The 137,155-nt window shown below is 41.4% G+C and overlaps 3 protein-coding genes and 1 long non-coding RNA gene across 8 annotated transcripts; 2 read left to right on the top strand and 2 right to left on the bottom strand.

Annotated features, from left to right (window-relative positions):
* Positions 1-13,530: 13,530 nt before the first annotated feature.
* Cd200r1 (CD200 receptor 1) lies at positions 13,531-40,829 on the bottom strand. 3 transcript variants are annotated; one of them, XM_036203946.1, is made up of 7 exons: positions 40,547-40,829; positions 19,091-19,150; positions 18,031-18,348; positions 17,666-17,917; positions 15,683-15,791; positions 15,115-15,160; positions 13,531-14,461 (listed from the first exon to the last, which is right to left on the bottom strand). In XM_036203946.1, the coding sequence occupies exons 1-7, from the start codon at positions 40,608-40,610 to the stop codon at positions 14,321-14,323; spliced, it is 990 nt and encodes a 329-aa protein (XP_036059839.1). In that variant the 5' UTR covers positions 40,611-40,829; the 3' UTR covers positions 13,531-14,320. The 3 variants fall into 3 exon arrangements, with proteins under 3 accessions (XP_036059839.1, XP_036059840.1, XP_036059841.1); XM_036203947.1 differs by having other exon boundaries at positions 17,669-17,917; XM_036203948.1 differs by lacking the exon at positions 15,683-15,791 and having other exon boundaries at positions 14,361-14,461.
* A 17,927-nt stretch (positions 40,830-58,756) lies between these two features.
* On the top strand, positions 58,757-69,261 carry Gtpbp8 (GTP binding protein 8 (putative)). The gene is made up of 6 exons (XM_036203361.1): positions 58,757-59,128; positions 59,645-59,743; positions 61,321-61,451; positions 62,552-62,651; positions 65,057-65,175; positions 68,751-69,261. The coding sequence occupies exons 1-6, from the start codon at positions 58,757-58,759 to the stop codon at positions 68,818-68,820; spliced, it is 891 nt and encodes a 296-aa protein (XP_036059254.1). The 3' UTR covers positions 68,821-69,261.
* Positions 68,966-85,658, bottom strand: Nepro (nucleolus and neural progenitor protein). 3 transcript variants are annotated; one of them, XM_036203358.1, is made up of 10 exons: positions 85,486-85,658; positions 82,702-82,856; positions 80,516-80,595; positions 80,091-80,222; positions 79,771-79,848; positions 77,930-78,294; positions 77,514-77,575; positions 73,813-74,075; positions 71,520-72,262; positions 68,966-70,142 (listed from the first exon to the last, which is right to left on the bottom strand). In XM_036203358.1, the coding sequence occupies exons 1-9, from the start codon at positions 85,589-85,591 to the stop codon at positions 71,797-71,799; spliced, it is 1,707 nt and encodes a 568-aa protein (XP_036059251.1). In that variant the 5' UTR covers positions 85,592-85,658; the 3' UTR covers positions 68,966-70,142; positions 71,520-71,796. The 3 variants fall into 3 exon arrangements, with proteins under 3 accessions (XP_036059251.1, XP_036059253.1, XP_036059252.1); XM_036203360.1 differs by lacking the exon at positions 85,486-85,658 and adding an exon at positions 84,154-84,177; XM_036203359.1 differs by lacking the exon at positions 79,771-79,848.
* Positions 85,659-85,698: 40 nt separating this feature from the next.
* On the top strand, positions 85,699-111,042 carry LOC118593686. The gene is made up of 4 exons (XR_004946293.1): positions 85,699-86,160; positions 109,355-109,546; positions 109,970-110,148; positions 110,696-111,042. It is a non-coding gene; the product is annotated as an uncharacterized LOC118593686 (long non-coding RNA).
* The last annotated feature ends 26,113 nt before the right edge of the window (positions 111,043-137,155 follow it).

Genomic DNA, 137,155 nt, shown 5'->3' with positions numbered 1-137,155 from the left:
TTTCCCACATCCATATCAGCATTTGTAATTTATTTATTTGATCACAGTCATCCTGGCCAGGGATGAGATGGAGCCTCAAAGTGATTTGGATTTGCACTGCTCTGGTAGCTAAAAATGAAAGACAATTCTTCAAGGAAAGGACTCTTGAGACTGCTTCCAGATTAGTGGTCACTAACCAGCCAGGAAGGGAGTGGTAGGCAGGTGAGTTGTGATGCCAACCCCGCTCTTCCTGAAGTTCAGCAGCCCTCCTCATTGTTTAGACTGAGACTCAGAGTTCTGAAAATGTGCACTATGGGCAGCCTAGCTGTTGCCTGGGTGGAGGGACAGAGCTTCAGGGCTTCTGACTCTACCATTTTTGCTGATGTGACCCATCAGATTTACTCTGAAATCATTTGGGGTCATTTCTGCACCACAGTTCCTGACAACAATTGGCATTTTCCAGACCCCTGTAGCCCTGCTGACCTCAGAAGCTAAACTCTGTTATTTATATTGATGATAGATGAACTATCTCCTATATGGAAAATGTTCATTTTTCAAGGTGACAGCCTTTCACCACAGATGCCTTTGCCTTCTTCTTGAACATCTCAGGTTCTCTGGTCTTTGCCTTCCTTCACAGACAATCTGCACCATCATCCACCACTGCTCTGGCCAGCCCTTGGACCCTCCTTCACCTGCTTCTCTAAAACGCACATTCAACACTTAAATTTAAGTTACCCGCATGGATTTCCTGTGCTGATGTTATCATAAATATTTCCATCACAAAATAAAAGCATTTCATGTAATAGAATTAATTGAATGAATAAAAATACCACACACACACACACACACACACACACACACACACATATATATATATAAAAAAGCAAATAATCGGTTAGCATTGTGTGATCGTTTGAGGTTGTGAGATTCAGCTTAGCTTAGAATACACTGCCCTCTGTTCATCTCTCATCTGAGCCACATACAAATTTATTCAAATGCTGCAGGTTCTACGTCTTCCTAACCTCTGACAAAAATTATGTTTGACCTGTTATTAATGATGATAAGTTAGAATTTGGTTTGTTCCTGGGGGCCTGGCTTATTTTGTTTCTCTCACTCAGAATGAGCACTGGCCCTGTTGAACTCTCCATTGTCTGATCTCACCATGTTTTAATAAATAGAATCACAAAGAGAGACAAACACTGTGAACCAAATGAGCACTATGAGATTTCCTTTATCTTACCTGAAGATCTGTAACAAAGAGTACAGAACTAAAATAAATAAGTTAATCAATTAATTAATAAAAAGTTAAAGATTGGTGGCTCAATATTTAAGAGCATGTACTGCTTTCACAAAGGGCTCTGAGTTTCATTCCCAGCAACCACATCAGGTTGCTTTCAACCATCTGCAACTCCAGTGCTAAAGGATCAAGCAGCCTCTTGTGGCTTCTGAAGGTACCTGCACACACATGGTACACATGCACACATGCAGGCAAAATATACATACACATAAAATAAAAATAAAATAACTTCTTATCTTTAGTGATATGAGATCAGTGGACACTGTGTAAAGGTGAAAACACAGTCTTAAAACTGTGCATTGACTTAATTCTTGAATATGGTTCACACTATTATTTGTGTGTGTGTGTGTGTGTTAGAGAATTCCTTTAACATCACCCAATCTGATAAAGTTATCTTTTTCCTTCTTAAAAAAAAAAAAGTTATAAGAGCTGGAGAGATGGTTCAGCAGTTAGAAACATGAACTGTTCTTACAGAAGACCTGAGTTCTGTTCCCAGCACCCAAGTCAGGCAGCTCACAATATCCCATAACTTGAGCTCCAGAGGGTCTGGAGCCCTCTTCTGGCCTCCATGGGCAATAGCACTCATGTGCTCACGTGCGTGCAAACACACACACACACACACACACACACACACACACGCATGCACGCATGCACACGCGCACACACACATAAACATAATTAAAATTTTTAAATAAATCTTAAGAAAACATAGAGGAAAGTACTTCAGGCTCATTAAAATAAATTACGTGTTTTATGTCGATGTCTCTCTCTTTTTAACATGGTTCTTTTTAATTTGTTGAATCTTTTACATATTATGGTAGGTCAGAAAATTACTGCTAAAACGAAGTTCATTAGAAAGACACAGGGGAGAGGGAGTAATTATATTTTAGTTTTAAGTTTATAATAAAATGAAGTGGAAAGTACAAAGAATTTCTAATACCTCCGCCCTCCTCACAAGCATAGACTTCCCCACCTCCAGCATTCCTTACTAATGACAGGAACACAGACAGAGTTGTGGAGCTGGGAGAGCCCAAGGTTCATTCTGGTCTGCACAGACGAATAAAACCTCAGGCTCCTCTTAATGATAAAGCAATGATTTTTAAAATGACACAATTTCTTAACCCGGGGTAGCAAATGCCCTAATCAACAGACAGTCATGAGACCTTGAGAAGTCATGAGAAGCTAGACATGAAGTAATAAGAAAATTATTACACAGAATAAACCTCCCTGAGGCTGCAGACAGGTCACTCCCTGTCTTATGCTTCATAATCCAAGGCTCTGGAGTATTTCCTGCACATGTGTACTAACAAAGTATCTGAATCTTCAAAAGACTTATGCTTCACTATTATGTCTTTTATATTGTGGTTTGACACTTCCTCCTTTGTGAGTTTTTCTATAGGGTCATGTTAAAAAACATCTGAAAGGTACCATCCATCTGCTCCATCAAGATTCAGGAGAGAAAACTGTCATCTTACCCAATGAATATGTCTCCCATCTCATAAATATTCATAAAACTTTCTTAACACTCAAAATATGGAACTTAGCATGCGTCTACACCCACCTTCTTGAGACAAACCAATCTAATCTCTCTTTGGAGTGCTTGCTATGGTTTACTAAATAAACTTCTGCATAACTACCTGTGTCTCTTCATTGAATTCTTTGCCTTCACAGAGACAATGACCAGGAGATCCCACAACACAACTAGCATGGTACATTTATTATAACTAATGAACTGACCCCGATGCTTTACTATTTAAAGTCTCTAACTAATCCTGGTGTTCACTCAGGGCTGCATTTGCTTAAGACATTTTTAATCTCAAATTCAGAAACAGTCCAGCTTCTTGCTCTAGTTTAAAACCTAGAAACAATAAATGTGATGTTTTTATTGAAAATCAAACTTTTAAATGAAAGTATTCTTTATTTTGTGTGTGTGTGGGGGGGGGTGTTTTGCCTGTGTGTATGTTTCTGCACTACACATGTGTGTAGTGCCCATAGAGGCCAGAAGATGGTGTTACAGACAGTTATAAGCTGCTACAGGGTGCTGGGAACAGAACTCAGGTCCTCTGGAGAAGCAGCTAGTGTTCTTAACTACTGAGGTATCTCTCCAGGTACTATCTATGCAGTGAAAGTACTTTTAAAATCCTCTTTTGTCCTTCCATGTAAGATATATACCTACAGGCATATATTCACAGAAAATCATTCATCTAATACCAACAGTATCTGTGACAGATAAAAAATTGAGGCACTTAACATTTTTATGGATTGTTTGAAGTTCATATAAAAAACGTATCTCATTTTCACAAAAATAAAATGTCATTTTAAAAAAGTAAGAAAATCAAATGCCTAAAGGACCACTAGTAAACACTTCTACTGCAAATATGAGTGGTCATTATAACCACACAGCAGAGTCTTGTACTTCCTGTAACAAGGTAGCACATGACAGTTTAAGGAAGTGCTGTGGCTTAAATCTAAAATGTCCTCAACAAGCTCATGTTTTGTTGCTTCATTCCCCAGCTGGTCATTCTTTTTTGGGGTCTAAGGCCTTTTAGGAGGAGAAGCCTACTTGACAGAGTCTGCTCGGTAGGGGCAGGTCTTTAAAAGGGTACAACTGGACCCATGTTCTGGACCCCTCTCTCCTTTTCACTTTGCCATGATGTAAAGATTCTCCAGGACACAATCCCACCACTGTGAATGAGGCCTGAAATTCTCTGAAACAGTGACACAAACTCCATCTTTCTTCTCTTAAATTCTTCTGCTGCTGGATATTCTGTCACAGGGACACAAAGTAAGTATTATGGGGAAGATTTATTTCTGCTAAATTATTTCAGAGAGTCAAACACATCAGTGCAGAAAGGATATGGCCGAGTGAAGCAATTCAGGCCACAGTGGGTCAGGAATTAGAGAAAAGGGGAAATGTCAGCATGCTACTTGCTTTTTTTTCCTGTCTCTTTTATTTAGTCAATGTTGTGGTGCCCCCTGTAATCAGTCAGGATGGGTCTTTCTTATCAATTAATCTGGAAAGCCCCTCAGAGATACCTTAATCTCCTGGATGAGGCTAAATCCAGCCAAGATGAAAATGAAAGTATCTTGAAAAATCAATATGAAAGAGAAAGAAAATCAGTGAGAAACTTGAAACCCCCAGAGAAGAAATCAGAAAACATTTCAGTTTTGTAAGCTAAAGTACAATAGGTAGAAAAATGCTCAGTTTGGGCTAAAAGTAGCAATGTATTTATATAAAAAGCAATGCCTCCATGAAGTCATCTGTGGGAGTGCTTACTCCTAAGTCTTCTCAGTCCGTCTACACTGCTCAGGTCAACTTAAACTGTAATTCTTCTGCAGCCTGCAAGCAATCTCATAATTCTATGTCTTTTCACATGTAGGCACCTTCACTTAAAGTGCCCTCTTCTTCCTATATCAGAATTAAATCTTTAAATACATAACACACTTTCCAAAGTATGCTCTAGATCCTGCACTCACACAACACTCCCATTCACAATATATCTATTGGTCATTGTGTCTGTAAGTCTACAATTCTAGTAGGGTAGTACACAGGAGATATGTCAAAATAATAATTAAAATAACAGAAGAGGAAAAAAAGCTACCTTAAAATAACACACAGTTATGATTTAAAAGGAAAAGAAACAAACGAACTAACTCTTTAGAAATATAATCATTGAAGTTAAATCTTAGTGATAAATTAACAACAGACTGGAGATAACTGAAAAGAAATCCATGAGCTTAGCATTCAAGGAAAACAATTGAGTGTGTCTATGGGTATCTCAAAACAAATGCAAAGTCAGAAAAAGGTGGGTTGCCATTTTTTAAAGGAGTGAATGTAATTCCTCATCAAAAGGCATAAGTCAACTGGTGCCATTCACTACATTATACACTGCACTCCAGTTCTTTAGTGAATCTATTTAAACTAATAGGAGAGAAGAGGATCAATCTGAGACCAATCTCAGTGCAACATCTGGAGAAGAGAAACAAGAAAGAGGGAGTGAAATAAATGGAGAGAAGAATGAGAAAACCCAATCTGAGTCGATTCGGACTTCAGAAGAGATAATTCAGTGGGTACAAAGGTTTGAATAATTGGTCAGATAATGCCGGCCTACTTACCAGCCATCAGATTCTTGCTCCAACCAAACGACTAAGAGAGCAGGTCTGCCCCATTACCTGTGCTTTTTGCAGACACGTCTTGTGACTTTGCTCAATGATGTTATTTCCTGCTGTGTTCTAGAGTTACACAGTTGGCTTTCCTCACACCATTCACATATTCTGCACATCTGTCCTTTGCTGAGAAAGGTGTGACCTCGAGGGATGACATAAACAAGGACAGAGAATTGCTTCTAGCTAAAGTTTTTGAAAAGCATGAGAGCTTACGGACAGTGACTGAGGAATATTAGTGAGCCTGAGTAAAGGGGCGTGGATGCTGGAGTAAGACACCCAGATTCAACCTCCACCACAACTACTTCCTGTGACTTGAGTGATACTATTGATTTTTAACATATTAGCTGTATAGTGAAGGAATTGAAAGAAAACCTTGCCAACTATTCATGATTTTTCTCATAAGGCCCACCCTGTACTGGAATATCTCATTTGTCTGTCTAGACCCACTCCTTGGCCTTTTCTATCCTTCTCTGAGGCCCAGAAGGGGCTCCATTAGCAGCACTAGCAGAAAACTGACAGTCAGTGTAGATCAGCAGATAGGAAGAAAGTGATCTCACAATATAACTTCTGTTGAGATGTCACTGTATGTCACTACTGTGATCAACTCTCCTGGGCACTGGAGCAGGGGTGGGGAGGCCAGAAATAGACAGATCCCCAGGGTTGCTGGTCAGCCAATCTAGCTGAAACATCAAACTCTTGTTTCAGTGAAAGACCCTGCCTCAAAAAAAGAAAAAAAAAAGTGAAGAGCAATTAAGAAAGATACCTGTAGACAACCTGTAGCCTCCACATGTGTACACATGGAGAGGCATATCTGCACACATATACGTACCCACATACACATACTAACACATCATATGTGTGTGTATCAAAAAATAAAAGCTTTTACAAAAGGAAATATTGCTCCCTCCCTTAGTAGCCAATAGCTACTAATAGAGTAATGGGACCTTACGATTCTCTAACCCTCTCATGACAGTGTGTTGATGGTCCCAACCTTGCTTAGATCTTGTCCAAGTAACCCTAGATGTTATGAGTTTGAGAGTACAATGGCCATACTATGCCTGAAATACAGCATGGATAACACACTGCCCCCTCCCCTGGTACTTACATTCTTTCTGCCAAATCTTTTGCATCTGACTATATATTTTTAGTGCATATTTCCACTGAGATATGAGATAGCTGATACTCATTCTACATTGAAGATATTAAAAAGCAGAGAATACATGCACCTTTGGAATAATAAGGAATGATACATATCATCCTTTATGCCTCAGTTTTCTCTCTGTAAATTGAGACTAATTGTCCTTCTTAGAATATGACTGTTAAGTAAATTAATGCAGGTAGAACACACAAGCTTCTAGAATGTAGTAAGGGCTCTGTAACTATCAACTGTAGTGGGTAGCTGTTCCATATTTGACCTGGAAGTACTACCCCCATTGAGGCTTCCGATAACTGCCACGCCTTTGAGGCAGGGCAAGACAGAAGCCCTTAAGACCTGAGATCCAGATGGGCCGGCTTTCTTGGTTCCTGGGTCCTGGACACTGGAGGTAGACCGAGCAGAGTTTTCCAGAGAACACTGCTGGACTGCACTACACCTTTCCCAGACCTTGTAACCTATCCCTTTACTTGTAAGTTACCCACAAAATAAACCTCCCTTTTAACTACGTAGAGTTGCCTTAATATTTCCACCAACAATCTTCACTAGTACTTTTAAATGTTGTGATGGGTGATGTGGATTATAGAATATTGGTGGAAAATTAGGGATTCTTCCAAGAATCTTAGAAAAATTCTGTCTTTCCATCCTGAACCTGGATTAGTGTATCGCTCCTCCAGTGAAGTGATTCACTTAATATAAGAAGGTAATTGTCACACTGGAAAGTTCCAACAAGCATTACAAGAGTACACATATAATAATGAGTGACTTGAAGGGCTAGTCAGGAAGTGCAAGCCATTTGATGGTGAGTGAAGTTCATTTCTACATCTCCTGTAGACCTTGGTATCAGAAGGCTTGTCTCCAAAGAGTGTGGTGTCTCCTATGTCTTTAACATCATGCTTTTCATGAGACAGAGGGGAGCAGAGCCAGTAGCTCCTGATACAAACTGAGAAATGCTAACTGGACATAGGAAAGAAGTAATGATTAGTAATATCCATGTACCAGTTACATTAGGGAGCACTGTCCAACACATTTTTACCTGAAATACTTAAAGGCATGAAAATGGGCACTGTGGAAATGACTCCGTTGGTTTGCTATTCAAACCTGAAGACCTGGTTATGATTCTCAGCAACCATGTTAAAAAAGAAAAATAAAAACACAGATGGAGTTTTTGCATTTGCACTGTCTGTGCAGATGTAGAGATGGGAGGATCTGGGGCTTGCTGCCCAGCCAATCTAGCCAAAAGTAAGCTCCATGCTGGAGAAACATGCTGGAGAAACAATTGAAGAAGACACCTGATCTTAACCTCTGGCTTCTCCATGCACACATGTACATGTGCATGTGAATCTACACATAAATGCATAAACAAATACATGAAAACACACATACACATAGAAACACAGAAATTCATAAAAATAAATACAAAGCAGTGTTCTTCATTGATCCACCTGATGCAAATGTTAATTACTTTAATTATAAACATTCATAGAAGTAAAACAATCAACTACATCATAGATCACTTCTGTACTCACTAGTAATTTAATAAACATATTGTTTACTTTGGATGTCATTCCATCCAAAGAGGCAACACTACCCTCTCACACAGGAAGAACATAAATGACCTAGTTGGGGTTATCTGGGGTTGGTAGCAGTGTTCTGGGATGACTGAAGAGCTGTTTGATACAAGCTTACCCAGAAACTCAGCATGAACAAAGTCTAGGAGTGTGACTCCATGGGGCTGCGTGAAAAGAGCACATGCAGGAACAGTGGAGTGGAGGAAGATAAGAAATACACTCGTCACCCAATACGCAGAGCAAATGGAGAGCTAGCTGTTGGGGAGCTTAGCAAACACAGATGTTGATGGGATAACACATAAAGATATATGGTTATATTCTGAAGGATGCCTCTTAAAAAGAGATGTAGGGCTGTGGGTTGGAGGTCTCTTGCTACGATCCAGGGGAAAGGTAATAGGTTAGGACAGGACCTGTTGAGGAAGTGAGAGATGCAAGGACATCTCCAGAGAGAACAGCTGACAGCAGACATTCCTGTTCTGTGCTGACATGGGGTTAGTGCCATTGAATAGCTTCACCTTAAGGAAGGGGACACTGGGGACAAAGGTACAACAGGGAAAGGGGGCAGAGAATCAAACAAAATGAAAGAGCTGTGAAAAGCCTCTGTGGACATTTATTGTTTTGTAAACTAATAAAAAAATTTATTTGGGGATTTCATATATGAATAATGAATTTTTGTCATTCCCACCCCTTCCTCACGCTCCACCAGCTCCTCTCCTGCTTTCCCACTCCCTCTGAATTTCGTGACCTCTTCTTTAATTATTGTTGTTACACACACACACACACACACACACACACACACACACACACACACCTACTGAGTCCACTTAATGTTACCTGTATGTATTGCAATAGAAGTAATTCTCCATCCAAATATCAGTATTAACCTCTTCCTACTTTCTATTTCGCCCTCTTTTTCTGTTTGATGTGTTTCCGGCTACAGCAGTTTAGGATGTGCTGTCTCCCACCGCAAGCAGGTTTTCATTGTGGAATGTGAAGATGAAGACTGAGGACACATACCCACAGGCTGAAGTTTGCGCTCACACATTCTCTTTGCAGCATCCTGAACAGGAAGTAGTCCAATGCTCTAGGTTTATCCTGTGGCACCCTCAGAACCCCCATGGTTAACACTGGTTGCACTTTGGTTAGCCAAAAGGAGCAATTGATATTATCTTATTATGAAAAAAGTCAATATGATATCTCCATTTAGTTCTCCAGACTAGAGATTATCACCAGGGCTGCCCCCCGCCATGAGATAGACCATTCTTCAGTGCTTTGATGGTCAAAGAGGCAGTGTTTGGTGAAAGGACAATGCATGTGTACATTATTTTCCTCATCCACCCAGAGTTTTGAATTGACTTTTGCATGCACGGTAACACAGAGGTCAGGTTTGACATAGCATGTGGATATCCAGCTTCTCCAACACTGTTGGGGAGACTATTCTTTCTCCATTGTGTATTCTGTAGACCCTTGTCAGAGGTCAGTGAACATAAATATGTATGGGTTGGAGATTGGAAAGATAGTCCAGTGGTTAAGAGCACTTGCTGCTCTTACAGGAGATTACAAAATGCAGTTACTTAAGGGAAATGTTCTCATGCAGAAAACCCAAGTTCCCAGCACACTGTCAGATAACTCACAACTTTCTGCAATTCAGTCTCCAGGAGATCTGATGCCTCTGACTTTCAAGGGCACCTGCAGTCATGTGCACATACCCACATGCGCGCGCGCACGCGCGCGCGCACACACACACACACACACACACACACACACACACACACACCTACAAATAAATAAATCTTTAAAATATTCATGGATTTATTTCTGCTGTCTTTGTTACACTATACTAGTTTATATACATCTGTCTTTATAGCAATAGTATACAGTTTAGTTATTGTGGCTTTCTAATGCATTTTGAAATAAGAAAGTGTGGTGCCCCCAAGTTTATCTTTTTATTTATAACTGTTTTGGCTATTCTAAATTTTTTGCAGGTTCATATGGATTTCCGCAAATTTTCTATAGTATAAAAAGATGTTGCTGGGCAGTGGTGGCACACACCTTTAATCCCAGCACTTGGGAGGCAGAGGCAGGCGGATCTCTGTGAGTTCAAGACCAGCCTGGTCTACAGAGTGAGCTCCAGGAAAGATGCCAAAGCTACACAGGGAAACCCTGTCTCGAAAAAATAAAAAATAAAAAATAAAAAAATTTAAAAAAAAAAGTCATTGTGACTTTGATAGAGATTGAATTGAACCTGTAGATCTTTTGGCCCACAATTATAAGTTTTCTATATATGAATAAACAAAACGTCTTCATTTGTCTAAATCTTAATTTTTTCATCAGTGTTCTGTAGTTTTTAGTATTTCTTTACTTAACTAAAATTACTTCAAAGGACTTTATTCTCTTTGATACTATTGCATATAAAATTTACTTCTCAATTTCCTTTTCAGGTGGATTGTTATCAGGGTATAAAATATACAACTAATTTTTCTGTGTTGAGAAAAATTTTCACAAGTGTGTGGAACTTTACATATTTTGAACAACTGGTAGATTAAAGAGTAAATTAAAAAAACTTAAAAATCACTAAACCGAAAGTTAACATTGGAAATGAAACAATAAAGATTGGATGAGAAGCCCTGGGGGTGTAGATTAAAGGCAAGTGCTTGCTTAGCATGGATAAGGCCCAGGCTCAAGAAGGAATGAAGGAAAGAAGGAAAATGGAGAACAGAAAATAACAGGAAAAATTAATGAAACTAAAATTTGGAATTTAAAATATATATAAACAAAATTGTGAGTTGCATATTTATCAAGAAGAAAAGAGAAGAGATACAGATAGATAATGCCAAAATGAAAGAGGAAACATTACAATTCCTATCATAGAAACAAAAATATCATAAAAATGCCAGGAACAGTGGTTCATATCTGTGATCCCAGCACTTAGGAGACAGAGGTAAGAGGGTTGAGAGGGCAACATAGTGACACCCCTGTCTGTACAGTACTGTACAGCTATTGATAGAATAGTAATAAGAGTAAACTGAAAGTTAAAGTATTATTAGAGACTACCATGAATAGTTACAAACCACAAACCAGATAACCGAAAAGAAGTAGGGAATCTCAGGAACATACTGCCCACAAAGGAGTCTTATGAGTAAATAAAAAGTTTGGACAAACACAACTAGTGATAAGATTTAATCAGTAATAAACTCACTCCCCATCAAAATAAAATAAATAGGAGTTCAGGACCTGAGGGCTTCACTGAAATTTTCTAACATTTGAAGAATAACAAGTACCAAGTCATCCAACCCCTTCCCCAAATCCATACAGTTTTTTCCAGTTCCATTTCACACTGATACCAAAACCAAAGGCAACGTAAGAAAGGAAAACTATAAGCCAATATTCTTGATAAAGCTAATGCCTCCCAGGCTTTCCCTTACATCCGAGTGGCAGCATCCACAACACTTGAGTTCTGTATGTCTGCATGACACCCAGGTCTGTTACTAGATCATGCAGTAATCCAAGGCCAAGATGGCCTAAGAATGTCTAGATGACCAAGTATAGGTAAATGCTTCTTCCATAATTGACCCTGTGCAGCAGCTGCCTCTGCCATTTCCTTCTTCACTGACATCAGAACTCAGCTTCTTTGGCTCTTCAACATGGACTGAAGACCAATGGCTCTCCTGGAATATTCCAGGCCTTCAACAACAGTTTGGGACTGCTGAGAAAGCCAGGCTCATGAACTGAGCAATTATTAGTCTCTGCTTTTCCTGTGTGAGAATAACCATCTAATAAATCATATATTTATGATTATATATATATATACACAATTCGTTCTATTGGTTTTGTTCCACTAGAAAAGCCTGACAAATACAAAGATAAAGCCTAGGGAGCCTGCATGGGACGACCTAAGCCTTCTGCATGTGGGTGGCAGTTGTGTAGCTTTGTCTGTTTGTTGGGCTCCTAGCACTGGAATCAGGACCTGTCCTGGACACATGAGCTGGCTTTTGGGAACCTGTTCCCCATGCTTTGTTGCCTAGCCCAGCCTTGATGCAGGGGGAGGAGCTTGGTCCTGCCTCAACTTGATATGCCATGCTTTGTTGATTCCCATGGGAGCCTGCCCTTTTCTGAGCAGAGGAGTAGATGGGGGAGGGGTAGATGAGAAGTGGAGAGAGGGAACGGGAGAAGAGGAGGGAGGGGAAACTGTGGTTGGTATGTAAAATAAATGAAAACATTTAATAAAAAAATTTATAAAAGAATAAACTTTAAATTTCAATTATACTTCAATATCACTTTTTTAGATGTTCATAAATAAAACATAGCTACTAATACACATATGTTATAATACATAACTTTCAAAGTAGTGTGGTGAGGGTAGGGAGAAAGAGGAGGAGGGAAAAGAGATAACTTTCCAGAAAGAAAAGAGAAAATACTTTAGTATACAAACGAGTTACCTTAAATGTCTCAATTGGGATATGTGAAGAGTGAATGAGTCTTGTTATAATTTCTATCATTGTATTGTAATGAAGATGATTTTTGCATGTATGTTGCCATGTAGTTGTAATCACAGCCCTTGGGAAGCCAGCATGGGCTGTATGGTGAGTTGAGGAACTACCTTAGAAATCATCAAGGCCTTGTTTAAAAAAAAAAAAAAAAAAAAGCAGATAAAATAAGACAAAATATCCATCCTAAATATTTTTCCCAATATAAAGGGGGAACAAGTTTATTTTTAACAATTAAAAATGTTTAAAAATTATGGCTGGGCGGTGGTGGCGCACGCCTTTAATCCCAGCACTCGGGAGGCAGAGGCAGGCAGATCTCTGTTAGTTGGAGGCCAGCCTGGTCTACAAAGTGAGTTCCAGGAAAGGCGCAAAGCTACACAGAGAAAACCTGTCTCAAAAAAAAATGTTTAAAAATTTTATATATATATATATATATATATGTGTGTGTGTGTGTGTGTGTGTGTGTGTGTGTGTTCCCCATATCTCCTTGTAAACAAAAAATGAAGGGGAAAGTCATATCACCCCCATTGCCATCCTTTTAGCGTGTAAATAACCCCAAGTTGTCACACCTATAAACACTTGCTATTTGATAAATGGATCAGAATAGAATGTTAAAATACACAGCTCATCACATCTGTAAAACTGTCATGCATGAGATTTCAGCTCTTCAGTATCAATACAAGGAGTTGAGAATACTGTCATTACAAATGCTGTCTCTCTCTTGCAGACCTGACGAAGACATGATTGCAGTTTCATTAAATAATAGAGTTAATATCATAATTCTAAGACATATCCCCCAACTGGTTAATTAAAACTGAAAAGTAGAGACTGTGGAAGTGAGAAAATTAAAGAAACAAGAATAAGGATATGGAGAAAGGCACATTCAAACACAATTGGAGGGAATGTAAATTGACACAATTTGACTGATCTATTATTAATAATAAAAACACATTCCAATTGGCAGGACCATTACTCTGAAAAAATTATCTCACTATGTGCTCAAATAATGCAGAGATTATCCACAAGAAACAGTCTACTTGGTATTGTTTAATACCACACACAAAACAAAATCTAAATGCCCATCCAAGGGCCGTGATTAATTAAATTACAATATAATCATACAGTGGAATTTTACATAGACATTAAAAAGAATGAGGTAGTTTTGCTTATGCTGTTATAAAAACTTTTCTAAGACTCACATTATTAACTTTTGTAAGTCCAGCATTCCAGTATGTCTTGACAAGATGATGTGTGCATGTATACACGTATGTAAATAAACATAAATGCATACATATACCATAGGTATGTCATATACAGAGAAAATTTTTTTTGACGAATTCATGAGAAACTCTTTTGTAATGATTGTTCCTTCTGCAGTTATTTCTTGAGGAAACTCAGTTTTCATCATACTATATTGCACAATGTGATATTGTATCATAATCTTGTGCTTTCTTTGTAATAATTACATCAGTTCTTCAAAGAACTAACTGGTAGCAGCAAAGATTCCAAACCTCCAATCATAGAAGACTACAAATACAAATCCATTAGAACATTTGTGCTTTCAAAGAACTTTTGAAGAGCAAGTTTCCAAGTAATCCTTCCATTGTAGAATTTTAAGGAAAGCAAAACAGTAATAATGGTATCTCTTGATTCACTTTTCTTGGTTCTAGATTCCAGTGGCTGATAAAGCAAGCCAGTCCGTGCCATTGACTTCTCTTTGTGGCATCGAGCCTGCCTCCACCTTGGTCACAGTATCATAGAGTGGATTGCTCTTCTCCGTATAGCTTGCGTAAGGCTGCATATCATCCTTGGAAAAAGCTCAAAGTCAAAATCCATTCAAAGAGCCAGAAATTATTACCCAAATTACCCATTTTCTACCATACTAGCATTTACTAGCAATGCTTATACGTGTGTCTCTGACTTACGTGAACAGAAGAACAAGGCTTTCTTCTAATAGTCTATCAGAAACATTTGTTGATTATTTATATTTTGGGTGAGATGGCTGTTGGGTGAAAGTAGAAATGTAGAGGGATGTGGCAATGTGAGAAGTACTTCAAATGGATAAATCAAAGGCAATAAGAAGTTGGTTGTAGGAGACTAAGGGGAAGGCTGTTTTAAGTTTAGATAAGAGAAAAATGATGGTGGTGCTGAAAAAGGGAAGTCAAGACTCAGACACAAGTTCCTGGAGAAGGAAACACTCACTTGATTTCCCCAAAGATTGTAGTCCAAATAGGGCAAAAGTGACAAATACAATTTATCAGATGAAAAAGTATATTGGATAGCATATACATAGTATTTGATAGGTAATTAGTGAACTAAGTGTGTCTGACTACTAACAATGTAAAATCAGAACTGTTTTGTTCAACTAAAACATGAATATTAATGCAAATTACAGATTATGTTACTAGATTTCAGACCATGTGGCTTTAAAGTTTACAAATAGTCTTTAATTTATCTTACCTCTTCAACAACTGAAGAAGTTTCTGGTCTTGTCCATTTACATTTTCTGAAAAATAAAATAAAAATCTGGAGTGAATGCAGGCAGCATCGTTGTTCAGGATAAACAGTTATAGTATCGAAATATTCTGATAACTATTATGTAAGTCTCAGCAAATAAAAAATAAACTACCAGAAATGAACAGAATACACTGATTTGCAGTTACTATAACAAATACAAAAATTCTGGATCTTAGGTAGAAAAGCAAAATCTTGAGATAGGAGCTGGATGCAGTAAAATATATGTGACCCAATCTCTTTGTTGCATGAAAATAATTATTGTAGTTATTTTCTCAAATTAAAAAAAATTAGCATGCCCAGCTTCTCAGCCCTTACTGACTTAATTCATGGTGCTTACACATGTGAGCAACTCATTAAACACTGTCACCAAGCAAAGTGTCCCAGCCTAACCCTTCATGCATCCCTTTTGCTTATGAGAACATTGTTGTTACTCCCCCAATGGACCCATCAGCCCCACATTTCTCAGCCTTTTCTAGTCCAATGAAATTGAAAAAAAATCATCAGTTAATACCTGAAGCCACTGATTTTCAAAAGCCAAATGCATCCTATGATGATCAAAATAATAATAATAATAATACTTGGGATGATGTATGGAATATAAGATCCTAATTCTCTGCCACCTGTAATGACAGACAGGAAATGTTATGGTTCAAAGGTAATAAATCCTGATGGTAGGATAGTTTTCATTGATGAAATGGAGGACTTCATATCTGGTACTGAAACATGCTCAAAAGCAGGTGGTCAGAAAGATCATGAGCCTTGGGGTGTGGGAAAGCCTACTGTTGCTTTGTTAAATGGACATGGTGCTCCGCTGTCTTCTAAACATTTAATTTATAGCCAGAGATAATTGCTGCTTTTGATCTTGGTCATAGAAACTTCTGTTTGCAATGGGTAATGGTTAATGCAGGGACCCATAACTGCTCAAGGTTCTCAGAATACGCCATTGTTAAATGGAATGTTCAGTCCCAAACACTGTATCTCTATCACTACATCCTAGGTCCAGGGAGCATAGAGGCAGAGGGGCAGAAAGAAGGTAAGAGCCAGAGGATGGGAAGGAGTGCTGCAAAACATTATCCTCCAGGCATAAAATGGGTGTTGAACTCACAGCAGCAATGGCTACATGTACAAGAACTGTATGAGACTGAACTCCTCAACATTCCACCACTGATGGGGGAAGGGTCATAAATTGTTCAACTACATAATTCCCCATCCACTCTCATGCAAGTAACCTGAATTAAATATAATGTACCACACACAAAAAAAAAAAAAAATGAAAGAAAGAAATAGAAGGGAGCATGCTGGGAAAAAGAGGTTCAATGGAAGGGGATTCAGTGGAATTGGTAATGGGAGAAATATGAACAAAGATATATATATATATATAATTTTAAAAAGAAAAACTTTAAAATATCTTTTCACAACTTTCAGAGACTAAATAAAAGTCAATCACTTTATTGGTTCAAAAAAAGGAAAGAAAATAAGAGATGTCCCTAAGAAAAAAATGATGTAGGACATTCTTCTGTTACTTGCTGGTTTTGCAGTATACTAAGCCACCCTGTTTCCTCAGAAAGAAAAAGGAAGGGACTGGCAGATTACCCAGTAAGTCAGAATGTTTTGAATAATATTCATATTTATACAGCTGTGAATGAGAAGCCACGGTGTGCAAGGACTTTGCTCCTAACAGCCATATTGTATTCTGCAACTCAATAGAAAACAAGGGAGGTTCTCATTTTTATCATTGTATCACCAGCTTCAAATGTTTACATAATTTCCAATAAATACTGGCTTCAGAAGACAAAACTAAATGAGCAGGGAAACCTGGCTCTCACTTTGGACAACTGCAAGAAGAAGAGAGAAATCAGGAAGAGAGGAAACACTATGAATATTGATGTTTAAATAATCTGAGCATTAAAGTCTACACATCACAGAAGTATGAAAATATTTTATGGTGAACCTAATAGCAGAGCATTTAGTGAAGTACAGACAAGAAGTACTTAGTACTGGCAATTCTTCCCACTTGATACAAAGTTACAAAATAATTCTCCCACACAACAATGCATTTCCTAGCTGCAGAGCAGTGTCTAAGGGAACAGCTCAACTTGTCTTCCCTGTGTCCAGTTATTCATTATCTACTCCTTGAAGAATAAGTTAAATACCAGTTCCCTCACATGGAAGAAACACTTGCTCTGTAATCTCAGCACTCAGGCAGCAGACAAAGCAGATCATGAATTTAAGGCCAGTCTTGGCTACAAAGATAGATATGATCTTATCTCAGAAGAAGAAAGTGATAAAGCATAAAAAAGAAAAAGAAAAAGAGGTAGATGGGCCTGTGGATAGCTCAGCTGGTAAAAGCATTTTCTGTCAAGCCTGAAGAGTATAGTTCCATTCCATATGGTAAAAGGACAAGTTGTCTTCTGGCCTCTATGTACTTTCTATGGCATATGCACAAACTAAATAAATAAACAAATAAACAAAGGCAAAAATTAAAGGTACTCACGACCTCTGTTCAGTTGTACGGACAGAGTCTGGTTGCCAGTCGAATGGGAGACAAAGCAGAACACACTGGACACATTGTTCTGCTCCCAGTAGTATGTGCTCCTGACAGTCACGGTGCCATTGCTGTGCGGTTCATTCTTAGTGACATGATGCCCATCTGGAGTCCAGAAAATCTGAGCAGCCGGCTTGCCTGCAGTCGCCTCACAAACTGCAGTTCTATTTTTCCCTCGAGACAGGGCTACTTCAGGGGGGACTGTGGAGATAGAAAGGAAAAAAGATTCAGTCTTGTCACAAATTACAAAGGCATTTGTTTCTATCTAAAATCTGGTGACCTGAAATACCACAATGTTTGACATTGCTGCTTACCTAGAACTTGGAGGTCATATTTCACTTGGAAATTCCCACTAGGTCCTGCCATAACACAAGAGTAATTGCCATCATGATCGAGGGCCACTGCATTGATCTGAAGGTTAGGACTCTGGTCAGGTGTGGAGGCCCAGGTGATTCTCCTGTCTGTACAGTTGGTTTCATTGGTCTCCCTAGTTTCTGCTCTGTAGGATATTCTGCAAGGAGGTTGGTCTCTTGGGGCTATTTCCCATGTTATTAATAATGCTTTCGTCACTAGAATAGCAGGGCAACACAGCAAAGCCTTTGTACCCATCTGTACAGACACTGGAGTGCTGACTGGACACACACACAAAGAGAAAGAGAAAAGGAAACCTGTGTTAATCCATCCATAGCAGCTTGTCTGAAGTTACACTAGAGCATTGCTTGGCTAATGAGTGTATTCCAGAAATATCAGATTTTTCTCACATTCCTACTTTATGTATGTATCAATCTATCAGAATTAAATATGTCATTCACCTTCTAAAGTAAAAATTCAAGGCCTGTGGGTTATATACATTGTGCACAATAAAACCTCACACTGCCTGTACACTGACGTAAAGAGTCCATGACTCGTTAAGTTTGCTGAGTGGTGATTACTCAACAGAATTATCTGTTACAATCACCTGTGACAAAAGAGTCAATAATGTCATCACTTTAACAGGAGCAGAAATCTCTGTGAATAAGCCTTGCTTCTGAAAAACACTCTATTAACTATCTCAACTATCCTGTTTCTATGTCACTTGCCTCTTTGGGATCCTTAAGTCCTCACATGTCACATCCAAATAAAGGTCATCTAAATAGATGATGAAGAGTTCTTCAACACAGACCCAGAAGGGTGCTAAATCCATAGCCTTTTTTACTCTAAGACAACTAAGGTTTAGAGGCAATTGTTCAGAGTCCCTCATACCATACCCCTCACATCACCAGATTCTTCCACTCATCCTGAATCTGTCCATCAGCTGAAGCATTAGTTACTGTTTGTAAAGAATGTCAACTCTCCATTCCCCAGTGTTGTCCACAAGATAAAGAAGAGTTGTACCTTCTGGCAAAGGCCATGAACCGTTCTGTGCCATTTGATTCCCATTCATACAACTTGACGCTAGAAAATATTTAAGTAAAAGTGTTTAAATATTTAGATGATTTTAAGATAGTAATTCCAAGTTTTATCATCACTGATATGTCAACATCTTGAAGAAAAAAAAAAGAAAATTACATTTACAGGATATTAATCAATTATTCCCCACTTTTGAGTGACCTTATTTAGCCAAATTATTTGTAGGGTAGCTCTGCCGTTCTTCTTCCAGCCCCTTGGCAGGTCCAGTGGAGGCATACCACATGAGCTGACTTGGTTAAACTCCTTTCTCCAGATACCATCACCTAGTTAAAGACGTTTGGTCCAATAATGAACACTTCACACTACGAAGAAACAGAGCCACTCTAGAGAACTGTAGAAACAGAAGCACAAAGAGTTCACCCTCTCTCTTTCTTCCTACTCTCTGCCTTGAGAATGATCAACAGAAGTGAAGCAGAACAGAGGTAGGAACAGGGTATGTGTCCTTTCCTCTGTCCACTTTCTTGTTATACAGTTCCTGGAACCTGTTTGTATTCCTTCCTTGAGTTCTGTAGAATTTCTCACAATTATCGTAGCCCCAAGCCAGGTGTGCCCACACAGAGTGGGAGGCAGGAGAATTATGTATTTTTTTTTTTTTTGAGCTGAGGATCAAACCCAGGGCCTTGCGCTTGCTAGGCGAGCGCTCTACCACTGAGCTAAATCCCCAACCCAAGAGAATTATGAATGTCTAGTAGCTGGCCACAAAGTAAATTTGAGGATAAATTCACATAAAAGGATACAAAGAAAAACAAACTTGTCATTTGCTGGAAAATGAATGGAACTAGAAGGTGTGCTATTACGCAGAATAATCCAGGTACATCAAGATAAGCTACACATGTTACTGCATGTGAAAACAGAATACAACCCAAAGACCTGAAAACAGAAGTGGGATTACAGAGTGCTGGGAAAGTCGAGGGGGGCGGGGCTGGGAATGAAGATCTCAGAAGAAATCTCTTCTTCCTTTCCTTTCTTCAGAACAGAGGACATAGGTATAAACCACAACGCTACATCCACCTGATTTTTTAACTGAAAGTAGGTTGTTGGGTTTTTTTTCACAAAATAGATTCTAATTGGGGTTTTCCCTCCCCCAACTCCTCCCAGATCCTCCCACCTACCCAAATCTGCACCCTTTTCTGCTCTCTCTCATTAGAAAACAAACAGCAGGCATCTAAAAATTAATGGTTGTAATAAAGTAAGATAAAATAAAAATAAACAAATCAGAACAGGACAAAACAAACAAACAGAGGGGGGAAAAGAGCCAAAGACAAAACATAAGAAACACATACAGACACAGAGACACACACATTTGCCTACAGAAATCCTATAAAACACAAACACAGAAACCATAATACATAAACAAAAGACCTGTAAGGGAAAAGAAATGCCCAAACAAAGCATTGTCACGCACACACACACACACACACACACACACACACACACACACACACAAATTTTAAAAATAAATAAATAAATACATAAATAAGTAAATAAAACTCCAAAAATACCATTGAATTTATGTTCTGTTGGCCATCTACTGTTGGTTATGGGGCTCCACTTAAGTGTGGTTTGTATACCAGGTGAGACTCCATTGGAGAAAATTAAATTTTCCTTTGTGAGTAGTTATCAGTTGGAGATAGTTTCTGGGTTAGGATTGGGGATCTGTCCACTTGCTGTCTCAGCATTGGGACCCCAAGTGGCTTAGACCTGTACAGACTCTGTGCATGTTACCATGGTCTCTGTGAGTTCATATGTGTGGCAGTCCTTCTGTGTCAAGAAGGCCTTGTTTCCTTGGTGTCTGCCATCCTCACTGGCTCTTGCAAGCTTTCAGGCTCCTCTTCAGCAGAGATGCCTGAGCCTTGGGAGGAGGGATTTGATGGAGACATCCCATTTAGGACTGTTACTTTTTCCTGTGGTATCATGCAGAGTACCTTCCAGTAACACGAACACTAGTCAGTAGGAATGAAAGCTCTAGGTAAGCATGAGCTCAACTTCTCCATGTTCAATGAGTTACATAGATGTCTTCAGGAATGAAGCCCTACTGTCAATTTGTGGAGATCAACCAACAGCCTTAGCAATACAGCCATATGATTTTTAACAAATATGACAAAAATATGTATTGGAGGATGATAACCTTGTCAAAAAATAGTGCTGCAAAAATTAGATATCCATATGTAGATGAACAAAAGCAGACTCCAATCTCTCACCTCTTACAGGAATCAACTTCAAATAGAGCAATGACATTACTATGACCTCTGAAACACTGCTACTGTGTGGAGGTTTGAATGAAAATGGACCCCATAGTCTCATAAGGAGTGGCACTATTAGGAGGTGTGGCCTTGTTGGAGGAAGTGTGTCACTGGGGGTGGGCTTTCAGGTTTTCAAATGCTCAAGCCATCCCCAGTGTCACTCCCCCTTTCTGCAGCCCTGATGATCCAGACATAGAACTCTTGGCTCCTTCACCAGCATCAGGTCTGCCTGCACGCTGCCATGCTTCCCACCATGAGGATAATGGACTAAACCTCTGTACCTGTCAACTAGCCCCAATTAAATGTTTTCCCTATTAAGAGTTGCCATGGGGGGCTGGAGAGATGACTCAGTGGTTAAAAGCACTGGTTGCTCTTCCAGAGGACCTGGGTTCAATTCCCAGCACCCACATGGCAGCCCACAACTGTTTATAACTCCATTTCCAGGGGATCTGACACCTTCACACCAAAGTACATAAATTAAAAAAGAAAAGAATTGCCATGGTCATGGTGTACCTTCACAGCAATAGAAATCCTAACTAAGACATGCTGTTAGAGGAAAAGGTAGAAGGAATATTAAAAATATAGCAATAGACAAAGACTTTAGTCACTCAGGAAATAAAGCCAGCAATTGAAAAAGAGACTTTATTAAAGTAAGAATTTCTGAACAGCAAAAGAAATATTTGAGTGAAAAGGCAGCCTACAGAATGGGAGAGATATTTTTGCTAACTATATATCTAATGGAGGACTAACACACAAATCATTTTTTAAAAATCAACAAAAAATTAAATGGCCCAATTAACAAATGAGTTAATGAAATGAACAGACAATTCTCAAAAAAGTAGTAAAAATAAATAATAAACATATGAAAAATATTCACTATTGCTAACCATCAGAGAAATGCAAATTGAAAACATATTTAGATTAAATCTCACACTAGTCAGAATGATAATGGTTGAGAAAACAGTTACAGGCTAGAGGTAGAAGAGGGAGGGGAAATAATGTAATAATATTTTAAGTTAATAAAAATGTAAATTTTAATTTAACAAAAAAGAAAAGGAAGACAACCACACACATGCAGATAAGGACACAGAGAAAAGACACATTGCTGCTAAGAATGTGAATTAGCTCCCATCATAACTGCCAAAACTTAGAAAGCAACAAGATATTCTTTAATAAACAAATAGGTAAACATATTATGCCATTTGGAAGTGACACTATCACTTGGTGCTGGAAAGAAATTATCGGAGCTGAGGATGTAGCTCAGTGGGTAGAGAGCTTGTTTAGTATACATAAAACCCTGAGTTCAATCCCCAACCCTGCATGGAACTGGACATATTAGACTCATATACTCCTAGCAATTCAGAGGTAGAAGATGGATGACTAGAAGGAAGTTCAAGGGCACCCTTGGCCACATTTGGAAATCCTAAGTTACAGAAAGCGGGGAGAGGACTATTGGGTCATTAAAAGACACGAAGGGAAATTAAATGCACACGACTAAATTTAAAGAAAAACCGGAAAAGCTGCACACTTATTGCTGCCATGTGGCACGGTGGGAAAAGCAAAGCTGTGGCTGGAATGAACAACAGGGGTTAGAGGAACAGAAAAGATGAACGCACAAAGCAAAGATGATTTTAGGGCAACGAAATGACTCCGTATGATGTTGTGATCTTAGACATTGCTGTCTTACAATTGTTTAAGCCCATAGAATACACAATATAAGGGTGAACTCGAAGGTACAAATGTATACATTCATGAGCTGTAATAATGCATCATTTTAGTGGAAACTGCAGATAATTGAGAAGACTTCCCATGTACAGAGGCAGGGACAGGGAAACAGATGTGGACATTTTCTGTACCTTCCACTGAATTCTTCTGTGAATCAAAAACTGATCTTGAAAAATCTATTAATGTTTAATTTCAACGTTACCCCCAAACAAAAATTTTGGAAACAGAAGAACAGAAAATAAACTATTAGCTGCTCATTGTTCAAAAGTATTCTGGGCTAATCTATGCTGCAAACATCAGATGAAAAAAAAAATTTAGATATGCCATAACATTTTTTTAATGATTGCACTCTTGAAGTTGGTACTAAATAAACAGAAATAATTTCAGAATGAAAAACTTGTCAACACTCTTAAATACAAAGAACATAATCTAGATAATACCATAAAACAATAGTTCTCAACCTGTGGGTTGTTACCATCAGAAAACACATAGTTCAAATGAACTTAGGAACACTCAACCATAAATTTATTTTCATTGCTACTTTATAACTGTAATGTCACTCCTGAGTAGTGTCTCAGTTCCTAAGGCCATCAGAAATGTGTGTGTTCTGGTGGCCGAGACCCACAGATTGAGAACTGCTGCTATACAATGTCTCCCCTCCAAGTATTAACCAGGATGGCCCTGCTCATCTTACAAGATCAGACAAGATCAGGCTTGTGCATGGTAGTATGACAATAGAAAATACTCTATTAACATTAGCTGCATATAAAGCAGTTTGATACTCTAAAGTCCAAACACTATCTAAGCATCAAGTACTGACTTGTTATAACTATCATTAAAAGATGGGGCATCAACTAAAATGTGACCAAGCTTGCTTGTTTGTTGCAGTAGAGAATCCTTTAGGGCCTTGATGACATAAGACCTTTCATTGCTGAACTTACACATTTTGAAAAGAGATGCAGGGTGATAATATGCATAAATGAATCCGTTCATTTAACAACACCTTTTCTTCTGTGTTCTTCGGGCCATTTCAGAATGTTATTGCTAATGCTACTAAATACATAAATGATCACAACTGGGCAGTTTGCCCTACCACCAACTTTTGACTTGGTCTTTGTTGGACACCTCTGCTCCCCTTCCCTCTCTCCTGTTTATGTCCAACAACTAAGTAGTTCTTCTTCCAGGATCACAGTATTTAGTGTATTCCAGTGTGAAAATGCTCTTAATTGTCTGTTAAATGATTTCCAATATGATTGTAATGTATTAATTGGATATGAATATGGAACAGCAAAAGAGGATTTTCCTTTGTTCAAAGCATAGCATATAGACAGCTTACAATTTTAACATTTTGTGAGATAAGATTTTACTGGTAACTACATTGTCAGTGTCCATACTTTGAGCAGAAATTACTGGGAAAATAAAAAGACCATTAAAAATTTTTAATTAATAAATATCCTTTCTCCCCAAGACTTTAAGACTGAGCAGATTAGACAGCTGTATCAACAGTACAATGTAAAGTTTCAGTGCGGTGATAAAAGCATGCTCTGGTGTCCAGAAGTTCAGTATGATTTTGGACAGGAGTACTAGGAGGACAAGAGAATGGGGAAGCTTCTCAATCATAGACGGAATTTGAGCTGGATCCTAGGATGTGGAACTTCTAAGAAAAGAGAATTGCAAAGAAAAATAATAACATTTAAAGGAAGCATGGAACAAAATGGTATTTTAAAGAGATACAGGTAATCAGTGTTGCCAAAAATAGCATGGATAATTGGGGTTGAAGCTGGAAACTGACAGTTTTAATTCTAAATATAAATGGATATAGGTGGGTTAAGGAGGCAGATCTAAGATGCCATGCAAGATACTTATCTTTAATTAAAATTTTAGTTAGCATAAAAATTAGGTTTCATTAAAGTATTTTTATAGATATGTGTTATTGTAGACCTTTCTCTGCACCACCACCACCACCCACATTGTCTTGCCCCATCCCTACTTCCTACATCTTGCTGGGCCTCTCCAAATATTCTCCCTTCTGTTTTTCTGTCAAATATACATACATAACCACATGCATATGTGTTTAAATACAAATACTGCATTTGAGAACAAATTTGTGATCTTTGCCTTTATTTTCCCAAATACCTTGGATTGACTCCTCACCTCCAGCTCTCTCCCTTCAGTCCTCTTTGTCCACACATCTATGCATATGATATAAATCTAGAGTCTGCATAGGAAAGAAGCATGGATTGTTTATCTTCCACAGTCTAGCTTCTTGTTCCATTAACATGAAACCAGTATCATGTGCTTAGATGCCGGTGAGAGACTTCCACACATATGCCACATTTTTTTTTTACCTGTTCTTCCATATCTAGGCTATGGTGGAGAATGCAGCATTAAACATAGATATGCAAACATCTGTGTGGTATACTGACTTAGATTCATTTAGGTGTAGACCCAAGGAGTGGTATAGCTAGAGAACATGATCATTCTGTGTTTAGTTTTTGAGGAGCCTTCATATAGATCTCCACAGTGGTTATATCAGCAGTGTATGAGGGTTCCCCTTCTCCACATCCTCACCAGCATCTGCTGTCCTTTATTTTTTCATGATACCCATTTTTATTGCAGTCAGATGAATTGTAGGGGGACTTTTAATTTGCATTTCCCTGGTGGCTAAGATTATTGAAAGGTTTTTCAAATATTTGTTGTTCGTTTATACTTCTTTTGTGAACCACCAGTTCAATGTGTGCACTTATTAGTGAGATGACCTCTTCAATTTCTTTGTTCAGTTTTCTTTCTTGAGATCTTTCCTCTCTATGGCTAGAGAGATGGCTCAGTAGTTAAGATCACTTGTTGGAATGGACTGGAGTTCATTTCAGTGACTCACAGCTCCAGGGGATCCAGTGCTTCTTCTCACCTCTTTAAGCATCTATCTACATGCACACACACACACACACACACACACACACACACACACACAGATTTTTTTTTTAAGTTTCTTTCTTGGTCTCCTGTTTTTGAGATGGGGATTCCCCCCCTCCCCGCAAAAAAAAAAAAAAAAAAAATTCCTTTCTCAACAAGTTCTTATTGTTATATAGAAAGCTGCTGCCTTCCATGGGTTGATTTTTGTTTCTTGCTACTATGCTGGAATTATCAGATCTAAAAGGTTTCTCATTGAGTCTTTAGAGTCTTTTATGTATAAGATCCTATCATTTGAAAATAGGGATAATTTAACTTTTTCCCTCTTTATTTCTTTCTCTTGTATTATTGCTGTAGCTAAAGACTTTGAACTCTGTATTGAATAGGAATGGAGAAGGTAGATACATTCGTCATTTCTGATTTTTAAGAAAATGCTTTCATTTTTCCCCATTTGCATGTTTGCTATAGATCTTTCATGAATAGGCTTTATTCTATCGAAACAGGTTCTATTCTAAGTTTCTTCAGAGGTTTTATCATGAAGGGATTTTAAACTTTGTCCAAGGTCTTTACTGAGTAACTGAGACACTCATATTATTTTTGCCCTTGAGTCATTACGTGTTGTATATATTTATTGATGTGAATGTTGAACCATCCTTACATTGCTTGAATGGAATGAATCTGGTCATGATATATGATCATTTAAATGTGCTCTTTAATTCAGTCTGCAAGTATGCAAAATAATTTCTTCTGATATAAGTGGGTAAATATTCTACAGTGACAAAAATAGGTAGGTGGTAACTAGTAGGTGGGGCAGGGATGGACTTTAGAGATAGATGAAGATTTTGGAAAGCATGTAAATGTGTTATCTTCTTGATGGTGATCATTTACAAGTGTATACACCTTATAAAACTCATCAAGCTGTATGTTCTACATTATGAAGCTGAAAGAGTTATTCAAAGTTGTATCAGAAGCATCAGGTTTTACATGACTCAACTATCTGCTGTCTCCAAGTAATATACACAGCTAAGAAAGACATTCATAAACTGAGAGTCAAAAGTTGGAACTCCAACTACCAAAAGAACAGAAGCAGCAAACAAGCTGGCACAGCAATTTTTATATTAAATAAAATAGACTTCAGACCAAAACCACACAGAAGAGATACAGAGGGCCATTACATATTAACAAAACGAACACTTCATCCAGAGAATGTAATTGCTGTAATATTTATACACAGAATATTGGAAGCCCAATTACATTAAAACAAACACTACCAGGCATAAAATACTACACAGATCTGGACACAGTGATGATGGAAGACATTAACATCCCAATCTCACATCAAAATAAGTCTTTCAAATAAAAACTCAGCAAAGAAACCTCAGAGCCAAGTTACGCCAAAGGTCAACTGGACTTAGATATTTCACCAAACATTCCACCTCAACAAATACGGACAAACAGATAGAGACAACACTGTCTCTAATATTGGCCACTACAGGCTACAAAGTAAGTCTTAATAAATGCAAAAGATGAAATATTTCTCTTATTCAATATAGTGGTCAATATTGTGTTGGCCTAACTAGAGCAACACAAGAGAAAGAACTATCCCTTCCCTATGTGCAGATGGTATAAGTCCTTATTTACTTGGTCTGTTTGTGGGGCTCCTGGCAGTGGGATCAGGACCTGTCTCTGCCACTTGTGCTGCCTTTTGAGAATCTATTCTCCATGCTGGGTTGCCTTGCCCATCCTTGCTGCAGTGGGAGGAGCTTGGTCCTGCCTCCACTTGATGTGCCCTGCTTTGTTGACTCCCATCAGAGGCCCGTCCCTTTCTGAATGGAGGAATGGATGGGAGGGGGTAGATAAGAGGTGAAGGGAGGGAATAGGAGGGAGGGGGAAACTGTGGTAGGTGTGTAAAATAAATGAAAAAATTTAATAAAGAAAGAAAAGAAAAAAAACCAAACTTTTCAGCTGTCTGGAAAAATGGAATTCAGAGGAAAATGGGTGGAACTAAAAAAAAAATATATTAAGCAAGGTAACCCAGGGTCAGAAAAACAAATGCCATATGATCTCTCTCATATATGGATCCTAGTATCTAACTATTAAATGTATGTCCAGGTGGGAGTAAATATGGATAAAGGCAAGAAACTGGAAAGGAGTCAGTCAGACTCGGGGGAGGGCAGGGCTTTAGGAAAGGGTGGGGAAGACAATAAAACAAAGTAGAAGAGGGACCAGTAAGTGGGGAGCAGGTATTAAACCACAATGGAAGACATATAAAAATCCCGTCTGGAGACTTGGTATTCTGTAAGCTAATTTTAAAATAAAACATTGTTTAAAAAGAAAGAAAGAAACGCCAAGATTTAACACATGTACCGTCACCAGCACATATCAAAGACCTTGGTTCTGCATGAAAGCAGTATTCAGATACTTTTCCACCAAAGTCAAAGTCGGCACAGGAGAATGCTTTTAGTTTTTACTGTTAGCGAAACTTCTTAGTAACTTCAAGCACCAGAAGTTTCCTTTCCCAAGTCATGTTTATCATCTGCCTGAGCAAGCAAATGCCGCCCACACAGGACGGACACATCGCTTAGGCATGACTGTGCAAACCCGGAGAAGCTTCCTCAGTCACAGAAAAGGGCTCTCAGAGGCAACACATGACTTCCTGGCCAGATTAAACAATTGTCATCTGTTGCAAAATGCTGCGTTTTGAGTGCACACTCAAAAAAAAAAAAAAAAAAAAAAAACCACTGGAGGAAGGCATTTGTGAAATACCAGCATTGCCATTATTTGCACACGGAGTGTGCCATAGCGAAGCAGCTAACGCTGCTATTAACAGTCACTTATTTTTACTATTGCATAAAAATGAGAAACAAAAAAGCTAAGATTTTCTTCCTTTTCATTCATTTGCAGGTCTTTTGGTGGAAAGGCAAACTTATGGTTAAAGGTCTAATAAGTGAACTTTGTATCAAAACTTTGAAATCAGGCCCAAACTGTAGGTTTTTAAAAATGAAGCTATGAGTTCACAACTGTATCACCACAAAAAAAAAAAAAAAAAAAAAAAAAGTATAAGGTAGTTTTGTTTCAACATTTCTACAGATACAGATATTTCAACACTGGTACTGAGGTAACTAAAACTCATTCTTACTGCTTATCATAAACTTCAGAACCTGTCACCTGCATTGTTATTTATCACAAAAAAATATACATCTGAATCTGTGGAAATATCTAAGGAAAACCAAGTAAAAGTATTTCTGTCTTCATTTGTCAGTCTTAAATCTCAAACTTCGTACCTGTTTTAATATTCTTGGGGCTGAGTCTTAGGAGGCGAAGCAGGAAGCCATTTCTAATGGCTAGAGAATACAAGCAATGAGGGCTTTACTTCTTCCTTTTCCTCTGAATGTTGTATATAATGAGGTAAATTATGGTGCATGGCTCTCACCTCTGACGAATACATACAGTGTTGTTTGTTTTTACAAACTATGTAAAAGTAGAATATAAAAGCACATTGCAAACTGAGGTGGTAAATGCATTGTAATCATAGATCCATTTCTCCTGAAGATTCAGGTTTTATTTTATCTTACTTATTCATTTATTTTCAGACAGGGTCTGTCTATGTAGTCCTGGCTGGCCTGGTGCTTGCTACATGGACCAGGCAGGTCTTGAACTCACAGAGATCCACTTATCTCTACTTCCCAAGTACTGGGATGAAAGGTATTTGCCAGTATACCAGGCTTGAGGTTTTATTTCAATGAATGCAGCTTTGTGACTCATATCATCATCATAAAAGATCCAGAAATTCAGATAGCATTGGTAGACCTTTATTTAGCTCAACTGCAAGGTGATTTTGCAGCCCACAAGGACAATAAGGTCACTACAATATGGAAAATTCCCGGCTCCAGTAAAGGTCAAACATGGCAACTTTAATTGCCACTTAGTGGATGTTTTTCTACATTTTATAAGATATATGTTGTACTGTAGGTTAGAAAAGTGTCATTTTTTTCAAGGTGTTTTTGAGTTATATATGGAATGAGATTAATGTTTGTTGAATTGTGGGATTAAATTGCCTGTTTCTCAGAGGGTTCTGAGACTAAAATTATCATCATTCAAATGACCTCACTGTATTCTACTCTAAGGCAGTGGTTTTCACTGTATGGTATGGAGACAGGTGGAAGTCTGTAATAGCTAACCTGAAGATCCAGGAACACCACATGCACACACACACACACACACACACACACACACACACACACACACACACACACAATGCATACACAGGTACATATACCACATAAATATTAAAAAAAACTTTAACAAGGATTACTCTCACCTTTCATATGAAAATAAAATAAATCAAAGGTTTAAATATACAGAACAAAAACAATTTAAAAAAAAAATGGGCAATTTTGTTTTATTTTGTTTTGTTTTGTTTGAGTCCTGAACAGCACACATGATGAGTAGGACTTTACTTTGCTAGGCCTAAGGTGTTTCCTGGAATGCAGAAATTTTAGTGCTAAAACCAGAAGGAAAACTGAGCTGATTCGTTTGCACTGAGAAGTTGAAAGCAACTATCAAACAAAATGACCAATATTTCTGTTACGAACAATACAAAAAAGGCAGACAATGCATTACAACTGAGAGCAGGACATGTATGTGATGATGAGTAAACAGTTAAGGAAACAACTATTCTGCACAGGGACTAATCACCTCCAACGATTTGCTATTAGAGCAGAAGCCGGGGGAGACTGCAGTGGTCTGCTTCTTAACTCACCCAGGTCCTTGATAGACAATGAGCCTTTCATGTTTATGCAGGTCATATATTATACAACGTGATATATGTTAACATAGAAGAAAGTTAAAATAATTGCAAATTAAAAGTACAAGTGTGTGTGTGTTAGTTTTAATATTTTAAGCATAATTGGCTTAAAGTATGGATCTCAGAATTGGTTTCATATTCTTAGACTTTATGAAACTACATTTTCTTATGAAAGATACCAACCTAGCAGCAGACAACATTCTAATTAGGTGTTAAGTAATAAATTCTGAACAACAGAAGCCCAAAGTTCCAGTGAAAACAGAAGAGAGAAGACATCAAAATCAGAGTCAGCATACCAACCAACATATTAAGTCTTCATTTCTTGTCCCTGCAATCTTACACGGGTTTCTGAGAACCTCAGTTGCTTAATTACACATGTGAGAACAGAGTATCTGACATTAAGTGGTACTTATGATCCTATAGGTAAGGGTGATTCTTTACATTATTTGTGAGCAGTATTAAGAGGGATAGAAACAAAATCAGGCTCTGATCTCACTCCTCAGGCAAAAAGAAAGGAAATATTTAAATATAAAACAAAAGTCCTGGGAGAAAACATGGGTAGTTTGGGGTTTTTCATCTTGAACAGGGTGGAGGATGGGTAATATAATATGTTGCTGGAGCTTTTGGCTTCCTGGGATGTGAAAGTTCAAGTACTGAAACCAGGAAGAAACTTCCAGATAAAATTTGACAGTTGACTTTATCCAGAAACTTTTCTGATTATAGAAACTGAAAATAAAAATAAAAATACTAAAATATTTAACTCTAGGGCTTAAATCCGTCATGGGGGGGGGGGGCCGTTGAGGAGAATCACTAAAATATTACCAGGCAAAATTATAAAGACTGTTCACAACATTGATTTTGGTCATCAAAGGCCAATTTTCCTCAGAAAATACTAGAAAGTATACAATCAATTTGGAAAAAAAAAATGGAAAAGCTGAATGAAGGAAAACTGGACAACAGACATGAAAATCTTGACAAAAGATTAAACAGCATCTTGGAAGTGTCATAGCTAAGTCACTCCAATCCTACTGATCAAATGGGATTCAGAGATCAAATAAAACACCCAGTTGGTTTATAAAATGAAGACATGAAGAGAATGCTTACAAAAACAAAACTTAAGACACGAGAATTCAAACAACAAATTCAATGGGTAGGTAAAATTTAGAAAGCAAACAACAGTTATGGTAAGTAATAAATCTTATTCCACAGCAAGGTAATTATCTGTGTCAGTAACTTGTGCCAAGTGCTTTAAAAAAAAAAGCCTCCTTAAAGAAAGAGAAAAAGACAAAAGAAACAAAAAGCTCTTATTTCTCAAAAAAACTGAAAATGGCCAAAAAGTCAATCTGTAGAGAGCTAACTGAATGGCATGAAACAATGTATTTGAGAAGCACGAAATATTCATCTTTAATGTTTATTAATACAAACTGTGCCAAATACTTCAGTTACATTGTTGGACCTAACCTCACAGCAACTCTCGACAACTAAGGAATGGGCAGCTAACTTAAAGTTTTAAAAACATGATATGAAGAGTGACAGCTGAGAGTGAGCTCAAGCCCATAGACTGCCAAATGTCTGTCTGTGGTATGGAAATTAGAGAAAAGGTCAAACCCAGACCTTTAAAACCTGTATACCTGGGGCTCTGTTGAAGGCTGTGAACTTGGCAGAACCAATGCAGCAAAACAGAAAATAAGCACAGTGTCATGAAATCCAGAAGAAGTAAGATCTCCTGACATGAAGGATCTAAATCAAGTTAAAATGGGGAAAATCTTGAAGTAAGAACTTTACAACTTGGCAGCAAGGATGTCAGTGATAGATGGCCCTGAAGACCATATAAGGAAAAGATCATATAAGGAAACCATCTTAGTAAAGATGTTGGAGCAGAATCCAGCCTGAAAGGGCCTGGAGAACAGAGCCAACTGAGTCAACAAAATGGAGGCTTAAACTCTCAAGGATTCTGCCCTACACAAGATGGAAGCCGTGAGACTGTGACTTTGTTACCTGCTCATCTCAAACTTGGGAAAGAGACAGAATAAGCAATACCTGGTGTTTGAGGACCAAGGACGTGTCTAAAAACAGAGGAAGACAAAGTGTGCTTATTGATGGAAAGAGCAGAAGTTAAAAGAGTGAAGAAAGGTAACTGGGAAAGCAGGATCCTGGATGTACTGAAGGAGTAGGAGGCAAAAAGCCCAGTGGTTTCCTTTTGAAAAGACCTAAGAGGGCATGATTACAAACACACCAGGTAGTAAGGACGTTCAAGGCAACTCCCGTTAAGTAGCTTGGTGTCAGGTGACTGGTAGAGCTCTAGACATGCTAGGATGAATGAAGCAAGGTCTCAGATGACCTACCACTGGTTAAAGTCCACAGTGCAAGATGGATGCGTCGAAAATCAGCCCAATCCTCTGACTGGGGGACTAACCCAAGTAAGAAACTAACAAAGACCTGAGGCAGCACTCTTAACCCCAGCTCTATCCATCATCACCTGCAAAGGTTCCTGAAAGCACAGATACCTGGAACTTTGAGAGCCTGGGTGTCCCTAGCAGTTTAGTCTCCATAGAAGACTCTGTGAGGCACATCTGTTGTTGTCGTTTTGTTTTGTTTTGCTTCCTTGCTTTTTTGAGACAGGATTTCTCTGTGAAGCCCTGGCTGCCCTGGAACTTGCTCGGAAGACCAGGCAGGCCTTGAACTCAAAGATCTGCCTCCTGACTGCTGAGATTACAAGTGTGTACCACCACTGCCTGGCTCTGAGAGACACATCTTAAAAGTGTTTGCTGGATTACAATCGCCCCTAGGTAACTTCTAAGAAGGAACCAATTGAGGCTTGCTTTGGGAATAAACATAACAAGACATAATCATTTGGAATCTACACGTATTTTCCACTTCAACTTTTATGTCAACACCCTAGGAAGGGTCACAGAAGTAAATTTCCCTGCACCATGCGATGGGGTAAGTTGGACAGGCAGTGGAATTTCATGGTAAAGTAAGAAAATGTCAAAAGAAAAAGGAAGTTACTAAATACCTTAAAATTGCATGGACATATGGAGATCAGAAAGACATTTTTACTGAGGCACTCCATTGTCTCAGACGGTGTCCTTTTCATTAGCATACTCCCAGGTTTACCACTGTTGGTAGAGGAGGGGGAAAAACAAAGGTAGAGTCTGCTTTCCCCTTTCTCTGCCGCCTAGCTTCTAGAATGAGTGGCCAGGGGCTCTCAGCATCCATTTTCCTCCCACTCATTTCCCCAGCAGAACCAGCAATGTGGCTGCTCCCCTGCAACACACCTTCTACTCAAAAGGCAATCTCAAAGGCCACCATCGTCTTTATAGTCCCCTTATATCTTCTCAGCAGTATTGATGCACCTGAGTTGCTTGGCTGGGTTTTTATACTGGTAAAGTTAGAATTAAAATGGAATTGTTTCTATTAAGGCTTAATTTAAAAAAAAAAAAATTGAATAAAATAAATAATGTCAGAAGATTATGACGGCCAGGGATCTTGTGCTTTCTGTGTGGTAACACAAGCTTTTGTGACACTGAAGAACTGTGGATAAAGGCCACTGCTACCTTACAGAGAAAACAGAAGACCCAACCACTATGAGCAAATGTGGACAGACCCCACTCACGTCACGTCATGAATCCTTGCAACTAGTGATGATAACTTGAACACAGCCTGTGTATCCCTCTCTTTCCATCTTTAAGAACATCCCTTGCCTCCTTGAATACACACACACAGTTAACTATGACACGTACTGCCAGGATGGTGCTGCTCCTCAATACATTTACTAATCTTTGGGGCACCTCTCTTTGTTCGCTCTCTAAGTTAACAACACACTTGGTCTCTCTATCCTTCTGATGCCCCTTTCGTCACCTCTACCACAACACCTACACATTTCCCCCGCCCCTTCCTTGCCTGCCTACTCAGTACCCTCTCCAAAAGTTACCTTTGTCCTCCAGCACCTTAGTGTGGGGTATTCCTCTCAAGGGTCAGCCACTCCTCCATGTTTAAAAACATTTTGTTTACTTGCTTGCTCCTTTGAGATAGCCTCTAACTATGCAGCCTAGGTTGGCCATACTACCTACCCCACCAACCTAAACGCTGAGATTACAGGCATGCACCACCACCCATAGGTCTTCACCCACTCTTGTTTCTCTGATTCTCCCAGTATCCCTCCCATCTTCCAGAAGTCCTGCTAAACCTCCACACTATTGATTCGCTCATTCCAACCGTAAGTCAGCTCTCTCTCTCTCTGTGTATATTGTGCAGGCTCTTCCACCAGCCTACAGTTCATCTCACAGCTCTTCTGGCTAACTCTACCATTCACCATATCTCTCACTTCCTCAGGGCAGCCTTCCTGACCCTCAGACAAGACCAGACTCCCCAATTACATTATTATGCCACCCTGTATTTTCCCTACGTTCTTTATGTTACTTAATTATTTGCACGAATTTGTTTAATATCTGTCTTCCCTACCATATTCTAAGCTCCAAGGAAACAGGCTCTATAGCTGTCTTTTTTAAGTGTGAGGGTTTAATTTAAAGCTGTGTACATGGTAGAGTAATGCTCTGGCACTGAGCTACATCCCCAACCCCTCCATACCTTTCTTCATCAAATATCCCCAGTACAAAGCACAGTGACAGACATATGGCAGAACACTCCCTTACTTCCTGGCTGACCAAGTGACCAAGCCTCATTTTAGCGACGACTTATTTTTCCTTAACAAGAATCTCAACCCTTTAGTCGCTATTGTTTCTCTCTTGAATGTCACTGTCATTTCCAGGGTATCACACCTAAAACCAGGGGTTCCCATGCACACACTCTTGCCACAGCTCTTTCCCTTCGACTGTTGGTACTGGAGCGCTGTTCCATGGCAACTCATCCACTGAAAGGTGAGGCAACATGGCCAGCAGTTCCTTGAACGTGGCTAGTCTTCAGCAGTCCACAAACAAAATGAAAGATTTAGTATAGAGGTGTCTTGAGTCTGAAAAGTCTGTGTCGCTCAATAGTGTCATAACTACTTGTTCCATAACTGAGGAAATACTGTTTGAAAAGATTAAGGAATCCTTTATAGATGAAATTACCACAGTTAAACAGATTAAATGTGGCAAACCCCAGCAACAAGGAGGAAATGTCGAAAACTGCCCTAGAAGACAGGAGATAAAATTTAGAGAAATGATGGAGTAGCAGGCTGACTTCCCATTAGAGTTTTTTAGGCACTAAAAGGGAGTGAGGGGAAGCCAGTCACCACCCAGAATTCTACACATCTCTAGCAAATAACATGCTTTGGTAACGGAAGTAAAACAAATGTCTCAAACATAAAATCATTAAAAATTCTTTTCATACGAAAGAAAACTGAGAGAATTAAAGATATAAAATTGATTGGGCAAATAAGACCAGATAAAGATTCAGAATTTCACAAAGGAATGAAGAATGTAGGAGGTGGCAACTATGATGTGTATCTAGAATGTGCCACCCAGAACCCCTGCAGGGACAGCCCTTTGCTCCAGCGGAGAGCACTGCCAGCAGACAGCCTTCAGTTTTCTGGGACTTTCAAAGGGTGTTTGCTTTCCTTGCTCAGAATGAAGCCCTTCCCAGGGCAGCCCACCCAGTAACTGAATAAGGCGGAGATATAAAGACCAGCGTTCTCGTGGTCGATGTGGAAGCTCTAAACGGCTGGCTAGCTCAGTAGTCCCCACCCCCACCTGCTGTGTCCAATGAGAGTAAGGGCTGAGGTGCAGGAACGTTCTGTCCACCAAACCCCAGCTAAGTCTGACTCCAGGGAAACCTGCCACAGCATCAACAGTTAGGAGCATCAGAGATGCCTGAGAAAATTACCTCTTTATCAACGGAAGCGCTGCTTCTCTATGGTACTTTCCTTAAACAGAATAAGATTATGTCCCCAGAACGGAGCCTATGGTTTCAGACGTGCAAGGCGTATGAATTCTAGGTATGAAAACCTTGAAATTCTTCCTTTAGTGCTAATGCAGGAATGATGTCAGTTCTTGGGGGAAATGAGTAGATTGTAATCAACTCTCATAAAAATTACATGTGTTTGTGATGTTTATCATTTCTTAAAGTGATAGATGGTGATTACTTCTTAGTGTCACACAATACAAAGCCACATGACACTCACTGTCCTGTGCCCTAGACCCAATCAGGAGCTAGAAAATGGGAGTCAGTGACACCAAGGGAGAGGAGGCAAAATCGCATTGTCACCGATAACATCTTAATGACTGCATAGATTAATTCTTCAGACGCAATATAAAACCAAACGGCCACTGGATAGTTTTGTTCAGGAGCATCGTCAGCTGAAATTCCCCTAGTCTCTTTGAGACGTAGTTTACCTACAGTGAGTACCTTCATTTATCGCCATCTTGTTCTAGCCATTCTGAGCTGGCCAGCCTCCCTGTATCCAATGTCTGTCTCAACCCATTTCTCAATCGCAGAGCATTTCTTTCCTCCGAGTTAAGGCTAAGCACATAATCTGTTGGCGATATTTTCTCCTTTCCCATCTCCTCTTAGATCTTGCTCTCTGTTACAGAGAGGAAAAGAGATCACTTTGGCCCCTCAGACCTGAACGCCGGCGTTCGAATCTCTGTGTTGGCTTAGAGGGAACATCTGCTCCATCTGTGGTTCAAAAATGCTGGATTTTTCTATACTCCCCAGGATAGATAGGAATGTCTAGCATTCATGCCCTCCCTCTACACTTCCCTTCTCAGCCACCAACGTAACCCTATTATAAGAATCCTTGCTAAGAAGCTCCTTATTTCTGCTTCAAAGGGAATACTTTCCTGAGTGCCACCGCCAAGCGACAAGATGCTACAGCCACATTATTCTCCAAAACTACTGCCCTAGATTATTGTTTCTTTTCACAAGCTAACAGATGACCTCGCTGTTAACTGTACAATATCCAGACAATCTACTTATCCATCAAAGCCCCTTGGAATGCACCCTTATTTTTTTATTATTATTATAAGACACATTGATCCTGCAAGCTAGGTCCCATTGTCTCGCAGAACCTCCTGGCCTTTGTTCCTGTTACACATCCCTCCTCTCAATTTCTTCTCTGACTTTCTCATCTCCCCAAAGCTGTCAGTCAAGCCCAACTCAAGACCCAACTCCTCTGTAACACTATCAACACCCCATGGTTTTACCTTTCCTCATTTTTACTTTAATATTTTCTTTCTTTCTTTTTTCTTTTCTTTCTTTTTTTTTTTTTTCGAGACAGGGTTTCTCCATGTAGTTTTGGTACCTGTCCTGGATCTCGATCTGTAGCCCAGGTTGGCCTCAAACTCACAGAGATCCACCTGGCTCTGCCTCCTGAGTGCTGCGATTAAAGGCGTGCACCGCCACCACCTCCTGGCATGTTTTCTGATGTTTAAATGTTCCTTGAGGATTTAATTTTATTTTCATCTCCCTCATTTAGATTGCTGGAAACTTTTAGCCAGTATTTCTACCACATGTAGCCAGTGTACATACCACACATGCACACACGAGAGAAAGAGAGAGAGAGAGAGAGCGAGAGAGAGAAAGAGAGAGAGAGAGAGAGAGATCTTAGCATTTTTACTTACCAGAACATTTAAGCATGAACATTCAGAGAAAAACACACCTATATATTAAGCTAATAGGCAAATTTACAGCTGCACAAAATTAAAAAGGAAGATAGGGCTGAAATTAGTAAGGACAATTCATTGCTTTTCTGACGTTGCTTTTAATCTCTTTAGAGCTGGTTGTGTCTCCTCCGGTTACTATCTGCCCCCTTGTGGAAGGTAAGGAAAATGAGCAAAAAATACGAAAAGGAAGAAAACACTGGAGAGGGATTGGTTCCTTTTTTTTTTTTTTCATCTCACATTGGCAAAACCAGTAACTTGGATAAAAGGTGGAATGAAACCATAATTTGAACATGAGAAAACTTAGAAGACAATGGGGCAAAATTAAGTAGAAAGAAATGGCATGGTCTGTATGGTCTGTCAGAGTGGAGGACAGGCAGCCACGCATGAGACAGAGTTTAGATTCTTTTTAACTTCCCCTTCGAGGATTTTTATTAGATAAATACCACATGGCTTTACAGCTTAAAGTAAAATTTAAAGTAAATAGGCAAAAGAAACACATCCTATCGTTTACCCTGATACCCTTCCCCTCTCTCCCCTCTCTCCGGTATGAACCAATCTTGTCTGCAACACCAGTACCAAAGCCATAAAGTTGCGGTCCCGGTTGGTTTTCAGCTCACGGTTCTAAATGACATCTCCGTGACCTTATCATGCCAGATCATGGGTATAAAGTAATTTGCTCGTTTGCATTTGAAACACTTGATGATTTTATGATACAAGCCGGGGCTTCAGAGACTTGATGAACATAGCGCCTCCAACGTGTGTTCAGACGCAGTTTTAAAAACTCACCCTTCAGCCTTTAAAATTCAAGTTATCTGTTGTGTTTCCACTTTGTTCCTTTTCTGTCCCCTTCATAACACAGCCTGACACAAACAGCTCCATGCCTGCCTGGCTTTCCCTGTCGAACTCATCCTTCACAGATTTCAGGAGCTTTCCAGAGAAGCCCAACTCCTGAAAGATGCAGATCGATCTTTTTCTTTTTCCATTCAATCTATAGCCCAATATTAGTTTAGCATTTTTCAGCAGTGTTAAAATGGGCGGTTCTCCTTAGTGAAAAGGGTCCGGGTAAACTGCTCACTCAAGTGTTCTGTGATGCCCCTTATCACCATGGACAAATCATTTCACCTCTCTGAGCTTCAAGGTCTGGAGCTGTCTTCCATGCCTACCTCACTGGGTTGCTCTGCACATCAAAGAGAAAAGATGTGTGAAGATTCTCAGCAGAGAAGTGTAGTGGTAGACCATAGTTATTTTATGTGTGCTCACCAACAAGGTTATCATGAGACAGACTTTTTCTGGGCGATAGACGAAAATGATTTTAAAGGAATTCTGATGAGAGGGGAAAATACCATTGCTCCTTTAAATCGTTAAACTACAAAATATAGAGCTAAGTACGTTGCTCCCTGCAGCTTCTCCATCGACTAAAAGTGAAACATGAAAATGCCCTCCCACATCAACTCCCACCTCCCTTCTATAGTGAAACCAGGACACCCCCACAGTAGCCCCAAATTCTATTCAACTCCTACAGGAATGCAGACATTGAGGAGTGCACCTTCTGATTCAGAAAGAGTCTCCTGTAGCCCACACATCTTCAAGATAAATACAGACATACATCACAGACATGCCAGCGTAACTGTATGCATAAAGCCCACTGTCACAGAAAGTGAGAGAAAGAAACAAATATTCCTAACTTACACTGTTGGCAAGGGAGACCTAGATGGGTTATGGGAAACATCAGTCATTTAAATTTTTTTTTTCCAGGAGGGAGAAAATAAAGAGAACCGATGTCACTTAGATTGCTATGAATATGCTTTTAATTTATTCCGCTTCGCCCTAAAAGGGAGGGGAAGACGAGGACACAGCAGTGGAGGAAATTATAGAAATGTATATATTGTAGGACACAAAGCAAAATAAATAAGACAAAGCAGAAAGTAGGGGTAATGAGATAACTCACATCTGGAGGACATCTCCCACCTACCCCCTCTACAGCAGCAATTGGCTTGCTTGCCTTTGCCTGGCAAAAAGGACAAGCCCAAAAGCAGCACAGAGCACGTCTCTCTCATCCCTAGTCATTCTCCCGAGGAAAATTCAGACTCACCAGCCTCAAAGACCCCCCATATCAAGAGTACCGCTAGGTCAGAAGTTCTCCCAAAGCAGGACATTTCTGGTTTCTGGTTTCTGCCGCTCACTCGGTACGTGTTCTCCTCACAGGTAGGGGAGCAACAGTGACCATGGCCAGGCTTCCTTCACTCTCCTGTTGGCTTCTGTGTGGTAGCACCTCTTAGCCCATCATCAGGGAGCACTCCTTTCCTCTCTGCCCCTTCCTTAGTCTGATTAGTAACTTGAAAGAGAAGAAAACTTCTCTGGGACTTGACACAGCAGTAGATTTCCTGTGCAATGCCCTGAAGCTTTGCAGAGGAAGCAGATTGAGTGACTTAGCTTCCAGCTCATTGGTTCTCCTCTCCTGCTGCTCACAGATAAACTGTACAGTAAGGCTCTGAACATGCCTAAGACAGATGGATCTGTCCATTCAAAACAGAAGTGGGCTATTTACCTAGGGGGCGGGGGTGTCTATGCTTGTAAATTTCCCAATCACAATAAAGTTCTGAAAAGTTCTCCAATTGGGGGGGGGGGCGCGGGGGAATGTATAGCCTTCTTCAGTCTTTAAAGGTAGAATAAATATTTCTCCTTGGAAATGCTTTGGTGAAATTGTTATCTAGTGTGGAAGTCCAAACATAATGCTAGGAGCATCATAAGTGTACCACTATTCTGTTATTACTCTAACCATCCCAAAGTTAGGGGCTTAACACAACACAAATGCCTGGGAGTCGGAGTCTGAATGGCATTCTATGGGGCTAAAAGCAAGGCATGGCCAGGCAGGGCTTTACTTCTGGAGGCTCAACCTTTCCCAGCACCTAGAAGGTGCCCCTGCTCTCTGGTCTGCTGGCCTTTGCTCTGTTGTCAGGTCTGATTCCCTGACCATGACCCCTCTGCCTCTCTCTTAAAAGGATCCTTTGTGGTCGATCTGGTCCTGATCAGGTGATCCAGCATGATCTTGCCATCTGAAGACCCTTCATTGAATTATATCCACAGAGTTCATTTTGCCAGATCAGTGGACATCCAGTCACGGACCTCTGTTGGAGATTCAATACTGAACTTCCATTCTCTCTGACTTTTGAAGAGTTAGGTTATTTCAGTTGTCACACATCTGAGATTCTGACTTTCCAGAAAAATTCTATGTAATGTTACTAGTTAATATGCACTAAGATTATAGCTGAGAGGAAGAAAGAAAAAAAAAAAAAAAACCCTCTGTGGTAAGAATTTCCTACCCAGGGCAAAATGGTCCAGGAAGGGGAAGAAAATATTGCAAACAGGAAAAAAGATAAAACAGCACGCATTTTTTTTTTCAAAGTTGGCAGTTCCATCTTCCCTCTTACCAAACATTAAACTGTGTGTATTTCCTCTCCCCTCTCAAGCTTTCTCAGTGAATCAATCTGATTCAGATAATGAGATGAGATCTTTAAGATCGAGAAAGGCTTGAAGACATGGGCTGTGACAATGAGTGGACAGTGGCTGTCCTCCCTTCTGTCAATGACTCATCAGATATCTGGAAAAAAATCAAAGAAATGTCATTTAAATCGTGATACTGTTTTTCCATCACACAAAGCTGTTAACACTGTAGGTTCTGATGACAGACAGAACGAGGCCTAAATTCTCTGCCAGGCAAATGTCAATGATATTGGCTAATTTTCTTAGTCATGTCTGTATTCTTTTTTCCACTTGATGTTATAATGACATGAGCTTTTTTTTTTCATGTCATCAAAAACTCTTGATGATGAGGGAACAAAATGGCTTAGTGGATAAAGGTTTTTGCCAGCAAGCCTGAAGACCTGATTACAAGCCCCAGAAACTACATAAAGGGAGAGGGAGAGAACAGAGCCAATTCCACAGCTATCCTTTGACCTTCACAAATGCACCATGGCATGTACACACACACACACACACACACACACACACACACACACACACACACACACACACACACACACACACGGGGGGGGGGGGCACATTGTTTAATTTTGCTTTTCTTTATTTTTAATCTCTTTATCCTTCATTTTTGAGATAGCCTGGACTCAAACTTTCTGTGCATCTGAGAATAACCTTGAACTCCTGACCCTCCTGTCTTCACCTCCCCAGTACTCAGATTATACTGTGACATGTGTCAGCACACCTGGTTTAAACGCTACTGGCAATTGAACCCATGGCTTTTTGCATGCTAGGCAAGCATATCATAAACTGAGCCACACTCCCAGCCTCAAAGAAAAATTACTAGTCATTTATTTTAATGTCTGCTTGATGCTAATATCAAAACTAAGCTCAAGAGACCTGCCAAAGTCTCAAGGAGACCTGGTGGCTGGGCTGAGCACAGCACTTCACAGTGGCCGCCTCTGAGTTCTTCAGACTCAGCTCCCACGCCCCAGTCTGAGACTTCAGGTGTGATTTTTCACAGATCTGCTCCCTGTGCAGTCAACTGAGAAGAAACCACAATCTTTACCCAGCTGTGTAAGAGGCGATTCAATGACTTCAACATCACAGAATTCACAAAATAATGGAAAGAGTATGCTTTTTCTCTCAACACTCCCTCCCATCTTCTACCCTCAAGCCCCACACCCCAGCTTTCTCAACTCCCACCTTCTTAAGAACAAGCATTTAAATTAAGGCTCCAAGAGTTTATCATCACCCACTGTGCCATGAGAATCACCATAGTAAGAGAAGTGTGTGTGCATCTTGTAAAGGGTTCCCTCTGGAAAATCTCAAGGCCCTAGTTTCTTCCTGTGTGTACTTCTTGGTGCCAGACCGCAGGAGACAGAGCAGAAGAATGAGAAAGGATCAAGAGAAAGAAATTGCTCAAGCACAAACTCAAACCCTCCAACTGCCTTTTACTATTATCTATTAAGAATTGGGGAATTTGAGGAAGAAAGAAAGCAAAAACAAAAACCAGAATAGTGTGATGGAGATTTAAAACAAACCAAAGCAGGATGGGATGGGGTAAATCAATCGTGTGGTAGCCAAAAGCCAAAGACTTGGCAAGCCTCAGTAAGTTAGAGCCCCTTTAAGCCATGACAACCACCAGCTTGCACCTTTGGCTTAGTCAAAAATTACGTATCTGTCTACAATGGCTGCTTAAGTAAACATCTTCTGCTCAGGAGCATTTCTCAGTCTCATAGGGCTAGGGTGTAGTTCAGTGGTTGAGTGCTTGCCCAGCAAGTTCAGTCCCTAGCACTGAAAAAAAGGGGATGCAGCCCGTAAACTGCATGTTTCTACTTTCACATCCTATCATTATGTTGATATTTATCTTGAAATTTTTCACTTCTACTTACACTATGTCATCAACATGAAAACCACCTTATGTATCATACAAGAGCTGACCATGCTGCTATAATTTTACCAATTGTATAAAAAAATTAGACATGGGCGTTTGAAAGCAGAGTACATACAATATCAAACAAGTGATCCACATGTGCAGTGGTTAGTACGTTAGCATACTTTGTACGCATAAAGAAACTTTAGTGACCTTTTATTTGTTACCAAGAATCAATTCCAAATCTCACTGGTCACATTCATGGTAAATAACACTTACTGATCCCTACACTTAACACTCAAAGCCAAGTCCTAAACACTTCACAAATATTACTCTAGTTTTCTCTACCTCCCTATGCAGAATAGTATCTTTATTATTCCCGTTTTACATTTTTCCTTCTTAGCCAAAAGGACTAGGTAAATTTCCCAAAGACACACATGTGACACATGATGGAAGCAGGAAAAAGACCCAGGAAACCTTCCTTCATAGTTGGGTACTTGGTTAGTTAGACTTTCATTTTCTAACCCCTTTCTAATACTCTATCTTGTCTTCAATCTATCTTCCAATAAGCATTCATCTGTCATTTATTTTCTCTTTCAATTTCACATACTTACTATTACATTGAGTTTGTTTTCGTTTTGTATGTGATTATTTAATAAATAAACCATCTGTTCTAATCTAGTTTTTATTAATAATACTGCTCTCTGCTGCCCACTATAGACAATTTTGTGAAACCAATTACTAATGCTTTCAAAATTATATTTGATAAATTCGGTTAAGAGCTTAACTTTGAGATTTTGAACACAATATAAGCTATGCACTTGCACACTTAATTAATGTCACCTATAAATTTATTAAACATTACATAGCTGGGCATGGTGATGCATGCCTTTAATCCCAGAATTCAGGAAGCAGAGGCAGGCAGAGGCAAATAAATCTCCATTAAGTTTGAAGCCAGCCTGGTCTACATAGCAAGCTCCAAAATATCCAGGACTACATAGAGATACCTTGTCTCAAAACAAAACAATACAACAACCAAAAAACAAAAAACAAAAAAAAACATTACAACTGATTACCTAATGGATAGTGTGGGTGTCCTAGCCAGAAGAAGTATTATTTAAAAGAGTAATAATGAATCTTCTGAATTGCTGAGGAGATTTAATACAAAGAGTATAAAGAAACTGATACATAATAGATTCCATGCCTCACTTCAGGAAAACTTGAAGATTGCCATCCTTGAGTACCATGGAAAAGAAACTCAGAGATGGAGTTTGGTGTGAGGAGAAACTTTAGGCCATCATTTGTACAAATGAAGGGATAGAGGGAGGTGGAGGAACAGGGGGAGAACACTACACAAGACTCAAGTAGTCCCATGCAGAGTTCCAGAGTGTAAATCAGCCTTTAGAGTGGTCCTCTATTGGCCCTAAATGACCAGGTTTAAAGCTTCACACACATCCATCACAATAGATGGCTCCAGGAAGAGCTGAGTGTGACAATCCACAAAAGTTCTGAACTGTGGGCAACACCATCAAAACTGGAATAGCAAAATCCTTTACTGAAAGGGGTCACGTGGCACCTTGCAGTGTCTGCCACAAGGATAAATACTGGAAAATAATCAGATCCAATTCTGTGAGTTCAGCTACAGTGCTTTTCTGTGCTACCAACTGTATTTATGCCCCCAGAAGCCGAATAAATGGGAGAGCTTGTTGAGAATGCAATCTTGAAGTATTTTCTGCATTAAGATCTTTCCTATTTAAAGCAGTTTTTACTTATGGGTGGTAATTGGGAATTCCAGAAAAATACAGAAGTCAACCACTGCCACCAAAAAAAAAAAAAAAGGAAAGAAAATGAAAATCACTGCCACATATCTTGGCTAAAACCTAACAAGTGGCAAAATATTCTAAATTCAGATAATGATCATCTGATCTTTAAGAATTACTAAGGCTGAAAAGTTGAAAGAGAATATTCCACGTCAGATTATCTTAAATGCCCCAGAGAGTGTTCAATTAATAAATGAATGAATTCCTCGTGGCCTTCTTGTAAAATAATATAAAACATGAAAACCACAGCAGTCACAAAAGCTGATGTTTTCCTGCAATTTCATTCAAATTTCATTGGCTCAAGATTTCTCAAGGGAATGATAAATGTTCTGTTGAATTATTATGGTTTTAGGCTCCAAGGGGGTTAAAAATGTTGTCTTCAAATTATATACAGCTAACCATGCTGTATTTTATAATCATATGATGTTTTCAATGAGTAGGTGAGTTTTCAGTGGTCAGAATCCAATGTGTAAAATGCAAAGTTAAGAAAATCACAAGTTTCCCTTTGAGGGAGCTGTTAAAACTAGATTGCAAATGGCAAACATCATCTCTGACACTTAACTTTTTTTTTCAGTTCTAGAATGTCTATTTGAGTCTTCTTTTTTAATATTGTGTCATGCTGGTTGGTGATGGTGCATGCCTTTAATCTTAGCACTCAGGAGGCAGAGGCAGAGGCAGGAGAATCTCTGTGATTTCAAGGCCAGCCTGGTCTACACAGCGAGTGCCAGGACTACAGAGAAACCCTGTCAAAAAAAATCTTGTCTTTATGATTCTTTCAGGAAAAATTGGTCTCAAGTATCTGGCACTGTTTTGGTTTTTAGACTGTAGAAAATGTAGAGATAATTTGAGCGGCTGTGTGATTTTTATCTTCCTCTGGGAATGGTCTTCATGTACTTCTTCCAAGAATCTGTGAACAAAGCATCTTCATCCTAAGATATGACTAGGAGTAGAGAGTGACATCCTGTGACTCAAAGCAAGAACAAAGTCTAGAAGAGAAGAGGTTTTATTGTCCACTCAGGCCCACTTCATCCTACTCTTCCCCAGTCAAGGGGCTAATGGAAACACCATTAATTTTTTAATTTTTTAATCAGATTTTATAGATTGCTCAGCAAACATCACCAATGTAAAAAGTTACCATGTCCAGCTCATCCATCTTTCTTTTCTTCTGTCTCTGTCCCTGCCTCTCTCTTTTCTCTTCTTTCTTCCTTTTCCTTTCTTTCTTCTTATGTACCTTACCCAGGCAATTCAACATCACCTGGCTACCTCTCTTACCTGCTAACAGATTTTTATTACTGCCTTTATGCCCAGCTTTTCTATCTGTCTTCAGTGGAAGAGCTTGTCTAAAGGTCTTCATTGGCTATTACACAGATGGCCCTTCTGCTACATTGGAAAAATGGACATAAAGTTACACATTCAAAAGCATGTTTTTTTGAAAAACAAAATCTGTGTCATTTAACTTGTAGACCACAGCTACACAAAACAAACAAAAAGACTAGATAACAGATCCTCAAGAATCCTTGCATTTCTCAGCTGCACTATTTCATCACAACCTTCTTCAGTGTGGTCTATTTCAATATTCACCTGGTTTGGTCATTTGTAGCAGTTGTTAATATTAATAAATCATAAAGGTTCAGCATTCCATACATGAACTATCAGAACTTTACAAGCCCAGAGTTATACATCTAGATGGTTTTTCCTTAAAATAGTTGGTTAGGTTAATATCTAAGTTACATCTCTGTGACTATTATTCTACTAGTGATCCTTGTTGTATGCTTTAATTCACTTTTAATTTAATATACAGTATTGATGATAATTTGGGGCTGATTTAATATGATTTGAAAGTTTATCTAGGGGAGTTTTATTAAAATATTGTTATGATTTTCTCAGCTTGGAAAAAGAAGAAGTAAGGATTATGGGACTGTTGAAAATATGTAGATTTTGAATGTTGCCTATCAAGAAAAGGAAGTAGCAGATAACATCTTTTTCAGACTTAGTGTTTCTATATTTTACTTGGCTGAACATAATTCAGCAACTAAACCCATGAGAAATGCTGTCCTGCTTCTAACAATTTTGCCCCAAGAATAAACAAAATAATTATAACGGAGCTCCTGGTTGTGACGCGGGCACTTTGGTGAAAATGAACACGGAATGAAGTAGAACCATGGTTGACCTATAAACCTTGATTCTGCAAATCAAGAATGCCTGAAGCAATGGCAAAGGGACCACAAGCAGCCAGGCCTCCATCTTCAAACAGAAGTCACTTTTTTTTGTTATATATTGTTTTTATTTTTTGAGAGTATGATGTCATTACATCATTCTCCCCTCATGTCTTCCCTCTAACCCAGTGATTCTCAACCTTCCTGATGCTGTGAACTTTAATACAGTTCATGTTGTGGTGACCCCCCCCAACCATAAAATTATGTTTATTGATACTTCATAACTGTAATTTTGCTACTTTTATGAATGGTAATATAAATATCTGTGTCTTCCAATGGTCTCAGGAGACCCCTGGGAAAGAGTCATTTGACGACCAAAGCTGTCATGGCCCATAGGTTGAGAACCACTGCTCTAACACCCCCCCCCCATATACACCCTCACTCTCTTTCAAATTCATAGCCACTTTTTCTTTGCTGTGTGTATACACATAGTAAATATTTTAGATATATGAAGTATTTGTATATGTGTACATTTATATGTATATATTTACTCCTAAATACATAAGCACAACCCACTCCGTCGGTATACTGTTACTTGTACGCATGCTGTCAGGGCTGATCATTTGGTCTTGGAGAACCAGTTGGTGTGCTCTTCCCTGGACGAGACTATCTCTCACTGCCAGCGTTCTTTAGTGGCATGTAGTTCTTTGTCACAGTTTGGGGCCGCCTGGGTTTTCTCCCTTTCTTGTTCAGGCCATGTTTAGGCAGAGAAGTCACTTTCTTTTTTGCTTTTTGTTTATTAAAAAAAAGATTTTTTTTTCTCACATAATGTATTCCAAGTATGGTTTCCCCTCTCTCCGCTCCTTTCAGTTCCTCATCAACCCCTTCCCATCCAGATCCACCCCCTTTCTAGCTCTCATTAGCAAACAAACAGGTTTCTAAAGGGTAATAATAAAATATAGTATAAGACAGAACAAAAACTAACAAACTAAACAAACAGAAGGAAAAGAGCTAAAGAAAAGGCATAGGAAACAGATACGGACACAGAGACCCACTCATTCATTCATTCACTCAGAAATCCCATAAAAACACTAAACTGGGAACCATAATATATACACAAAAGACCTGTAGGGTAAAAAGAGTGGAAATAACGTGTATGTGTGTGTGTGTGTGTGTGTGTGTGTGTGTGTGTGTGTGTACATGTATATATACAACAAGATAAATTTTTTTCAAAAGAAATGAAAGGAAAGCTTTGTCATTAGATTAAGAGACAAAGAACCTCCAAATATGCCATTGAATTTGTTTTCCATTGACCATCTACTGTTGGGCATGCAGCCTACCCTACCCTTAATGGTAATTTGTTTCCCCAGTGTGACTCACACGGAGAAAACTAAATTTTCATTTGCAAGTGGTTATCTGTTGGAGATAGTTCCTGCATTAGGAATGGGGATATATGTCTATTTCTCTTTTCAACTCTAGGGCCCCCTACCAGCCCTGTGCATGCTGCCTCGGTCTCTGTGAGTTCATGCATGTGTCAATCATGTTGATTTAGATTTCAAGATCCTTGTTTCCTTGCTGTCTTCCACTATGCCTGGCTCTTACTTTCTTTCCACCACCTCTTTTGCAGGGTTCCCTGAGCCCTGGGGGGAGGGATTTGATGGAGACATCCTATTTAGGGCTGTATTCCAAGATCTCTTACTCTCTGCATATTTGCTGGCTGTGAGTCTTCGTATTTGTTCCCATCTGCTGCAGGAGGAAGCTTCCAGGATAGCTGGGAACAGATCTATGAGCACAGCAAAATGTATAGGAGTCGTTTTATTGCTACATTTTTTTTTGTCTTTCTTTTCTTTTGTTTTGTTTTTTAGAAAAGTAGCATTTGGCTTTACCCTAGGTCCCTGGGCTATCTAGTCTTAGGTCCTTGGTCACTCAAGCAATGTAAGGTATGGGTTCCATGTCATGGAGTGGGCCTTAAGTCAAATCAGATATTGGTTGGTTACTCCCACAGCATTGTGCCACCATTGCACGAAAGTATCTTGTAAACAGGACACCATTGTAGATCAAAAGATTTGTGGCTGGTTTGGTGTTTGTGTTTCTCCTTTGGTTGTGTGCAGAGCACCTTCCTGTACCAAAGATGATAGCACGTAAAGGTGAAGGCTCTGTGTAGGCACCAGCTTGACTTCTCCATGTTCAGTGAGTTGTGTGGGTGTTGTCTTCAGCAATGGGGCTTTGCTATCAGTTTGGGGAGAGTAACCTATAGGCTTGGCAACAGCTTGATTTGTTTGGGGGTTCCCATGGGGACCCTTTGGCCAACAACTCAATTAGATGTGACCCAATTCCAGGACTGAAAGCTTCATTTGTGACAAGAGATGGCCAATGGGAGCTGTCTCACCTGTTACTGGGCAATTTCATTGAGATTGCCTTCATATATGTACATATTTTAGGAAGCTTCTATTGTATTAGGCTTCCATGCTACCCTGAAATAGTCTCTCTCTATTCCCCCTTCACTTCCTTTTCCCTCCTCCTTCCCACTTGACCCTCCAGTGCCAACTCCCCACATCCATCCATAACTATCCCATTTCCATTTCCTAGAGAGAGCTGCCCCCTCCCAGTCCCTTACTCTATATACCTAACCACTGTGGTTCTATAGAATGGAGCTTGGATATCATTGGAAAGTCACTTACTTAATACTAACGTCTCCTGGTGCATCCATCCTGTGCATAAGAATGTCTTGGTAAATACTTTTGGAAGAAGAGACATTGGTTTAGCTCACAATTCTGAAGGCCCCCAAACATGCTACAGGCATTAGCTTGTTTTGAGAGCCTCAGAGACAGTAGCAAACAAGACAGAGAAGTCATGTGGCCAGAAAGGAGAAAAGGAAGAGAACAGTTGAAAAGCTGAACTTAATTTAGAACTGCTCACTCTGTGGTAACCAGTCTTAACTTTTTCCAAGAGTCACTCTAACTACCTCACTAGACCCTACCCCTTACAGGTACCACCACTTCTCAAGAATGCCACACTGGGGACCAACCAGGCAGCCCATAAATTTAGGGCAACAAACCATATTCAGATCACAGCAATGTGTATTAAATGAGTATACTGCAATAAAATGTTTTATGATTGTTCGAATTTCAGTTTTCCACATGGCAGGAGTGAAGAAAGAGAGATATAAAATATTGCTACTGCAGAAAGAGGGAAGCTTCCTGGAATACGCCAGTGGGTCTTTGGTCTAACGTATGTCTTGGGTCCATTTGGAAGCAGGGAGTAACTCCTCGGCACTAGGACACCAGTATTAATAAGATACAGAAACAGGAACTGGCTATGAGAATATGACATACTGAAATATTTTTTAAATGTGGGCTTTTTGTTTTTGTTTTGCTTTGCTTTGCTTTGCTTTATTTACAGATATACCATTCTTCTTGAAACAATTATTTCCTCTATTCAAGAACAAATAATATATAACTCAACTCTGTTCTGTATACTCTATTCTCTATCTCTACTAAATAAGTTTATTTAAACATAATGAATCCAAGAAGACATTGAAAAAACTGCTTCTAGAAGTTGAAGAGGTTCATAATTTAGATTTTGCTTTCTACAAACAGAAGCAAATAATGGCTGAGGAGACAAAATGTCTTGTGAAGTTACAAGATCCTAAGTCTGTGGTATGTTCTTAAAGCTACAGTGGGAGTTAATGCTTCACTGGGTCACTCCTACATTTACATACTAAGGTGTGTATCTTGCATTGTATTCTTTTTATTAGCTTTCTGTCTTTACCAAACCCAGTCTTTATACTCTTGAGACTCTCATGAGAGTGTAGACAGAAGCCCACCTATAATATGTCTAGTTATTTTAAAGTTATAAATAAGAATAATAATTTGTTCAATAAAGTTTGTTTTGGGCCAGTGAGATGTCTCAGAGGTTGAAGGTGCTCTCTGCTAAGGCTGATGACCTAAGTAAGTTCAATCCTCTCAATCCTCATGGTAGAAGGAGAGAAGTGATTCCTGGAAGTTGTCCTCAGGACTTCCACAGGTAGGCCAAGGTGCATGTGTACATGCACTTGCACACACGAAACACACATGATAAACAAATAAAATAATTCAAGATGTTTAAATGTGTCCTACCCACCGCCCTTATCATGTATAATTTTCATTTTTATGTAAATCTGTGTTTCCATGAGGCTACATGTTAGGAAAAAATATCAAAGATGTTGCTAGTAGATGTCTGGGTGTTGTCTTGATGGCTCCACTATGTTTGGAAGAGTCCTAAAGCATACAATTCATAAACCTTCACACATGATTATTCTATAAAATTGGAATCCTTTTACTGTAGTTTCCTTGACTACTGGTTTTGCCTAGCTTGTCTCTGGTGGTTGTACATGTGTTGGCTGATTTTTGGTGTCAGTTTGACTGGGCTGGGGACATCCCAATGACAGTAAAAGCATTACTTATGGGTTTGCATGTGAGAGTATTTCTGGAACTGGTTAGTACAAGACTTGATAGGCTGCATGAAGAAAACCATACCATCATGGTTGAATACACCATCCTATTATCAAGAAATCCCCTAGAATCCCTACCATAGACATTATGCCTTTCTAGAGAGTAAATTCTCTCTCTCTCTCTCTCTCTCTCTCTCTCTCTTCCTCCCTCTCTCCCTCCCTTTAGTAACTGATGGTCCAGCTCATGGAAGAGGGTAAGAAAGTGGAAGGAAATGCTCCATAAACCAGCAGCCCCCAATTCCAGCTCAACACTTCAGCCTCGTTTAGTCAGCAAAGGATCTGCTATACCAGAGCTGCAGTATGTGGGGGAGTGGGGGATAAGGTGGGGGTAGGGACCAAACCCAGGACCTCCTGAGTTGTTAGGCAAGCCCTCTGCCACTGTACTATTTTATGAGCCTGAAATGGTGGCTTTGATTAGAATTTCTTAAACATGTAGAATTCTGGGATTTACACGTTTTATTAAAGTGATAGGGCACGTTTGTCCCATTTTTCTTAAACATTTCCAAAGGAATATGCATTTAAAGCAGAACCTATAGTATAAGCATACAATATATACATACTTTGTATACATTACATATGTGTGTATATGTATGTATGTATGCATATATATATATATATATATATATATATCTTACAATAAATACAAATGAGAAACTCCTCACTTTTCAATGTTTTCCTTTTAAATCTGTGCATAGAAAGGAGTGAATAATATATTTGGCCAGTGGCCAGATCCAGTTTACCTATAAGACTGGCCCCAAGCTGCTTCTGAGTGCTTGAAAAAGCAAACACTTCCCTCACTGCTCTGTTTGGACAAGTCTGCTTAGGGTTGTGTTAGGAAGCTTGCTATAACCATAGCAAATACTAAAAATGATTAACTTAGACCAAATGTTTTGACTGACAGCTTTGGAGCCTTCAGTCTGTCCTATTGTGTTTGGGCTTGTGATGATGTAGCAGATCTCTGACAGGGGGGGTTGCTAGAGGAAAAAATGCTTAGCTCGTGGGAAACTAAAGAGAGAGGGGATAAGATTGGAGTTCCAACATCCCCCCTGAGAGTATATATCTAGAGCAGTAGTTCTCTACCTTCTATGACCTTTCAATATAGTTCCTCATGTTGTGGTAACCCCCAACCATAAAATTATTTTCATTGCTACTTCGTAACTATAATTTTGCTACTGTTACAAATCATAATGTAAATTTCTGTGTTTTTCCAATGGTCTTATGTGACCCCTGTGAAAGGTCCTTCAACTCCCAAAGGGTCATAACCCACAGGTTGAGAATTACTGAACTATAGATTTCCCACCAGTCCCTACCTCTTAAAGTTTTCGAGACCTACTGATAGTACCTCTTAAGAAATTGGCTAAGCCTTTATCACCTGAACCTTTGGGGGCCATTAAGATTAAAAACTATAGCAACAGTAAGCCAGATGTGGTGGTGCATACCTGAAGTCCTAGCATTTAGGAGGCAGAGACAAACAGATCTCTGTGAGTTTGAGGCCAGCATGCTTTACATAGTGAGTTCCAGGACAGCTGGAACCACATAGTAGCACCCTATCTCAAAAACAAAATGAAAACTACAACAATACTGATTACATGATTATCTTCTGAGGATCTGAAATTTCAGAAAGTATAGTTAGTTACACAACCACAAAGTAGTTACATGGTAAGCCTTTGATATAAACTTTAGACTCCTGGGTTCCAGTGAGCTCTCCGTGTGAACAGCATTCCCACATTACAACTCATTGCTGCCAGATGTAAATGTAGCCTGTGCCATGAGAGAGAATTCTGAGACACTTGAACCTATTTTTTCAAGGCTTCAATTGAGTCTGTTCCTCCAACTTGAATCCTTTTGCTGTGAGAAATTCTAGCCATGGAGACAACCATATACTGAATTTCGTGAATCTTCCTCTTATATCAGCAAATCGAAAAGCTAGAATTGGGATAAACCTGACAAAAACCTATCTGTGAATGACTTTAAAACTGGAACATATGTGAGTATATCTACCTGTGGGATGTTGTTCTGTTTCTTCAGGGTGCCAAAGAGTATATGATTGTCTTAATTACTTTTCTGTTGCTGTGCAAAGACACCATGGCCAAAGCAACTTATAGAAGGAAGAATTTGTTGGGAGCTTACAGTTTCAGAAGTTGGAATCTATGACGATTATGGCAGAGAGCATCACAGCAGGCAGACAGGCATGGCACTAGAGCAGTGGATGAGAGTTTATGTCTTGACCTACAAGCATGAGGCAGAGACAACTAACTGGGCTTTTGAAACTTCAAAGCCTGACCCAAGTGCCACACCTCCTCCAGCAGGTCACACCTCCTAATTGTTCCCAAATATTTCCACCAACTGGGACCAAGTATTCAAATATCTGGGGGGGGGGGGGGGGGGGGCATTCTCCTTCACACCTCTACAGGTTTGAATATAGCAACTGCATATAGTATTGATAGCAATACTACAATCAAGTATTGCCCACCAAAAAAATTCTTACCTAATACATTGTAAAGATTAAGATATTAATGAATTCATCACTTGGAACAGAAAAACGCATGCTTTTTTCAACCACTACAGCATGCATACACACACACACACACACACACACACACACACACACACAAGCTTTTAACTGATACAAAAGCACAAACTATATATATGGCAAAGAGTTTCAAAACAGTAACATCAGTATGATTAAGATGAAATACAGAATTAACAATGGAAAATATTGTTTAAAGCAATTTACTTTCTATTGATTGAAAAAAAAACTTGATGGAAACAATTTTTTATTTTTCCTCTCAGAACCCAAATTATTCTAAGAATTCACCTCCTACATGACTACCATTTGATATTTAATCTCCAGATCTCTTTAGAGAAATTTGTCAGCGTGGCAGATACAGCCATAGAAGAAATTCAAGACTTCATAGAGAGAAAAAGAAAAATAACACAATTATTGAAGTTGTTGGAGACATTCTTTAAAGGAACTTTAATGAGATATAAATGAAATTCAATGATTTGATAAACTACCGAAGATGGTCATGGGAAATACATCTGTTATTTCTCGAGATGATAATATAGTGACTCTCACATGTAATAACCTGCACCCCCCAAAATAAATTAGGTAGAAAAGTCACGCATCATGTTGCATGTGTGAGGGTCACAAACCTGTGTCAATGTGCTGAGTTATAGCTAATATAATTGTTTAAAGGGAAAGTTTCACAGAGAAGTTAAAACATAATTCAAGAAATTTTAAAGTTGCCCCAGGGAGATATCTCAGTGTTTAAGGGAACTTATTGCTCATTCAAAGCGTCTGGATTTGGCTGCCAGCACTCATGTTGAGACATTCACAATCTCCTATAACTTCAGTTCCAGAGGACCCCACACTCCCTTCTGGCCTCTGCTGGTACACACACACACACACACACACACACACACACACACACACACACACAAATACAAAAATGAAAATAAATATTCTTAAAATGAATTTTAGTCTTAAATAATTCATTCCAACAGGAGTTATTATAATTCAGGTAATTTATGTGTTGGAGTTTCTCCATGTCACTCTCTATATAATACATCTTCTTTCCCCTCACTATTTCCTTCCCATTGCAAGCCCTGAATTTGAATATGACCAGGCCTTTTCCATAATTGATCCCTGATAGTCAAATCAACTTCTCTTATGAAAAGCATTCAATAGCATTTTTGAGACAGTCTCTATGTAGTCCAGGCTGGCCTCAAATTTGGCATGTAGATGAAAATGGGCTTTAACTTCTGGTGCTCCTTCCTCTACTTCCCAAGTGCTAGCATCACAGGTACCACCACTAGGCATGGTATTTTAACAGGTAAATTGTAATTACTGTTGTTAAGAAGGGGAATGTGAAGGTAAGAAAGAACTTTGTAAAAACCAACATTGAATACTAATCCATTACCTCTCCCTATATCCAAAAGCAAGCTTTCCCAGCATCTTTACTCTTATGTCTATCCAGACATTCAAAGTGTGCTGTGTCTAAACCAGGATAAGAATTGACCTGTGTGAGCTCTGTCTTTGCTGACTCTCTGATGTCCATGATTCTGTCTACTGGTCTAGGCCTACCTTCTTCTTGGATTAGATAGAATCCTTGATACCTACTTGGATCAACATAGCTCGTGATCAGTTGGAACCAAAAAGCCGTTCGTTTCAGAGACAGACAACAGTGGAAAAGCAAGTGTGATGATCTGTAAGAACGGCAAGATCTTGTCACTGATCTACCAACCTTCTTCCTGTCCTTAAAAGCTAAGCCTGGCAGAATATAGCTACAGCATTTCAGTCACATGAATTTTAATGAAAAATCTTAGTTCTCCATCTGGGTGTGGTGGCACATCAGTTAGAAGGCCGAGACAGAAGGATCACGAATTTGAGGCCAATCTGACTTATGAAACAGACTCTGTCTCAAAAAAACGATCTCCCCCCCAAAATAAAATAAAATGACTCTAAGGACTGTGTGTAAAGTATACAATACCTGTCTATATCATATTAATTTTTTAAGTGTTAACTCTGTGGTGAACTACTTCTTCAGTTCTCAACATCAAAGTCACTTCTCCAGAAGGAGCACCACAAACACTCCACATGGTAAAGAATCAAATCATGTCATAACATCTGAAAGGAAACATTCCAGGCAGGCATATACAGAGAGGCAGGGCTCCATATGCTTCTTAAGTTACAGGGAGAACATTGGCTTGTCTTTGAGACAGGAAGATGCTGGAGATTCTCACTTTTGTTTTAACAGAATCATCTCTGCTGTTGCATTGGGAACGTACCTGAAAGAGTAAAAAGTAACGGTAGACAGCCAGTTTTTTGGAAGCTATAGCAGTGATCTAGGTAAGAGGAAATGGGGACTAGAAACACGATACTAACGGTGGATATGCTAAAGACTCACATTCAGGATGTGTCTAAGATTAAATCAGCAAGATTGCTGATGGATTAAGTGTGGGATATAAGGAAAAAAAATCAAGACTTTCCCTCAAGAAGTCTGGTTGGATCAATTGAAGGGGTACTGTGATAGGAATGAATGCAAACCCCACAGAACAGGGGAGGAGAGAATATTAGGAACTGCATTTTGGATGGTGTATGTTGTTCATAGACCATGTGTTTTTCTGATTTTTATGGCTTTACCTCACTAGGGCTAAATTCTATTCTCAATCCTAGCCCAGACAAACCTCTCGTGTAGAAAGCTGGATCCTGAATCCTAATATATCGCTATAGACTAATACCTACTTCATTTAGACAGAACAGCAGAAACAAATATACTGTCAACAACCAGGTTCAGATTATTACTGCATTAAGGTAGATCTCTGTTGAGTTTGAGGCCAGCCTGGTCTACAGAGCTAGTCTAAGACAGGCTCCAAAACTACAGAGAAACCCTGTCTTGAAACAAACAAACAAACAAACAAACAAACAAACAAAAAAAAAAAAAAAACAGATTATTACTGCATTATTACCAGATGGGATCTTCTCCTATACTGATTTTGGCTTGATTTTCCTGAACTTACACAATTCTCTGTACTCTTCATGATTCCCATGGCAACTTTAATGGTGTTAGTTCCCTTAAATCCAATTTTAGTTTTCCACCCTCTCACTAGTAGATCTAATTGCTCTGTGCATGTCTCACATAGATCTTCTGTCTACACTGGGAAGAGTCTGATCACCTATGTCCAGAGAAAGCATAGCATATGTCAACTCTAAGTCATCTCTCTAAAATTTATGTGCCTGGTATATACAGACGCTTTTGAAAGTAATGGAGAGATAGAGGGGGAAATAATGATTAAATGTTTATGGTGGTTTGGATGAGAATGGGCTCATTCATATGGTTGAATACTTGGTCCCCAGTTTGTGGAAATGTTTGGAAAGGATTAGAAGGTGTGGCCTTGTTGGAGGTGGGGTTGCATTTTGAGGCTTCAAAGGCCTCCTGTTATTCCCAGGTCTGCTTTCCAGTTCTCTCTGCTTTCGGTTTATGGATCTGGATGTGAGCTGCAGTTCCAATGGCATGTCTGCTGGAGAGTGTCCCTTCCTTGAAACCGAGGTGCTATTCCAACCACATTTCTCACCAGATCATTTAACTTTGCAAACGTGTTTTTCTCAGTGATGTGAACTTATGATTAAATGTCAATTATCGGTAAGACGACGGAAACAGATGACAAATCGGGCTTGGAATCGCTCTATGGCTCCTTCCCTTGAGACTCAAAAACCACAGGTCGAGGTAGGTTTTTCGCCTCTGGAAACCGCTGAAGACTTTCCCACAGAACACACCAATCTGATGCACAGTTGGGTAAGGCCAAGGTGTTAAAGAGAGTCAGCAGGTTTTCCACTGCGGGGACCCGACATCCTGACATCCTCGCAGTCTTTGGCGGTGAAAACCTGGAGCAGGCGAGAAGGCCTTAGAAAACTACAATTCCCAGCAGGCACCGCGGCAGTGAGAGTCTCCCTGGCGCGGTTCAGACCCTATGAATGAAATGGTCGCGAGGATTCTGGGAGAGGAAAATGGCGGCTGCTGGGCTGTGGCCTAGGATGCGAAGGCTCTTTGAGATGGCGCCAGCACTGGGGCGTCGGCCCCGGCTTTACAGCACGTCCCCGGCCTTCGCTGAAGTGCTGCGGCTGCCGCAGAAACAGCTAACGAAAGTTCTGTACCCGCTGCGGGAACTGGGACAGCACCTCGTCTCGGACACCGGGCCAGGCCTGATCGAACAGAGGCTCTTCGACCCCAGCCTGGAGGACATCGCCAGGGCGGAGAGCGTCTTCGCGGCCACAGCCCGGAACCGCATCGAGTACCTCAGCTCCGCGGTCCGCCTAGACCACGCCCCGAGCCTGCAGCAGCCGGAGGTGAGAGAGCTTGAGTTCGCTCGCCCCTGCTCGTTTCTTGTCACCCAACGTGAGAGACTTTAAAAAAAAAAAAAAAAATCAGACCAACAGAAAGAAAGCTTCGGTGTGGCTGCACCACGCCTGTGTGCAGTGCCCACGGAGGACCGCAGTGAGCCGCAACGTGGGTGCTGGGAATCGAACCTCGGCCCTCTGGAACAGCAGCCCGTGCCTTTTTTATTTCATGATGTGTGTTTTGCCTGCATGCATGTCTGTGCACCACGTGCTTGCTGTTGCCTTCAGAAGCCAGAAGAGGGCATCATATCCCCCTTCCCCCCCCCCCCCCACCCCCATCCCCGGAACTGTAGTTTCTGGCATTTGAAAGCAGCCATTTGGGCTGGGAATTGAACCAGAGTCCTCTGGCAGCAAGTGCACTTAACTACTGAACCATCTCTCCAACCCCGCAAATAGAACATTTAGTAAATAAACCACTCTTCTGTTCTCTAAGTTCTCCATTCTCCTTTTTGCCCCTCATACTAGGTGTGTTTCATAGGTCGGAGCAATGTTGGAAAATCCTCCTTGATAAAGGCCTTGTTTTCGCTGGCCCCTGATGTAGAAGTCAGAGTCTCAAAAAAACCGGTATGCTTGAATTTACTAAAAATGAGACCTAAGTATTGGAAGGTGCAAGAGATCATAATTGCTAAGTTCCTAGAGAAGAGGTTTCTTTTAAACAAGTAATAAGGTAAGACATATCATTAGTGCCGTGTATTTGGGGGGGGGGGGGGGAGGAAGTATAGCTGAATTGACTTTAGAGGCCTTGCCAATATCTTGAGGAAAGCATCCTTTGTCTAAATCTTCTCTAATTGCCAAATTAAGTATTTTATTGCTGTTTTCTGTTTTCTTATATAATAATGAGCATCTAGTTCTACCTTGGTTGTAGGAAAAACGGGTTTAAAGTTGTGTTATCCTCTATAATCCTGTACCTTCTCTATTCATGCACACTCTCATACATTCTTGCATATATACCAGTCCTGCTTCTTATTTTACCCAGGCCAGCCTAGTCTTGTTTTCACAGACACTCTGCTCTACTGGCTTCTGTCATTTCCCCCATTTACTTTGTTTGCAATGCTGCAGACTCAGCTGCTATCTAAAGAAGCCTTTGCTCAAACTCAACCCTGGTTCCTCTTCCCTTAGCGTCTGCACGTAGACCTGTCCCATCAGCTGTAATGCTCCATGTTCCCTACCCCTTTCATTAAGTTTAAGCCCTTGTACGAAACCACGAGGTGTTTGCTCCCCCGTCCACGTAGTGATTCTCTGGCTCCATCACTCATGATTCCATTCCTCAGCACTTCACTCCTTCTTCCTCACCAAATAAGCCAGCTAAACCATGACTTCTAGGTAGGATGGATTCCGTTCTTGTATAAGAGGACAGTGGATGACGTTGGTTCTTTTCGTTCTAGAATATAGAGTTCTAAACACACTTTCTAACAGATGGACAAATAAGCTAACCAGGAACTTAATCATCATTTATAAAAACCCTCTCCTTTGATAGGGTCTTTTCTAAGATCCAAGCAATTGGCTTTACATTGTTTGTCTTTCCTTTCCTGATTCCTAAGTGTTTCATGAACACAAAAGCATAGTAGCCGTATTTTATCTTTGCATCAATTTTAATTGCACTTTATTTAATAATTGTGGTGTTGCACAGTTCTTTTTAAAAAAATGTCTATGAGGACACTAAAACCCACATACAAATCATCTTGGTTTAGGGAAACACTAGTTTGCAAATAAGAACTGTCCAACCTTGGATATGGTATATTAAGAACTTGTGTGATAGGATAAACATTTGATCAGCACCCAGCTCATTACTCTGTATTTGTTCATCGGAGAACTGGCTAATGGCAGATATACAACTTCAATCTGGATGCCGTTCACAGACACCAAGATGGGAAAGAATCTGAAATAGTTTGTCTGTGTCTTTTTAATATGAAATGTAAAGCTTTTAAGCCAAATGTGTTTTAAAAAAAAAAAAAAACTGAAAAGATTTTAATTATAATTTTAATTATTGGTGGCCACTAATCTTCATGTTTTTCCCTTTGCATTCATAATTATACTTCAACTTTTAATAAATTTTTGTTGATTGAATAGAAACATTTCTAGTCATGAAATAAAGGACATATTTTAAGCCAGCTTTTTTTTTTTTCCATTTACTTTATCAGGGCCACACAAAGAAAATGAATTTTTTCAAAGTTGGAAAATATTTTACATTGGTGGACATGCCAGGTTATGGCTATAGAGCCCCGGAAGACTTTGTTGACATGGTAGAGACCTATCTAAAAGAACGGACGAAGTAAGGAAATTTCTTTCTTACAGTAGTTACACATTTAGTCCCAAAGCACTTTTTAAATCAAGGGTATTCTACACATGGCAAATACTTCAGATTTATCAAATGACTTCTTTGTAGGTGCATTTTATCCTCATATTACTCTGTGATACAATATTGAGGACCAGGGTACACACTGCCTGTCTAGCTTCTGCCTATAGTTCAGGAAAATCTCAATTTCATTTATTTTCTCAAGGTGAAACTATAAAGAGTACTCAATAGTTCATTCATTTAAAAAAAAAAAAAAAACCAACCAACTCTCAGCTGGCTAATTTTGAAAATTAAAATTGTTAGCTAATTGATTTAAATAAAATTCAGTAGACTCTGTCTTCAAGTAGCTCAGTCATCACAAACTCTGAAAATGTCTTTATTTTTTGATCTCCATAAGTAATCAAGCAATAATGTGTTTGAAAAATCACAGTCTAGAGGAAAATAATGTTAGGCTTCTGAAGTACATAAAAAAAAATTATAATAGCAGACAGTGGTGGTGCATTCCATTAATCCTAGCAGAGGCAGAGGCAGGCAGATCTCTGAGTTTAAGGCTAGCCTGATCTACAAAGAGACTTCCAGGATAGCCAGGGCCACACAGTGGAAGCATACCTTGAAAGAAACCAAAAGAAAAGAAAAGAAAAAAATATTCGTTTAAAAAAATAAACTAGGGATGTATCTCAGTAACAGAGTACTTGCCTAACTTGCTAAAGGCTCTGGATTTTATCTCAGCATCACAAAATAAATGTGTGTGTATACATATATAAATTTGTTCCTTGTCCTTTACATGTAAAAGGTACAAAATTAAAGTAATATTAAAATTATAATAAATTTTATTTTTGTCTCTTTTTTCCACTAGACTTTAAGGTCTTACAGGAAGGATCTCATTTCTCTTTCTGTCATGACTCAGTCAGCTTAATATGTTCTTATTGAAATAAATTGGTATTTAGTAAATTTAGTTATTGAAAGTACAATAAACTGCATTGAGTCCTATTGGACCACAGGATGAAGTTCCTAGGATGAGAGACAGATGAGTGAGTATATCTTATATTGCCACTATTTTCTTTCTATTCTTGCAGCTTGAAGAGAACATTTTTGTTAGTGGATAGTGTTGTTGGAATTACAAAGTTAGACAATATTGCCATAGAAATGTGTGAAGAATTTGCATTGCCTTATGTGGTAAGTGTTTCCTTAGCCGTGCGGTGGCAATTAGAAATCACAGTTGAGATGCATGTGCACATGCACTTGTTAGTAGTGAGCAGGTGTTTCCTCAGAAGATAGAGGAGTCCCTGGGGAGAAGGTCCATGGGAAGAATGCTTGCTACACAAGCATGGGGACCTAAGTTCTAGTCCTTAGCACCCATATGAGAAGCTGTGGGGTCACATGCATACCCATGTATGCATGGTAGAGGTTGAAGACCAGAGGATCGCATGATTGCTGGCTACCAGCCCAGCTCCAGATTCAGTGAGAGGCCCTGGCTCAAAGGAAAAAGGCAAGAGTGATAAAATAGACACATGTCCTCCTTTGGCCTCCACAGGCCAACCCATGTGCATATGTCTACACACACACTTATACACACAACAATATACACACCAAAAAAAAAAAAAAAATCAAAGATGCCTTTAAGTTCTCTGATATGTTCTTTTTTTTTCCTTCTTTCAGCTTTAAGTTTTTAAATTTATGGAGGGAAGGAGGAAGGGGGAAGAGAGAGAGAACACGTGTGTGTACACATACACATGCCTGTGTCACCTGTATGCAGATGCCTATGAAGGCCAGAAGAGGGCAGCAGATTTCTCTAAAGCTAGAGTTAGAGCAGGTTGTGAGCTACCACTGGGAGTGCTGGAAACTCAACTCAGGCCCTCTGAAAGAACAGTGTGTGCTCTTAACATAGTGGAGCTATACAAGCTTTACCTTTACAGTCAGTTTCTTAAACTGTCCATCTAGTGTTCTGAAATGCTTTTCCTTCCCAAGGTATTTTTTATGGCAGTACAAACATGTGCCCAAAACACGTTACTAGCTCTTAAACAGCAGCTCATGGTCTAGTACTTATGAAGATGTAACTAAAACTGCACCAAAAACTGAGGCGATTCCAATACAGCACACACAAGAGAATTTTTCTATTCTTAAAAATATTATTTTCTGTGCTGGAGAGATGGCTCTGCTGTTGGAAGCCCTGCTGTTCTTCCAGGGGACTCGGGTTCATTTCCCAGCACCCACTTGACTACTCACGACTGTCTGTAACTCCAGTTCCAGAGGATCTGACACCCTCACACAGACATACATGCAGGCAAAACACTAGTCACATGAAATAAAAAGGTAACTAAAAATTTATTTTAGGACTATCTCATTAGTTTTTTGTTTTTTGTTTTTCTTTTCCTACTAGCATAAAATTGACCTGCACTAAAATACAGGTCAGTACGTCAGTATCCACATTAATTTTGCTTTGTAGTACTTGCAGATAGACTTAAAGTTTCATTTTAAGGAAAGTAAAGAATTCAATGACTATAATTTACTTTTCAAAGACTGTCAGAAACCACTAAGTAGAAGCAGTGAAGTTGCGTGTGAATAAAGCCATGAACTCGGCAGCCACTTTTGTTGTATTCTTGGAATTGTGAAGTTCTTGGGATTTACAGAAGTCCTAGGAAATACTAGGGACACTGTTATAATGCATCAAGGAATTAGTATAAAAATGACTCAATGTTATCAAACTGGCTGTAAAGTAATAGTAGTCCTGATTATCACAGGTTCACTTTGTGAATCATATATTTCCGCCAGTTCTAGCTGAAAGGAATACTTTCTTCTTTGGCTAAGGAATTAAGATATCAGCAGTAATCCAGTTACCCAAGAAGGCAGAAAAGAGCAAACAAAAAGATGACTTTAAATTTTAGCCTAGAGGAGTTATAGTTCAATGAAATACCACTGGCTTGGCATGGATAAGCCCCACCACCAGCAGCTTCAAGTAAGAGTGTGTGTTTGAGTGTTTAATGTTCCCTGAGAAAACCTGATAGATTGAAATTTCACTTTTTCTTTGATTTTTAATCACCCATGATGTGACCTTCCTCCCGTTGGATAAGTAACATTCTAGATTTACCAAGAATACTATAGTAGATATATCCAACAAATAACCCAATTTCTGATTTTTCCTTTAGAGGATTACATGTAAAATTGAACTTTTTGGTTCCAAAATTGTTACATATTGGCAGCTTTATGTGGTTCAACCAAGTTATATTCACTTAAATATCTTAGACTATAAAATACATTTTAATCACATAAAACAGCTGATATCAATTATAAATGTGGTCCAGTGGTTCTCACTGATCTTTAAATAAAATCCAAGGCATTATGGTCCTGTGTACTAAAAGCATTGTTAAGTAGCGGACACACGGTGCACACTTTATATGTGACATATTTTAGATCATCATCAGAGCAAATTATTTATGGCTTGTTTTTATTCTATAGATGAGAATGTAGATAGAGATTAAGAAATTTACATGAACCAACTCAACTGAACTGAAAAATTATAGTTAAAATGTGTAAAACTATTGCTAAATTTTATTTCTAATACTTAAATTATTTTCCTATAGATGATATTAACAAAAATTGACAAATCTTCCAAGGGCTATCTTTTAAAACAAGTGCTTCAGATCCAGAAGTTCGTTAACACACAAACACAAGGCTGTTTTCCTCAGTTGTTTCCTATAAGGTAAGAATCAAATTAAATTGCTCTAATAACATTGCGTACTAAAAGCCTTTACTAGGTAGATCTCTGTTGAGTTCAAGGCCAGCCTGGCCTACAAAGCAAGTTCCAGGACTGTTACACAGAAAATCCATGTCTCAAAAAGACAAAAACAAATTTAAAAAAAAAAAAAAAAGAAAGAAAGAAAGAAAGAAAGAAAGAAAGAAAGAAAGAAAGAAAGAGGAAAAAGAGCCTTTACTGTGAAATCAGTGTTCCTTGATGGAGGTGCCACTTGGAAAACTATTTAGCTGCGAGTTCTCAGTACAGTCTGTTAGTACTTGATTCCGTCTCTCTTTTTTTTCTTTCTTGCAGCCAGCATGTAAGTACTTCATTCTCTTTCCACTTCAGCTGGCTCAACCCTAGACCATGATAGAAATGAAAACTTGACAAAGCAAGGTGACTGATTTATCTATTGCATGTGCGGGCACATTCATGCAGTGGTGTGCCTGTGGAGGTCAGAGGGCACTGTTTTGGAGTCACTTCTTTCCTGTCTGCCACCTTGTGGCTCTGCCCCTTGAACTCGGGTCCTCAGGCTTTCAATCAAGCCCTTCTATCTATGAGCTGCTCACCAGCCCATCTCCTTAATTTCAATGAACACTGTTTATCTTGTGGTCAAAAGCTCATTCAGTCCCTGACAGATCAGTGTGCCTGAAAATTGACAGGCTATATAGAGCTGAGTTCAAGACCGGCCTGGACTACATATTAGGACCCTCTCCCTCAAAAAAATAATTTAAAATTTTAATATAAGGTAGGCCTATATAAAGAAGAAAAAATATTTCAAGTTTGAATTAAACTAAACAGACAGAATAGGTATTTTTCTGAGCTGGTCAGTTTTGGAACACTATGATAGGGTTTCATGAAAAACTTGGGTTTTTACTTCTATTGTGTATCTTGGGTAGTAATGTGTACTGAGGTAGATGGAGCATCAATCTCTGGTTTCCTTGCCCTGACTTGTCTGTGGGAGGCACCATGGTAATTTGTGAGAAAATAAAAAACCTTGTAACCGTTTGATGGAGGTGGAACTGTCCCCTTAACTATATTAGTCATATCAGTGTAGATCAGATGGAAATTGAGATTATGAATGTGCCTTTCAGGATCCACATCCTCCAAAATGCTCTTCTCATTCACCTACGTTCAGATCTGTCCTGTTGCTTTGCTTCATCCTGCAAGTGCAGTGGAGTCCTAGAGATAGGACTGACGTCCTAACCCCCAAGCCCTCGACATTTCACAGGAAGCAGCCACTGACTTTAACTGTTTAGGAAGAAGTAAAGTGGGTTTAAAAGCACACAGTTAAACTAGCACATCATGGCTAATATATACCTAGGTTGAAAAAAAAATGTCAATTTTAGTTACTATAAGTTGAGTTTGAATTAACAGCATGATGTTACTAGGGAAAATTAATAATTTTGGGAGCTACATCAATGGAATTACAGAGTTCCAAAAAAGGGACTGATGAGGCAATATTCCCACACTTCGTATACGTATACTATACCCCCAAAACGGGTCCTGTCAGATTGTGGCTTGACATTAACCAAAGCTATATGAAAACAGATTGGGGGGGAGGGGTGCTGCACGTGGAGCATGCTGCACTGATCTTCAGAGTAAACATGCCTGTTTCACACAGAAGTGAGAAATGGAGTTACAGAGAGGATCTGCTGAAGTGGAAGGGCTTGGGCCATAGGGTCAGATAACGTGTGGTTTCTGTTAGGCTACCGGTTTTAAAGCCACTTGTTGTGCTTTTTTCTGGGTCTGTTTTCTCACTGGTAAATGTCACTAGAAGGATCATGTGTTATGATTGGTATATACACTTTAAATACATAATTTCATTTCTTGCCAATCATCAGTGGCAGGGTTAGGCTTAACCTGTGTTTTATTGGATTCCTGGTGTTTTGTAAAGGCATTTGCTTTTTTAGACATGACAGCTTTCTCTGCTGCATGACCCTGCCACACATAGTTACCACGTGTAACCAAAGCCCTGCAGAAAGCCACCCAGCACTCAGAATTGAGACATGGAAGCCTACTGTCCTGAAAGAAATTGGCTATCACTTTAACCCAGCAGTCATTGGTAGGAATGTGCTCATGGCTCTCAAACCTTGCTAGACTTGTATATACCTGCTCGCTTGCTTGTTAAAGCTCCAGACATTCCTTCAGATGGAATTTGGCCTATTCACAATTGAGTACTGTAAATAAGTCAGGTTTGATTTTACTTTCTTTCTGTATCCTCTTAAGACAGTGGCTCTCAGGGTTGGGGATTTAGCTCAGTGGTAGAACGCTTGCCTAGCAAGTGCAAGGCCCTGGGTTCCATCCTCAACTCCAAAAAAAAAAAAAGAAAGAATACAGTTCAGGTTGTGGTAACCCCCAACCATAAAATTATTTCATTGCTACTTCATAACTAATTTTGCTTCTGTTGTAAATTATAATTTAAATATTTTTGGAGATAGAGGTTTGCCAAGGGGGTCAAGACCCACAGGTTCAGAACTGCTGTCTTAAGAGACAGGTAAAGACACTTAGTCTGGAAAGATTTGGCTTTGAACCTACAGACAAAAATTAAGTGATATTGTGCATGAACTCTGCCCCAACACAACAGAGAAGTATAGATTATTATGAATGGTGTATTTTATAAATGATATAGGAAAATAGGTGAGTAGGCACAGTCTAATTGCTTCTGTACTTTTGTGTAGTAAAATTCCAAGCAGATGAGAACTGACTCTGGGAATAGAATGGTGAGTTAACAGAAACATTGCACATTAATGCAGAGCGCCAGTTAGTGTGTGGACCATCCAATTATCTTCCCTTTAAATTGTGTGCTTGCTTCAGTTGTAGAAGCCATCAGAAGGCTATTTTTGGCATGGTAGTTTTGGCCGGAAATCCAAACTGCTGTCCATATTAACAGAGCTGGCAGCACCACAGGGAAGATTCCACCTTTTATAAAACCAGAGGATGTTCAGGCCTGAGAGACCGTGGTTGTCCACTTCTGTGTGGATGGAGAAAGACACATAAGTGTGTCAGTGTGTGTTGATGATTATTTTGGTGGTGGTGGTTTTTTGTTTTGGTTTTCGAGACAGGGTTTCTCTGTGTAGTTTTGGTCCCTGTCCTGGACCTCACTCTGTAGCCCAGGCTGGCCTCGAACTCACAGAGATCTGCCTGCCTCTGCCTCCCGAGTGCTGGGATTAAAGGCATGCACCACCACTGCCCGACCAATGATTATTTTTTTAACCTCAAAATACTTCCAGATGTTTAAAAGACCAAACTATATCAGGACTTACGCTGGAGAACAGAAAGCAAAATGGAAGGTGTGGTAGAATGTTTAGGATCCTGAAAGAACTGGATCAGATGCTGTGGCTCCTCAGCATAGATGAGTGGGTCTGTTTCAGATAGTGCAGAATACTGCCTGAAACTGACGAGGAAGAAGATAGAACAGACTAAAAGGCATTGCACCAACATGGCACCATAAGAGCTTGTTTAAAGAAAAAACAACTTTCCATAAAATGAATTCAGTTCTGTTATAAGGGGAAAAATTAAATTTTCTTCTCTTTTTCCAGTGCAGTGACCTATTCTGGAGTCCATCTGTTGAAATGCTTTATAGCAGATGTGACAGGAAGTCTTAAGTAAATGTTCCCAGGGTAGGTGAAGAAGGTTCAGCGTTCTTCATGTCAACTGGAGTTAAACATCTTGAAGAATTCCAATATTGTTTTAAATATTGTGCATCTCAACTTGCAGGAGAATCAGCAAGCTTTAAAACCTGCATCATCCTGAAGCAAAAATGAATTTGTTGGGGGTGAGGGTTATAATTAAATCATAATGTTCATTAGGACAGATGCTAGCTGCTTTTTCTATTTTAACAAACTGACAAGTCCAAGAGCATATAGAAATACATGAAGTGAGACTCTGTTACTACTATGTAGAGAGGTTTGTTATATTATTAGTTTTTTGTCTTATACAAAATGTCTACCATCTTTAATGTTGTGAATGTGAACTAGGTAAGGTGGGGTGCCTTTCTGTAAAGCATGCATAGGTAAGTAGAAAAGTAAAGGATCTCATGTATGCTTATAATTCTTCCTCTAGTCTTTATTTGAATATGAAAAAATTCTCAAAATTTGCCAGTTTATGGAAACACCAGTCAGGTAGAACTGTTCACTGCCCTTTGGGTGAACACAGGATTGATGATCAGAATCCAGGATTCAGGTTCTCCTAGTGTGTGTTATTACGTGGTCCTTGGGAAAATCACCTGATGTTTGCTTACCTCACTGATGGCTATCAGCACCTTAGCTTTGAAAGCTAACAAGTTACATATGTGGATGACAGCTGTATGTTTGCAAGCCCAAACCAACCAAAGGACACAGCAAAACACATAGGCTTTTATCACAAAAAGCATCCTACCCTGAAACAAATAGCAGAGATAAACAAGACCTAGCTTTAAGTGAGGAAATGAATTTACGGTCAGGGGGACAGCTTAGAATCACTGTACTATGGATTTAGAACAGGAAGACTGGCTTTGACCTGCAGCTCACAGGAGCAGATTTCTTATAGAGATCAACTCTTCATGGAGTGTCTTAGTGTTTCAAAGCGAGACTGCTGTCAGGACGTTAGAGCTGCGGTAAGGCTGTACAACTTTGTGCCTTTTTAAAACTCCGTGATAAATGTTTTCATTTGCTTTATAATTAATAGTCTGTTTTATCCTAATTAGCAGTATTTAAAGCAAAGAAAATTTTTTTAAAACCACAAAGCAAAGCATAGGTGTCAGAAGAGTTACATCCAAAAACATTCTTCCGCCAGAAGCAGAGCTATCAAAGCTTCTCATGGTAGCAGTTCTTGTGAGGTGATGGAAGAGAATAGGAGTGGTGAAGTCGGAGGAAAGCTTGCCCAGCAGGCCTGGCCACCAGGACACTGGTGCTTGGTGCGGAGGACTTTGTGAGCAGTCTCAGGACAAGGATCTGTTGTGCAAGAGAATGTAGTTGAGTGGTAAAGCCATGGCTTAGCATAGATGACGCACTAGGTCCCATTCCCACCAGACACAAAACCTTGGGTTTTCTTTGAGACCAGAGGATGAAGCAGGTATACTCTTCTTCCCAAGTGCACGTACCTAAGTGCCAAGTAATTCCTGTAGCTTGTCTAAGCCCAGAGGTTCACACACACACACACACACACACACACACACACACACACACACACACACACACACACACGTACACTACATACGTAGATCACACACCTTAAAAAGCCTAGAAGCCAGGACAGGTCCCCAGAGCAGAAGGCAAAGTCCAGGCCTACTCAACACTGGTTGACCCAGTAGTGTTAAGAGGATTTAAAAAGACACTTAAAAATGACTGGACACCTAATGCGCCTTTCAACCCGTGTCTGAGATGCTAAGAACTGGAAGTGGTTCAGATTACCGAATGTATGACTGTTTGCAGACTTTAATAGTAGAATGTCCCATATCCAAGAGTCCAAAATCAGAACTATTCCAAACTTGTAACTTTTTTGAGCCTCATGTTTGTGGTCAAAATGTTGGAGAGCAGAAAGGAGTTGTACTCTAGTTGAAGTGAGTATGGAAAGTCCAGATACATAGTCCCACATTCCCACCCTCAGGCCTTTGAGGCAAGTGTCCAGCTGTGCCCAGGCTTGTAGACTTTAGGCTTGTGCTGTCATTGGACAGCTGGTCACTACAGAGGGCAAGGGGAAGACTCCCTGCTTTTTCTCCATAACTGCCATTTCCGGGAGCAGCACAGGTATGTCAAAAGTCAGGTGATGGCATTGATCCCAGGTTACAAATTTGATAATTCCTTGCATACACTCACCTACTTCTTAGCTGCATTCCATAGAAACAAGAAGAAAACTCCAAAAGCCTTGTAATATACCCTAAGAGTTACAGTGATAAAATGAAGATTAAATAGTTTTAACTATTCAAATAATGGCAAATCGTTTGATAATTCATCTTAGTAACAGCATACACTGGCATACATACACATTGTTATTCAAGAGAAGAACCTGGGCAGGTGAGATAGCCTAGCCAGTAAACACAAATGCTGCTAAGCCTGAAAATGTGAGCTGCACCCTGGGACCTACAGATGGAAGAAGAGAATCAAATCTCACAAGTTATCCTCTGATATCAATGCACATGTTCACACACACACACACACACACACACACACACACACACACACACACATGTGCGTGCACACAGCCAAACCTTTATGATGCTTCCTTGCTACTCTAAACTTGCTCCATTTACCCTCAGATATATAAGATTTTGTGAATTTGGGATCTTAACTCCCTAGTAAATCCTAAACATCTAATTTTCAGAAACCTACTTGCTTCAGTCAAGAAGGTAGGTGTTACTCAGGGGCAGACAGTGACACTTTTCATCATATTGCACAGCCTCCTCAGTCAAAGCCAAGCAAACACTAACTGACGAGCTGACCGTGCTGCTGTTGTAAAGGTTTATTGAACTGGCGTGCACTCCTGTGGAATGTTGCACAGAAGCAGCTCCTGGCCAAGCAGTGCTTCCAGCTCTCAGCAGTCCCGCTTAAAACAGTTAAAACAGCAGAACCCCGAACCAGCTTGGCTCACAGTTTCACATATGCACAGCTACACTCCCATCAAAGCAAAAATATCATCAATGTCATCTGCCTCTTTAGCAGCTTCTGGCACACTGTGTGTGTGTGTTTGTCTCTTTGTCCGCAAAGCAGTTTCATTTCCACTGCCTGCTGTGAGATTCCTGTGGATCCCCATCTCCTTTGTTTTTAGGACAGGCTTTGAAAGTCTTCTCAAGACCTGCTTTCTGTTAGGACAGACATCTGTCCTCTGAACTGTCCCATCTGAGCGGCTCCACTTAGCACTGGTGCCCCTCAAGTTCTTCAGAGTCCCTTCAGGGACCTGCTGGGTTTCCTTTAAAAGAGTTGACTGCAACTTTCTCTGCGGTTTCCTTTGTCTCGATAAAACTTTATGCTTTGATCTTCCTTGTCTGGAAGGACACTTTGAAGTGCTGACAATGGAGCCTCGAAGAAGGCAGTTGCAAAGAGATGTTTTCATGCACTGTAGCTTCTTTGGTAAGCTAAAGGACAGAAGAGAAAAAGCTCAACTTAGTAGGATGCTACAGTCTCAAGCACTTTTAACTTGTCCACCAGTTTCCAACAGAAGTACAGTACAGTTATAAAAAGTACAGTTTATAGTAGGTCCTGGGCCTGTGTGTATGTATAACCTCAAACATACAAAGTGAGGAAATGGGAGTTCCAACCTAAGAGTGTTTTTCAGAGCCTGATTCCCTGATTCAGAACACAGGCGAATGTGCCTCCATTTTGCCCTCAAAGTAACTCCCAGAACTGCCCAGCAAGGTCACAAATGGTGACTTGAGAGCCATGCCTTTCCCTCATGCTGACAATCTGTTCCCTGGGTAAACGGGTGGAAAGTGCAAAATACGACAAATGGAAAGCGCTGCGGTCAGAACCCGTTCCTAGCTAAGTTCATGGTGCGGCGGGCAATGAACAGGAAAGGAGTACAAGAGAAGAGGGGCTTCTGGCGGAGACAGACTGACAGCTGGGGATACCCCAAGTGTGAGCTGCACTGTACCCCTCACATCTGCAGCAGAACTCAGCTGATGAGTCTAGGCAGTTGCTTCGCTACCTTATGGCATATTCTGGCTTTGGCAAACTACTTGCTGTTGGTAAAGACTAACATAGCTCTATGTGCCTTACCCAATTCCCTTCATTCTTAAAAAAGTAATCATCATCATTTGAGGAAACCCTGTGTAATAAGCAATTCATGACCATAAGCAGTGACTTTTCACTGTGTAAAAAGGAGGTGCATCTCTGAATTGAAACAAAAACAAAAATCAGGAACTGAACTGAGTTCTAGATGTCCAGTCCCAGTACCTGAGCAAAACCATCTCTATGTATGAAATGGGAATGAGAATACCACCTTGCAGAGTACTGTGGACACTAAATGTTTTACAAAATGTACTACAGAAAAAAAAAAAAAAAAATGTACTAATGAAACAGCAGCAGGGCAACATGGTCACTATATCTTGGGAAGTAGAGGCTAACAGTTTAACCAATAAACCTGAGTTTGTTACCCCTCTTGCTAACCGTTCACCATTATGATTTACTTCTTCACTATTCTAAACTGTTCTTTGATGTAAGAACCATGATAAATTGAACACACCAATATGTGAACATCCAGCTGCTGTAAGCATCAAACCTGACCCTAACCCCTGCAGCCTATGTGGGCCTCCTAGGCAGAAGCAGTCACTTCTCTGACATTCTCACTCAGCTGTGTTGATGCTATCCACAGAAGGGTACCTCCCTCTAGAACAGGAGCTCCTGAGGACTAAAACTGTTGCATGCTTTGAAGGCCATGGGCAATCTTAATGCTCTCTGAATGAACCAGCTAGAATGATGACGCATAAATCAGTAAGTCCAGCGAACTGTTCATTCACTTTCTTCCTCCTGACTGCCCAGACACCATGAGCAACACATGAAACTGTACTGAACAAGTCCTATGTTAGCACACTGGGGGCTGCTAGCCATCCCATTTTAAACAAAGTAGGTAATGCACATCTGTGCACTTTCTTACTGAAAAAAGAAAGAACGTTTCTAACATAATTACCTGTAACCCTGAGCTTCCACATGTCTGAGCCTGTTACTCTTAAGAAGTTTGCTGCCCAGATAGGTGGCCTGAGCCTTGAGCTTTTTGCTTCGGCACCACACGACTGCCATTTGGATTTCTTCAGAAAGCTGGGTGAAAGTCTGGGTTACCCGGATTCTCTGCACAATATTGTGAGCAGCCCGGGAAGTTCTTGTCAGCTTTTGAGAGGAAAGTTTGCTTGTCTTAAATCTGGATTGAGAGCATTTCAACTCAAGGCTGGTCTCCTGAAACATAAAAAGGTGAGAAAGATACATTGAAAATGATACTGACTTGTAAATAAAAGAATAAGAGTTTTAGAAAGCTGATTCATTAAAAAAAATAATAATTTCCAAATAATTAGTCTCTTCTTTCTTTTCTCTTTGTTTTTTGTTTGTTTGTTTGTTTGTGTTTGTGTTTGTTTTTGGCAAAGCAATTCTTAATACATTGACCTGTCCTTTTTATCCATTCTTTTAACACTACTTTCTACCAAGGCAGGTCCTATCTGCCCTTTAATTAAATGTATACAGGAAACCCAAAATAAAGCCAGGCAGTATGGTAGCACACCTTTAATCCTAGCAGAGGCAGAGGGAGGCGGATCTCTGAGTTCAAGGCCAGCTTGGTCAGCAGAACAAGTTTTAGGATAGCCAGGGCTCTACAAGAGAAACCCTGTCTTGAAAAACTAAAAAGAAGAAAGAAAGAAAACCCAAGATACTCTCACACACATATGTAACATACACAATAAAACTGATTAAATACCAGTCAAAGCCTAACAGGATGAAGGGAAAAAATCGCAAGTCTTTCACAGACATCACTGGACTACCTTGTTTGTTTATTTGGGGGTTGTTTTATTTTTTTTACTTTATTTCTTTTATTGAAGACCTAACTTAGGACCGCGTGCATACCTGGCAAGTGGCCTGTATGCCCAGGCCTTTTAAGTGTTTGTATTCTGAGACACGCTTCAACAAGTTACCCAGGATGGTTTATACTCACTCTAGTTCAGAGAGGCTTTGAACTTGCCATCCTCCTGCCTCAGCCTCCCGAGTAGCAGGATAACAAACCTGTGCCAGCAGGACTGCCTCAAACTACAGTTGTTTTCCACCAATTTCTATCCCCCCGGGAACAATCCTCAGGATGGGTCTAAATGTTACAGAAAACAAAGATGTGGCGGAGCCCTGGGAAGCACCCAGCATGGCAGGCCTGTCAGTTGGTGGACAAGATGAGATGATCAAGCGTGCAACCCTCCCAAGCTTGCACCACTCTAAACAGAGCATCTTTATTCAGTCTCTTCTATGGCAAGTCAAGTTTGGGTTTTACTAGCTTTTTCTACTCTATGAAAATTATACCGCCTACCAAGTTGACCTATCTTCCATTCAAAGCTTACTTTCTTTCCAAATTTGTGGTGGCACACACTTCCAATCCCAGTACTCAAAAAGCAGAGACAGAAGGGTCTCTGAGGTCAGCCTGCTGGTCTACATAGTGAGTTCCAGGCCAGTCAGGGCTGCATAGTGAGAGTCTATCAAATAAATAAGTAAGTAAATTCCCACATTCAACAGGAACCTAAAGAAATAATTATGAAATTAAAGACCCTCTAGTATTGTTTTGTGATCAATAATTTGCTCTAAAAACAAGCAGAGCCTATGAATGCCAATTACAATATGGGAGCAATTACTCTTAAATAAGGAGGACACTAATCAACCAGATCAAGCCCAGCTCCCCTGTAAACTGGCTTTCAAGCTGCAGAGGTGGAAAGGCCCACAGACACCACAGTTCTTGAGACCAGAATTCAAAGATCCTCCCCAGGATGGCTGTAACAAGGAATCACGTGGCCTGTATTCAAACCTGATCCCTGCCACTTAACTATATGGCCTAAAGAACTCTGAGACTTTCTATGCCTCAGTTTCCTCCGTTTAAATATAAAAGCCGGGGGCTGGAGAGATAGCTCACAGGTTAAGAGCACTGGCTGCTCTTTCAGAGGTCCTGAGTCAATTCCCAGCAACCACATGGTGGCTCACAACCATCTGTAATCTTGTGCCTTCTTCTGACATGTAGGCAGAACACTATATATATAATAAATACATTTTTTAAAAAAATAGGAAAGCAGTAATGCAAGCATCTACCTCACAGGGCTTTTCTAAGGATGATGGGAGTTAATACACATAAAGCATTTAAGATAGTGTCAGGTGCTCAAAGGACCTGCTATTATGTTTCCTTCTTCTGAAGTCATGAATTAGGCAGGATCAAAATGCAAGCTGCCATCTGTGTTACAAAGTTCAAAAAAGAACTATGGGTTCAGGTCTGGAGAGATGGCTCAGCAGTTAAGAGCACTGGCTGCTCTTCCAGAGGTCCTGAGTTCAATTCCCAGCAACCACATGGTGGCTCACCACCATCTACAGTGGGATCTGATGCCCTCTTCTGTAACAAAGTTGTACATGCAGACAGAGCACTCATATACATAAAATAAATAAATAAATCTTTAAAAAAAAAAAAAAAAAAAAAAAAAAAAAAACCACGGGTTCTTGTGATGATATTTTGTTTGTGCTCTAACAAATAAAGCTTGCCTAGAGATCAGAGTGTGGAGCTAGCCACTAGTTAACCACGGAGGCCAGGCAGTGGTGGCACATACTTTTAATCCCAGCATGCCTTTGGGATCTCATGCCTTTGACTCCAGTACTTGGGAGGCTCATGCCTTTAATCCCAGCACTGTGGAGGAGGAAAGAGGAAGTGATATGCTGGGTGGAGAGAGGAATATAAGGCGGGAGGAGACAGGAGCTCGGCCCCTTTCAGGCTGAGGAACTGCTCCTTTGTCTCTCTGAACTTTCAGCATTTACCCTGAAATCTGGCTCCGGGTTTTTATTATTAAGACCAATCAGGATTCGCACCACAGGTTCTTCGAAATGATTAAGAGTTCTTAAATAAAATGGGAGAAATAACCCCAAAAGGAAGCCAGACAAAGGGCAACAAAAGTCAAGCAGTTACCGGGTGAAGGCTGACACTGACGTACACTGACGTACATATCAGTCATGAAGTCCAGAACAATTTTCCGACATTATTAAAAGGTACAGGGCTTGGAGATTTAGCTCAGTGGTAGAGTGCTTGCCTAGCAAGCACAAGGCCCTGGGTTCGATCATCAGCTCAAAAAAAAAAAGTACCAAGTTAAAGCTTGAACCCCAAAAGGATGGCTGGCACCTCAGGACAAAGGAGGAGGAAGACAAAATGGCTGTTACTAACAACATCTGCCATCAGCTAAATGCTTACTACACTCAAGAGTCCATCTAACACTTCATGTACTGAAGTGAGCCCAAAGTTAGGAGCATAGAGAAGAGAAGGGAGGTATAGTGAGGTCAGAGAACTTAGAGATCACACAGCTGGGTGATTCCAGCAACTACAAAGTCCATGCTCTTAAACTGCTCACCATCCGTACTTCAGATGAGCCATACAGTTACTTTAAAATTCCTATTAAAATTTAAAATGCCTGTTTAAAATGCCTATTGAAGCCCTTCTGAACACACTCTATGAACTGGAGTAACCAGGAAAGTAAAAAAATCCTGTCCTGTTCATTCAAAAGAACACACTGAGAACTAAGTAAAACCAAGTCTGGCTTGGCAAGTCCTGCTCCGTCCATAGTGAGGAGCTTCCTCTAAACTTATAGAAATGAAGAGCTGTGCTAGTTAAACCAGACAGACCTGAGTAGCCTTGTTTCCCAGCCTTGTGCACAAAGCCCGCACGTCAAATCCCGGTGGCTTTTCTGTGGAATTAAAAAAAGGAAAAGGAAAACTCAGCCATGTGACTTTCAAATTGCCAACAAATTCTTAACTCTGAGACATTTCCTGCCAAGTCACTGCAAAGAAACAAAGAGAATAAAGCAAAGGCCCAGGAAGGAACTAGAAGCAAGCCTTGAAAACGGGTGGTATTCATACCTCCCTAAATATAATCAGTGACTTCAGTGAGATTCTGATCTCCTTTCTACGCAATGCATGACTGTATCACGCTTTCAAAGGCTTATTTTAAAAGTATGTGTTTAAAAAAGAAAAGAATAAAAATAAGCAAGTGAAATTTTAAGAGAAATGAGGAAGAGTTTGTGCTTATCCAAGCAACTCACCGTTCTTGGTCTTTTTAGTCGTTTTCACTGGCTGTCCCAGGTCCACACTTCCCTGCAGATAGAACTTCTTTTGTTCAGGTGTTTGGGAAATTCTATCTAAAGTGTCTTCATTGATCTTTGGCAGTTGGCCTTTCATTGAAAACAGTTTATTTAGTAACTTAGTTACTCCTTTAGTGGTAACAGCTGCAGGCGGTTTGCCCTTGAAGAGGTCAGTGTAGGGTGGCCCTAGAAAGTCGGTAATATCAGAGGGAAAGGCAAAGTCTTTGAAGTAAGGCATGGGCTGGATCCTGGAGACCTCCTGAAGCAATCCAAACAGTGGCTCATACAAGGAAGTCAGCCTCCTTAAAAGTCCCTTATGGAGAACCCTGGAAAGAAACAGAAGCTCAGGAATTAGCTAGTAATCTCGTCTGCAGATATGCAAGAAACACAAGATTCCAAACAGAAAATACACAGCTACAAGCTCTGCCACTACACAGTAAACAAAACCAAACAAAATGCCTATGGTGTGTGTTTGCAAACTGCCAGGTTAATCCACCCGAACACGAAAATCCAAGTATTTGACGCTACACAAAGAGAACTTCCTAGAGACATGTGTGTGTCAGATACCTACGGGCATTTTATTAAGATGAGATTTCAGGTGCATTTCAAGTTAGTCACATTTTTGTGGTTTTGGATTTCTAAGTATAAACCATTGTTTTAATCAGTAAAATCTCTTTTCATTTCAGAAAAGAGCAAAAGTTAAACATTTTAAAACAATGATTAGCAAGCCTAGCTTGGTAGTATACACCTACAATACTTGGAGGCTAAGGTAAGAGAACATGAATTCAGCATCAGCCTGGGCTACATAGTAAGAGCCTCCCTTAATTTTTTTATTAACAAAGTAATATTAGTAATTCAAATGCTGTGACTTCTGATTAAGCAGAATAAAAAGAAGATTGAAAATACAAATGAAATATATCTGGGTTAAGACATCAAAGCAAGGTTTACATTTGAAGGTGGAAAGAATCTTCTGGATTTGTGTTGTTTTGATAGTTCTACTACATTCAAGAAAGAGCTAATGATCCAACTCTGTGTCGTTATCCAGCAAACCTTTTTATGCTGCACAAACACACAAGAAAATGCCTTTGTGGGGAGGGGCTGGAGAGACAGGACTGCAGTTAAGAGCACTTGGCTGCTCTTCCAGAGATCCTGAGTTCAATTACCAGCAACCACATGGTGGCTCACAAATATCTATAATGGGAATCTGATGCCCTCTTGTGGCATAAAGACATACATGCAGATAGAAAAGCACACATTTACATAAAATAAATAAATCTTGAAAAAGAAAAAGGCCTTTTTCAGTGGGTATTACTATTTAGTATTACTAGTGTTATTTACATCAACCAAATAGGTTTTGAGAGCAGCTGTGTGTTAGGCAAAAGAAAAGTCCAGAGCATACAAGGCAGGTCAAATTGTATTGCTAATTGCTATTAAAATTGGAAAGCAGTTGTCGGAAAGGATCAAGTTATGACCACCACAGGAACAGCAGCTTTTTCAAAAGCCTACCGTAATATTACTATAGCCACCGTTATTATTATTACTATTACCATTATTAGTATTATTAGTATTATTACTACTATTACTATAGTTCCTAGGTCCTAGGAATTCACTTTCTCAGCTACTCGGCCAGGCAAAGCCCACTCCTCTGGCATAATCACCAGCACTCAGCTTACAATCTACAGATAAAGTGTCATGGGAAGAGAGGGAAACCCACCCCTTCAGATCCCATGGCCAACAGTGTGAAATGAAACTGTGGGAATACTAAGAAGAGATGAAACACAAGAGTAGAAACGTAAACATACCATAACCTGCTCACCAGCCCAATCATCACAAGGTTCAAAATAATGAATTCCTGCAGTACCAAATGCTTCACGGTCAATCTGAAGAATCAGTTTAAGTTGGCAAAACAAAACCAAAAGAATTTGAGACTTCACAGTTAAAATTATGAAAGAAATAAGTTGGAAGTATGGAAGACTTTGAAGGTATTAAAGCCCCTAGCCCAAAGGCAAAGCTTTACGAATTCCCAGAGGTTACACCACCTTACAGCACAGCTTTCGAAGAGAAGCTAAATAAACCCAAGTAGCCCCCATTCCACAGACGGCGTTCCCACAGTCAAGGATACCGGAATGCCTTGAAGCAGCAGTCCAGCAAGCGCAGTAACAACTTGCAGCCTCCCAAAACCTTCATCAGCACCACCTCCACCACCGGCTGGCTGGGGACGGCATGGCTTTCGGTAACTCCAGGCTGAGCTTCACTTGACATAAACAGAAGACACGGCTTTCATTTTTAAACAGAACGTTTCTAGAGTAGTATTCAAGTAAAGACTTGGCTTTAGGCTCAGCCTGAGGGGGTTATGCCTACTAGCAACCCACTGCTTCTCCACTGAAACCTACTGTGAGCCACATTTCAGAGTCCCCCCAGTCTCTCCCATCAGTCAACAGGTGCCCCTTATCAAAACACAAGGTATGTAACTTGGCATAGCTGATTATATCTCAAGACCAAGCAGAGAATACCAAAGGCATCCTGACAAAGCAATGGGCCACCTACTTGGCAGACAACAGCTGTGACAAGTCTTCAATTGAGCCCTCCAAATGCATGTTTTTCAAACGCTTTAAGCACTGTTCTACCTGAAGGAGGAAGATCGGCTTAAATTAGACTGTATGTAATACAACAGTGTCGCAGATAAGTCCAAGAACTCAAAGAAAACAAACTCCCCAGGTGGAAATATGCCACAGAAGACCTTCTCATTTAAGGACAAGGAAACCCAAATCCCAAAGCAATGACTTCTGCTCATGAATATGTAATTTAACCAACCCAACAAAGTTCTCAATTCAAGAAATTACTATGTGCCAGGTATTCAAGTATGCTTATAAATATAAGTCTCAATATTATAATTTGTTGAGGGAACATATTTACAGTCGTGAATCTAGTAAAACAAGATACTTTACTCAGTTTCAACAGTCTGAAACACCAGAAATGAGGAAAGTGACTTAGTCATAGAACAAATCTATACTGAACTCCTGAACTACATGCAAGGAATGATGGGAGATAACATGGTATACAATACATCCCAACTTGGAGTAATAAGGACAGATAACACAGAAAGTACTAACTGAATGCGAAAACAGGTATGCTTTATTGAATCCCAATCTCCCCTCTCTGCTTTTCCTTGTAGCACTTCTTACCAGCTGGCATAGCCAATCCTGCCTGACTGCCCTGTTCTCCAAACTATCCTGTAAGCTCCCCGCAGACAATATACCTTGTCCAGTGTGTTCACCAACGTAATCCAGTTCCTAGAACAGGTTTTAGTAGGCTCTCGGGGAAAAACAAACCATGTAGCACACAAAATGCCATATAAACTCTCCGTCAGGAACGCCCACCAAGGGCCCTCCCTGGACAGCCTCTGCACGTTGAAGGATGTAAAGCTCCTGATGGGAACTGGTATTGGTAAGTGGCATATCTTACCAGAGCTACTTATACACTACCAAAAATCAAATCTACTTCAGCGTAGTTCAATCCTTAAATTCTCTGGAGCTGGCTCCTACCTTTTTTCATTTCTAAGTCTGGATACCATCTTTTAAGATAGTTATTGACAGCCCAAGGCGGTAATGCACTTGGAAAGTACAGTGAGTGAAATATTGTTTGGGGCAAGGGAGGAAGGGAAAGGAAAATTCTCCGCTGAAGTTCTTAACTGTTTTTTAAGAACTTCAGTGGAGAAGTTAGTAAACACATTTGCTCTTGGGTTAGAAGACCTGGGTAAAAGCTGCCCCAAAAAGACAATGTAGGAAAAGACCATGATCCTCTTTGAGAGCATCCTTGTCCCTCGAGCCTTAAGCAATGGGAGTATAGCTAGCCAGCAAGAATGAGTCTGCGCAGTGAGAGACTATGTCTTTGTTATTGCTGTATATCCAGCACCAAGCACAGCGTCGACCAAGAACTTTGTGAAATAAATAAATAAATAAATAAATAAATAAATAAATAAATACTGGAAAGCTGGCAGTGGGCAGCACACTGAAATTTGAAAGTGTACTTATCAAACAGAGTATGTAAATAGCACATACAGAACCCAGCTCCAGCAGCTCTCTGCCATAGAGTCCTGGAGTTGAAGGTCACACTACTTTATCTCTAAAACTTGCATAAAACCACTTTACACCACAACTTACCATAAACCCACTCACACCAGCACACTGATGACTAGATTATGGCCCCACAAGACGTAAACCACAACACTAAACCACAACTTTTCTTTTTTAAGATTTTAGGGCTTAAATTAGTTTACTCTTGCCCTAGGCAAAGGCACTGTTAAAGACTGTGCATAGTGAAAAATTGGAAAGAATCAAAATATACTTCTTTTTGGGTGTTTGGTTTGGGTTTTGTTTTGTGTTGTGTTGTGTTGTTTTTAGACGGTATTTCTACATAGCCCTGGTTCTCCTGGAACTCACTACATAGACCAGGAAGGCCTCAAACTAACAGAGATCCACCTGTCTCTGTCATCCAAGTGCTAGGATTAAAGGCACACACCAGCTTTAAAATATGCTTCCTGATCATAAATTGCCTTTTGAAAATATCTTGGGAAAATAAAAGGCCAAAATATCCAACATGTAATTGTGTCTTATAGATTTATGAATCAAAATAATTTATGAACTTTCCATAAGTAACAAAATATAAGTGGCAGTGTGATCCTCATGTTCATCAGTACCGGGCTACGTGTGGAGCACAGAGCTTCCCCTCACCTGTCGGAGAGCCAAATGGGGCTTGTGGTGGCCCAATCTGTTGTGATTGCTGTAGAGGACGGAGCACAACACGTCAACTTCGGCATCTAAGGTCCGGCTCCTGAGTGACCGTGTGACGAGACGGCACCCTTTCACCACAGCTGCAGTGCAAATGTCTAAAGCAGAAACAGTTCAAACAAGACTCGGTATGCATTTCTACATGTGCTGCACCAAACGCTGAAAGAAACATTCGCTGTATAAAGAAATCAAAACACAAATCAGCCTCAACTATGAAAATGTAATAAAGGATTCCAAGTATGTAAGAAATTGGAAAATGGTGCCAGGTGGTCAACGATTACATCTGTTAAATATGAATGTGTGTATGTCCTTACATCACTTTTTGCCATGACTGTTGAGTACTATGACTACTCTACAGTCATCATTTGGTGGTGATCACTTACATCACTTACACCCGGAATACACCGGTGTAAAAGCCGGGCACATGCTGCATGTCTCTAAAACCCTCACTTTGCTCTGCAGGTAAGCAAGACAGAATGGATGAAGTCACAGCCTTCAAAGTCAAAGAAACTGTATTTGGATACCACTTTTTGATAAGAATATATAATGCACTCAGCCATCTACCCGTGAGTGCCCTCTGTGCATTCAACCAACCTCACACTGGATATAGTCCCCCACATTCCATCTGTAACATATTTCAGTTGCAGCCACACTGTATACACTCCCATAAGCAATCTATAGAGTGAATGCATGCATACAGAAAGCTGTGAGTAGGTCATACTGCAAGTACTAACGACCATGTCAGAGACTTCAGCATGTGCCCAATTTTAAATAGAAAGATTCCTGGAACCAATCCCCCACAAATATCAATGGGAATCTACATTTAGAAAAGAGAAACCACCAGGGCCCATGGAAGTTGTATTATGTAACTTAACAGGAGCAGCTGTGAAGCAGGTGTAATGCGCCACCTGGTGGCTCAGAAAAGAAACACAAACATTCTAAATCTTCTGTCCCTCCCAACTGTCTGGTTTTTTTGGGGGGAAGGGGGTCGAGACAGGGTTTGTCTGTATAGCCTTGCTCCTGTCCTGGATCTCACTCTGTAGCCCAGGCTGGCCTCGATCTCACAGAAATTGGCCCGCCTCTGCCTCCCAAGTGCTGGGATTAAAGGCGGCGGCGGCGTCCTCGTCGTCGTCGTCATCGTCGTCTTCTCCTCCTCCTCCTCCTCCTCCTCCTCCTCCTCCTCCTCCTCCTCCTCCTCCTCCTCCTCCTCCTCCACCACCACCACCACCTCCACCACCACCACCACCACCACCTCCACGCCCTATCTGGAGAATTTAAATTAGCTAAGAGTTGGTGAATTTTCCAAAGCATTGTTGTTGTTTTTGTTGTTGTTGTTTTTTGTTTTTCGAGACAGGGTTTCTCTGTGTAGCTTTGTGCCCTTTTCCTGGAACTCACTTGGTAGCCCAGGCTGGCCTCGAACTCACAGAGATCCGCCTGGCTCTGCCTCCTGAGTGCTGGGAATAAAGGCGTTAGAATTTTAAACAGCATAGGAAAGATGGATGGGAAGAGAGGTGAGATGACGTGATAGGTTGTATTTAACAATTATGACCCAATGTGTCTATTTAATATTAATGACAGCTGCCATCATTCGACTGCCATACCAGAGTTACAAATGCTTCATGGTATCAACTCTTTCATTCCCTAATTCAAGACACTGGTACTATTTTTAATTTCCATTTTAGAGTGGGCTAAAACCCCAGTTTTAGAAATAACAAAATTTCTTAGCTGACAGTCACAGGACCTTTGGCATCTTTAAAAAAAAAAAATAGATATGAGGTAACCAAGAAAATTACAGCGTATCTTGGTAGCTAGGTCTCCTGGTCTGAACGTCCATTTGTAATTAAACATCCTTCAGGCTGCAGGTAGGCTGTTTTCACACTCAGGTATCACCTCACATTTCAAAAGACCCCCTCACCTCATAACAGTATTTGCATTATGTTTTAATGTTTTATTACATTTCTTTACGAGTCTGAGGGAGTACCACACACAGCACTGAGTCCAGAGAACATACTAATTGCAGAAGTTTGTTCTCGCCTTCTTCCACAAGAATCCGGGGGATCGATAAGCCTGAAACTACCTTTTCCATCCCGCCCACCCAATAGAATTTTCTAAAAAAAAAAAAAAAAAAAAGTCATGTAAAGAAAGTCCTAGAAGAGATCCAGCCCATGATTTGGGACAGGGTAGATACAATTACCTGATTCCATGAATAATATATTAACTATAACTCACAACAGACCCCACTGATCTGTCACTCCCCCCCCCCCCGAATCTCTTTGGGAGTTCTTGTTTTCTAAATAAAACTGCTAAAACGGTCTCGGAACTGAGATTGTTTCCATCAAGAAGAACCGAGGGACCCGAGTACTCCCTCGCCCAGGAAGGGAAAAAAACGAGCTCCATTTTAGAGACAAGCCCGAGGTCCGAGGCGGTGGTGCAGGGTGCTTGGGGGACAGCCCCGATCCTGGGGGACAGCACAGGGTCCCAGGCAGCGTTTCAAGATTAGGAGCTGCACGCGCCAGGCCGGGGCTAGCCTTGCTTTCATGTTCCAGCTAAAAGGCCGGCAGGAGACAAGCGGCTTCACGGTCCCGGAGGCACGCTTGCAGCCCGTCCTTCCGCCCAGCGCGACCCTTCCCGGCGTGCCACGCGCTCAGGAAGTCCCACCCCCGCCCCACGTGAGCCGGCCCGCTGGCTCCGGGAGACACGCCGGACCTCCACGCGCGCCTCACTCACCTAGGGTGGCGCTGCGGTCCTGCACCGTCAGTGTGCTGCTGCTCCCCGCCTGCGGGATCCTCACGCTGTTCCACGGCTCCGCGCCCCGCCGCACCGCAGCGGCCATCCTGCGCCGCGCCGGAGGGCCTAGGACCTCTGAGCTGCGAGAGGCCGGCTAGAGCGGCCTAGGCGGAAGAGGGTGGGAGGGAGGAAGTGGGGGGGCGGGCCCGAGGTGTGTGGTCCGGCCCGGGGGGCGGAGTTACGCCCGGTTAGGCCTTCCGGGAAAGGAGACCCGTATTCTTAAGTTCCTTCCAGAGTTTCCTGAGTCACACGGAAGTTTGGAACAACTTCGAAGCTAGGTGTTTTACAGAGGAGTGAGTCCGAGTGAGGCCCAGCCCTCAACTCCGCCTCAGGTATTTTGAAAAGAAGAACTCGGATTATATTAAATGTGGAGTTCGTAACGATTTATTTTGAGTAGTCAAGGAAGACTACATACCTTGGCTATCAACCCCACTTTGATAATAACTGAGAGACCCAGAGGTTGTCTGGATTACCACCGTCGTTGTCTCGGACAAAATATTCCAAGCTCTGCTGGTCCTCATCACCATGATATCCTGATGGTTGTTTATTGTCAGCCGTTGATACTGTCTTGTTATGTACTTAGGGTTCCTTTCACAATGTGGAGAGGAACATTTGGTGAGCATTAGAGACGTGTTAGCATTCATTCTGTCTTTGCTGGCTCTGTGATCCCAAAAAGCTGCTTCTCCAGACTTAAGTATGATTATGAGTAAAATAAAGACCTTCATAGGTTATGGAATACATTAGATTAGAAGTGTACTTACTATACAAATATTTACTCTTAACTAGACTTGTATTTAGTGCAAGTAATCTTGCCCTACCGAAACATTTCTGTCCTCTGTGTACCTTGCAGATACTTGCTCTTCCATCTGGACTGTCTCCCTGAAACAACCTCACTTCCTCAGTCAGCTCTGAGACCATTATCTTTAATAATTCTTCCTAAACACCTGTCCTCACTCTATAACTACTTAGATGCCCATTTAATGCACTGCCATCGTGCCCTTTTGATGGCCTATTTTGACTCTAACAAATTGCCACAGACTTAACAGACTAAAACAACACAAAGCTACTGGATTTATGTAGATAAAGAAGATAGGAAATATTCTTTTTTTTATTTGGGATGTATGGTGCATACATGTGTGCGCATGCCTACATGGAGGCTAACAGCAAAATTACAGTTATGAAGTAGGAATGAAAATAATTTTGTGGTTGGGGTCACCACAACATGAACTGTACTAAAGGGTTGAAGCATTAGGAAGGCTGAGAACCACTGGGTTAGGTCTCCTCTATAGCTGTCCACCTTTATTTTTGAGTCAGCTTCTCCCACTGATCCTGGAACCCAACGTTTGGCTGCCAGTCCCCAGAATCATCCCTCCATCCCCACCAGCACCAGCTACAGGTATGAACCACCATGCCCTGCTTTTCCTAGGGTAATGAGGATCTGAACTCAGGTTCTTATATTTGCCCAGCAAACACTTTGCCCACTGAGATATCTCCCCAGCATCTGTTCAGTCTTACTAAAGTAAAATTGTCTGTTTAAAGGGCCATTTCCCTCTGAAGCCTCTAAAGAATGTGTTTCCTTGCTTTTTCCAACTTTTAGTGGTTGCCTCGTTCTCTGGCTCATGCCCACCTCTTCCATGTTCAAAGTTAGTACCGTAGCATCTTGCAGTATCTTCCCCTGTTCAGGGAAGACAAGGAGAGATGGAGTCAAGAACCTAAGTGAAAGAGTCCACTTGAAGGTTAAAAAGCCTTATTATCTGAGCTCGAAAGAAAAGCTAAGGTAGCTGTAGATATGGACATGTTTATGAGGCAGGGGTAGGAAGACATGAGGGAGCCTAAGAACGAGAGGTCTGTTCTTGTGAAGGAATTTCTGAGGTCATAATGAGGAGTGGAGACAAGGAGATGCTGTTTTATGAGCAATACATTTTAAAAGCAGAGCTTCTAGGAACTGGGCATATGGAAGAAGCACAGGGCAGGTTTTCAAATCATGTTTGGAAAATTTTTAGACTCCAGAGAAAGACTAACAGACATAGGTGACCATCAATAGGGAAACTTTACATACCTCAGTAATCCAAGAAGTGCATACTAAAATATGCTTGGTTGAGCATGTGTAATCCTAGCATTCAGGAGACTGGGACAGGTGGGTCTTCTTGAGTTACAAACTAACCTACATAGCAAGACCCTGTCCCAAATAGAAAACAAGAAATAGGAAATAGTGTTAACACTATATCCTCACAAGAAATCTGTTGTTTTCTAATAGTTTGATAGTATAATTTTCTTCCCTACCCCCCAAAAAAATCTTAACATTGGTGTCAAATGTGTAAAGCAAATATGTAAAACAGAATTGTAGTGGCTAAGGGTGATGATAGGCCCTCCCATTAATAAGGCCTTCTACTCTAGCTCTCGTGGGTGGCTCACAAGCCCATACTTAGGAATGGTTTGAGATCCTCTGGTGTAAATAAACATATACTGATATGAGCAATTTTTATGCTAGATTAAGTCGTGTTTTTGTTTTTGTTTTTTTGGTTTTGGGGTTTTTGTTTTGTTTTGTTTTGTTCTGTTTTGGTTTGGTTTTGGTTTCTCGAGACAGGGTTTCTCTGTAGCTTTGGAGGCTGTCCTGGAACTCCCTTTGTAGACCAGGCTGGCCTTGAACTCACAGAGATCTACCTGCCTCTGCCTCCCGAGTGCTGGGATTAAAGGCGTGCGTCACCACTGCCTGGCCTAAGGTGTGGGTTTGTTTGTTTGTTTGTTTGTTTGTTTGTTTGTTTTATTCTATCCACTGTCTATGAGTGTTTTGCCTGGTTGTATATATATGATGCCTGATGCCCATGAAGGTCAGAAGAGGGTGTCAGATCCTCCGGAATTGGAGTTACAGATGGTCATAAGCCACCATGTGGGTGCTAGCTACTGAACCCAGGCCCTGTGCAAGAGCAGCAAGTCTTCCTACCCATTGAGCCATCTCTCCAGTCTCCTCAGGCATTTTTAAAAGCAGATTAGAAAACTGATCTGTTGAAATTATACACTTATACATGGAAAAATTCTAAAAAGGTATTAACAGTGATCAGTTTTCATCAGTAGGGCAGACTTTTTTCCTCTATGACTTTGTATTTTTTTTTTTTTTATTTTAACATAGAAATCGTTGTGTTGAGTAAAATAATGTTTTCGTGCTAAAATACACCAGAGACAGAGTGTATGGGTGAAAGGGGGCGGGAGAGAGAGGAGATGTTAAACCACTGTGGGCCACTAGAGGGAGGGCGACCCCAAGAGTAGAGACGGGGCCCTCCCTTTAGCCCAGGCAGTGGCAGTTGGTCTCTGACTTTTGTAACAGATCCCAGAAGCACCCCCAGTAGAACCAGCAGTGCCTCCTCAGTGACCTGTGTCCCAGTTCTGCAGGTATCTTCCTCTAAAAACCTACCTTCCGATAGCCCAAGTCTGGTCTTTTCTTGTGTCGCCGGTTCCTAGAACGGTTAACAGAAAGTTACTTGTGCTAGTGCACTGCTGTAGTTGAGCATTCCAGCTCTCAAATGTCCAGTTAACCTCCAGACATTCAATTCTTGAAGGTAAAGTGTGTGACATTCATCCCTTTTTACTAAAGGGTTCTAACTGATAGCTCTTTGGAACCAGAGGTAGTCCCAGGTAATAACCCCTCAATATGGGATTCACTGGTTGATATGATCATGTCGTTCGTTTTGAACACAATAACAAACTTTTTAATTAAAGCAATAGGATATGATAAGTCTGTGCTGTGCTATGTAGCCATGCTTAATCATATGTGATTGGCTGGAATGAAGAACTTTCTGCAGCCCACCGGGGACCAGAAACCAGTAGCAGTTATGCTTCTGAATGAACCAGAGAGCCTAAGAAAGTGGCAAGACTGGGTCACTTACTCTCAGAAAAGCCAGAGCTCCTGTGGTGACTGTGAGTGCTTCACTCACGTGTCAGAATGTTGAGCAGACCTGGAGTCAGTACACAGTTATTGTGGCTTGCAGAATTACAACTTAAATCGCATGTGTGTACTAATAAGCCCCATATGTAAGTGTGATTAGTTACAAGGAAGACTGAACCGGGGTATGGGGAACTTCTACTGGGGACTCAGGAAAAGCTGAGCTTTCGGGGCTGCCTAGCTGCCTGTGTCTGAAGAGACTGACTCGAAGACCCCAGCCGCTTCTCATCATCCCTGGAACTACATCTAGATGCAGGTCTGGTTTGTTCTGAGAGACCACGTACAAAGTCTGGCACAGAAGGCAAGAGTTTATACTCCACAGTAATTACAGAATCTTGCTCATTTTTAGTGATAGACACTCAAGTCACATTGAATTTTAAGGTCATCAGACCATAGATGATAGATATAAAACAATGTACTAGATAGAATGGACTGATATGGGGGAATCTGAAAGCTAGAGATTGTCTATATTCTCTGCTGATTGAAGTGAACCAGCTGGAACCAATATTCAGTCAGGCTAACTGCCAGAATTGTCTGGGGATAATGCAGAGGGTAAGATCCAAAGGCTTAGAGGAATTGAAATATTGGAGTAGATGTCTGCTCACCTCAACCCCAATGGTGTAGCCTCTTCAGACATAACTCCTCATGCTGAGGCACCTAGAAATGAGTTAATGAGAGGCTCACAGTTTCTTCTGTGACGACCATCTTCTGTAGGTCAACTGATAATAAGCGATACTGCCACTGAACTGAGTTCCCAGGTTTCAATGGGAATAATAGGATCCTACAGAGACAAAGGTCAATTGGCAGTGATTGACTATAAGAAACAAGGTTGCTGCATTGTTTTGATTAGCTGATTGATGAAGGTGTCTGGAGGAATTAAATAGATCACCGCCTGTTAGTGCATTATTTTGTCTATGTTATAGGAGCCAGGGGACCTGTATTTTCAACATTGCTGAATATCAATAAATTAGTAAAGCTTTTTTTCAAGATTTATCTTAGGTATAATGAATGCTTTCTCTACATGTATATATATGCACCATGAATGCCTGGTGCCCACATAGGTCAGAAGAGAGCCACCTGATACCCTCAAACTGGGGTCAAGGACAGATGCGAGTCCCCATGTGGGTGCCAGGAACCAAACCCAGATCTTCTGCAAAGGAAGTTAAGTAAGTGCTCTTAACCACTGAGCTGTCACTCCTGCCCTGTAAAACTAACTTTAATTTGGTGGGGGGGTGGGGGGACCAATGGTATCTGAACATCTGAACTGTCCTTAATTCTCACATTTCAAAATATATCTCAGCAGGAGACGATTATTCATATGGCATTAGGCCTGACTATAATTGGTTTTCCTGAGGGAACATCTGCCCTAGAATGAAGTTTTCAAATTGCTGCCATGCACAGACTTTCTGCCTTGATTCTTTCCAGTCTGTAAACTCTAGTTCAGATGTTCCTTGTTCTGCCTCCACCTCACTCTGTCCAGTCCTGTCTGCCTTGTCCCTAAGACTCCTCTGCTCCAGGCATAAGTACCTACATGCAGGTGATGTTGTCTCCCACCTCGCTGGCTGTGGCTCCTTTGCAAGCACTCATTGAATCCATACTATATTGACTCATGATAAAAAAGCCTTCCACCAACTAGCCTCACCTTAAAAGTTTCATAATAAAAAAGACAGTTCTAGAAGTGATCGGGAAAACGTTGAAGGGCCAGCAAACCGATCCAGTGTGTCAGTGCCTCATACTGTAGCCTCCAAAAATTCCATCATCATAAAAATTATTGTATAAATCATAAAACGTATCCTCAAGTAGACATTAATTGAAAATGCTTGCTTCTGTCTGGATGTAGTTTTTGAGAATCTTGTCATTTTCAGACTTCTTTTAAAAAGATAACATTTTTTTTCAAATGTTAATTTATATTCAGAAGTGCCAAGGAGACAGCATCTTGCTTGAATGGAGGGACTCCTAAATGTATGATATTAACATTTGTTTCATTGAATCCCTGAAGTGGATTTTGGTTTACAATTTGACCCAAAGTACAGAGCTAAGAATGTATGTAGCCCAAAGGTAGGGTGCTTGCCTAACATACCCAAGTGTCTGGGTTAATTACAGCCAACCATGGCTGGGAGGCCTGGACCATTTCCTGACTAGAATGAATTTCTCTTTTTGAAACTATTGAAAGACAATCTTACAAGAATCTTGATAATTATCCCAAGATATATCAACTAATAGCTGAAGTTAAGGATGCAGGGGCTGGAAAGGGGTAACTCAGCAGCTAAGAGTTTGTACCTCTCTTGGTGAGGACCAAGGTTTAGTTCCCAGCACCCACTCCTGTGGCTCACAACCACCTGCAACTTTAGCTCCAGAAGGTTGGTTGCCCCCTGTCTAGGCACAAGGCATCATACACACACACACACACACACACACACACACACACACACACACACACACTTTTAAAAAGAAGAAAGGGAGGCAGAGAAGCAGAAAGTGAAAGAAAGAAATGAGATCCCAGCAATGCTGAGACATTAGACTCTCATAGCATAACCAACTGTTCAAAATTAGTTTAATATGTATTTCTTTCATAATATTTAGATTCGAGTTTTAGCATAACAGAATAGCTTTAAGGGCCATTATTCCCTGTGGGTTTTTATATAACACCTTAAATTTACTTGAGAAGTAAGTCCTCAGTTCCGGCTTGCAAAGTAACTCCCTTTTCCTCTAGAGGGCAGCATAAGGCTTACCGTCTAACTGGGTCAATGTGGCCTCAGAAGCCGTAAAAAAGAATTTAATAGTCCTCACTCTGAGACCTAAGACAGAATGAAGACAAGTCCATTTACCTCCACCAGAGAAGATGCTGGTAGTCAAAAGAGTGTCCCACAGGCAAAATAGATTTCAAGGCTTGGCCTAGAAGAGGAACAGGTCTTGAGACCTATGGTCTAGTTTTAGATAGGAGTGCCTTAATCTTAATATGTTCTCAAGGAGCAGAATCTCCTGACCTGGCCGGCTGGTGGTGGCACACAACTTTTATCCCAGAACTCAACTTTTAACTCAGGAGACAGAGGCTGGTGGATCTCTGAGTATGGGGCTAACCTGGTCCACAGAGTGAGTTCCAGGACAGCCAGTACTGTTACATAGAGAAACCCTGTGGGTGGAGTTAATAATCATATAATTGGATGTATTTCCTTAACATTAAAGTCTAAATGCCCAGAAATTGGACCTGGAGAAAATGGAATCATCATTTCCACTCTTTCCCAGCCTTGAGGCAGAATTCCCGAGTCCAATTTCCAAGGTGCAAAGGCATTGGGTGGCTTGTTTTGCTTTCTCCTCTGTTGCCAGTTACCTCCTGAGAGCTGGGCATGGATCAGTACGAGCCCTCCGCTAAGGCTGCCAGCAAGTCTGTGCCTGATTTGGCGGGTTTCTGAAAGGTACTCAGAAGTTCCTCTCACCAGAGCCTCTAATGGAACATAACACCCTAGAACTAAGTCAGGGTCAGAGCCAAGCCACATTTGCTGAACCAGGGAGCCATCTTTTCTGCCCGAGAAGCTGTGACTAGAATCTTTAAAGTGCTTGCTCTGGGGACTCAAAATGACCAAGAGAGACATGTCCCTGTAGTCTCATTTCCAAGAGACCACTAACTGTATACACACACACACACATACACACACACACACACACACACACACACACACACACACACACACACACGCATTGAGGAAACAGATTTCAGCAGAGTCATGTTCCTAAAAGCTTTCTCTATTATGTCAGTATTTATGGCTAATAATTCTCATAAAATCTATTATGGAAAAGTCACCTTAGTGAAAATTTGTTAAAAAACAGGATCAGGGCAGTAGGCATACATATTCAAATAATGGCAAAGTGCTATCATCTGATAAAGCCAACACAGAGTTGTTATATGAGATTGAAAATCTACTTTAGTCATGCTTCATTTCTTGTTTTATTCCCCAATACCTAGAACATGTCACTGGTCAATTAATGTCTGCCAAATAAAGAAAATAGTTCAGAAATGTACCACAGAAACTGGGAAAATGGCTCGGTGGTTAAGAGCATGTGCCAGGCACTGGTGGTGCATGCCTTCAATCCTACCTAGCACTAGGCAGACAGAGGCAGGTGGATCTCTTAAGTTTAGGCCAGCCTGGTCTACATAGGACAGCCAGGGCTACAAAGAGAAACCCTGTCTCAAAAACAAACACACACACACACACACACACACACACACACACACACACAAAAGAGCATGTTTTGCTCTTGAAAGAGAACGGGTTCAGTCCCCAGTACCCGTGTCAGTGGATCACAATCACCAGTTTCAAAGGATCAGATGCCCTCCTCTGGCCTCCACAGGTACTGTATACTTGTGGTTGTGGTACACATACCTATACACTCATACACATAAAATATAAGCACACTCTATTTTAAAAATGTACCTTATCAGAGACTCTTAGCATGCCCACTTTCTGACTCTCGCTCTCTCCTCTCCCAGAATTGCACTAGACGTTGGATTCTTCAGATCAACACTAGCTGAAGCAGTCAGCTTGAATACAGGAGTCACGTTGCAACTCCACAGCCATCATAGCAGGAGGGGCAAGATGCTAATGCTAGCAAAGCATATGGGTACCAGTACTGACTGGAAATCAGCAAAATACCCATCTAATCCTGTCTGGGATAAGGTTGCCAGATTCAACAGCAACAGCAAAAAAAAACAAAATACAGGGTATTCAGTTAAATTTGAATTTCAAATAATTGGAGGTAGCCTGAGATAAACTTACACTACTAAAATATTGTGTTTCTGAAATTCAAAACTGAACTGCATCCTGTATTTTAACTGGCACCCTTGGTCTGGGATATACACTTTCTAATGGCAGTCTCTCTCGTTCTGTGGTTCTGAGGCTGCATCATTTCAATTTCATAGTCTCCATGGCATTGTAGTGTAAGCAAGAGTCAATTACATTGTGTCCCTTTAATTATGCCACAAAGAACTCTAATACTCCCCAAGTTCAAAGTTTTGATTTGGTTTTCCTTTCCAAGAGTGTGTGTTGAAAACAACTGATGTGTTTATTTTGTTGATTTGTTTCTGTGTGTTGAGGCAGGATCTCTCCAGCCCCTGGTTCACAAAGACTCTGTATCAGCCCAAGGGCTGCTGGGATTACAGGCATTTGCCATCACATCCAGCTTGAGATGTTTGCTTTAAAAGCTCAACTGATGGCCAACAGCCTGTCCTGATGTTTTGAGTGGCCTGTGGCTCTCGGGCTCTCCAGAGCAGGCTGACCCCAGGGCACCTGGCTGAAGGGGCAGCATCTGTGTCGCATGCCCTGATAGCTTTCTCTCAAGGCATTGGGTACATCAGTTGTGCTCAAAGCTGACTCCTCTTTCTCTACTTGTGCAGACATCACTACCTGCCTTTGGCTAGGAAATTCACAAAAGGGATGCCCACTCTAGGAACACTGGGTCAGAGACTGGTTTTTAGGGTTGAATGGTGTTGTAGTTACCCAAATCCAGAGTGTAGCCAGCTCACTTGCCATGTTGGTTTTCTGCTTGGAGGTGCCCTGTCTGGACTGCTTATAAGATATTTCCTGGACTTTGCACATGATGGCAGAGGCAGCATCAGAACTATTGAGGATGAACTCCAGAGGGCCAGGATATAATGCTGTTGGTGCTATGGGGGCAGAGAGGCTGTGGATCCAGACCCTCTGGGCTGGGATGGGACTGGGACCCTCTTCAAAACCTGTGAGTTCCTAATTCTATTCCGGGGACATGGGGACCTTCTGATCTTTTCTGTGAGACATGGACTACCAGACCCAGCTCCTGGGGACCCTGGCCAAGAATTTATTCTCTTTCCCATCCCCTCTGGCTCCTCTGGACAACATTGGTAGATTGATTCTGGACCACTTCTGGGTTAGGTGTCACCCCGAGTTCATTTTTTTTGTGTGTTTTTTTGTTTGTTTGTTTTTGTTTTTTCAAGACAGGGTTTCTCTGTGTAGTTTTGGTGCTTGTCCTGGATCTCACTCTGTAGACCAGGCTGGCCTCAAAAATCACAGATATTCACCTGCCTCAGCCTTCTGAGTGCTGGGGTTAAAGGTAGGCACCACCACGTCCAGCTCTATTGGAGAATTTTTGTTCCATTGACCCCAACACCTAAAATTTTTTTGGTTAAGATTTATTTTATTGTTTGCATAACATCTGTCCAGGATCTTCTGGCTTTCAGAGAGATGTCAGGTGTTATTCTGATGGTTCTGCTTTTATATGTTACTTGGCCTTTTTCCTTTGCAGCTCTTAATACTTTTTCTTTATTCTGTATGTCTAGTGGTTTGATTATTATGTGGTAAGGGGACTTCATTTTTGGGTCCAGATGTTATACAGATACTAAGAGACCTTGTATGCCAACCCAGACTATTATACCCAGCAAAACTCTCAAGCACCATAGATGGAGTAAACAAAATATTCCATGATAAAACCAGATTTAAATAATACCTATCCACAAATCCAGTCCTACAGAAAGCACTCAAAGGAAAAATCCAACCCAAGGAAGTTAGATGCATCCATGAAAACACAGGCAACAGATAATCTCACACCAACAAATCCCAGAGAAGGGAAACACACCACACTACCACCAAAAAATAACAGGAATTAACAACCACTGGTCATTAATATCCCTTAATATCAATGGACTCAATTCACCTATAAGAAGACTCAAGTTAACAAAATGGATATGAAAACAGAATCCATCCTCCTGCTGCATACAAGAAACACACTCAACTTCAAAGACAGACATTACCTTTGAGTAAAGGGCTGGGAAGTTTTTCCAGTAAGATGGACTTAAGAAGCAAGCTGATATAGCTATCCCAACATCTAACAAAATAGACTTCAAAGTAAAATTAATAAAAAGAGTTGGAGAAGGACATTACATACTCATCACAGGAAAGATCCATCAAGATGAAGTCTTAATTCTGAACATTTATGCCCAAATACAAGAACACCAACATAGTAAAAAAAACATTACTAAAGCTGAAATTACACGTCAAACCCCACACACTAACAGTGGGAGACTTCAGCTTCTCACTCTCACCAATGGACAGTTCTGCCAGACAGAAACTTAACAGAGAAATAAGGGAACTAACAGACATTAGATGTCTTGATAGAGGGAGACATGAAGTAATGGAGAAACCTGGAGCTAGGGAAATTCCCTAAGAATCCACAAGGATGACCCCAGCCTGGGCTACTAGCAATAGTGGTAAGGGTACTTGAACTGGCCTACCTTGGTAATCATCAGATTGGTGAACACCCTCACTGTCATCATAGAGCCTTCATCCAGTAACTGATGGAAGCAGATGCAGAGATCCACAGCCAAGAACCAGGCAGAGTTCCAGGAGTCTAGTCGAAGAGAGGGAAGAGGGATTATATGAACGAGGCTGGTCAAGATCGTGATAGGGAAATCTACAGAGACAACTGAACCAAGCTCATAGGAACTCACAAACTTTAGACCGACAGCTGTGGAACCCGCATGGGACCAGACTAGGCCCTCTGCAGGGAGACAATTGTGTAGCTGGATCTGTTTGAGGGGCCCCAGGCAGTGTGATCAGGATTTATCCCTGGTGCATGAGCTGGCTTTCTGTATCCCATTACCTATGGCTGGACACCTTGCTCACCCTTGATGCATCGGGGAGGGACTGGGTCCTACCTCAACCAAATGTACCAGGCTTAGCTGTCCCTGCATGGGAGAACTTAACCTGTTGGAGGAGGAGATGGGGGGGGGGGCAAGCGGGAGGAGGGATGAGAGAAGGATTTGTGGTTGGTATGTAAAATGAATAAAAATATTTTTTAAGATTTATTTTATTTGTACATGTGTCTAGCATCTTTATACAGGTCCTCATAGAGGCCAGAAGAGGACATCATATCCTCCAAAGCTACAGTTACAGTAGGTTGTGAGCTGCCCAGCATGGGTGCTGGGAACTGAATGCAGGTGTTCTATAGGAACTGCAAGCCCTCTTATCCAGTGCTTAAGCTGTAAGAATCTTACAAAGAAATGCTGAAATGCTCTTTTGTCACTTGCTAGAATTATTACTTTTAATAAAATAATGAAACCAATTTTAATTAATTATTTTTTTGCCTTTCCAGAAAGTTTCCTTATATGGTTTTTTAATTTTTGTTTTGAATTAACACCTATCTTTCCAACCCTCTTTTTCTTTTCTTCTTCTTATTGTTTCTCTATTTCTGTTAAGAGTTTCTAAACCCTGGTGCCACTCGTATTTGAATGGGATAATTCTTTGTTTTGAAGGGTTGTCCTGTTCATGGTAGGACATATAACAGTCTTTCTGGCTTTCACCCTGGTTGTGACAATTTAAAAACACCTGGAGACACTGTCAAAAGCCCCATGGGGGACAAGTTGACCCCCCCATGAAGCCACAGCCATGCAGAGCTACCTCCATTGATAACGCCACCTGGCATATACAACAGTTTCTGCTCTGTGCACATCTGCCTGTGCCCTCCCCTTCTGACACACTTGCTCACATTTCCTTCTGCTCCCTCATCGGAAGCACAGTGCTTTCCCTCCTCCCGCTGACACACTCATGCTTACCCTTTACATCCTAAATCAAATGCTGACCTGTATCTTTCCTTGCGTTCATGCCAACTCCATTCCTCTTCCCTCCTCACACTGCCACAGGCACTGTGTGTGTCTTTACTTGTGTTAGTGGTGCTCACTCGTGACTTCGCAATTGAGAATGGATTCACACTTACTCCCACAGAGCCTGTGCATTCCAACAATCCCCAGCATGTTCTCGTGTGTGTGTGTGTGTGTGTGTGTGTGTGTGTGTGTGTGTGTGTTTGTGCCTCTGTATGTGTCTGTCTGTCTGTCTATATTTGTGTATGTATTTGTGTCTGTGTGTATGTCCTAACAAATATACACAGTACTCAGCTCTGAAGTAAATGTTTTTGTTGAAGCATAAGCCAAAGCCTTACGTTCTGCACTGCCTGTGCTTTCTAAGAAAATATGTGAATTTTAGAACTCATCAAGTAAACCAATTTTAGTTAGTTTAGTCTGAACTCCTTTTCTCCAGCAAATCCAGATTCCTTCCTATTTTTCCAAACATGCCTGGTATAGCCCATCCTGAAACCATTGTGAAAATAGTTTTTCTCTATTCAGGTCCAGTTCAAATACTACCTCCACTTATTACAACACACACACACACACACACATGGGATCTCTTCCTTCTGGAAGCATATTGGATTTTTTTTCCTTTTATCTTTGCCAAGTCTCTATTGTTTTTAATCTTCAATTTCAGTTCTACTTCTTGCCTCAAAAACCTGATCTTCCTCTTCTTCATCTTGCATCTCTTTAGAATGACTTAAGGGTGAGAACTGGCCAAGCCATAGAAAGATCAGGGGTTGCTTTAAAAATACTCAGTTAATACTTAGGGCAAGTGTAGGTAAATACAGAAAGGCCCCAATTGTGACCCACAGGGTAAAGCATTGGAAAGTTCTGTTAATTTACATAAACTAGGGAAAATGAAGATGTACCCACAATCAGGCATTCTCAGTAGCCAACAGGCAGAAGAAACCCTTGTTTTTATAATACCAACAAAGCAGGAACCATTCAGTTACCCAAAACAGGGTTTGGGATCCCATTGGGAAAAGGCCAAAGGAGAGAGAGAGAGAGTAACGAAAGCCATCAGATCCTGAGTCTGAGTGCTGGGATGAAGCTTATCATCCACCAAAGTGTAAGAGTCTGAGGCAGAACATACTGAGTTCTGATTTGAGATGCCCAGAGCTGCTACCTCAGTGGAAGATCACAGACACTGCTGGAGTGGTGTTGTGGAATAGTCTTTTTGTACACTGTGAAGATGTGTCACTTAGAGTTGGTTTAATAAAAAGCTGAACAGCCAATAGCTAGGCAGAATATTCGGGGCAGAGAGGACACTGGGAAGAAGGGGAGACACCAAAGGACACAGAGCAAGCAGCATGGACATTACACAGTATAGGTAATCAAGCCATTTGAAAAGAACATAGATTAAAAGATATGGCTTAATTTAACTTACAAGAACTAGGTAGAGCTAGGCGGTGGTGGCACATGCCTTTAATCCCAGCACTTGGGAGGCAGAGCCAGGCGGATCTCTATGAGTTCAAGGCCAGCCTGGTTTACAGAGCAAGATCCAGGACAGGCATGAAAACTACACAGAGAAACCCTGTCTCAAAAAAAAAAAAAAAAGCTAGTTATAAACAAGCCTATTGGCCAAGCCTTCATAATTAGTAGTAAGTCCATGTCGTGATTTGGGAACTGGATGGTGGGACAGGGAAGACTTGCTATAAAGTGGAGTGTTCAGAGAGGATGAAGGAGAGAGGCATGGCTTGAAAGTCCAGAGCTTAGATCAAGAGACCATACAGAACACCCTTGGGGTAGTGTTGACCTGAGAAGAGTAGGATCAGAAGAGGCAGGGGGAGCTGGGACCACAGTGCTGTGGAAGATATGGGATAACCTCAGTTCAAGAACTGTGCGTTTTAAAGATGTAAATGACATTGATGGGAATGAAAGCTGGAGACAGGTCTGTAGACTTGTTGGTCTGGAGGTTCTTTGGGGAGTTGAGATTCCATGAGGGGAAGGGACTGGAGGCCCAAGTGTTAGAAGACACAGAGTGAAGAAGGATCAAGGAAATTACAATGGCAGCAACAGCGTGTGAGTGAGAAGGCCGTGGCTTATGTTTGTTTTGAGTTTGTGCAAGATTGGAAGTTGTTTGTTGACAGAAGGGAAGGAGATGGAAAGTGAAGAGTTTGAAGTTGTGAGACAGAAAATGTAATAAGCGAGGTGGGACCAGGCTCCCTGAAGAAGGGCTGCTTTTAGAAGGAGTAAGGGCATCTTCCTCTATGAGAGAAGGGAAGAAAGGGTTGGGAGTGAGGAATGATGTAACTGAAACAAAGATGGAGTTCCTCACCTCTAAATGTGATCATACCCTTGAACTAGAGGTTAAGGTTTGTTTCTGTGTATGTGCTGAAGCCATAGTGTTGGTAAAACTGACTCTCCACCAGGCTAATCCTGAAGCAAATGTCTCAGCGGAATTATTCAGAGATGATTTAAAGGACCCAAAGACAACAATGAGAGTTTAGGATTCCCTTCAGGTGACTCAATTTGTCCTGAAAACAACAAAGAACAAACAAAACAAAAAACTGCTCTGGAATAATCCTCTTGTACACTGTAAAGATTTTGTCACTTGAGTTGGTTTAATAAAAAATGCTGATTGGCCAATTGGCAGGCGGGAAGTATAGGCGGGGCAACCAAACTAAGGATTATGATGACGGGAAGGAGAAAGGTAGAGTCAGAAGTCACCAGCTAGCCAGAGGAGCAGGAGATGAATGTGCCATATGAATAAAGGTACTGCCATGTGGCATAGTGTAAATAAGGAATATGGGTTAACTTAAGTTGTAAGAGCTAGTTAGTAATAAGCCTGAGCTACTGGCTAAGCTTTTATTTGGGACAGGACAGTTGGGACAGGAAACTTCCAATTACAAAAACACCTGATCATCTTTTAGCACCAGACTTAAATATTCCTTCCTCTTACTCTCCACACAGAAAGTGAACCATGAAAGTCATTCCTCATCACCACCTGCACACACCATGAGAATCATCCCCATCACCACCTGCACACACCATGAGAGTCATCCCCATCACCACCTGCACACACCATGAGAGTCATCCCCATCACCACCTGCTCACACCTTGAGAATCATCCCCATCACCACCTGCACACACCATGAGAGTCATCCCCATCACCACCTGCACACACCATGAGAGTCATCCCCATCACCACCTGCTCACACCTTGAGAATCATCCCCATCACCACCTGCACACACCTTGAGAATCATCCCCATCACCAACTGCACTCACACCTTTATAATCTTTTTTATAAACGTTTACTTTGCTTCCTGTCTACTTACTCTCCCATTGTTCCTTGAGTTTCTCCAAATTCTCAGTATCTGGCTCCACAGCTAACACGTGTTTAGCTGCTCAAATAGTGAGTGAATGAACGAAAGAATAAACACATGGGTGAATGCTATTTTCCTGCTGATAGAAGCTGCTTTCTGCTTATGGTGCCATTCGCTAGAGCAGAGCATCCCCAAAGAGAGGCTGGCCCTCTTCTCCAGCGACACTAAACTGAGAAAAGCCGCACGTGTGGGCACACTCGATGTGCAGACGAGAGCAAGCACAGCCCGCCATCTAGTGTGACACAAATGGCTTCCTCCGGAGTTGTGTGCAGTTCTGAAAAGCAGGAAGTGTGGGAGGCCAGGGGTGAATGAAAAAAGGAACAGGCCCAAAGACAATTTTAAACTGGGAATACACTGACTTCCTAAACCAGAGAGTGTGTGGTCCAGAAGGCAGAGCTGTGCAGACGCACTTACGGTAAAAGAACCCTCATGATTTTTTTTTTCTTAAAGAATGTCTGTTCTGAATCTGTCTCTCTAGTATAATCTTGCCTTTAAAAGCCACAACTCTGTAAAATCGTGTTTCAGGTGGAACTCAGTGAACTTACTATAAACAAATAATACCCAGCAGCACCCTGGATCCAGTCTGCTGGACCCCTACTTTTCTCCCTTTTTCTTTTTCTTTTTCTTTTCTTCCTTTCTCTCTCTCTCTCTCTCTCTCTCTCTCTCTCTCTCTCTTTCTTTCTTTCTTTCCTTTTTGTGACTGGGTTTCTCTGTGTAGCCTTAACTGTCCTGGAACTTGCTCTGTAGACCAGGCTAGTCTTGAACTCACAGAGAACCTCCTGCCTCTACCTCCCAAGTGCTGGGATTAAAGGTGTGTGCTGCCACACCCAGCTACTTGCTACCCTTCTTTCTCAACTCTCTATGGGTGGTATGATTAGCCCTGCTCTACACCTGAAGAAACTAGAAAAAGGAGTAGAGAATGGAGTAACCCAAGATTACTGCACTGGGTCAAGATTTTTTGTTTTATACCCAGGGTCTCGTGTAGTTTAAGTTCACCTCAAACTTAATACATAACCAAGGATGACCTTGAACTTCTTTCCCTCCTGCCTCTAATGCTCCAGTGCTGGGGTCACAGGCATGCACTATCAGGCCTGATTTATGCCATGCTGGGGATCCAACTAAGAGCTTTCTTCAAGATTGGCAAGTACTCTACCAATTGAGATCTATCCCCAGACCAACCAGGCTAAGATTAAAGATGGAGTCTTTCTGTTTCTAACCTCAAAGTCTACATTTCTCCCTCTTTGTCATGCAGATGCTCCACTGAGTGTGATCAGAGAAGGGAAGTTAGTGAGGACACAAGATCGAGTCTAGCTTCATGGGCACGCCACCTGATAAGATAAATGGGCCACATTTAGAAAGGGCAGAAGGGCTTGATGCTTGGTTTAATATTCTATTTCTGTCTTGGAATTGTTTTTGTTTTTTCAAGGCGGGGTTTCTCTGTATAAACCAGGCTGTCCTAGAACTCACTCTGTAGATCAGGCTAGCCTCAAACTCAAAGATCCACCTGCCTCTGCCTCCCAAGTGCTGGAATTAAAGGTGTGCACCACAACACCCAGCTATGTCTTAGAATTTTTTTTTTTAAATGTGCATTAGTGTTTTGCCATGGGAAGTTTCAGGCCTGGGTCCTCCAGAAGATCAGCCAGTGCTCTTAACTGCTGAGCCATCTCTCTAGCCCCTGGAATTCTTAGTAATTTAACAAAGGGTCTTGAATTTCCATCTGACACAAGGTCCTTGCAAAATAGGTAGTACTGCATGGCATCCAAGTCTACTGAGTTGGAAAAACTTTAAAAGGCCATCCATTCTACCCCATCTATCCTACAAACGAGGAAAGTGAGTCACAGGGAAGGAAGGTGGGACCTTTTGTCACACAGGTCACTAATAGCGGAGCATCCATAGAAGCCAGTACCCCTGGGCTTTCCTTCACTTCACACTCCATCTTCTCAAGAGCCTTGACAGTTAGAGGGAATTTTCCCTTAACTGCAGGAGCTTACTTATCTCTAGGCAAAATATCAGTTGTGGCAAGCTAAGCCAACTCACTTTATGTCAAGGCAAATGGCCCTAGATTTTAATAAAACAAGTACACATTGACCTGAATATGATTCCAAAAAAGCCACAATGTCTTCTTTGTGATGAATAAGACCTTTAGCTGAGTGTATTATCAATTGCCTCTTTCCTCCATAAACCTCCCAACATGCATTTTTTTACCCCGGGCAAGGTTGGCTCATCCAGAGTCAGGCAGGGAGTCATTACCAGGGCAGCCATGGGGAGGTCAGGCTCACAGCTGACTGCTACCAAAACTGGCCCAGAGAGGAGAAGCGTAGCTACTCCATGTCTACTAAACTGATACCCCAGCAAGTCTCTTCACAAGCCTACAGAGACTAAAACAGGTAACATTTATAAAAGTTTATGCTCACCTCTTTTGAAACTAAATATGTGGAAGTTGCAGTCATAAAGGTTTCCAGGCTAGAGAATATACATGTTACCCATAGATCAGTGTACCTGTCGGCCTTCATCAAAGAAGTTTCTTTTTGTAGCAGATGGAGACCATTGCAGAAGAACATACCTGCTCAAACACAGAGAACCGCTGACTCTGGGCTGCCCAACTCCCAACTGATACATATACAACACAAACCCTATACCTAGGGCTCAGGGAACATCATGGAAGAGATGGTGGAAATATTGTAAGAGCCATCTGCTGTGAGACTGTTTCTTCTAGATAGGACAGGGAAGCCACACCCATGAAATGTGAACAATACAGCTGCCTAACCAAGACCTGAACAATGACAACACCAGTTGACATGCCAACACAGAAGGTGGACGCTTCACAAGGTCCCACCGTTACATGGAGAGCGACAGGAAATTAACTGACAGAGAGAATCCATCTTCTTTAGGATGCGCTCTCCTCATTGATTATCAAATACTAAGCATCAGCTCTAAAAACATATACATATGAACAACACTGAAAAATACTGATACACATTGGCCTCAGATTCACCTAAACCAGTGGCTCTGTTCACCTTATAGCCAGAAGCGAGATGTGATTTTTTTTAAAGATCACCTGTGCCAACCACAGGCTTAAGGAGATACTGTTGGCAAGGACATGTGACCAAGGAAAACCCGGCTGTCCCTTTAAAGACCTTCTCAGGTCTCCTGCGGTTAGGGAAAGTTTTGTTCAACAGCTTCCATTTTAAGCTTGGTAACATGGGATGACCACACACAGCAGAAAGTACCACAAGGGTGGGGAGCTTGACCTCCGCTGTTCCTGGATATGACCCAAGTACCCGAACAGCATTTGGTAGTGAGTGCTCAGTTAATACTTCCTGAAGGATGAGTGGTACACCTGACTTGAAGTAGTGCTGGTTCTTCCTAAGGATACTGAAGGATACTGTGGTTTTAAATCAACAGAAGATGACAAAATGTGTTTCCTTAGGCCAGATTCTCCACTTACTAAGTATTAACTTTTTAGAGAGAGATGGATATACATGTATATGTGTATGAGTGTATATACAAGAATATGTACATATATGTGTATATGTTGCCGGTATATGCATATCACATACAAACATTTGTTTTATATATACGTGTATATATACATATATATATAAAACAATGTGTGTGTGTGTATATATATATATATATATATATATATATATATATATATATTGTATCTACTTTAGGATGCGCTCTCCTCATTGTGAGTAGATACACACTCATATATGTGAGTAGATACAATATATATGTGTGGGGGTATATTTTCATGTAAGATGAGTAAAAAAGAAGTGGATGAAATGTATATGTACTCCTTATTGCTGATACCATGACCTGTCATTCAGACCACACCTGCCTTCCCTCATGGAACTCTGCTGTCTGCTTGTACTCACAACAACAGTGGGCGCCATTCAGCCATCAAAAGGAAAAGGGCAGCTGTGGACAGCAAGGACTTTGGTGAATAGAGGAAGTAAGTAGGAGTGAGATTAACTCCTGGAAAAAAATGAATTCAACAACCAGCCCAGACTGTATAATCACCTGTGACAAGAAAAGCCACACTGTCAAAAGTGAAGGGACTTTGAAATCAACAGCTCCGTGGGCTCTGGGAGAGAAGTTTGAGGGAATTGCAGCTGATAGCAGAAATAGACAGTCTGCACCCTTCTAAACAGTGTATTGGTTCAGTATTAGGAGTGGATGGGAAGGAAGCATGCTAACAAAAAAGGCTAAGAGGTGGGAAATCAGCAATAGCTCTCATGAACACTGTGACGTGTCTCTACAAAGTAAAATAAAACTTCCACCATCAGTTTATTTGCGTGTGTGTGTGTGTGTGTACACTGTAGAAAACAGAGGACAATTCACAGGGTGTAAGTTTTCCTTCTACCATGTGGTTCCTGGTGATGGACTCAGGGGGTCATGCTGGACCACGAGTGTGTTTCCCTGCTGAACCACCTCACCAGTCTTTTGTGCAGTAATTATTGGTGCACGTGAACAAGCTCGGGTCAAACATCCAGATTGCTGCTGCTGGTTTTCAATTTCCTTAGCATCAAACACTGTGTGCTACTGTTTCAAAGAACTGGCTTAGCTGGTATCATCCCTTTGATTAGCAAATAATGCATTTATGTTAATAGAAAATATTTCAGTGCCTAAGAGATGGCTCCGTGGTAAAGGTGCTTACCACGAAGCCTGACAAGCTAGGGTGGATCTCCAGGACCCAGATGGCGGAAGGAGAGAACCAGCTCTCACAAGTTGTCCTCTGAACTCTGTAGGAGTGCCGTGGCACATGTTCAACTCCCCCCACACACAGACACAAAATAAATGTCAAAATTGTTTTAATTTACAAAAATAAATATTTCAGAACAGTCATAGCTTAGCTGTAGGGATACCTCCTAAGAAAGGCTTCCTCTGAGATTTTATTATGTGACTATCATAGATATCACAGGCAGTCTCCTGAACTTTCATCAAGTATTTTCATTCTTTTGATGATTGGTTTTGGCCCTGAATTTGGCCAGTGGGGGCTCCTTTGAACTGGCTTTCTATTTCCTTTGAACGTGGACCTATTATTCTCTGAACACTTTATTTTTTGTCACGAGATGGTCTAGACTCAGCTTGATCTTTCCTCGCCCTTGTCCTGCATCAGTGAGAAGGGAACCCTGGCTCCTTTTAATGGAGGATAAATGGAAAGGCAACCTCTGCGGACCAAACATGTTCAGTGCTGTATGGATCTGTAGCTATCTCCATGCCTGCCCTTGCTCATGCTTTAACGTCCTCAGCCTCATCCCAAACTTCTAGCTCTTCCTCCTTCCATCTTTGTAAATACCATTTTAGATGGTGAAAAACATTGACCTTCCGGTCTCCAGTACATCTACCGATTTTCTCAATAGACTAATGTATTTTCCAAATACAACCAATCCCCCACCTCCAGGTGCTTCTTCTCCTTCATGTCTCTATATCTTCCCCATGTTCCTGCCGCTCACCCATCATCATCACAACACTCCCTGCTCCACACAGCCCTGCTTCCATGCGTGAAGGAGAAGGGAAAGGAAAGGAACTCTGGAAACTTTCCCCAAGTGGATCCGTGTATGTGAGTAAATTTGCACATCACTGGACTACACAATATTTGCAGGTAAGCCTGGAGTCTAAACTGTCCAATTCACTACATGACATGCTCTTGAAGCATCTTTTTGTTGTTTCTGGGATCCTGTGGTTGAAAGATTCCTAGAAATGGCAGAAAGTCATACATTTTCAGGAAAAACATGTTTATATTATCACAATAAATTACTGTGTATTGGGATGTTTAAAAGACACACCTTTATTTTTTCACAATTTCAAAGAGTAGAAAGCACAGAACAAGGTGAGAGCAGATCCAGTGTCTGCTAAGGACTAGCTTCCTGCTTTGCAGAAGATCGTCTTTATTAAGTTTTTATTATCCTATATGAATTATATGTAATAATGGGTTTTATTATGACATTTTCACAATATGTATTCCCTTTGACTTTCTTGTGTGTGTGTGTGTGTGTGTTTGGTGGTGACCTCAAGAGTTTTTAGGAACTTGATAGGAAGCTATTGCAGGAATGTGGTCAACTTACCAGTGGCTACACCACTCAAGAAAATGTCTCTCCCTCCCGCATCATCTATCCACTACCTAAAATACTTAGAAAGGGGCAAAACCTCGTGAGTCACTCGCATCCCATGACAACACTGATGCCTTTGTGCAGTTGTAGCGCTAGCAGCCACAGCTCCAGAGTTAAACAACTGTCATGTTGTGCCTGGAAGACAGTTCCATGACACTCTCCCCCTCCCTCCAACTCTTACATTCTTTCCACCCCTCCTTCTGCAATGTTTCTTGAGCCTTAGAGAGGATGATATGGGTTTATGATTTATGACTGAGCATTCAACACTCACTTATTCTCAGAGTTTTGATCAGTTATAAATCACTGACCAGTGGGAAAAAAAGAAGTTTCTATGTCTAAAGCCAATAGCACCACTAATACATGGGCATACAAATAAATATTTAGCTCGGCATGGTGGTGCATGCCTTTAATCCCAGGATTGGGGAGACAGAGGCAGGTGGGTTTCTGTGAGTTTGAGGCCAGCCTGGTTTACAAAGAGAGTTTCAGGACAGCCAGGGCTGTTACACAGAGAAACCCTGTTTTGAAAAATAAATGAATAAATAAATAAATATTTAGAAGTCAGTTTGACAGGTAACACTATCACCACTTAGCAGTACAACAGCAGTATTTTCCCAGCTAGGGCTTATTACATAACCAGATTTACAATAACAGATACAGATTCCCTCCTGTGTATCAGGTGCCAAATCCAATCAGAAAGCAGTTGGTCCCCCAGATAGTCTTGCTATTGTACCAGTGAACACATTGTGCCTGACCATATGGTTTTGTTGCATACATGATCCACAACTTAGTAAAACTTTTCTCTCTCAGAGCTAGTGACAGGAAGAAGGTTCTGGCTTGATTCCCTGTGTAATGCCATGGCAGCGTGTGGGAGAGCATCTTCATGTTGCTTCCTCACGTGATGAAGATTAGAGAGAGGGAGAAAAGGCAAAGGGAGATGATTAGAGAGAACATAAGGAGTCTTTTCTCATAGGGCACTAATCTCATTCATGAGAGCCCACACTCATGATCTTATTACTTTCCCAAGGCTTCACTTCCTATACCATCAAATGAGGGCTTAAAATTCCAACATACAAATTTAAGGGCACAAACATTCATTCCACAGTAAATAGCAAAAGAGCAAAAACAAAAGCTGCTGAGAGAAAGTGCATCATTTGTCCTCGGGATGGCCCGAGCCATGCCTCCTCAAGCCTTGTGTGCCTCTTTAGAGTATGCTGGGTTACTGCTCCCCAAGCTAACCCACAGTCAACTTTATTTGACTCCTAGTTTATGAAGAACACAACTAATTTATGACTTGATTGAAAGCTTCTCTCCAAATCTAATGATATTCTTGTACTTTTCCATTTTGGAGAGTAAACTGCATTCCAGGGAGTGAACACACCCAGCAGATTCAGTTTTGTCTCATCCCAACCTTGGCCCATAATCTGCTCTTGGACCCCTACTCTGCAGCCTCATGAGTGTCTTTATTTAGTCTTTACCACATGGCTAGGTAAGAACCATAAATCCAACACTAAAGTCCACAGACCAGAACTAGCAGGTAGAGCCACAGCCATCCACCTGAGCCAAAGTTATTACATTTCCTTCAGCTTCTCATGAATAAAGAGACCTGTGAAATTATTTATTCTGGAAACAAAACTAAAATCAAGCTAATAGGAAAGGAGAGAGGATGATTGAATTCTGTTATTGCCTTTCCTGGCTCCCTATGTTGCTTAGAGAAGGCCATAAGACCTTGTTTGTGCTGTTCATTTTCATATTTTCATGCTTACATTAAAGCCAAAAGGAAAGCTGAGACTGGCTCCAGATGAAACATCTCTCTGCCTGGAAAAGGAGTACTTTGTTCCAGAGCCATAACTGGTCCGGCCCTGCAGAGCAAACTCACACAATAAAGGAAGGCTGAAGGTTACACACTGAGAACTGGACAACTTGAAGTCATTAAAGTTTTGAAAAGGCTCCACAGAAGATCTGGTCAGTATTTAGTTTGTTAGTAACAAAAGGCTGGCCTTTGAGATCTCCCACCCTCTAAGTTCAGGAACTAAGACTGGCTTGGCAATGTATTAGAATCACATTAAGAAAGACTATAAAAGCACAAAGATTATACTAGTCGAGGGATGAAGAAACTCAATGAAAGGCTCCACTTAGGTGTGGGTATGAACTTTGGCCCTGCATTGTATTGACACCTTGGTCTCATGAACACATCACTTAGAAAGGATGCCAAGACAGCAGTGTGCTGGAATTGGTTCACACTGGTCCATAAGAACAGATGACTGTTAAATGTTCAGAAAATTCTTAAGCAGGCTACTAAACTGCAGTCATCTTGAGCTTGAGTATGAAGGGAGTATTGAAGCCACAAGACTAGATAAATACTACAAACTGGAACTTTGTTTTCAGATCCCTAGTTCATCACCATCCTTCTTCCGATCTACAGAAACACTCTTCTCCAAGAGGAGATGATGGGCTTAGAAGGAATGTAATGAATGCCATAAGAAAAGACAACATGTTGGCTCAAGGCCAGACTCTGGAAGAGAGCAAAGCCATTTGGTGTCGTGAGGAGGCTCCTGCTGAGAGGGGTACTTGAGAAAAGGGAAGAAAAAGAACATTTACATCTCATCTAGCCAGCCTTGGTCCCTATGCCCCTTCTCCCCAGCCAAGGCAATGCCACCCCCTCCCCCCCACACCCGAGTTCACTTTCAAGGGAGAGGCAAAGGGAAGGAGGAAGACAGGAAGGCTGCTGACACAGAGGTCTGGCTTCCTGGGATGGAACGGTTTGGAAGGTTAGGCAACACCACCCACCCTCTTACTTCCCAACCGGTAAGATGGCACCGAAGTTACATAGGCAGTGTGACTTGGCCAGTGTCTGGCCCATTCCCCCTCCAGTGTGGCACATGCTGTGTTTTTCTTGATCTTGGCCATTCCCTCTGCGCTGTCTCCAATGTGATTACAAAGACAGGAAGCAGGGAAGAATTGAAGCTGATTAATCCCCCTCTCCCATCCAGTACATTGAGGGGAAAGTGCTATTTGTCCTAAGTTGAGTTCCAAGCTATGATTTTTCACTCACAACCTTTCCTCCCTAGGAGACTACCAACAAAATTAACTGGTGATTTCAATTCTTTCCAGATGGAAAAAATGTTGATGTCATCCTGAGCCCTGCCTCTGCGAGAGTTGTTTTATTCTGCCTCGTATAAAAGGGGCAGCCTAGATGGAGGTGTCAGAGTTGGAATGAGTCCCTGAGACCAAACAGGCCCCTCTGGAGCTATTTCCTCCATGTCAGGGTTGCACCTCTCACACTGAGAAAAGAAACTTGTGCTGTGGCTACACCAGCTGTGTCTTCTCAGGGACTTGAAGACTCAGTTTCATACCGGCCATCCAAGCCTTGTCATCAACATTAAACTCACATTATATTTTAAGATGAGAGATTCTTATTAAGCCAGAGTAAATAAATCCTTGGTGAGAGAACAACTCCATGCTGGTCCCCTGAGGTATGGCTGGAATGTATAGTTTATTGTCCTGTTGCCTCTCTGATTGCAGCAGGAGTCACAGGGGAATAGCGAGTCTACCTGATCAACGGGGCCTTTCTTGGCCACAGAATGGCAAGACTTTCCTTTAAAGAGACCTTTTGGAGGGCTAATGGTATGGGGAGAATGTATTATTGCAGATCAGTTTTCAAGATCTTATTTTGTGTCTACTGATTATAAAATAGATTTCATGGGCCAGTTCATCATCAATAGGTGTGTCCAGATGGTGCTCTTCCCACACTTGGGAAAATGACAGGAACTGCAGGAAGCTAGAAGAAATAAAAGCAGAAAACGTTTCCTATACAGTTACCCTGCGACCACATATTCACTAGCCCCCTTCTCTCATGATAAGCAAGCTTCATAACTCTGCTGGGTTGGCGCTTTTACTCTGTGAGGAAATGTCCCGAACATGACAAAACCACAGAAGAGTTTTTATTGAGAGAGGATAGAATGAGATGTGACAGGCCTGTGGGAAACACACATGATTAAGAGAAAAAAGACTCATACAACATGGTGCCAGCTTTATAAAGGGTGGGCCGCGCATGCGTACAGGAACTCGTGTGGCTACTCCACACATGCGTGTAGATTACATGGCCGCACACGCTTTACACAACCATGCAAAGCCACGGAGTCCTATTCACGAGAGATGTTTTGACCTGGAAATGGCAATTTTGAACTGCAAATAACTAGGCGGTCCACCAGGCAAGCCCAACTGTGTGGGCATGTTGTGACTTCATATCAGTTGGAGCATGGCCAACTACTCCAATTGCCTGGGAGTAAGAGATTTGGGGCTTTTTGTTGTTGCTGTTGCTGTTTTTTGTTTTGCAAGACAGGGTCTCTGTGTAGTCCTGGCTTTCTTGGAACTTGCTCTGTTGACCAGGCTGTCTTGGAACTCAGTGATCCTCCTGCCTCTGCCTCCCAAGTGCTGGGATTAAAGTCATGAGCCACCATGCTCAGCACATAATTTTAGTTTTAAAATCAGAATGGGATTGACTGAACCTGAATGCCCTCTGCATCCCAACTTACTAAGAAACTCAAAACCCACTAAATTAAAAAAATTACTAAAAATTACGTGCTATCTGTCAGCAGAATTTGAATTTGTCCTCTAGCCCGACTTCGGGGGTAAGATGTCACTTTTAGTGACTATATTAATTATTTTTCTCATTGCTGTGACAAAGCACATGACAAAAGCAACTTAAAGGAAAAGCAGTTTATCCTGGTTCATGTTTTTTTTTTTTTAGTTTTTTCGAGACAGGGTTTCTCTGTGTAGCTTTGCACCTTTCCTGGAACTCACTCTGTAGACCAGGCTGGCCTCAAACTCACAGAGATCCGCCTGTCTCTGCCTCCCAAGTGCTGGGATTAAAGGCGTGCGCTACCACCGCCCAGCTTGGTTCATGATTTTATGGGACAAAGTCCTCCGTGGCAGCAACGGCATGGTGGTGGGAACAAGGGGGCAGCTGTCACGTTGCATCTATAGTCAAGAATTAAGCAGAGATAATTGCAAATACTCAGCTTGCTGCCTTCCTTTTACCTTTCACTCAGCCCAGAGCCCTAGTCCATGGGATTGCACTACCCATAGTCAAGGAACATTTTCCTTCCTCAGTTTAACTTCTCTGGAATGCCCCCTCCCCTGAGACATAGCAATATAGCCAGATGGTGTCTCCCAGGTGATTCGAAATCTAGTCAGAGTGATAAAGGAGATCAACCATCTCTATGGTTTATACTGCCATTTTGTGTACTGACAGAGAAAGATGTGATCATGGTAGACATGCAGCTGTTTCTTTGTAGTCCTCAGCAATGAAGGAAAGAAGGAAACAGCTCTGACCCCTTGGGTTAGAAAGACTTCCTGAATTCCTTCAGGACTGTAAAGACTAGGTCATGAATAGGGAAAGTGTGCATTCCAGTTTTCCCATCCCATTCATGTTTTGTTGTCTTGTTGAACCACTGAGTGTTGTTCTCTTTCATTTTCAAAAAAACTTCTTGGTTGATCCTTGTCTTCGTTAGGGTTTCTATTGTTGTGAAAAGACACCATGACCATGGCAATTCTCATAAGGAAAACATCTAATTGAGGAGGCTCACTTATAGTTTCAGAGGTTCAGTTCATTATCATCATGGCGGGAACACAGCAGCATGCAGGCAGATGTGGTGCTGGAGGAATAGCTGAGAGGTCTACATCTTGCAGGCAACTGGAAGTTGACTGAGACACTGAGTGAAGCTTAAGCAAAAGACCTCAAAGCCTGCCTTCACAGTGACACACTTCCTCCAGCAAGGCCACACCTACACCAACAAAGCCACACCTCCTAATAGTGACACTCCCTTTGGGGGCCATTTTCTTTCAAACCACCACAATTCTCAAACAATCACAAGACTCAAGTCCCTGGGGGCTCAGAGAATATCATGCAGAGTTGATGGCCTATGAGAAGGTAGAATGTATAAAAAAAGAAACGGACAAACTTGCCCATTTGTATAGACAGACATCTGGAGAAATACACAAGAATGTGTGCTGAAGGTGAGAGAGCAGGATGGAAGACAGAGAATGCAGGGTAGGCTCCTATAGGTGCACCATTCAGAGACTGACTCTGGAGCCAAACTATATGCCTGAGCATCCAAGAGTGGCTGGAAGGGTCTTGATGATGGAAGTACATCTTTGTATTATTATTATTATATTACTATTATTTTATTTTATCTTATGTTTATGGGTATTTTTCCTGCATGTGTGTCTGTGCCCATGTGCATGCCTGGTATCCCCAGAGGCCAGAAAAGGCTGTCAGATCCCCTGGAACTGGAGTAACGGACAGTTGAGCTACCATGTAGGGCAGAGTCCTCTAGAAGAGCAGAGTTAAAATGAGATTTGGAAGACGTGTCCACCATTATAAGCTTTGACACCAATATAACTTATGATATTCGCAAATGTGATGTTACTTTTAATGTTCAATGAAATGCATCATTTTTAACAAAGAAAGAAGTCAACAGTTCAGATAGCTGCAATAACTCAGTGAACTAGTATTTTGCAAATGGCCACTACATGATGTTACAAAGCAATACAACAGCCTATCAGAGTTCAAGACTAATCAATGAATTTCAACCGAATGAAAAATTGATAGAGTGTCCTTTTCATGTCGTAATAAACCTTTCAAACACTGTTAGTAAGTTTTGGTATTGTATCAAGGGAATGTTTGTTAAACTTCTCAGCATTAAATTTTAGAAAGGATATAAGGTAAGTATAGATATTACCCAAATAAAAGTTCTTTAGAGTTCTCTGTAATTTTCAAGAATGCTAAGGAGTCTGAGACGAGAACATTTGAGTTAGAATGCTAAAGAGGAAGCTATGGAACAGTTTTATGAGATCTGAATGCAAATGTAGATTTATCATGTAATCCTGTTCCCTCCTAGCATGTCCCCCAAGAGCAGTGGTTCTTAACCTGAGGGCTGCAATCCCTTTGTGGGAGGGGGTCATATATCAGACATCCTGCTTATGAGATATTTACATTGCAATTCCTAACAGTAGCAAGATTACAGTTCTGAAGTAGCAACAAAATAAATTTATGGTTGGGGGTCACCACAACATAAAGAACTGTATTAGGGGATGCAGCATTAGGAAGGTTGAAAACCACTGCCCAGGAGGGTTCAGAGGACATTTGAGTTACCCTTTCTCCAAGAAACACATTCCTAGGAGGTGTTCCTATCAAACACTTCTTATACGCCATCTAACTGATCCAAAAATTCCAAAGTAAGGCAGTGAGTGGGGCTACATGTTAATTCATTATGAATTCAGTGTGAACGATTGGATCTTAGAGAGGCAGAATTAATCACCCAAAACAAAGGGGATACAGTCACAGTCATGGGCAATGGAGCCAAGGCTGTAAGCATAATTATTGGAACTCAAGAATCTCCTAGTGTCAGGTAGTTCACTTTGGTGGCTGTATTAGTCACCACTGCAGTGACCCTAAAGCTTAAGAGATGGACAGTCTGCTGGAGTCTTAACTTGTAAATTCAGAAGGGCTCCTGGTTTTTTGAATCTGTGGATAGACATATGTGGCCACTCAAGCAACTTACCAGACTTGAGTAGTTCATAGATTCAGAACTTTAAAGAAAGGGGTGCTATGACTTCTTAGGGAAGTTCCCAGGATGCAGTTTAAAAAAGCCAAAACTGTAGATTGTAAATTATCTCCCTAACTTTTCCTTCCTGAAATGTGTCCCATAGCATACAACACTTTTGATATATATATAGTGTGTGTGCTATAGCTATCTATCTGCCTCCTTAACAAGAAATGCTTGGAAAATTCATTATTTTGAGTACTAAGTCATCAATACCTAATGTGGTTTAATCTAGAAATATAGTTGTTCTGGTGATTGGAAATGTCTCAAAGTTAATCAAGAGTGACAGCCTGGGAGCTGGAGAGGTGAGTTTAGTGGTTTATGTCACAGGCTGTTCTGCCAGAGGACCAGGGCTGGATTCCCAGCATCCACGTGGTGGCTCACAAACATCTATACCTCCATTTCCAAGAGATCTAAAGCTTTTCTCTGCCTTCTGCAGGCACCAGGCACAAAACAGTGCACAGACATACATGCAGGCAAAACACTCATACATATAAAACGAAAATAAAATAAAAGGAGGGGGCTTCTGCTTTAAAGACTAGTTCCAAAGCTAGGCACTGAGAGTTCGATGTTCATTCTTTATGTTTAGGGGCACAGTTTAAGAGATATGGCTACGTTATGCCTCCTTCCTGTCAGGCAGTGAGCCAGGGCACAGAGGAAGAATAACTGGTGAGAGCTTTTGGTCCTCATGAAAATTCCTTTAAAAGACAGGAAGGGAAGCTGCCCTTGGGAGCCTTTCCATCCACAGTTTGTCCTCTACCTCATCCAAATTGAACTGTGACCAAGGATCTCATCCAAGCCTCTTTTTTCACTGCTCTGTTTTTCCTGGAGAAACCAGTTTTGTCTCCTCCGCCGCAGCCGCAGCTCTGAATGTGTTGAGTGCTTATGCTAATCAGCGATCTGGCACCCATCTACTGATTCTTTGCTCTGATTATTTATTATTTATACTGTGTGGTAAGTGCAGATGGCATTTTGCAAGGCGTGGGACTTGGAGAACGAAACCTGAGCCTTGAGGCGTTGACTGTCTGATTTAGACATAAACAAAGCACCGAGTGAACAGAGAACCATCGCCTCTACTTGATGTGGTTGGGAAGCAGGGGAAAAATTGGAAGGCCAAGAAAAAGAACCAGTGGTACAGAGGGATTTGGAGAAATACATACAGGAGAAGACACCTACCCAGGGGCTTTAAAAGAGAACAAGAGCACATGGAGCGGGAAAGTCACAGGAAAAAGAAAAACAGAGATCTTTGTGCTTTTAAAAAAATGATTAAACTTCTTTATTTACTGTTAGTGTGTATGTGTGCTTACACACATGCCACAGCAAGAGTGTGGAGGTCTGAGGACAACTTGTAGGAATTGGAAGCACTTACATGGGTCCCAGGGATCAAACTCCAGTTGTCAAGCTTGGTGGCAAGTGCCCTCACCTGCTGAACCATTTCATTGACCCTGCTTTTGTCTTTAGATTGGAGAGATGAAAGACAGGGATGGCCAAAGAAAATATTAATGACCTTGAATGAAGGTGACAAGGTCAAAGACTAGTGTTTGACTTCTGGATAAGAAAGAATAGGATGCTGATTAAAGTGGGAAGAGTCAGAAATGAGCTGCATGATAAGAGAAAGATGGGAAGCTAGGATGATGAGATTTTATTAAGATTCATTTTGTGTGGGGGCTAGAGAGATGGCTCCATGGTTAAGAGCACTGGCTGCTGTAGCAGGAATCTTAAAAGTTCTTATTAATAAAATCAAACCTGAGGCCAGTTATTGGGGTGAATGCTGGAAAATCAGAGAAGCAGAACAAGCCACAGCTTCCTCACCTCACCAGTTCCTCAGATGATCCTGTTTCCTCAGACTGGAAGCTTCTGAGTCCTCATCCAAATGGATCTCAGCTGAACTGTGCTGCTCAAAGCCTAAAAGCTTAACTAGCCAAATGCTTCTAGTTTCTGGCCCTCACACCTTATATACCTTTCTGCTTTCTACCACACTCCCTGGGATTAAAGGCTTGCTTTCTGGGATTAAAGGCATGAGCCACCATGCCTGTATCCTTGAACAGATGGATTTCTGTCTCTGGAATGCTAGGATTAAAGGCATGTGCTTACACTGCCTATCCTCATGTTTAATATTGTGGCTGTTCTGTCTCTGACCCCAGATAAGTTTATTAGGGTGCACAATATTTTGGGGAACACAATACCACCACAGGCTGCTCTTCCAAATCTCCTGAGTTTGATTCCTAGCAAGTACATGGTGGCTCACAGCCATCTGTAGTGGGATCTGATACCTTTTTCTGGAATAAAGGCATACATGCATATATACATAAAATAAATAAATAAATAAAATCTTTAGAAAAAAAGATTCATAGTGTGTGTGTGTGTGTGTGTGTGTATACCACATATGTGCAACTTGTGTACACATCCCAAAGAAGCCATAAAAGAAAGGGTATTGGATTATCCAGCTCTAGACTTAGAGGCAGTTGTAAACTGCCTAACATGGGTTCTGGGAGATACTAACGTTGAACTCAGGAACATCTGGAAGAGCAGTAAAGGCCCTTAACCACTGAGACATCTCTCCAGCCCCACAGTGATGAGATTTCTAACATGGATCAAGGTCCTGGCCATTTCTCTTGAGTTCTGCACCTGACCTTGACATTTTAGGTTCAGAAAGTCCTCTTACTGAATTACACTGACATCCATACCTTCAATGTCTTACTCAAACCACTAAATTTCACAAGAAGCTGAATAGAAACAGAGATTTAGATGTATTGATCCAGAGTGATTGACAGTAACAGGATAGGGCAAGACATAGTGTCACACACCTGTAATCCCAGCACATAGGAAATAGAGGCAGGAGATTAGGAGTTCGGGGCCTGACTCATCTATAGCAAGTTTGAGGCCAGCTTGGGCTACATTAGACTCTGTTTAAAGAAAAACCACCATCATCAGGAACAGCAGCAACAACAAAAAATGCAGGGTCTAAAAGATAGGTCAAGAGGTAGACCAGTTGTTTTAGTGTGGTAGAGTATAGGCTCTGGATAAAGATAGTTTGAGAAGGTAAAGAAGCTGGTGTCAGGAAGAGAAAGTAGTGAGTAAACAGTATCTAAGAACAGAACTTCATAGAACACAAAGCAAAAATGGGCAGAAATACAGGGAGAAATAAGTAAATCCATACTTGCAGTTGGAGCTTTTAGCAACTTTTCTCAGCAATTGATAAAACTAGTGGAGATGGAGTCTCTTTGAAAAACATATTTAGCATGTTGGCCAAATGAATAGACTATTTACTTAGTCTTTGCAAAATACATGAATTTTTAGAGAACAGGAGATGCTCTGGCCCTAAATCATATACAGTTTGCTTGGATAAATGATGTCTAGCAAGTGTGCCTCTTGTCTTGGGTCCTCAGGTCAAGATCACATTACAGTTGGCCTTGCATTTGTTGCAATCATCCTGATGTAGATGTAACCAGCTTGTTAAATAAGAAACACAGAACCAATTGCAGAGTTAAAAACCTTACCCTTCACTGCTTCTGCTGTTCTTCCTCTCCGCAAGAGACCTACTTCTGTGCGTCCTGTCTATTTATAGACTGTTCTGTTTTCTCATTGGTTGTAAACCCAGCCACATGACCTCATCACTGCCTGTTTGTACAGACCTCCAGGTCTTCTATGGTTGGTATTGAGATTAAAGGTGTGTGTCTGCCGTGCTGGCTGTGTCCTTGAACACACAGAGATCTACCTAGCTCTGCCTCCCAAGTGCTGGGATTAAAGTCATGTACCACTACCGCCCACCTTCTGCTCTGGCTTGCTCTAACCTCAAGGCAACTTTATTAACATACAAATAAAATCACATTTCAATACAAATAAAATATCACTATATCCTGATTCTTTTTTTTTTTTTTTTTTTAATTTTTTTTTCCATATGGGTACTGGGAATTGAACACGGGTCTAGCAGAAGAGCAGCCACTGCTCCCAACCACTGAGCCATCTCTCCAGCCCTTATTCTGATTATTAAGTAATGATCCTAGGCTTTCTTTGCAAGGCTTAGGAAGCACTCCATTCTATCAAGCCTAGAAATCTCCTTTGTAATTGGGTTGTTTTTGAGATATCATGCTGCCAATATTAATGGCATCGCTGTAAACAGAACAGAGAAAATTCATTTCCCAATGACTCTCTCCACATGGACATAAAATATTCTGTACCTGAGGCCTGAAGCCTTGGGTCTCGACTTCTCCCACAAGCCCACTTTCCTGGTGTGTCACTGTTAGTAGGTAATGTCAAAGCCTGACTCAGTTTCCTTATCTGGATAACCCCCCAAGGATTGCAGTGTGAAAACTTCTTATAAAAACTATGAAGAGGCCGGGTGGTGGTGGTGCACACCTTTAATCCCAGCACTAGGGAGGCAAAGCCAGGCAGATCTCTGTGAGTTCAAGGCCAGCCTGGTCTACAGAGTGAGATCCAGGACAGGCACCAAAAACTACATAGAGAAACCCTGTCTCAAAAAGCCAAAAAAAAACTATGAAGGACTATACACATATCATTGAGAAATTTTTAATTTAGTTGTTTTTAATTTGTTAATGTTAGCACTGTAAACATAAGAAAAGATATTTGGGGCCAGTTCCCAGCCTCTGGGCTTCAAATACAAAGCAGTCTCACATGAGTTGAAACTATATAATGAAAAAATATGAGTTGGAAAGTTTATTGTGAAATCAAACCCATAAGAAGCTTTGATTTTGTGTGGCAGGACAGATAATAAAAGATATAACTGCCACATTTAAAGTCTACCCAAGGAGGGGACAGAGGGAAAAGTTGGGAATAAGCTTTGGAAATATGGGAGAAGATGTCAGATGACATTGATCCTACAGAAAGGTGCAGCCAGCTGCCTAGTAATGTTCTATCATGCCAACAAACTTTGAACTAGAGATGTGATTTCCCTAAACCTGTTTCTCCATCTCAGAGTCTAAGGTAATAATGAAAACCACCCACCATTGTCCAGAGGCTGAATTCTTGTTTACAAATGCTCAGGGCAATTTGGAAGGTCAAGGGTTTATGTCTCCAGCGCACTAGTTAGAAAAGCCAAGAAATCATCAGAGAAGAATTATCATCTCCCTCTAGCCTTTTGTGGGATCTCTCTTTTGTCTTATAAGGGAAGAAAAGCAAGTCAGAAGATCACACTCCACTCAAGTCCTCTCTCTGCAGTCACTCTTCCAAAGGAGGAGAAGGCTGGAATAGGATGGCTCAGATTCCCTCCTCGGGAGACGTCCTTCCCTAGAAACATGACTGGGGAAGAGGAAGGCTGTGGGTTAGGGAGGGGAGGGAGGGGTGGCTGGCTGCAAGCTCCACAGGCAAATGCTCTTCCTTCTCTTGCTCTACCTTGGACCTCGTGCAAATCACAAACCCACTCAGCTTCAACCTCAGCGCAACTGGGAGGGAAACACTGCTCTCTGGGAGGTCAAGTGAAAATTAATGAGCTGTGCTTTCTTGGAGTTCTCCATTGGTACTCCAGCATTTCTGCCGTGATTGGCTGCACACTTCTGGACCTTATGTCTTTCTAGCCCATGACCTTAACATTCTCCCGACGGAAATGAACACAAAAAGATGGCAAAAGTTTATAGAGCACCAAGGTTTGGAGATTCTGGGGGCATTTCTGAAGACATCCCCGGAACACACACACACACACACACACACACACACACACACACACACACACACACACACACTTTTTACCGCCTTCCTTTCCGCCATTGATGCTTTTGCTCTGTGACTCTCTGGCTCTCACTCTGGCCCTTCCTGTTTCTCTGCCTCATTTCCCTCAGGTATCCCGAACTTGTGAAAAAGAAGTTTAGCAGAGATGTCATAAAGTTAACCACCTTGCACCCTCTCTGGGGAAATAAAAATCTTTTAACTATGGCAGCCATCAAGCTCATTAGGGCCCCCCTCCCTCCCCTGCCTCCTTCCCATTGGGTCACTAACGAGTTACAATGTTTTTCTCTTGCCTCCTGTTCCCCTTGTTTTGGGGTTTTGTTCTCTTCTTCCTCATTGCTTCTGTCACTGGCTCCATCTCAGAAGCATGGGTTGCCCCCAGCCCCTACCCTCCCCCCCAAGACCACTTCCACCCCCCTTACCCCATCTCCCAATCGGACTCAACTGTCAAAAGATGTGCATGCTGCCTGCTACAAAAGCACACATCAGTTCTGAAAGGGGATAAATATGATCGGGGCACAATTATAACACTGCACACTTGTTAACCAGGAAAATCCAGCAGGGCTTGGGGGCAGGGAGAGAGAGAAACTTGAGAATAGAGGCTGCCTGGGTAGGAGCCCCTGGGGAGAACACAGAAGGGGGGCCCTCCAGCAGCCACCATCAATTATCCAGGCTGGTTTTGTTTTGTTTTGTGAGGTCTGAACTGAGCCTCAGCTGATGGGGCAGGGGTGGCTAGGGGGTGAATAAGGGATTTTACCCAAACCAGTGACTCTGAATGGAGGTCTTGGGCTCAGTGGAGGGGGCCTCAGCAGTGAGAGGTTGAAAAGAGGGCCTTTGGGCTGTGAGAAGGAAAGGGGGGAGGTGGGGCTGGGTGGGGGCTGGGAGAACATTTTGAGGTGGGAGGGGTGGGGGGGGAAGCAGGAGAATAGCACAATAATGGGGGAAAGGAGGCCAGCTCCTGAGCTCTCCTTGCTCACAATGTGTCCCATGTGGTTCTCTTTATCTCAGCCTTTCAAGAGTCAATACAGGGAGCTTTTTTATTTTCAACTCTAAGTGTATAGCTACCCCACCTCCCCATCACACACAGCACAACCACACACACACACACCGCACACACATGCACAAACTGAAAGTATGAGAGAGTTAACAACATACCTAAAAGATCCCGAAAGTTGTTTCTTCAGGACAACATTGCTAGATCTTTCATTTGTCTTCTATTTCACAGTTCCCCCACTTCTCTCTGCCTCTCTCTTCCAGCCTGCCTGTTCCCTCCTTCCTCCAGGATACACCCTTCCATCTCCCTCCTCCAGAGACACCTCAGAAACTCAAGAGAAGCTGAAGGGCTTATTTGTGACAGACTCTCAATTGGTAGCTCAGGCTGTCCTCGAACTCACAATCCTCTTGCCTCAGCCACTTGAATGATGAGAGTATAGGTGTACACCACCATGTCCTGCTATAAGAAGGTTCTTGACTCTCTGGGAAGTAAAAACATAGTGATAGAATGGTCTGCAACAAAGAAAACCAAAAATAAAAGATTAGAACAAACCCACGCTTGAATATTAGACTGTTAGTATATATAAACTATCAAATAAAACATATCTATTAGATTTTTTAAATTTTGTATGTATGGCATTTTGCCTATATGGAAACATGTGTACCCGATGCATGCCTGTACCTTTAAAGGTAGAAGAGGACATAGATCTCCTGTAACTGGAGTTTGGATGGTTGTGAGCTGCCTATTGATGCTGGTAACTGAATCTGGTCCTCTGCAAGAGAAGCAAATATTCTTAACCACTGAGCCATCTCTCCAGCCTCCATGCAAATATTTTTGATGGTGGACTTCTCCACAATAGGTAATCCTCAAATGAACAAAACCCTTTTCAATTTGTTCTTGGGACTGAAGCAGTCACAGGCTCTGAGCCTACTTAGCTGACCAGATTCATCATTTATCTATTTTTCCAACACTATTGCTACATAGATTATCATTGGGTACTTACATCTGAAAGGGTAAAACATCCTTAACCAAGGGTGAAAACCACACTACACGCAGAATCTCATCCCACCAACATTTGCACTCAGTAGCCTGGAATGGGACTCTGTGTGTGTGTGTGTGTGTGTGTGTCAGAGAGAATGAGAGAGATTCAGTCATTTAAGACTATGAATTCCCCTCCCATTGGGTTAAAGCGACATCAGGAAAAAAAAAGAAAGAAAGAAAGAAAAAAAAAAACCACTATGCCATGAAATGTGTCCATTTCTGATACCAAGACAAATCTCATCCTTTTGTTCAAGAAATGAAGAGGAAGGTAAGCACAACTAGAACCGTACCCTGCCATTGCTTATTCCAGGTGCTTTTCCTATGAGCATCCTTGCCCCATTGGATGTGGAAATGAGACTCAGCTGTCCCAAGCAACTTGTTCAAGTCACACACCTGGTAAAGTGGCAGGGCCAAATTTCTGACCTGTGATGGAATGAGACCTTGAGGATGAGGATGGAAGTGAGAGAACAGTCAGAACCCTTCCTGCCAGCCACGGAGATCTTCTGGAGGGGTGGGGGGGGGGGGGGGGCTGGCTCTTTGAAGGTTGCCTTCTCCTTGAGGGCTGTAACTTCTCATCTCTCACAGATCATCTTGTTTCTTCCTCCTAGCCCAAACTTGCCTGCCCAGCAGAGTGTCCCACAGCTGGCCTAGAAAGTAGATGGGTATTGCTTCCCTATCTAATCCTGGACGTTGTAATGAGCATCGCTTTTCGAGTCTTACACGTGTGAGAAAATCACTTAAGCTTCCCTTGGTTGCATGTCTCTCTCTTAAAGGTGCAGCTGTGTGACCAACCTGAGACAACTGGGGAGGATGTAAAGAAGTCGGTGAGGGGATGGCTCCGTAAAATTCCACCCTGATAGCTCCTCAGGGAGCTTGACTTCATGTCCCCATCACATGAGAAGGCTGTCTGCGTTTCCCGACTTCATGGAAGCTCCTCAAGGGCAGAGACACTGCCTCTTCCATCTTCTCTGCTCCCAACCTGCTGAAGTCCAGTGTGTGACGTGTGCAACGAGACACCATCTTTCAGTTTGTTCACAAGTGCCTCTGAAACGGGGAACACAGTCTCTTGAAGGGGGGAACACAGTCTCTCAGTTTTTCTCGCTCACTGTTTCCGACTCATCTCCCTCTCGAGTTTCTAGATTTTTCCCACTTCAGCACTTAGACGCCCTCACTGACAGCCACACTGTCCTGTCTTCATCGACGTCACTGGCAATGGACTGCCTTTTACCTCCAAGTCTGTGGTGCTAATTTTCCCCGCTGCTCCTGGGATACGCCCACTGTCTGTTATCTTCGAGGTCTGTGCTTGTGCTGATATTTGGCAAACCCATGCACGTCCTAACTGCTGTTGTCCGAGACATTTGTTCACCTTTTGGCAATGTCCCAAGACCATGATCAGTCTAAATGGCCCCCATCCTCACACTCTTATCTCAGTTCCCACTTTCCTCTTCCTCGAGGAAACTCCACAGATCCTACCTTGATCATGACGTGCCTGCCACTTCATCTAGTTGCACGGACCCCACCTCTGCACTCTGAGTTGTCCACACAGGGGAAGCCTCTTGACCTGAAAGAGCTGCTCCCTGACCCCACCCTTCCACTGTCTCTCTGCAGCCTTCAGTGCTGTGGGCACCGTTATTCATTAAGGGGGCGCTGTTTATACCATGTGAGAAAAACCACGAGGTACAACAAAATCCACTGTAAGAGTTTGTTGAGGGCAGGAAATAGAAGGGGGTGCTTGGGCCTATGGAAAGATTGTGCACGAAGAGAAGGGATATGTGGAACCTGCTTTCATAGATGTCCCCACACACACATGTGCATATGGACTTTCGTAGCTACGCCATGCAGGCGCATAGGTTTCGTGACCACGCTTCGAGCAAATTGCATGATCATGGGATTATGTAGGAGTAAGGCCCTGGGATGACTAAGCATCTTGCCAGCGCATGCGTGGTCATGGGGGAGTGGCTAGGAATTCTAACAGGCACTACCCACCCTCCACCCTGTTCATTTTCCTCCATTTTATTCTGTGCGATTCCATTTTCCTAGCCCTGCTATTTCTCCTTTCAGACATTTCTTAAGATTAGTGACTCCGTTGAGTTTCCATGGAAACAACTCCCATTTCTGTGGCTTCGGTTAGGGTCTAGTTAGCGTCAGGGCCCTGCTTACAGCTGTCTAATGGATTTTTCCACATTTCTCTCTTACTGGTCCATTAAAGTACCTCAAATTGAATTTATCTCCTTCCCCAACCATTCTCTTCAGCTAATTTCACGACTGCTCTGTGCCCAGCAAGTCAATATAACCTCACATCAATCATGAACATTTACGATCCCATCAGATCTAGTCTGTCCTGTCTCTTCTACCGGAACTATTAAAATTAATCTATTAAGATACTTTGGTTAAAATGCACTCTTCTACTCAAAGCACCATCCATTACTTACCAAATGAAGTCTCAATTTGTTAGCCTCGTATGCAAAGCCTTCCTTAATTGCATCCCAACTTCACTGTTCTTGCTCGTTTCCTCTCTATCCTGTGTGACTCAAACAAATAATTGCTTCAGTGGTAAGCATGTTCTGCTCATAAATTCCCAAACATTTATAATATATATCATAGCTCCACACAATTGTTCATGTCCTATCTACCTGGCACAACCATCACCCTCCCAGCCTAAACTTCCTTTTAGAAGAAACATCCTAAACCAGGCAGTGCTGGCGCTCACTTTTAATCTCAGCACTCAGGAGGCAGAGGCAGGCGGATCTCTGAGTTTGAGGCCAGCCTGGTCTACACAGGGTGAGTTCCAGGACAGCCAGGCTACACAGGGAAACCCTGTCTTGAAAAACAAAAAAGTAAGAAAAGAAAAGGAAATGTCCTGAACTTTCTCAATCTAAAGTAATATTTTCCTCTGATAAATTCCCTTTAATGCCCATAAATATCTAAAAATTCTTAAATTATGCAAATTATCATTTTGTGTTAAATGATTGCTTACATTTTCTTTTGCTATCTTCCTATTTCAAACCTTTGGGGTTTTTCAATCTGAACAACCTCCCCTCCAACTGGCACCCAGCTTTAATGCTTCATAACTGCTGCCTGGACTCTTGTGAGCTTTCATGGATTTATAAATGTCACTTGCTTCCATAAATTGGGTCTCAGACTTGCATATTAATGGAGCAGACACCATAGACAGGGTTAACTCTGTGCAGATATTAATATTCTGTTGTACATTCCTCCCAAACAAAATCCTATTTATTGGTTACTGTAGTGGTGTGAATAAGAATGGCCTCATAGGCTCATATGTTTGAATACTTGACCCCCAATCAGAAGAACTATTTGGAAAGGATTAGGAGGTGTGGCCTTGTTGGAGAAGATGTGCCACTGGGGGTGGACTTTGAGGTTTCAAAAGACTGACGCCATTCCCAGTGTGTTCTCTGCTTCCTGTTTGCAGTTTGAGATGTAAGCTCTCAATTGTTCCTGCCACCATGCCTTTGTTCCGCCATCATTTTCAACTCTAATCCTCTGGTACCATAAACCAAATTAAAACACTTACTTTTCTAAGTGACCTTGCTCATGGTGTTTTATCACAGCAATAGAGAAGTAACTCATACAGTTGACTACACATCTTAGTCCAATTGTGGTGTATTATAACACCAACCAAGTCTCACAGACCAGGCAATTGATAATGAACAGATTTTTATTAGCTCACAGTTCTGGAAGCCGAACAGTCCAATATCAAGGTGGTACCATCTATTGAAGGCCATCTTATTAGGTCATAATCGGGTGGAAGGCCAAGAGAAAAGGGGACCAAACTTGGTCCTGTCATAGTAGCATTAATCCCACCAACAAAGTAAGAGTGAATGTGGCCAAGCCACCTCTTCCACATCCTACCTCTTAATACCATATAATGGCAATTAAATGTCAGCACAAGGGCTGCAGGGAGCAAATGAGTATTCAACCCATAACAGCAGGAAATTGCACATACCTCATCTTATTACATCACTTCCCACTTCTTCTTCAGTAGATTAGGAAAGCAAAAGCTAGGTAGGCAGCCAGTCTGTTTGCCTCCAACCAACCCCAATCATCACAGAGTGTATTTCCATGCTAAAACAACTCCATTGGAGAAGAAAACTCATTGAATAATTTCTGACTCAAGTTTATATAAAAAATACACTGGATAAACAGCTTTGATACATGCAGGCTATGTGTTGATTTATCATTTCATAGCACCTCCTAGATACATTTCCTTTAAAAGATACCTGGACCATAGATTTTTTTTTCCTTATCTGTAGAAACAAATGCATAGTAATTAAATTTTGCTTGTTTAATTGAGATTAAAGACAACTCATCATTGTAAATCATTTTTTAATGTGTGGACAAGGTGGTGAAGTGAGGTCATGCTACTTAGACAGTCAATGGACCAGCAACAGGGGTATCTCTGGAAAGATTCCTAGAAATGTGGTGTCTCAAGACGCTTCTCAGAGTCAGCACTTTCATGAGCTGCTAGGTCATCTGCCAGCATATTAAAGTTTGAAAGGCAGCAGTCATGAGATGGCATTGGCTGCTCACTTCAGATGGCATTAATAAGCAGCTTGACGATTCTGTAGAACTCTTAAGGCAACATGTCCATGGTGATAGGATGACAATATAAAGTAGCTGCAGCTTGCAGACAAACTGCTCTGAGTGGGATCTTCTCGGTAATTCCTTAGAATGCAATAGCCAGGAAACGGATGCCTGCCACCTAACTCGGGCTCTAAGGCTTGCATTGTGGAACCCAGCCCTAACTTGTTCTACCACATTACCCTTTTCTTGGGCCTTCCCACTCTGCCTTTCACAGATCACTGGATGAGACAGAATAGGACTGTTTCTATACTCCAGCCTTTGGGTGCCTTTCTCACTAGGCCAGGCTCCAGGAAAGGAAGAATCGGAGACTAGGAATAACCCAGACATGGAAACTGCTGCAGACGTGTTTTTCTCCAGTGTGTCATCTTAGGCTATTTTTAGCCCATCCTTCTTCTCATATCCATCTGGAGGAACAGGATGACACTCAGCTTTGTGCTGGTTATTTTCTATTAGCCTCTGGTAATTTCCTCTCAAGTTTGTCCTAAACCTGCCTTTGTTTTGCCCCATGAGAAGAGCCTGGTGCTCATGCAGAAGAGCCATGGCAGCAGACCAAAGACGAGCCAACTGTTCTGGTGTGATGAGGGTTTTCCATAACCCTGAAAACACGTTTTAATTCATGTCTAACTCACGTTATTGCACTCCTGCTTGTGGCAGGTGTTTCATTCTAGATGCAGTTTGGTCGGCGAACAGACAGCCTTTTGTCTTCATGAAGGCTCGTTGGAATAGAGGAGGTTTGAAGCACACAAACATAGAGATGAAGAATGTGATTGTAGGCAGTAAGTAGGGCTATGGTGGGAGCATAGAGTCAAGGAGGAAAGCAATAGAGCATGAGCTATGGCTCCGAGTACCTTCAGCTCACCTTCAGTCAGGAAGCACTCTCCATGTAGCACTGGAGCTCAAATGTACATAAGGAGATGGAGGAATCTATTCAAATGCCTAGGACAGACGTTCCAGAGTTGGGGTGAGAGAATGCTAAGGTGATGGGGAACGTTGTGTTATGATCAATTGGGATGAATCAGGATGGGATGGATCAGGATGGGATGGAGAGATGATACCTGAGTCAAAGAATATCTTCTGAGTAAGTGCAAAGATCTCCATGGATCTGAGGAGGGAAAGGGGGAGAGGTAGCAAAGAGGAAGAAAGAAAGAGGTAGAGAAAGAAGCCCAAGGCCATGGGAGTGAGTGGTCGGGATGGTCAAGCTGAATTCACTGCTCAAGCTCCCAGCAGCGCAATACAGTGCTCAGCCCAGGATCTGTGGGTAGGCTGCGCTTCTCTTTTAGAAGTCAGAGAGCAAGAAAATGATTAGCGAGTAAGATGGGGGTGGTGGTGGCTGAGATGCCACTTAGCATCAGAACACCTGAGGAGGCCCAAGTTAGGAGTCTGATATGAGCAAGATCTAAGCGGGGAATTTAAAGCATGCCCTAAGGGATTGTGCAGCCACCTCAGAGCCTTCTGCTCCGAGAATTCCCACAGTCAGGTGGGATAGTCACACAAACACACTGATACATGAGCATATGAGAGTGTACGTGTGTATATGGTGTGTGTTGCAATCATGGGGAGTGCCCTGGCAGAGGGAAAGAAAGAAGGGAAAGCCATTAAAAGCCTTGCAGAGAAAGGTATTTCTTGTGGACAAAAAAGAATCAGGCCCCTCGCTCCCTACTGAGCCCATTTCTCCTGCCTTTACCCGAGCTGTCAGGCATGAATCTCTGTAGCATTCCGTAACTAATTGACAGTAATGGGGGCCATTGGAAACCTAAGAATACATGGCATTACCCAGCATGCACCGCAAGGAAGGGGGGCTGCCTGGGGGCAGCTGTGAGGAAAATAAAGGCTGGCTGCCTTTTAAACCGTTTTTCCCCCCTCTTCTTTAAATTGAAGGTAAGATGTAGAAAGAGAGAATAGATTTAGGTAAACTTCTATTTGAGCCTAAAAATTAAAGATTGTAAATCTTGCATCTTACCCTGAGTGAATATCTTAGGATTCTAACCCACACAGAAGAAACAGATGGAATTTCAATTAACCCCAGGGCCCCCTGTGAAATCTATATTGTACCCTCTGGATTTACAACATATTGTAATATATGACTGCAGGCGCTGGAGAGTCCGTCGCAAATCAACCTTCTTTATCCAGGGGTTCCTAAAACTGCCACAAAAGCCCACTTCAAAATCAAAAGTGGCAAACTTCCAACCACTTCTTCCTTGGGGTAGACGTCCAACTTTAATTCCACAACAGATCTTACTTGCCAGTCTCTTGTTTCTACATCTCTTCCCGCCCCCCTCTCCTATTAATGATGTTTATGGAATGAAGCGGCTCATACCAGACAGGAAATTGGGAAAACATACAGCATTATTCCACTTTAGCCTGTGACTTGTCACACACCCATAAGTGAATGACCTTCCTAAGGATTTTCCGTACTTTAAATAGCCATACCTACAGAGAATGGAGTCATGGAGACTAATGAGTCAGCCCTACCTCTGCTGCGAAGGTCACTTAAAATTCTAAATGGTGCAACCATCTGAAGAATTTCAAGTTGGTTTTCAAAACCAGAATTGTTTCTGAGGTGCCCATAAGCTCGGGGCTTTGGCTTTCATTCCTGTCATTTATTCAGCCCAACTGTCTGCACTTGTTCTTTGTTTCAAAAATAATATGCATACAATATCAAACATCTCACAAAAATAAATAAATAAATTGGGCTTTTTAAATACTAGACTCACATTTTTATGCCTACTTTTTTTTTTTTTTTTTTACTTAAAGCACTGACTTTTCCCTAAAACGGCATTTTGCTTCCTCTGCAAAGATGAGTTTTCCTTGTGTAGTGTTTGGGCCGTTTCTCACTGGGCTGTCACTCCTGTCATCCACATCTGCTGGAAGGTTTGCCTCTGAACCTTTAGGGAGCCTCTCTTGGAAATCAGATAAGCAAAATTCCTGTAGCAGAAACAAAACAAACTTGTAGGACTAAAGCATGTCTTTTGGAAGGATTACCGATTAAAATATGATGTGGGGTTTCTCCTTCATTCCAAGGTAGCCATGAGGAAGTGTGGATGGCGGCTGTCATCAGAACCGGGGCTTCTAATGGACTCACAGACATGGTGATCTGGAAGCAATGTGAAGATCCACCTTTGAGGCAGCTAAAATGCTCGCCTGTTCCTGAAGTGTGTTGGGCGTTCCACACTGACTGGGTGTCTCTCTTCACAGTCTTAGAACTCGGGACTTCTCCTGTCTGTCCTTCTTTTACTCTGTCATCTCCACAGACTGCCAGGACACCACCACCACCACCCCACAGACACAACACCTTTGTCCCTTGCCTTTCACTGTACATCTGAGCCAGGAGGCCCAGTACCTGCTCAGGACCTCTCTAGGGCATAGAACTTGATGTGGTGCAAGGACGGGGCTACCAGGGGACTTCCCAGACCTGGGACAGTTGCTCTTTTGACATGTCTGGAACTTCAGCTCAAAGGCTGGAAGAAGATTTTTGATAAAACAAGTCCTCATATTTCTAGTGAGACTGGTCTTTCCCCTTAAGCTAGTATTTAATCGGAAATGAATATGATGTTTTCAAGTTCTTTTGTCTTGTATATATTAATATCGGACCATCGAACACCATCTTGAAGTAATTATTAAGTTTATTTCTTCATCTGAACAAAACCACTGATTTGTTGTTAAACTCAGACCGACATTCTTTCAACCTGTGTCATCCCCACCTTAGACAGCGTTTATTCTGGAAACAGCAAATATGTGGCTACTTACGAATGAAACACCAACCAAATGTTACAAGTCCCCAGGTCGAGGCTGCTTTTCTCCTCCTGTTTATGCATGAGAAAGGCAGTTTTCCTCAAGAGTCAGGTGCGGCTCGCCATGGTTTATGCACGCTCACTTCCTAACCATCACACTAATCTGCAGCATTGTCTTCCTTGACCAACGAGACTGTTAATGACAAAAACAGATTGGAGGCATGCTGGTGCCTCACCCTTCAGGGGTTCTAGCCCGGTGACAGATTTTCTGGTGGCCCGCTCATCCACAGAACTGAAGTATATCTCTGGACCCCCAGTCAGTCTTCTTCCAGACAGCCCTTCGCTGTTTGCAACTTCTCATCTGAGGCCCCCTGGCTGCTCTTTGGCGGCTTTAACATCAGTCATCCGTTTTTCTTTTCATTAATCTCCTATCCCGGCACTACCAGAAGTTAAGGGAAAACACAGAGACAGAATGGGAACCAAGTTAATTGGAGAAAGAGAGAGAAATGGATAATTCAATTGAAAACAATTTATTTTATTTATTTATTTATAGCCTATATTTCCCCAAGACTCAAACCACTATTGCTTTGATCCCTTCACTAGGCCAAAGGAATTGTACACATTAAACAGACAAGCTTTCTACTAGATCTTTCTCAGGAATCCATTTACTCCTTTTTTTCCCCCTGAAAGTATCCTCTGTTGGCCTTTCACAGGTATCTATTCATTTCTTTGCCTTTTTTTTTTTTTTTTTTTTGGCATTTACATCCACAGACAGGGCCTTGCTGCCAAGCCCTTGTTTATTATCTTGACTGGGATTTGTTCTCTGCTCATTACCTTCCGGGCATATTAACTATGGAGCCAGGTTCCAAGGAAAAGGGGTTCTTGTGTTACTTTGCAGAATCTGCAAAACCTTGGTAGAAGGAAGTTTTTGAGCTGCGTTAGGAAAAATGCTGTGTGTAAATGACAAGTCTGTGGGTATAGTTCAGTGGTAGGGTGCTCGCCTGGCATGTGTGAAGCCCTGAGTTTGATTCCTAGCACTGCAAATAATAATGACAATAAATACATCAATCAATAACACATTTCCCTTTTGTCTATACAAGAACACTGTACTGAAACCAGATATGGCACACAGCTTAAAATCTAGGATTTAGGAGGTCAAGACAGAAGGAGTTCAGGGACGGCATGGGCTACATGGTGAGTTCCAGGCCAGCCTGGTCTATAAAGTGAGACTGTGTCTCAAAAACAAAGAACACTGAATTTGTTGGGAAACCGGGCCAAGTGAACCAAATATAAGAGCAAGAAAGTTAGTCAGGACTTGGCCAGATTCTGCCCCGTAAGAAGACAATCCTGGTTGTGGCAGGAGTCCAGACAGCAGAAGAATGGAGAGACAGAAGTGGAGGCCCCTGGGGTAGAGGGACCATGGAAGACCTGCAAGGATTTTGGAATATGGCAATTTCAGCTCAGAGGCAAGACTGAGTTCCCTCTGCATCAAAGCGGAGACTATCCCTATAGCAACTACCGAGAAAAAAACATCTGCATTGAGAACAGCAAGAAATCCCCAGGGATGCCAAAGGGGAAGATGTTTCTAGAAAAGCAACCACATAGCTCCATGGTTTGCCAAGAATATTTGAACAGGCCGTTAAGACAAAACCAATCCCAGAACCTCGGTTGCGTGTTTCAACAGCTCTTTAGCCATGCTCTGCAGCCCGCCCCTCTTACTGTTAACAGGAGGCTTTGGTCTTTGTTCTCTTGAGCTCTGACATCTTCCAGGAAGCCGTTGCTTACAGCGGATCAGACTCTGGGACAGCAGTCTTGTGAACTGTCCTGTGCTTTTGACAGGCATGTTTACGATGATGGCCACTCAACCCAACAATGCTACTGTTCATGTTGGGTCTTTTTCTAGAAATTAGCAAGCTACTACATGTCTTCAGAAATCATTTCTACTCTCTCATTTAGAACCATAAAAGAAATGGGCATTTATGTAAGATCTTTCCAACAAGGAGCTCAAAGGCCAACAATGTGGCTATAGCTCAGTTGGTAGAGTTCTTACCTAACATGCATGAAGACCAAGGGTTGATTCTCAACAGTGAATAAATCCCAGGACTCAGGAGGAGGGGGGTAGGAAAATTAGAAGTTCAAGATCATTCTCAGCTTCATAGTGAATTAGCAGTCATCCTGGGTTACATGAGATCCTGCCTCAAAAAGGTCAGTGATAACAAACGGACTCTCACAGTCTCAATTTGGTAGACGTTTTATCATGATGCTAAAGACTGAACTCGGGGTCTCACACGTTAGACAAGCACTATACCACTGACGAACTAAACCCACTAGAGCCCATGGAATTTATTCTTTGAGTCTAAAAGCCAATTAAACATGCCAGTTGCAGCTGCCTCCTGCAGGTAGCTTTCACCTTCTAGAGGCATCCAATTATTCCAATTCAGACTGCTACAGTGGCGTACCCCGCACAAATGGCATCAACAACAAACATTGATTTCTTATGGTTCTGGGGGTTGGGAAGATCAAGATCCAAGTGTTGTCAGGTGTCTGGGTCTGACCCGCTCCCATGATTGCAAGTAACTATCTCCTGATTATATATTCCATGGCCAGTAGAGATAACTATTCTTCATAAGATACTGACTCATCATGGCAGACCAGCCTCATCACCCAATCACCTCCTCATACAATCATATTGGAGATTAAGACTCAACCTGTTAATCTGGACAATCCATAGACTCAGAAATCCAGAGAGCACCCTTAAAGCCCACCGTTGATATCTTTCTACCTGGGTTTTGAAATACTGCTCAGCCTTAGGGAGCTAGTCCACCCAGTTCTTTATTTCTTTTGAGAAGGGAGGCCCTTAGAAATTAGAGCCAATGACTTTGTCCTTGTCCACTAGTTCCTTCTCTGTTAATTTGATGCTTTGGACCTCTACAAACACAGAAAACGCCCTTCGTGGTTTTCTTGTCTGTGAATGTGGAGTTTCCATTAGCAAAGGCACACAGGTGGGTTGTCTCCTGGGAAGTCTCTCTCAGCACCTTCCTACCACCTGGTTTATGCTCTCACTTCAGTACTCAGTACCCCAAGGCCCAGTGCTTCAGTGCTCAATACTCCAGGACCCAGTACGTCAGTACACAGCACCTCAGGATCCAGATACTCTCACAGATTGCTCTCGGGTTTTGTTTATTTTCCTCAATGATTGCAAGCAGCAAAGACCTTTAAAAAACAAAACAACAACAACAACAACAAAAAACAAAAACAAACAAACAAACAACAACAACAAAAAAAAAAAAAAACGTGAAATTTCCTTCCTCCATTGCATTTTCACAAAGGTCTTGTAGGGGTGAACTAGTCTGTGTCGATCTTTGTGCTGCCTAACCTTACTTCAAGTAGGCAGTATGTAGTTCAGCTCTGCTGACATGGGGGGAAGCAGGATTCCAAACCCCCAAGACATCTCTTCTGCAGGCTAGCCTCTCTTTCTCCAGTGCTGCCTCAGCACCTGTTGGGAATTTTCCCACCACACAACCACCTCTTGAACCTTCCCTGGAGAGATTCCAACTTTTCTGGTTCTCACTTCATGGGCCTGCTCAGGGCTCTCTTCTCAGAAGAGCCGCTTGTTGAGAAGACAGATTCCATGCCAGGTGTCAACAAAGAGGCCTTTTCTCCAGCCTGGCCTGAGCAACCACTTCCTGCTTTGTTGAGCTTTCTGTGAAATGTGGCTAAAAGCACTTAACATGGGAGTCCTCACTAACCTGCTCATCAGACTTTAGAGGGCTGGAGTCAACTTCACACCTGCCAAGGATAGTAAAGGACCTAGAAGGAAGGAGACTGAGGATACAGCAACTGAGGCAGGGGAATGAGTACCAGGATCTATGGGTAACATCTCCGAGGTCCTGAGGTGGGAGAGGGGAAATGAGACAGCGCTATGGGTAAGTGAGTTCCTCTGCACGGAAGACAGCGTGCTCTCCTGATCTAGCTTCCGCTGATGACAAACAGCTCCCCATGATCGCTCAAACACCAACACTGGGTTTGAGGTAAGGAGACAGCCGCTAATCACTCGATTGCCAGGACACTCTAGAGTTAGAACTGCCTTGTTTTCAACGTGGACTAAGCAAGGATGCAGGCTCCACTGTGATTTTTTTTTTTTTTTTTTGTGAGTTGTACTTGAAGGGGATTTATACATGTCACCTCCAGCTTAACAGTCTTCGCCATCTTAAACAGCCATGGAAAGAGAAAGAAAGTGACGCACCCGGAGCACAAAGGCGGCAAAGTTCAGATCCCCGGTCAAGCTGGTTTCAAAGTCCACTTCTCCGTTCTCTGGGTGGTTTGAATTCTACTCTTCTCCCCTGCTTAAACTCCCTCTTATTAAGAAAACTTTCCTCCTCTGGCTAAAAGCACCTTGAGATTTTATATAAGCACTTGACTTCCTGGGGAAAAATTCTACAGAAAGGGGTTAAGCCATTAAAATGTTTGTCATCAATGTGATACCTGCTAGGAACCAGCACTCAGGAGGCAGAGGCAGGCAGATATCCGTGAGTTCAAGGCTGGCCTGGTGTACAAAGTGAGTTCCAGGACAGCTGGGGCTGTTACACAGAGAAATCCTGCCTCAAAATAAATAAATAACAAACAAACAAATAAATAAATAGAGAGAGAACTTGCTACGTGGGAGTTTTGATGATGTCCGGTTAGAGTGGAGGTCAGTCAAAAAATGAAAGGAACGGGCAAGTAAGCAAAGGGACAGAGTGAAAGACCAACGCAGAAGTGGGGCAGGAAACCAAAGACGTCTTCGCTCACCTCTCACATTTTTCCAGGTGCAATTCTACCTGGGAGATTCCTTGCCATATCCAAATGTTCAGAGAGGAGGGAGCAGGGAAAGAAAATGCTAACCGTGCTGGAGCCAGAGCAAGGACAGAGGTGGGGTAGAAGTGAAGTTGGAAGTAATTTTTTTAAATAAAAAAAATGATAAGTGATGGATAGAATAGCCGGTCGCGGGGAGCCCTGAGAATGCTGGACTGCCGAGCAAGGGCCTCTCTCTTTCTTCACTTTTCCTTTTTAATTTTCCTTTATTTAATTTCGCTGCAGCACGTATAATCAATTACAGACTGAATCGGGATAAAGGGAGGGAAGCACTTTAATTCATAAATCAATTTTACACGGTCATCAGTCAGGTTGTGAATGCAAATACCTCTGTCGTTTTAGGTTATTCAGAATTAATTGACTCCCACCGGGCTGGGCTGCAGATGCAGAGGGGTTTTCTCACAGTCTCCTTGGGCCCAGCATGGGGGCACATGACTTTGTCCCTCCCCCGCTCTGGACCTCTGACCAAGCCCTTCTTTACTCTGTTGGCCGCAAGGATGGAGATGATGGCGCGGGAGAGGGGGCGGGGCGGGGGAGCTATCCAGCAAGAGGCTGGGTAGGTAAGAGTCCAGAAAGACTGAAGAAGGAAAGGGAGACACAGAAAGATGAAAGGCCCCGGACAAACTCTTCGGCTCAGGTCCCGCAGAGATACCTTTATGTGATTAGAAATGCTTAGCTTTCAAGGATCGGCTTTTTAAGTTCTTCTTAAAGAAAAAAGAAAAACGAAAAAAGATAAAAGCCAGAGGCCCTAGGGATTACAGCCGGAAGGGAAATAGTCCAGAATCCACTATTGGAGGGGTTTGTGAAGTTGCCTGAATCTAGCGACCAAGAAGCAGCAGGGGACAGAGGGCCCGCTACCCTGCCTCCCAGAGCCCAGGGGGAGTCGAGTGAATGGGACACCCTTGTCTAGGGTATTTTAGGCCAACAGCCAACGAGATGGCCTTCCTGAGACTGTTCACACAGGGTGGAGAGTGAAGCCAGGCCATTGAAGGCTGCCCTGGGCTGTCCTTGCCGGGTAACATTTGTTATCTAAGTCCTAGGGTTGTCTACCCACAGA

The sequence above is a fragment of the Onychomys torridus genome, chromosome 12 (assembly GCF_903995425.1).
Source record: "Onychomys torridus chromosome 12, mOncTor1.1, whole genome shotgun sequence".
Lineage (NCBI taxonomy): Eukaryota > Metazoa > Chordata > Mammalia > Rodentia > Cricetidae > Onychomys > Onychomys torridus.
This window is presented reverse-complemented; position numbering and strand designations above follow the sequence as displayed.

What these genes read in the sequence shown, in the direction of transcription:
- Cd200r1 (XM_036203946.1), bottom strand. Translation starts at nt 40,610, where the DNA reads ATGTCCTGCTTTGGGAGAACTTCTGACCTAGCGGTACTCTTGATATGG. An exon ending in ATGGGGGGTCTTTGAGGCTG is followed by an intron (nt 19,151 to 40,546) that starts GTGAGTCTGAAT and finishes AATATTTTCTAG; the next exon opens with CGTCAAGTTGTATGAATGGG. An exon ending in TTGAAAATCAGTGGCTTCAG is followed by an intron (nt 15,161 to 15,682) that starts GTATTAACTGAT and finishes TTTATTTTTCAG; the next exon opens with AAAATGTAAATGGACAAGAC.
- Gtpbp8 (XM_036203361.1), top strand. Translation starts at nt 58,757, where the DNA reads ATGAAATGGTCGCGAGGATTCTGGGAGAGGAAAATGGCGGCTGCTGGG. An exon ending in AATTTGCATTGCCTTATGTG is followed by an intron (nt 62,652 to 65,056) that starts GTAAGTGTTTCC and finishes ATTTTCCTATAG; the next exon opens with ATGATATTAACAAAAATTGA. An exon ending in CCTCAGTTGTTTCCTATAAG is followed by an intron (nt 65,176 to 68,750) that starts GTAAGAATCAAA and finishes CTCTTTTTCCAG; the next exon opens with TGCAGTGACCTATTCTGGAG.
- Nepro (XM_036203358.1), bottom strand. Translation starts at nt 85,591, where the DNA reads ATGGCCGCTGCGGTGCGGCGGGGCGCGGAGCCGTGGAACAGCGTGAGG. An exon ending in TGCTGCTTCAAGGCATTCCG is followed by an intron (nt 79,849 to 80,090) that starts GTATCCTTGACT and finishes CTGATTCTTCAG; the next exon opens with ATTGACCGTGAAGCATTTGG. An exon ending in TGGGAAACAAGGCTACTCAG is followed by an intron (nt 74,076 to 77,513) that starts GTCTGTCTGGTT and finishes TTTATGTTTCAG; the next exon opens with GAGACCAGCCTTGAGTTGAA.